We start from the raw sequence: 119,148 nt of genomic DNA on the forward strand, positions 1-119,148 counted from the left end.
TAATAATAATAATAATAATAATAATAATAATAATAATAATAATAATAATAATAATAATAATAATAATAATAATAATAATAATAATAATAATAGTAATAATAATAATAATAATAATAATAATGATGATGCTGATGATGATGATAATAACGTTTATTTCACATCGAAGAAGACGGATAAGACATGCTAGAGATGGAAAAGATATGATACAAACATTTGAGAAAGAATCATTGGGCAACAAGAATTTGAGATAAAGATACAGGATACTACCGCAATTATTGTATCCGATGCGATACCTTCCAGTTGTATCTTAAGTTACTTCTATACATTAGCAAATTTCTTATTAGAGATGTTTATAATGTAGCAGAAAACGCGTATGGACAAAAAATGTTTGCTCGGATATTGCTTAGCTCCTACCAACCTAGTTTCATTGAACGAAATATCTGTTAGTATTTAAAAAATTTTGTCTTTCTCGATCAAAGTATATTTTCATTCCGAAACAATTTATCGGGGTTGCTTTAGCTCCTTAATATGACAACTCCTTATAGGCTGCGCTGTAAGCGATTTCCCCCTGGCAGATTTGTAGCTGCTCTGCTTGACGGTCAGCTAGCAGGTCGCCATCTAATTATATGAACGTAAACAAGAAACCTCTGTACGATGGCGCAAATACCACTGTAGAGTTTACCGTGTCCGCAAGCATATTACCGTTTACGGAATACCGGAGCATCGGACAAGCGTACAGCAGCAACAATGATTGTAGCGACTGCTTTTGCGACGCGTCGTGTATACAGAGGGCACATAAAGCTGCAATGAGCTTTCATATAATACTCATCTGCCGGCGTAAAGCGTTGGTTAGCGACACATTCATTAACAGGCCATAATTTTACGATTTTTCTTCTACGAGAAAGCTGGTGCAGCCCAAAAGCCTTTCATCCGCATTGTAGTGGCCCGAATCCTTACAGGATACCGCTGCTATTCACACTACTGCCACGCATAACTCCTATTACCTGGTGATTTGTAAGAGCAAGAAATTAAAGAGTGAGCTAGAAAAAACAAAATATCTACGCAAGTAACATAAAAAAGCGGTCCCGTATCAAACAGTCACATTCAATACGTATAAAAATGATACAGCTGGCACCACTAAAAGCTAACACTTCAGCATGAAGTATTATCAACTTACATGTTAAGGTCAGACAATAGAAAACTCGGTGCCTCTGTAAAATAGCTTAAAACAACTCGTGTGGATGCTCATGAGAGAAACTGAGTATTCGGTGTGATAATGTTTCTCGAATCTCCTTCCTAGCATCTAGCATTCTTCAGACTTCGTAACAAAGCACCACGCAAGAGAAACTTCGATAACGACACTATAGAGGAATCCAAATGTGCGTGAAAGACGCAGCACGCATTGGCGTAAGCAGCACAGCACGGTGGCTACGAGATACCGAGCAATATGCGTATGGTTCTTAGTGAACCAAGCGTCTCCCGTTTTCTTCGATATCCCTTCTGTAGCCACCGTAGGTGCCCAAAGCAGGCATTCGATTGTGGCCAGCCTGCCTTCCTTAGCGTTCTTTTTTTCACTTTCGATGCCCCCGCCCAATGCACGAAAGAAAAAAAGGACATTGTTGCGTCGTAGCGAATTGTCGCATGGTAAAAGTTAGAGTTTGTTACTCCTTTGCGGAAAGTAATGGGCCACGGGACGCTTCAGTTGCTGGATGTTCTTATTAAATTAGATTGTTTTAGAATACGGGCCCCAATAGTTTGGGGCCCCAAAGAGCTTTGCGGGTGTTAGTGTTGGAGCACGCAGGAGTGAAGAGCTTTAGAATAGGGCTTTGCGTTTGCGGATAGCGTCTTGCGCTGACAGCGCCACTACGGCGTCAATGAAAAGCTATTAGAAATAATTCAGTAAAATAAACTATTTTATGATGGGAATAATAGTTTTGACCTTCGTTTGTTTTCGCGTTTAATTACAATTTAGAGGTTATTCTGTAAGTATCAAAGCATTAGTTGCGCTTAGTTCTGAGCAAACCACCTTTACGTACCTTCACCAGCCAAGCTTAGCCGTGTTAGGCCTACGTGCCACAAAATTCACCATCGAATTCGGAATCAGCGTCGTCTAATGAATCAATCTTCATAACGCACGTTAGTTGAGAGAAAGCAATAACCGCAGTCACTTCTCCAAGCTTCCGAACTTCATGTGTTATCTCGAATCGAACCCAGTTTGGTGCTAGGTTAGAGCCGTTGCTTCGATGGGTGCCGCCATGTTTGCTGATGCAAAGCTTTGGGGGCCGCTATTTGCGCTCTCGCTAAATTGGTGAAATAACGTTCCCAACGCAAAACCCAAACGCAGTTTGCGTCTCGCGCATGCGTAGTGGTTTCGACGCTATTTCTTTGGGGCCTCAAAATGTTTGGGGCCCCTATTCTGAAACTCTATTCTTGCGATAGCGATTACATAGACACCCCAGGCGCATTCCTGCCCGCGCCGTCACCCTCATGTTCATTATAAAGTCCAATTAAGGGCGATAACATCGGGACCGCGCACCGCATGCTGTATGTGCGAGTGAAAGGATGTGGAGGGGGTTGCAAGGGTGAGCCGGCGATGGTGGCTCAGTCTTGTGTGCGCAAGGGAGAATAGTGGGGAGGAAGCGCACCGCCTTCCGTCGCACACGATCGCACGCGATACATAGGGGGCAGTGGAGGGAGGAGGCGCAGGCATTAGGATTTTTATCTGTGAATCTGTGATTGCGCAACACGTTTGTTTGCTTTGCTTGTCGCATTATATACCGTGAGTTTTTCTTAGATACGTAAATTTATAAGAGATTTATACGTATATTTAAATATCTTATTGCGAGTTGTCCACGCAAGGTGCCCCCGCAAGGTGTCATGTTACTGCTAAATAGACAGATCTTCGAAGTTAAAACAAGAGACGTTCGAGGCATCCTCGCTCTCGATCTCACGAAAGCATTCGACGCCGTCTTACACCGTTTCTTATTGGAGTCGGTGGCAGGCCTCGGCCTCGGCCAGAGATTTCAGGAGTACGTACGCTCCTTCTTAAAAGACAGAGAAGCCCGACTGCGTGTCTCACAACTTAAGTCGGGCCCCTACACGCTGGGCTCCGTCGGAACACCGCAAGGCTCAGTAACCTCTCCATTACTATTTAACATAGTGATGAAGGGACTCGCAGACAAACTACGAGACATCCCGAACGTAAACTGCGCTCTATAGGCAGATGACATCACCATCTGGAGCCCGGGAAGCTCCAGATGGTGATTGGAGATGGCCATTGGAATATGAACCTGGCAACGTTTAACGCTAGAACGTTATCTAGTGAGGCGAGTCTAGCAGTGCTAATGGAGGAATTAGAAGGCAGTAAATGGGATATAATAGGGCTTAGTGAAGTTAGGAGGCCAAAAGAAGCACATACAGTGCTACAAAGCAGGCACGTCCTGTGCTACCGGGGTTTAGCGGAGAGAAGAGAACTAGGAGTCGAATTCCTGATTAATAAGAAAAATAGCTGGTAACATACAGGAATTCTATAGCATTAACGAGAGTGTGGCAGGTCTTGTTGTGAAACTTAATAAGAGTTACAAAATGAAGATTGTACAGGTCTACGCCCCTACATCCAGTCATGATGACCAGGAAGTCGAAAGCTTCTATGAAGACGTGGAATCGGCGATGGGTAGAGTGAAAACTAAATGCACTATACTAATGGGTGACTTTAATGCCAAGGTAGGCAAGAAGCAGGCTGGAGACAAGTCAGTGGGGGAATATGGCATAGGCACTAGGAATAGCAGGGGAGAGTTATTAATAGAGTTTGCGGAACAGAATAATATGAGGATAATGAATACCTTCTTCCGCAAGCGGGAGAGCCGAAAGTGGACGTGGAGGAGCCCGAACGGCGAGACTAGAAATGAAATAGACTTCATACTCGGCGTTAACCCTGGCATCATACAAGATGTGGACGTGCTCGGCAAGCTGCGCTGCAGTGACCACACGATGGTAAGAACTCGAATTAGCCTGGACCTGAGGAGGGAACGGACGAAACTGGTACATAAGAAGCCGATTAATGAGTTAGCGGTATGAGGGAAAATAGAGGAATTCCAGATCAAGCTACAGAACAGGTATTCGGCTTTACCTCAGGAAGAGGACCTTAGTGTTGAAGCAATGAAGGACACTCTTGTGGGCATCATCAAGGAGTGTGCAGTGGAAGTCGGTGGTACCTCCGTTAGGCAGCATACCAGCAAACTGTCGCAGGAGACGAAAGACCTGATCAAGAAACGCCAATGTATGAAAGCTTCTAACCCTACAGCTAGAATAGAACTGGCAGAACTTTCGAAGTTAATCAACAAGCGTAAGACAGCTGACATAAGGAAGTATAATATGGATAGAATTGAACATGCTCTTAGGAACGGAGGAAGCCTAAAAACAGTAAAGAAGAAAACAGGAATTGGCAAGAATCAGATGTATGCGTTAAGAGACAAAGCCGGCAATATCATTACTAATATGGATAAGATAGTTCAAGTGGCTGAGGAGTTCTATAGAGATTTATACAGTACCAGTGGCACCCACGACGATAATGGAAGAGAAAATAGTCTAGAGAAATTCCAAATCCCACAGGTAACGCCATAAGAAGTAAAGAAAGCCTTAGGAGCTATGCAAAGGGGGCAGGCAGCTGGGGAGGATCAGGTAACAGCAGATTTGTTGAAGGATGGTGGTCAGATTGTTCTAGAGAAACTGGCCACCCTGTATACGCAATGCCTCATGACCACGAGCGTACCGGAATCTTGGAAGAACGCTAACATAATCCTAATCCAAAAGAAAGGGGACGCCAAAGCCTTGAAAAATTATAGACCGATCAGCTTACTGTCCATTGCCTACAAACTATTTACTAAGATAATCGCAAATAGAATCAGGAACACCTTAGACTTCTGTCAAGCAAAGGACCAGGCAGGATTCCGTAAAGGCTACTCAACAATAGATCATATTCACACTACCAATCAGGTGATAGAGAAGTGTGCGGAATATAACCAACCCTTATATATAGCTTTCATTGATTACGAGAAAGCGTTTGATTCTGTCGAAACCTCAGCAGTCATGGAGGCATTACTGAATCAGGGTGTAGACGAGCCGTGTGTAAAAATACTGAAAGATATCTATAGCGCCTCCACAGCCACCGTAGTCCTCCATAAAGCAAGCAACAAAATCCCAATAAAGAAAGGCGTCAGGCAGGGAGATACGATCTCTCCAGTGCTATTCACAGCGTGTTTACAGGAGGTATTCAGAGACCAGGATTGGGAAGAATTGGGGATAAAATTTAATGGAGAATACCTTAGTAACTTGCGATTCCCTGATGATATCGCCTTCCTTAGTAACTCAGGGGACCAATTGCAATGCATGCTCACTCACCTGGAGAGGCAAAGCAGAAGAGTGTGTCTAAAAATTAATCTGCAGAAAACTAAAGTAATGTTTAACAGTCTCGGAAAAGAGCAGCAATTTACAATAGGCAGCGAGGCACTGGAAGTCGTAAGGGAATACATCTACTTAGGGCAGGTAGTGACGGCGGATCCGGATCATGAGACAAAAATTATCAGAAGAATAAGAATGGGCTGGGGTGCGTTTGGCAGGCATTCTCATATCATGAACAGCAGGTTGCCATTATCCCTCAAGAGAAGAGTATATAATAGCTGTGTCTTACGAGTACTCACCTACGGGGCAGAAACCTGGAGGCTTACGAAAAAGGTTCTACTCAAATTGAGGACGACGCAACGAGCTATGGAAAGAAGAATGATAGGTGTAACGTTAATGGATAAGAAAAGAGCAGATTGGGTGAGGGAACAAACGCGAGGTAATGACATCTTAGTTGAAATCAAGAAAAAGAAATGGGAATGGGCAGGACATGTAATGAGGAGGGAAGATAACCGATGGTCATTAAGGGTTACGGAGTGGATCCCAAGGGAAGGGAAGCGTAGCAGGGGGCAGCAGAAAGTTAGGTGGGCGGATGAGATTAAGAAGTTAGCAGGGACGGCATGGCCACAATTAGTACATGACCGGAGTTGTTGGAGAAGTATGGGAGAGGCCTTTGCCCTGCAGTGGGCGTAACCAGGCTGATTATGATGATGATGATGAATCGAAGCCACTGGATGCCACGGACACACGCTTAAGCATTTAACCACCAAAACCAAAAACATGATCAGACTCGCACACAGAATCTCAGGGCGCAGGAAGGGTCTGTGGGAAGATAACCTTCTGCGCGTATACCAGGCGTTCCTTATGAGCAACATGAATTACGTCGCCTCTGATCACGACTGGATGAAAATAGAAAAGAAGAAACTAAAGACACTCATGCGCCAGCACATCAAACAGGTCTTGGGCATTCCACAAAGAGCAAGTACAGCAAAGGTTGATCAGCTAGACATGCACAACAACATCAAGGAAGTGATCGAGGCTCAGATTATTTTTTTTTCGGCAAGTATTCTTTCTTTATTTATTGTTTGTTTCACGGATTCTCTCCGTGTAGGGGGCAGAGGTAAAGGCAATATGCCTGACAGAGCCTCTGCGCCCCTACAGTTCAAGGCAGCATGACATATCATTCACATACATATTTGTCGAACATATGTTTAACACACAGCACACAGCAACGAAAAATTCAATTATTCAGAACACATGTCTCCAAAGCATTACTTTTGCTTCAACGGGATGGATTTCGAAAAAGCAGAAGATACATATGCAATAAGTATTATATAACAATAAAATTGGCTTACACCAGAAGTCAACAAAGAAAAAAAAAACCATAGAATCACTTTCTCGAAAATAAATAGCACATACAGTAAGTAGATCAGTACATTAAACATTTCAGAAAAAAAAAACGAAGGTTTAGACTGATACACAATGTATATGCCGAAACAATGGCAAATATGATTTACAAGCGCTGAGAAAAATCTAACATAACTGAGGTAACATTTGTTATCAGGGATGAGCACAATTTACTCAAAATGAAAATGCAATGTCACTGCCCACTAATAGGTTTTTACAGTCATTTTTGAAGCCGTGGGAGGATTGTGTGTATTGTACGTTAAAGTGATCACTGTTTAATATATTAATCGTTTGATAATTCAATTTTTGCTTTCCAGCATTAGTTCTTGTAGCGGGCTTTACATAGTGTGGTTTACGTATTGCGTATGAGGTGCAACTGTCTACAGGTATTGTGTGGAGCCTATATTTATATATCCACTGGAGTACCTTGAAATAATAAACTTGATCTGCTTTAAGCATGCTATATTTAATGAAGAGCGGTTTTGTTCGGAGTCCTCGTTTATCACCCACATAGTTTTCACACATTCTCAATATTTTCTTTTGTACAATGATTAGTTTGTTGTAGTTTGAAACTGTCGTAGTTCCCTCCCCAGACTTAAATGCCATAACTGAGTTTTGAAAAGAAAAGTGAGTAATATAATGTTTGTTTCAACCAGGTGAATAGTATATTTTGTATTTTATACATGCAGCCAGTAACTCGAGATAGCTCACTTTTTAATTTGTCAACATCAGTATTCCAAGTAAGGTCCTCTGTAAACCATACGCCCAAGAACTTTTGCTCTGTAACTTGTTCCAGTAACGTGTCCTCAAAGTGCAGATGAACACAATAGGGGTCTTTTTTATTTGCTGGCTTAAAAATTATATATTTGGATTTGCTTGTGTTTAAACTTAGCCGGTTGCTTTTAAGCCACCTGGAGAGGTGTAAGAGGTAACTCTTAGCTGATGATTCTATGACCTCTTTTGTAGTGCCAGTAAAGAAGATATTAGTGTCGTCAGCATACATTATTATTTCAGGGGAGTTCGGTATGGACATTATATCATTTATGTACACAAGAAATAAGAGGGGTCCTAAGATTGATCCTTGAGGAACGCCAGATTCGACTTTCAATTTTTGTGATACCAGATTGTCGACGCATACATACTGATACCGATTTGAGAGATATGATGTAATTAAATTCTGTGCTACTCCTCGAACACCATACGCAGCAAGATTCTTTAGAAGGATATCGTGCTGCACAGTGTCAAATGCTTTTTTTTAAATCCAAGAAAATCCCCAGAGTGAGCCGTTTGTTCTCAATATTTTCAAATATTTTGTCCTTTATGTTTGTTAAAGCTAGTTCTGCAGACTTATCCTTTTGAAAGCCATACTGCGACTTCGTAATTTTTTTGTGTTTATGAAAAAAAGACGTAAGCCTATCATTAATAAGACGCTCAAATATCTTGGAAAACACCGGCAAAACAGATATCGGCCTGTAGTTGGTAAGCTTTTTCTCATCGCCACCCTTGTAGACAGGGGTGATCTTAGCTATTTTTAATTCATCTGGGAACTCGCCGCGTGGAAGCATCTCATTTATTATATGGGTTAATACAGGACTCATAAGATGAGCGACATAATTGAATGGTAAGGCCTTTATTTCGTCTTCTCCGCCTGCAGCTTTGTTTCCTAGGGTCATGATAATTGCTTCAATTTCAGTAGGAGTCGCTAGTGTAAGCATAATGGAATCAACCAGCCCTGTAGTCATGAAAATATCCGCTTCCAAGTCTTGTGCACTATATACCCCTGGGCTTACAAAGTGTCGATTCATTTCATCAACAAGCTGTTGCCCAACTACACTGGCATTATCGATTACAATTTCATTCACGATATGCGTTTTTCGCCCTCGTCCAGTTAAATCGTTCACTGTCCTCCAGTCTACGTTGATCGTTTTGAATTTTGTAAAATTTTCTTTCGTAATAATCATCCCTTGCCTTTTTCAAATCGAAGTTTAATTTATTTCAGAATTTTTTAAACTCAGTCAATATGTCACAATTACGAGAGCTAACGAAACAGTGGTACAAATTATTTTTTTACGTATTCGTTTGTATAAGTCCACAGTTATCCATGGTTTTCTAACTTTTTTATTTCTTTTTTTCTGCTTTCGCAGAGGGAAGGCTGTATTGTACCACTTCTTGAATTTATCCAAGAAGATCTTGTACGCAGTTCTGGGGTTATACTGATCGTAAACAGCCTGCCAGCTTTCTTGGTTGATAAGGCAGCTGAACATGTTTAGCGTAGTTTCGTTTACCATGCGGAGCAAGAGGTTTCCTTCATCATTATGTTGTTTCTTGTAGGATGCATTTGTTAGGCAAAACACGGGCAGGTGATCGCTGATGTCATTCAAGATTACACCAGCGGAAAGACCATCGCTATCTATATTTGTGACGCAGATGTCAAGGGATGTGGCCGTGTCAACGGTCACCCTAGTGGGCAGTGTTATCACATTGTTGCACGCGTACTGGTGAACAGCATCTCGAAATGTGTTAGCATGTAAGTTACCGGATATTGTGTCAATATTTATATCTCCAAGCATCATAAACGGCGCATTCGCCGAGCTAAAAGAGCTAAGTGAATTTTCGAAAAATGACATGAATTCAGATACGCAGCCAGAAGGTGGCCTGTACACGGCGCAGACAATGGTGTTAAGCACTTTCACCGATAAGCTCTCGACATTTTCATCCATTCGGCACATGCTGTCTAATACCTTATGCGGTAAATTATCTTTTAAGTAAATGGCTATCCCACCACCTCTTTTGTTTTTCTACTTATGCTTCCCCATTTGTAACCTTGAAGGTAAGGGGGTTCCATTTCATCTGACAGCCAAGTTTCCGTGAGTATTATAACGGTAAATTTTAAGCTAAATGACTGCAGAAACATTTCAAGATCTTGAACCTTATTTTTAAGGCTTCTGATATTAAGATGAATGGCTGAAAACTTTCTTTCGCCTTTTTTTGTATTTTTCATTGAAATGATCACATTCATAATAGTGGCATTCCTGTGGTATGTCTTCCATTTGAGCTGTTGTGGACTGTACAGCTTATACAGTTTTTTTATACAATTATCTGCTCTATGTCAGCAACGCTGCTAATTCTGTGACTTGTGGTTTGCTCGTCCTTACGGGCAAAAATTTTCCCGCCAGTCACCCACACAAACTTCCATCCTACTACTTTTTTCTGAGCGATCGCAGCACCCAGAATTATCTTGTTTGAGCGGGTCAGGTGCTGGTTCACATAGATGGGTGTGCCGTCTCCACCATATTCAAGATCTTTTGTAGTCATCCTCTGCTTTCTTGCTTTTTGCAGAATCTTGTCCCATTTTGTGCGTTGTACAAAACGGACAACAATGTTTTTTTTTTTCGGAGGAGTTTGATGTGGGCACACGATGGCAGATGTCAATGTCCGAATCAGCAATCGGTTCATTCAGAGTACTCCCGATCCTCCTCACAACATCGACAACGTCACCTTCCTCAGGCACTCCTTTTATTTCTAAGTTGTTCATCCTTTGATACTGTTCTAATTGATCTATCCTTTATTCAATCTACAGTTTTCAGCTTCCAGTTCTTTGTTTTTCTTTGAAAGACTTTGGACTTCCTTTCTAAGTTCTTTCGTTTCACTTATGATTTCATTACACCATCACAGGTATCGTTGCAGTTTTTCACACTTTCTTTCAATGATCTGAGATCTGTCCTTAGTTCTCGCCTCAGGTGCTCAAGCGCCGTGGCAATATCTTTCACGTCCTTACACATTTACGTTTAAGTATAGAAAGTGCCTTACAGAAGTACCCAACAAAAGCAATGGCTGTGTCAAATACAATGTTTGCTGTATTCGGCAGGAGTGCACAGTCAAGATTTCGGGCTTTATACAATAGAAAATTATATTGCTCACCTGCAGAAGATACAGAAATTAGCCGTTGCTCTGTGGTGCACCGCTGCCGAACTGAAGATTCAGCTGAGGCGCTTCTGCTAATATAGGCAGAATCGTCCACCAGGGGAGTCCTTGTGCATGCGCTGTTCCGCCACTCGAAGCTTGTAATGCTTGCAATTATCCGCTGACGGCCGCTGATAGCACCGGACCAGCGACGAAGCAATGCCTTGCTCGGTAGATGGGCACGTGCCGAAAGCTGCAGAAGATACAGAAATTAGTCGTTGCGCTGTGGTGCACCGCTGCCGAACTCAAATACTTTTTTTACTTTCGAAAATACTTTCGCAAATACTTCACCTATCCTCGCCCAAAGCCGGTAGACTAATCCTAAGCGATTAGTCCTTGAATGTGAATGTCTCCCCATCTCCCTATCTCGAGCATGCGGTTACCCTACCGACCAAAATTAGAGACAACTACAGAGTCTCACCGTTTCTCAGAAACGTGCACCCATTACACAACATGGGTAGGCACCGGGCCCGCGCCTGCGCCATTCTCGTCCGCACCGACGCGGATCGTGAAGCCACTGCTCTTATAGGCGCGGCCCAGTTCGGCAACACATCAACTGTCGCGATAGCAGTCGTGGATGGCAACGGAACGTTACGATCATCCGCATTGGTTGAATTGGCCACCAGCGCTAAAACAAAACATATAGCCGTAGCCACCGCTATGGCATACCCCACATTTACCCATATCCTCACGGATTCGCGTGCTGCAATTCGGGCTTGCGAAAGCGGCAACGTATCTAAAGAGGTAGCGCATATACTACTAGCAAGCTCAAAAGAGAGCAAACGATGCCTCTCCTGGTTCCCCGCTCACATGGGGAAAGACATTCACCCGAAAAAACACAACCTCAATGAAACGGCCCAAGACCGTGCGTGAGAACTTGCCCGCCGTGACGGACCCACGGCCTCCGAGGGGATGGACATTGAGTTTCATGAGCCGCTACTAACTGACCAAGAAATCACCTCACACTATCGAAAAGGCAGAATTAAATACCCCCTCCCACACGCCAAACTCGAACGCGCGTAGGCGGCCGCGTTTCGAATGCTACAAACGAACTCGTATCCGTCACGAGGCCTACTAAGCCACTACAACTCAGAAATCCCGGCAAATTGCCCAGACTGCCCAGAACTCTACTACTCACTCTCGCACAGGCTATGGCAATGGACCGCGTTACCAAAGGTACCAAAGGGCCCTCTCTCCAGTGAGCCCGAATGCGAAGGAAAGAAAAAGTGGAGAAGGAAATGCAGGGAGGATTACCAGTTTAGCATAACCGGTTTGCTACCCTACACATGGAAGCGGGATGGGAGGATGAAAGATGTGGAAAGGAGAGAGAGAGAGAGAGCACATAGCACAGTACACACATCGTCAGTTAGAGTCCATCACTTTTCCGTGGTACGTGATATCACTGCCACAGCCGCTTGTCCAATGTCGTCTCTTTCAAAAACCGAAGTAGTCCCATCGTCGCCTTCAGCCGCGATGTCTTTTGTCGGCGGCATGTGAAAATCGTTTCGAGGGATAGTGGTCTAGTGTCAACGTGCGCTAGAACGGATGCGAGGGACTGTCGCTGAACTTTATATGCAGGACAGTCGCACAGAATGTGTTCAAGCGTCTCCTCGCAAAGACAGGCATTGCAGAGAGCGTTGTCGGCCATTCCAATGCGAAATGAGTAAGATTTCGTGAAAGCCACCCCTAGCCATAAGCGATAAAGCGGAGCGGCCTCTCTTCGGCGGAGTCCAGTTGGCATACAGAGATGCATCAAAAAGGGCAGGGGGTATTGACGGTTGCTCCGGTTGCTTTGGCTGCTTGGTGTGCACCTTAGAGAGAGCGAGATAACCTGTGCAAGCACCCAAAGTCTGCTAGCTGCGTCGGACCGTGAAAGTGGTATGGCCTTTTCTTGTGCGTCTTCAAGGGCTGCCCGAGCGGCATTATCGGCATCTTCGTTTCCTATGACACCGATAATGAATGGGAAGAAGCCCTCAAATGCCGGGACCTCAAACTCCAACTCAAGGCCGTCCAGAGGGCCGAAGAACTGGCGGAGCGTCACAACGTTCCCGTCCTGACTTGAGCGTCGCCTACGGTTACGGCCCAAGGGGCTCCCCGCGTGCCATCTCCCAACGGCTTAAACCTCCTCAGGACCTCAATAAAGTTCTTGACTGACTGATTGCGAGGTTTTGTCTATGTGTGCGGTGACCTTTGTTTCCTGTGAGACTTTTTTGCCCTTTATCAAGCTGTATCTTCGCATTTGTAATGTACGAGGGCGAGTCAAATGGAAGTGAGCCAACCAAGCCCGCGCAATGATGGTTGTGTTCATTAGCTGCGAAGCATGCGTGTAGCACACAGGCATCTCCCATTTACAAAAGTGACACGCAAGTGTGAGAATAAAGATTTTTAATGCTCTCACACAATGTGTTGAACATGGTTGAGTGACATAATGGACACTCCAAAGTGGAATAGCGTGGTGTCGTGAGGTTTTTACAGCTGAAGGTGTACGTTGAACATTGCATTTCGTTGGCGACTTGGTGGTGAAGCGTTAGAGCAAATGGTTCAAAAACGGACGTGAAAAATGCAAAGATGATCCAAGACCATGCCAAAGCCACCGTGCAATCACCCGCAACACAATTGCAAAGGTTGATGAGATGATTAGGCAATAACGGAGGATAAAAAAATTAATAATAACGGAGGATAAAAAATTAATAATAACGGAGGATAAGCGTCGATGAACTGGCAAAGCGTGTAAACATCAGTCACGGTTTGGCTCAAACCATAATTCAGTAACATTTCGGTTACCGGCTCTTGTGTGCACAGTGGATGCCCTAGATTTCGACTCACAGCCAGCAGACGAAGTTCGGCGCTGCCTTGACTCGATCATCTAATCCGGTATCACAATGAGGGTGACGACTTCTTGTCTGCATTTGCGACCGGGAACGAATTATGGTGCCACTACTACAGCTTGAAACACGAAGCCAAAGCTTACAGTGCAAACATTTAAATTCACCATCCTCAAGGAAAGAAAATCAAGTTGCCATTTCCGTCGGAAAGGTGTTGACTTTTTTTTCGATCGTCAGAGGTCATTACTGATTGTGAAACGTTATTTATTATTGTTATTGTGAAACGCCGGATCGGCTGCGTGTCGCAGTCAAGAACAAACGGCGTGGAAAAATGACGAATGGTGTCATCTTGACCCTACGACAATGCCAGTGCCCACGTCGCTTATGATGTTAATACAAAACTGGCAAAGTGTAAGTAGGAAGCGCTGCAACATCCGTCATACAGTGCAGATCTGTCGCCTTGCGACTTCCTCATTTTGGTGCAATTCAAGAAACAGCTCAAGGGAACCAGATTCGTGTCGGACGATAACGTGAATATACAGATCTTTTGAAGCAGCAAAGCAAGGAGTTTTATGCGACAGGAATCACGCGACTCATTAGCCGGTGGCGCATATGTCTAAATGCTCATGGAGACTACTTTTAAATAAATACCCCGTTTGCCATATATTGCAATCGGCTCACTTTCATTTGAATCGCCCTCGTATATTTTGCAGAATTCCTGCTTTTTATACGTGGAGGGCTCTTTGTTGCGACTATAATTTCGGTCCATTTGCTAACAGTACACGACCGATGATAGCTGCTCATGAGCAATACATCGGAACAAATGACCGAGTCATTGAAATTTTTGTGTGGTTGTGGTATATGTACAAAAATGTAAACAAGGTTCTTCGCTGACAGAGTTTCATTAAACTATTTGTCCTCAAATTGTTAATTTCATGGCCTTTACATTTTTCATAACAGCGGCATTAACTGCTTTGCTGGTTTCGAGCTGATGTAGTTCTAAAGTTCATGTGATATTTTCTTTACCTATTCATCATCATCATCAGCAGCAGCAGCAGCAGCAGCAGCAATCTGGTTACGCCCACTGCAGGGCAAAGGCCTCTCCCATATTTCTTCAACTACCCCGGTCATGTACTAATTGTGGCCATGCCGTCCCTGCAAAATTCTTAATCTCATCCGCCCACCTAACTTTCTGCCGCCCCCTGCTACGCTTCCCTTCCCTTGGAATCCAGTCCGTAACCCTTAATGACCATCGGTTATCTCCCCTCCTCATTACATGTCCTGCCCATGCCCATTTCTTTTTTTGATTTCAACTAAGATGTCATTAACTCGCGTTTGTTCCCTCACCCAATCTACTCTTTTCTTATCCCTTAACGTTACACCTATCATTCTTCTTTCCATAGCTCGTTGCGTTGTCCTCAATTTGAGTAAGCCTCCAGGTTTCTGCCCCGTACGTGAGTACTGGTAAGACACAGCTATTATACAGTTTTCTCTTGAGGGATAATGGCAAACTGCTGTTCATGATCTGAGAATGCCTGCCAAACGCACCCCAGCCCATTCTTATTCTTCTGATTATTTCCGTCTCGTGATCCGGTTCCGCAGTCACTACCTGCCCTAAGTAGATGTATTGCCTTACGACTTCCAGTGCCTCTTTGCCTATTGTAAATTGTTGTTCTCTTCCGAGACTGTTAAACATTAAGTTTTCTCCAGATTAATTTTTAGACCCACTGTTTTGCTTTGTCTCTCCAGGTCAGTGAGCATGCATTGCAGTTGGTCCCCTGAGATACTAAGCAAGGCAATATCATCAGCGAATCGCAAGTTACTGAGGTATTCTCCATTAACTTTTATCCCCATTTCTTCCCAATCCAGGTCTCTGAATACCTCCTGTAAACACGCTGTGAATAGCATTGGAGAGATTGTATCTCCCTGCCTGACGCCTTTCTTTATTGGGATTTTGTTGCTTTCATTATGGAGGACTACGGTGGCTGTGGAGCTGCTATAGGTATCTTTCAGTATTTTTACATACAGCTCGTCTACACCCTCATTCCGTAATGCCTCCATGACTGCTGAGGTTTCGACAGAATCAAATGCTTTCTCGTAATCAATGAAAGCTATATATAAGGGTTGGTTATATTGCGCACATTTCTCTATCACCTGATTGATAGTGTGAATATGATGTATTGTTGAGTAGCCTTTACGGCTACTCAATCTATTAAATAGACAGAAACATGGAAGAACTGATATCAGTTTTTTCGGACAGAACTTTTGGGACATACGAGTGTATTCTTTTATGAAAAAATACGTATTTTACTTGTCTTGACAGTGCGTAGCGTTCAAGAATTCGTTTGCGGCGTCTTCGGCAATAGCAATGCGGTCATTATTCACGTATTTGATCCCTCGACAAATTTCATAATGAGGAGGCCGAGCTGCAACGTGAGCCCCCCCCCCCTCCCCCGAAACGAAATTTCTGGCTACGCCACTGCCCACCTCGACTTTATATGAAACATCATGGCGACGGCGGAAATTCGTTTTGAGTGTCCATATAATTGCTATCGCAATAAAATTATCGCTCTTTCTCTCTCTCCAGTACGCGTAACAATATTGGTAAAGTATCGAATGCTCACTTAACAGAGTCTTTGTCAGTATGTAAGATGGAAAAAAATTATTTTCCTTTACCAGGCTGTGTCACTTTATTAGCAAGTGCGCTCTTGCGTGCCATCTTCCTGCTCCGGTTAGTCAGCAGTGAGAAAAATCAGTCACGAACGCCTTCGACATGTTGCGCATTTTTAAAAGAAACTGACGCGCCGTGCGAAGCCGCACTGCTGCTCTCTGCGAGTGACTCTCGTTTTACTGCTTCTACCGTGCAGCCGCCGAGTGGTCAGCACCCGATGCCCACCATGGCGGGGCACCCGAACGCTCCGGCGAACGCGGGCAGCGTCATGGTGGCCACGCGACACGCCGTCGCTGCCGCCTCCCAGTGGCCGCGCTGGGGCACTGCGCAGAAGGTGTGGCCAAAGCGGAGGAAGAAGAGCTGCCTGAGCGACCTCTCCTGCGCGATGTTGGCGTCTCGGAAAGCGGACGCCCTGAACGAGACCTCGGCGGCCCAGCGGACCTGGACCGCGTCCCGCCACCACGGCTCGTCGCCGGACATTTCGATGCCGGAGGTCTGCTTCGCGTAGGACGCCAGGCAGTGCGTGTGCTCAGTCAGGTCCCACGCCGCGGAGGAGTTGGCGTGGCTGCGTCGAGAGGAGGTTCATACGTTAGCGAAAGACTGGCTGCATGATGCCTCATGCAATGCGGTTGCGGGTTCCCGAATTGACAAACGCTAATTGTCCGAAAATTTCACATGGGGCACCGTGTTCGAACGCTCCATGCACTTCTTGTGCACTGCGCCGTACCATTCGCCTTTGAAGTACATTCTAAGGGAAAAATTTGGCACCTTTGGGGCTATCTTCTCCCCCGGAAACTTTATTTATATCATCATCATCATCAGCCTAGTTACGCCCGCTGCCGGGCAAAGGCCTCTCCCATACTTCTCCAACTACCGGTCATGTACTAATTGTGGCCATGTTGCCCCTGCAGACGTCTTAATGTCATCCGCCCACCTAACTTACTGCCGCCCCCTGCTACGCTTTCCTTCTCTTGGAATCCAGTCCGTAACCCTTAATGACCATCGGTTATCTTCCCTCCTCATTACATGTCCGGCCCATGCCCATTTCTTTTTCTTGATTTCAACTAAGATGTCATTTACCCGCGTTGGTTGCCTCACCCAATCTGCTCTTTTCTTATCCCTTAACGTTACACCCATCATTCTTCTTTCAATAGCTCGTTGCGTCGTCCTCAATTTCAGCAGAACCCCTTTCGTAAGCCTCCAGGTTTCTGCCCCATATGTAAGTACTGGTAACACACAGTTGTTATACACTTTCCTTTTGAGGGATAGTGGCAACCTGCTGTTCATGATTTCAGAATGCCTGCCAAACGCACCCCAGCCCATTCTTATTCTTCTGGTTATTTCAGTCTCATGATCCGGATCCGTGGTCACTACCTGCCCTAAGTAGATGCATTCCCTTACCACTTCCAGTGCCTCGCTACCTATCGTAAACTACTGTTCTCTTCCGAGACTGTTAAACATTACTTTAGTTTTCTGCAGATTACTTTTCAGACCCACCCTTCTGCTTTGCCTCTCCAGGTCAGTGAGCATGCATTGCAATTGGTCTCCTGAGTTACTAAGCAAGGCAATATCATCAGCGAATCGCAAGTTTCTAAGGTATTCTCCATTAACTTTTATCCCCAATTCTTCCCACTCCAGGCTTCTGAATACCTCCTGTAAACATGCTGTGAATAGCATTGGAGATATCGTATCTCTCTGTCTGACGCCTTTCTTTATAGGGATTTTGTTGCTTTCTTTGTGGAGGACTACGGTGGATGTGGAGCCGCTATAGATATCTTCTAGTATATTTTTACATATGGCTCATCTACACCCTGATTCCGTAATGCCTCCATGACTGCTGAGGTTTCGACTGAATCAAACGCTTTTTCGTAATCAATGAAAGCTATATATAATAGTTGGTTATATTCTGCACATTTCTCTATCACTTGATTGATAGTGTGAATATGGTCTATTGTTGAGTAGCCTTTACGGAATCCTGCCTGGTCCTTTGGTTGACAGAGGTCTAAGGTGTTCCTGATTCTATTTGCGATTACCTTAGTAAATACTTTGTAGGCAACGGACAGTAAGCTGATCGGTCTATAATTTTTCAAGTGTTTGGCGTCCCCTTTCTTATGGATTAGGATTATGTTAGCGTTCTTCCAAGATTCCGGTATGCTCTAGGTTATGAGGCATTGCGTATACAGGGTGGCCAGTTTCTCTAGAACAATCTGACCACCATCCTTCAACAAATCTGCTGTTACCCGATCCTCCCCAGCTGCCTTCCCCCTTTGCATAGCTCCTAAGGCTTTCTTTACTTCTTCTGGCGTTACCTGTGGGATTTCGAATTCCTCTAGGCTATTCTCTCTTCCACTATCGTCGTGGGTGCCACTGGTGCTGTATAAATCTCTATAGAACTCCTCAGCCACTTGAACTATCTCATCCATATTAGTAACGATATTGCCGGCTTTGTCTCTTAACGCACACATCTGATTCTTGCCTATTCCTAGTTTCTTCTTCACTGTTTTTAGGCTTCCTCCGTTCCTGAGAGCCTGTTCAATTCTATCCATATTATAGTCCCTGATGTCCGCTGTCTTACGCTTGTTGATTAAGTTAGAAAGTTCTGGTAGTTCTATTCTAGCTGTAGGGTTAGAGGCTTTCATACATTGGCGTTTCTTGATCAGACCTTTCGTCTCCTGCGATAGCTTACTGGTTTCCTGTCTAACGGCGTTACCACCGACTTCTATTGCGCACGCTTTAATGATGCCCATGAGATTGTCGTTCATTGCTTCAACATTAAGCTCCTCTTCCTGAGGTAAAGCCGAATACCTGTTCTGTAGCTTGATCCGGAATTCCTCTAGTTTCCCTCTTACCGCTAACTCATTGATTGGCTTCTTGTGTACCAGTTTCTTCAGTTCCCTCCTCAAGTCTAGGCTAATTCGAGTTCTTACCATCCTATGGTCAATGCAGCGTACCTTGCCGAGCACGTCTACATCTTGCATGATGCCAGGGTTTGCGCAGAGTATGAAGTCGATTTCATTTCCAGTCTCACCATTCGGGCTCCTCCACGTCCATTTTCGACTAACCCGCTTGCGGAAAAAGGTATTCATTATCCGCATATTATTCTGTTCTGCAAACTCTACTAATAATTCTCCTCTGCTATTCCTAGAACCTATGCCATATTCCCCCACTGACTTGTCTCCAGCCTGCTTCTTGCCTACCCTGGCATTGAAGTCGTCCATCAGTATAGTGTATTTTGTTTTGAGTTTACCCATCGCCGATTCCACGTCTTCATAAAAGCTTTCGACTTTCTGGTCATCATGACTGCATGTAGGGGCATAGACTTGTACCGCCTTCACTTTGTACTTCTTAAGTTTCACTACAAGACCTGCCACCCTCTCGTTAATGCTATAGCGTTCCTGTATGTTACCAGCTAATTCCTTATTAATCAGGAATCCGACTCCTAGTTCTCGTCTCTCCGCTAAGCCCCGGTAACACAGTACATGCCCGCTTTTTAGCACTGTATATGCTTGTTTTGTCCTCCTAACCTCACTGAGCCCTATTATATCCCATTTACTACCCTCTAATTCCTCCAATAACACTGCTAGGCTCGCCTGACTAGATAGCGTTCTAACGTTAAACGTTGCCAGGTTCAGATTCCAATGGCGGCCTGTAAAAATGAAAGTTACACCTTGGTGCACCACGGCATTTGCATATTGCACATTATCGGTTGTGCCACACAAGCTACAACCTTTTTCTGGAGCTCTGGTTTGCCCGGTGGACGAAGGAGTGAGCACGTCGGCAGCCGTCTCACTTTTCCACTCCCCCTCAATGTGATGCACCAGCGTCTACATGCACCGTGCGAGGCGACTCACCTGTGTCCACCCGAGCCCTAACCGCGCCTGGCGCAACAATTCAGAATTGCCTCGCTGGGGGCTTACTGCGGTTTTCATGGATGCGATGTGCTAGAAATGCAATGCGATGTAACGCTATCGCAAACCTATACAAACGCAGCTATAGCTTACCGATAAGATAGTCGTTATATTTCGCTATGTGGCACTTCCTATACGCGAACAGTGTACAAGATACAATGCTGCGAGATTGGTTGCGCAAAGGAAAGGAAAAAATGCAATGAAGTGAACGTTACCTTTCGTGCAATACTGTAAATTTGTGCAGATAAATATTTAATGACTTCGATAAATCAGAATAGTTAGAATTACTAGCTCGACTGCATATCTCACCACATCTTTTCAAAGCGAATGCTCATACCTTCGTCGCCGTCATCCTGTAACGTAAATAGTACCAATGTTTCGTTTTATGCGGAATGCTTTCTATAACTGTCATATCTAGGCTGCTGCCGTTTTTCCTGATATGCTACGTGTCTAGGCGTACATTAGCAGCAAGATAGTTTTCAACGATAGTTCTGCCAATTACGTAAAATTTGATAATTTACTTTTTATTTAATAACCCAATGTGTATGTATATATATATATATATATATATATATATATATATATATATATATATATATATATATATATATATATATATATATATATATATATGACGTTTTAGGAGTTCTGTATTGCTACAGTTGTACAAAAATCCTAAAATCTTAAAAGTGGCGTTACTTTAGATATGTACGACCTTAAGATGTGTTACGAAAAAATTGGGCGTGCCACTTAGCACCATTCTAAAAGTGTGCCTCTAGCAGTTCAGCACAACCTTAGCTGAAATACCGAGGTATTCTTTAGCATATTTTGGGGACTGCAGGGTATCTAGAAGGTGGTGCTCGTTCTATAATTTCTATTAATCAGACGTGAATTCATTATTTGTCAGCGTCAGTTTCGCAATTGCAACATTTACGTAAAGTTTGTAATGACACAAATAATTTGCATATTTATATGATTTTGACCGCCTGGGGTTCTTGAACGTGCATCCAATGCACGGTACACGGGCGTTTTTGCAGTTCGCCCCCACCGAAATCCAGCTGCCGCTGGTAGCACAATTTTGGAACGCGCCGATTTAATGAATACATACGATGATAGGAGAGACGCTGATTGGCTCGCACATGTATACTACACAAATACCTGGAGAGCGCCTTTTGTTAAATGCCAACTGGCTATATGTAGTCGTAACGAACTAAGCCTAAAAGCGGCAGCCCTTTCTTGTGCAGGACGGAAGTTGTTTTTTTTTCTTTTGTTTTACTTCCCTTACCAATAACACCTCTGCTGGCGCCACGATACGCAGCCCTTGCCTACTGAAGTATGTCAGCCAGGCAAGCGCTATTTCTTTAACAATATCACCCGAGGCTCGCGCGCTATGCCGACGCAAACACTGCGAGCGAAGCACTTGCACATGGCAATGTATAGTCAACGTCTATCGAAAAAAAATGACAAAGAAAAAGATCAGCCATGACGCCAGAACCTGATGTAGTCTGACGCATTTCCCAAGGCTTGTTTGGGCTGGGCACCGTGAATGGCATAAGGCATGATATGAGGGTGGTGGTTCCTTCGACGGCACCGTAGAGTCGACAGTGAACAATTGTTGACTTAGCGATGGTTTAAGGCCCTAAATATTATAATATATTAATGAACTATACCTGCCGACAAAATCTGCGAATGGTAAAGTGGCTTGGTTCTGTACCTAGAATTTAGAGTTTCTGTTTTAAAGCAAAATAAAAATAAAAAGGGGAAGGAAAGGGACTGGACAACAGTTTACACCGAAGACAAGGTCTTCTGGGGTGCATTAGCCTACCATGTGACTTGTTTAGGTTGCATGACTTTCGTGATCGGCCCACATTAGAGACTGCACATCATCCAGGATCGGCCTATCTGGACCATCTGGGTTTAATTTCGGCCTGTTTACGCTAATTACGCATCATTACTACACCGTACATAGCGTTACGCTAATGTATGGTCCGTATTTTTCGTTGCAAGCTTCATTTTGACGTTTAGGTCCATTCGCTTGCTTTCAGTATTATATCAAATATTCACCAAGATAAGTTCCAATAGAATAAGAGCAACACTTCACTTCAGTGAACCAAAGAAACAAGCTGGCTTCAAGAAGAGATATTCTACAATGGATCACATCCAGGTCATCAATCGGGTAAACGAGAAATCTGCAGAGTACGATCAGCCACTCTCTATGGCTTTCATAAATTATGAAAATGCATTTGACTCACAGAGATACCACAAGTCGTACAGCCATTACATAATCAAGAGGTACAGGAGGAATACGTCAATGTCGCCGTAAATATCTACAAATAACCCACAGCTACCTTGGTACTCTTAAAGAAAAGTAGACAGTTACTTATCAAGAAAGGGGTCACACAAGGAGACAAAATATATCCGGTGCTATTCACTGCATGCTTGGAAGTAGTGTTCGAAAGCTTATGAGTGAGGATCAATGGTGAATATCTCAGCAACCTTTGGTTTACAGATGACATTGTCCTGTTCAGGAACACTGGGGATGAATTACGACAAATGACTTGGGGCCTTAACAGAGAAAGTGTAAGAGTGGAGTTGAAGATTCGTATGAAAAGACAAAAATAAGGTTCAATAGCCCGGAAAGGAAACATGAGTTCAGGATCGCCAGTCAGCCTGCAGAGTCTGTGAAGGAATACCTTAATCTAGGTCACTTACTCACAGGGGACCCTTATCATGAGAAGGAATTTTAGAGAATAATAAAAAATGTGTTGGATTGCATACGGTAGGCATTGTCAGATCCTGACTAGGAGCTTGCCACTATCATTGAAAAGAAAGGTGTAAAATCAGTGCATTCTACCAGGCTAACATATGGGGCAGAAGGTTGGAGGCTGACAAAGAAGCTCGAGCACAAGGTAAGTACCGCGCAAAAAGCAATGGAACGAAAAATGTGAGGCGTAACGTTAAGAGACAGGAAGAGAGCGGTGGGGATCAGAGAGCAAACAGGGATAGCCGATATTCTCATTGACAATGAGAAAGAAATGGAGCAGGGAAGGCCATGTAATATGCCTAGGATGGATGACCGGTTGACCATTAGAGTTACAGAATGGGTGCTAAGAGAAGGGAAGCGCAGTCGATGGCGGCATAATACTAGGTGGTGTGATGAAATTAGGAAATTTGCAGGCTCAAGGTGGAATCAGTGTGTGCAGGACAGGGGTAATTGAATATCGCAGGGAGAGGCCTTCGTACTGCATGGGACATGAACATAGACTGGTGATGATGATGAAACTAAATTTACCACACAGGCAAAATGGCGATTGGCGCGAATATGCGAGCCTACATGCGTTTTGTTGACAGGGCACTCGCAAGCTCAGCGTCAGATGCCAGTATGATACCCAAGGTATCTTTTTTTTCTCATTTGCAACCGATTTCCTAGCCGCTGTGAGAAAGACTAAAAGCTGAGAAAAAGGCTTGAGGGGGGGGGGGGGGCGGAGCGTGGTTGTAAGAGGAGGGTTCTAGGAGGGCCTGGCCAGGGCTCTTCTAGTCCCTGTAGCGGCCACTGTGTTCGACGAACTAATTCACTGTTGTAACGCAGGACTGTGTCTACCTAGTCCTTTTTTTTATAATTTGAACATACGTACTCGCATAATGTTAGAAATCAAGTTTCATTATATTTAATGCGAATATTAAGTACTCTCTTATTTCTGAATAGTCACACCGTCGTATGGCGCTGTGTACTTGCTAGACTGCTGTCGAAAACATTGTCATCCAATGCATTGACTAGGACTACGGCGCTGACGAGTTGAAACTACTGTCTTGTAGCACTTTCAGAGTCTACGAAACAAGTGAGCCAGAGATTCACTGAAAAAAAAGCACGGTAAGCTGGATGCGAACAAAGGTTCCTATAACGTAAAGCTGGGCGCTATAGCGTAAAGCTATTCCAATTTTGCAATCAGCCTTCCGCGATTGGTCAAAAACTTTTTGGACCACCGCCCTTTCACCTGTCTGTCACGCGATGTCACGAAAACCGCAATAGCTCCCCATCTGATATAACGTGTACACACGGATTATGCATGGTTTGATCGAACAAAAGAAAAATAGTTATTACTGATTTGACGCCTATTCGCCATTAGCCCTCGGCCATCGGTCAAAAGTTTTCGGGCTGCGCCCACTTCACCTGCCTCTCACGCGAAGTCGCAAAACCGCAAAAACCCACCGCGTCAAAGTGTCGTGTACGCGATAAAGATGCAATAATGTGCGGAACAAAACTGAATTTTCTTCTGAATAGCCGCAGGCTGCCCCGTTCCGAAAGGAATAGAAGATGGCTGCCGCCGATCGCTCAGGCACTGGCTTCTCGCCCCTGTCGAATAGCAAGGGCTTATTTGCGCGTAATAAAACTTTCTACGTGACCGTGTAACATTTTCGAGCACTTTCGGCCCGTTCACGACGTCGTTCTGCCAACTCTCCTTTGCTGAGGATCCGTTTTAGCGTCATCATTAATTCCGTTGCATGCCGCCGCGATTTTCGATCAGCCACCGCAAGGTGTGTAAGAGAAATCGGACAAATCACAGACGCCGGCACCACCCTCTCCATCCGGTTATCGATTTTGCGTGCAGTGCCTCGGCCCCATTGAATCCCTCTCCGCATGAGCGTGCTTCTTGCCTCTTGTCAGCTAATTAGATCAGATATCATCATCATCATCATCATCATCATCAGCCTGGTTACGCCCACTGCAGGGCAAAGGCCTCTCCCATACTTCTCCAACAACCCCGGTCATGTACTAATTGTGGCCATGCCGTCCCTGCAAACTTCTTAATCTCCTCCGCCCACCTAACTTTCTGCCGCACCCTGCTACGCTTCCCTTCCCTTGGGATCCAGTCCGTAACCCTTAATGACCACTCATTAAAGCCACTCATTAAAGGCAATGTCTATCGTTTTTAAAGCAAATTGACCTTCCATAAACGAGGAGAGCGTCTGATTGGTCTGTTCAGACAACACTGCGGGTGACCACCCGATGCTTGCGTCGGTCGTTACGCGAACTTCGCGCAGGAGATTGGAATAAAAGCATTGGAATAGTTTTACGTTATATGGCCCAAGTATCCAACGAAAAGAAAGCAGTTCGAATGGGAAAACATAATCGCCGAAGAAGGACAAATTTTCGAGCAGGAGTTAAGAGCGGCAAAAGTATGCCGAATCTCGGAAAAGAAAAAACCGAAAACACTGAAGCCTACTTATGACTTACACTTTATCAATAACCTTCAGCCTGATGCTTTCCATGTTCGGAGTTACCTGTCGTTCCCAGCGCCGTGCCACGGCCATCCTGCCCAAAAGGCTTGCCTGGCCAAGTAGTACCCGACAGTGGCGTAGTTGAGCACGACCTGCGCCGTATGCGCGTAGTAGAAGTCGGGTATCAGGAGGCGTTGAGCCACTTCTCGGTCACTCCACTCCGCCGACAGCGCGTCAAAGTCCAGCAAAGGCCTCGCGGGACTGCCCCCGCCGGCCGTAAAGAAGACAGCGTTGACCACGAAGTCCGACCCGTAGTTGGCCTCCACCGTTGTTATTGTGTCGTTGTTGAGAGGATAAAATGTAAGGAGAAAAATGAGAGAGGTCTGTCCTTTCTGTAACCCAGGGGCATTTTAAACGTTCAACTTATTCTGGGCCTCATCAAGTTTTTCTTTAGCGTGTGGATTTAAGCAAATGACGGACGTTCGGGATGTTAAAGGTTGGACGTGCCGCAGCAGATTGATGCAAAGACTCTAAATTGCTAAGTATGTCGTTAAATTAAATTGTGGAGGTTTACATGCCAAAACAATAATTTGATTTGAGGAATTCGGTAGTGAGAGGCCTTCAAATTCATTCCGACCACCTGCGGTTCTTTAAAGTGCAACTAATTCACGGTACAAGGGCGTTCTTGCATTTCACCCCCATCGAAATGTGGCCGCCGTGGCCGGGAGTCGATCCCGCACCCTCGGATTAATAGCACAGTGCCATTGCATTGCATTGCCGCTACACCACCACGGAGTGTGGAACATGTCTTCCCACCTTGTACTTCATTGATGAGGCTTTGTAACTGACATATTGTGTCCTTTCCATAGTATTGCACCAGTGCGTGTGTGTGTGTGTGGGGGGGGGGGGGGGGGGTGTTGTTTATCGTTTGTCAGAACAACGGTGTACACGGCGCCACGAGAAGCGAAGACACCTGTTGTAGAAAAGAGTAATAAAAAACTAGTACAATAGAAATACTGTCTGCAAAAACACAGCATATTTAAACACGGTGATAAAGAACCACAATATCACAGCACTAAAAAACAGAATTTCATTACAGTTACGTTCTTACATATGAGATTCCTTTGTAAAACACTGAGATTCAGTATTCACAACCTCTTCAGAAAATAAGTTCCACTGAGATGACGAGTGGGAAAAAGACTATTTTAGTAAATTGGTTCTAGATTTTATTTCCCATAGTTTCAATTCGTGGTCTCGTCGTTGAGAGACGTAGTGTGGTGTTAACGAGGTCGGCTCCCGTCCGACGACGGCAAAAATGCATGCTGCTGGCCGAGCCCTGCCGAGGACATAAAAGAACGCCATGCTGCTTCCTCGTCGCCAGTCACGACGCAGCCGACCTTGTTCACCGAACGCACGCTTGAGGGCAGCGCAATAGCACTGCGCAAACACTGCGTCACGTGGCTTTTTTTTTTTTACATTTCGCGGGCTTTCTTTTCAAGCCGGAACAGAGGACTACGTGAGACGTATCGTAAAGGAAACAACTAGATCGGTACTTTCTGAAGGCGCTCTACACATCTGCGTATCACACTTGGGGTCCTCAAGCAGTAATTAGAAAGTTGGGTAGTTAAACTTAAGTAGTGAGTTCTGGGGAGAACAAAAAACATTGCCTAAGTTACTATGCACTATTGCGAATAGTATGCGTTCGGTTCAATGCACTTCCGATGGGCCTTTCATTTTGAAATTCTTGGCTCAAGTTATGTGGGACACCCTGTATATCTTGCTATGTTGATGCCATTGCGCTCGTAGATATTGCTAAAAAATTTCAGACAAAGGCAGCGCCTTCGGTGGCTCAGCAAAGGCTGATACAAATTTGTGTTCATTACTGTGACGCTGCTAAAGCAACGATAATTAGTGATGCTTAATCTTGCAGCACGATTTTGTGTGCTTTGCACGGATCGTTTATGTTCTGCTTATCAGAGTAGCAAAGCACGCAGGCGTAACGAAAGAAAGAAAGAAAGAAAGAAAGAAAGAAAGAAAGAAAGAAAGAAAGAAAGAAAGAAAGAAAGAAAGAAAGAAAGGAAGTAGGTCGTAGTCAACAAAAGCATTTCTACTTGTAATGCGTGACATTCCAGTCGCGTACAACCTTCCACTATTCCTACCCACATTGCTACATTATATTTTCGTCTACGCATTTTTCGGTGCAATAGCGTCAAGCAATGTCTTAGTGACAATGTTCGCAAAGAGTTAAAGTACTCACTTCGCGCTGGGTAAGTGGCCGCGACCATCTTTCCGTAGTCTAGGGCGCCACCTCGGGTTATTTCTAGCACCTTGTCGGCCGCCTTCAGCACGTCAGAGAGCATGCGCCTCAAGTCGGCACCAGTGTCCGAGCCTACCAACTCGGCCGTCATCCAGCGCTGATAGACATCTCCGAACATCGTTTCCACCGCCGTCACGCAGAGCTCGTTTCTGATGTCGTCCTTGGGTATACGACGGTGGACTCTGGCCCGCTCTTCCAGTCCGAAGAACTTGGCGAGCGGCACCAGCATCAGGTAGATCTTGGTCGCCATCATGTCCTCTTGACTGGACAGTGAGTCCAAGATGGCTCGCACACCGGCGATGTTTGTGACGCGCGCCTTAATGGGCAAAGCCATGTGTTCTACGGAAGAGTAGGCAGTGAACACTTCGGTCCAATTCCACTTGGACGAGTCCAACTCACTCAGCCCGATTTCCACTGGAGGCGAAGTATCCGTCTGATTAAACACAACATCGTCCAGTTTCACTATAGCGTCAACCATCTGGTCGTCGCCCGTGGCGCCGTCAACCAGATTGGAGCGTTGACGGAAGCCATAGTTTGGGAGCAATGCCTTGACGGCGTGAACCACGATGGCGCGACGAAACCCTGCTTTGACGTGATGCAGTATGGCTGTGCCCGGCGAGATGTGCACAACCTGCGCCTTGTAGGCGGCATAGAGGACTGAGTCTAGCCGGAAATTTAGTAGGTGGGTCACGGCCAAGAAGAAGGACTCCTGGAACGTCTTGGCCTCAAGCCAGAGGTTTGTGTAGATGTTAGCAGCTTGCCATGCTGTCATTAAATTCAGTGGCTGCGATTGAAATAAAAGGTCACATTTGATAAGCGATAACATACCTTAAATTTTATAACAGCAGATGGTGCCGCGATAATCGTTCACATTGCGTTGTTGCTACAATTGTCGTGTAAATGGCACCACTTTCGTGCGATGAACCACACTCTGCCAATACAGTTGGCTCGCGGTAGGTGAGGAATACGAGAGTTCTGCGCTTGCAGCGTGGCATTTGCAAGAGGTGGTTGCTTTGCAGGGAACCGTCAATGCCTTATTAATTAGCAATGATCACGCTACTACGGGCTCGTCCCTGACTCAGCAACCGTAAACGGATATTTGATGTGACTCGTTCCAGATCTCCGCATGGCGTGTTGTAGGAACCAGGCACGTACCCAGGATTTTTTTTCGGGGGGGGGGGGGGGAGGCCCACCACCTCCATCATGATCATGATCATCATCATCATCATCATCATCAGCCTGTTTTATGTCCACTGCAGGACGAAAGCCTCTCCCTGCAATGCGATCTCCAATTACCCCTGTCCTGCGCCAACCGATTCCAACTAGCGCCCGCGATTTTCCTAATTTCATCGCTCCGTCTAGTCTTTTGTCGTCCTCGATTGCCTTTTCCTTCTCTTGGTAACCATTCTAATGGTCCAACGGTTATCTAACCGGCGCATTACATGACCTGCCAAGCTACATTTTTTCCTCTTGATGTCAATTAGAATATCGTCTATACCTGTTCGCTCTCTGATCCAAACTGCTCTTTCTCTCTCTTAACGTTATGCCTATAGCAATCTTCCTTCGATCGCTCTTTGCGTGGTCCTTAACTTGCTCTCAAGTCTCTGCCCCATATGTCAGCACTGGCAAAATGCACTGATTGCACACCTTACTTTTCAATAATAATGGTAAGCTTCCAGTCAGGAGCTGACAATGTCTGCTGTATGCGATCCAACCTATTTTTATTCTTCTGTGAATTTCCTTCTCATGATCAGGGTTGCCTGTGATTAATTGACCTAGGTAAACGTGCTCCTTCGCAGTCTCTATTGGCCGACTGGCGATCCTGATCTCTTGTTCCTTTGTTGTTGTTGTTGTTGTTGTTGTTGTTGTTGTTGTTGTTGTAGCCTGTGGCACGTGTGCCTCCTACCCACGATGGGGGATTGGCCAAGAAATGGGTGGATTATTCCAAAATAATATAGAGCATAAATTTCCTAATATCTATTCGAATAGCATTGAATAGAGTTGAATTACCGGCTAAAATAAAATGAGGAAGGTGCTGTTGAATGAGGAATAATTAATTTAAAAGTAATAAAAAAATAGAATTTAGCAGGGCATTCGTTTAGATTGTGTAAGGAATGTTTGGACAGCGAAGCATGCATCCCTGTGGCTGAATTCCAAAGTGGACGCCCCGAACGAAAGAATTGCAGGTTCTGTCCAGTCCAGGCCAATTCTTCGAAAAGGTATATCCAACAATGTTTTTCTTAACGCAGCAAAGCGGCGGCAAGATAGAAGAAAGTGCTGTATCGTCCCCTCCTCCTCACAAAAAGAACAAAGGGGAGAGGGAACCAAACCCGACTTGTATAAATACAAATTTTGGGAGGGAATGCGGCAGCGTAATTTGGTGAGGCAGACCTCAAGCATCTTTGTGTAACAAGATTCGCTATGCCAGGGACATGCCAGGTGTTTATACACTGGAGAAGCTGTCAAATGTGGGTTTCTGGGTTTCTGTGGATTTCAAATGTGGTTTCTGTCAAATAGGAGTTTCTGTATCCTGTTGATTACTGTTTCTAAGTGAGGTATCGTGACTCCTCTTGGTACTGTATACAGGTCAGCTTAGAATTTTTCCGCTGCTTTTACTATATCTTCGAGATTGCTGATGATATTCCCCTTTTTATCTTTTAGTGCATACATCATGGTTTGTCCTATGCCAGGTTTCTTTTTTACTGATTTCAGGCTGCATTCATTTTTTACGGCTTCTTCAGTGTTTCTCATGTTATAGTTTCGAATAGCAGTTATTTTCGCCTTGTTGATCAGTTTTGACAGTTCCGCGAATTGCGTAACGCTGTGCGGCTGCCAGTCCCATACAACCGCGTAGAGCGCAGGACTCTGCGATTCTAGACGTACTGCGCTCACCGCGAAAGGTTAGAAAAACACCCACATAAGCACAGCAGAGAAGTGGCTACGTGAGGCGGTTCGACCGATAACTGTAGAAGCGTCATTCAAAACAAGTAATTGTTCTCCACTTCCGGCGGCATTTTCTCTACTTCCTTTTTCAATAAAAAGATGTTGATCCATAAATAGTGTCATAAACAACGCTTAACTTTTTTTATTCGTTTTTCTTGCAGTTTGGTTGTTCGCTTGGTTCTCTCTCTTAGTAAATCACTTAATTTCTCAACTCCTTGCGATTTTTGTTTCCAGTTGCCAATTTTGCACGAAAAGTGCTATACAGTCAGGGAAAAACAGACCAGGTGACGGGCGACAGTCATCTTGCTGATGGATTTAAGGGTTATTGCAGGGTTTCATGATGGACGCTCTTTCACATTATTTTATTTCCCACCTTATCTAACCCATATCACGTGTATATGGTTCCGGGCATCTGCCAGCGTCGCGGCGAGCCGTAACTCAAGAAAATAATGAAGCAAAGGGAAAAGGTTAACGCAATTGGCGTTTTCTCCAGCCGCAACTCGTTCCATGAGAGTACAGACCAGCTGAGTAACAGCCGCATCCCTCTCCTGGTCCCAGGATCAGCCTAAACAAAGAAAGATGAACTAACAAAAGCAACAGCTATGCGCGTGACGGTTGAATAGATGGTGACAACTGAAGGCATCTCGAGGTAATCGCGCGGGTGCGGAATCTATGAGAAACCTGTCCTTCACATTACAAGAGGTGCCGATAACTACCGCCGTCTAAAAGGAGTGAAAAAGGCAGCCTAATGCTGACCGATGAACAGCTGTCAAGTCTCAACATTGATCTGGTGGCGTTTTAGGAATGTGTGAGGAGCGGTGGCGTGGTTGGGGAGGGGGGGGGTTATGCCACTTGATTTCGGGGGGGGGGGGGGGCGGGCCCCCCCGGGCCCCCCCCTGGGTACGTGCCTGGTAGGAACTAAGTAGACCTTCACTGTATGCTGCCGAAAGGTATGCACTTGAACAGGACCGCGACGAAACGTAAATAAAATGAAATTCCTTCTGCAGCATGCGGCTTAAAATGATAATTTATTGCTCTACATACCTGCACAATTTCTCAAACGAATCACCCACCGTAGCGGCTAAGCAGCTATGGCGTGGCGCAACTTAGCACAAAGTCGAAGGGTTATAATACGGGCTGCGACGGCCGCATTTCCATGCAGGCAAAATGCAAAAACACCCGTGTGCTGTGCATTGGGGGCACGCTAAAGATCCATGGCCAAGTGGTCAAGAATTTCCGGAGTCCCCCCGTACAGCGAGTTTCATAATGCTTCGCCGAGCGTGAGCTTTGGCAAGGAGAGCGTTCTTTCGTTCTCTCGGTTCTCTCTTTTTTTCTTCCTTTCCTTCTTTCCTTCTTTCTTTCTTTCTTTCTTTCTTTCGTTCGTTCGCTCGCTCGCTCGCTCGTTCGCTCGCTCGTTCGTTCGTTCGTTCGTTCGTTCGCTCGCTCGCTCGCTCGTTCGTTCGTTCGTTCGTTCGTTCGTTCGTTCGTTCGCTCGCTCGTTCGTTCGTTCGTTCGTTCGTTCGCTCGCTGGCTCGCTCGCTCGCTCGCTCGTTCGTTCGTTCGTTCGTTCGCTCGCTCGCTCGCTCGCTCGCTCGTTCGTTCGTTCGTTCGTTCGTTCGTTCGCTCGTTCGTTCGTTCGTTCGTTCGCTCGCTCGCTCGTTCGTTCGTTCGTTCGTTCGTTCGTTCGTTCGCTCGTTCGTTCGTTCGTTCGTTCGTTCGCTCGCTCGTTCGTTCGTTCGTTCGTTCGCTCGCTCGTTCGTTCGTTCGTTCGTTCGTTCGTTCGTTCGCTCGCTCGTTCGTTCGTTCGTTCGCTCGCTCGCTCGTTCGTTCGTTCGTTCGTTCGTTCGTTCGCTCGCTCGCTCGCTCGTTCGTTCGTTCGTTCGTTCGTTCGCTCGCTTGTTCGTTCGTTCGCTCGTTCGTTCGTTCGTTCGCTTGTTCGTTCGTTCGTTCGTTCGCTCTCTCGCTCGCTCGCTCGCTCGTTCGTTCTTTCGTTCGTTCGCTCGTTCGTTCGTTCGTTCGTTCGTTCGTTCGTTCGTTCGTTCGCTCGTTCGTTCGTTCCTTCGTTCGCTCGCTCGCTCGTTCGTTCGTTCGCTCGCTCGTTCGTTCGTTCGTTCGTTCGTTCGTTCGTTCGTTCGCTCGCTCGCTCGCTCGCTCGCTCGCTCGCTCGTTCGTTCGTTCGTTCGTTCGTTCGTTCGCTCGCTCGCTCGTTCGTTCGTTCGTTCGCTCGTTCGTTCGTTCGTTCGTTCGTTCGTTCGTTCGTTCGTTCGCTCGCTCGCTCGCTCGCTCGCTCGCTCGTTCGTTCGTTCGTTCGCTCGTTCGTTCGTTCGTTCGTTCGTTCGTTCGTTCGTTCGTTCGTTCGTTCGCTCGTTCGCTCGTTCGCTCGCTCGCTCACTCGTTCGTTCGTTCATTCGTTCGTTCGTTCGTTCGTTCTATTCGCTTACACTGACAATCATTGTCGATGGTTTCTTCACAATTTGTTTTTTGCTCCAGACAGATCATTCAAATTTTCTCAGTACACGAAATTATGAGGACAACGGTAAAATAAAGCTAGCGACAGCCAGACACTGGGGCAGCCATAACTTTGTTGGTGACTCTTCCCGGGAGCGTGAGGTTGTCATTCACGGTACTTTCACGTAATCTTCATGCCTCTTTCGCCTCCCTCTATGCAGGGTAGCCGACCTGACACGACCTTGGTGAACAAACCTTCTAACCTCTTTCCGCCGCTAAACTGGATACCACCGCTCATTAACAAGCTGATTAAGGAAAGCAAATCATCCTTTGGTACTCGCCTACATATCCATGAACCAGCGGGTAAATAAACAGCCCGCCAATTGATCAGTTAATTCCACTTCGATAGCTGGGATTATCTCATTGCCAAAGCCTTCCCGTCCGCGCCATTACACTAGCACACTACTACAGGGCACGTCAAAAAGAATCCTGCTGACATTTTTTATTACAAGGGGGCTCGCAGCATTTCACAACAACACACTTACCGCTGCTCGTATTTGGTGCCCTCACCATGGGCCAAATAAGCACCTACCGTCTCAGACCTCCCGTCTTCCGAACACTTTACTGGAACAAGCGTAGCTGCGTATAGTGTTGCGACTCGGATGAACTAACTTGCACCATGCTTGTACTCACCTTGTCAACGAAGAATGCCAGGCACGATGCGTAGACTTTGCCCATGTCACTGACCTGCTCGTCAGAGGTCGCCGATCCCTGCGCCACGCGCAACAGGATCTCGTTGGAGGCGGCCACGTAGTCGCTCCTCAGTGACGCCATGTACGATACGTTGCGATCGGCGGGCGACGTCCAGTCTGACTCATTCGTCGTGGCCGGCGGAAACGATCGCCAGTGGCCACACGCAAACACGTAGAAGTTGGTGCAAGGGTTGGCCGAAACGTTCATGGCGGCGGCGATGAACTTGATGGCAATAAGGCAGTCGGGAGAGTTACAATGCTCGTCCATTTCCTGAACAGGGGGCGAAGAAGAAGTCGCTTTTCTAATTGGGTCCTCAAAGATTCGAATCAAAGTAAGCAAATCCCATATCACCGCCACTGCGCAGCGACCGATAGGTACAGTCTCCGAAAAATTGGTGATGTTTAACACCTCAAAGCAGCACAGAAGCCATGAGAGACGTCGTAGTGAAGGGATCCCCGGATGCAGTTTCACTAAGGACCTTTTTTCTTGAGTGCACCGCAAGTTTTGTGAACGAATATTCGCATATCACTCGCGCGTGATTCCGGTCCCCGTGGTACCCGGCAATGGAACCAGAGCTCTCGTGCTCCGAGGCAGAGCTTCGTAGCCCCTACTGAGCCACTGCGGCGGGCCACCGCCCAGTGGCTCAGTAGGGGCCATCGGGTACGGGCCCAGAGCCATCGCGCATTCGCGGAGTCGCCCTAGGCGGCCATTACAGGGAAGCCTGTGAACTCGTTATGCACGAAGCCTGAACCGTGTAAAACGAATGGTGACGTGCAGATTCTGCCAAATTGCATTGATGAATTAAATACCGACATGCACATCCCGGACAAGTTCAGGGAGTGTAGACGAATTCAATCGACATATCCTAGGTCAATCTGACCCATTTTGGAAGGGAAACGTTGTAGCGCGTCTATGTGCCGAAGAAAATCTTCCTTCAAGTCCTATACCAATGTACAAAGTAGGTATGCAGTTGTGTAATGCATAGTACGAAGTTCAATACTATAGCAATGGGCAAAACAAGCAGGGATATTAGCCTGGAAATCTCGCGATATAGTCTTGGCACTTCGTTCCCTTTACTTGGCGCTGCAGCTGAATCATCGTGGAATTCACTGTATACATGTCGCCTCGCACCTTTAGCCAGGTAGAAGCCGTGAAAGCGGCGCCATCCAACTTGTGCGCCGCGATGAGCCGCGCAAGGAGCGCCATGACGGCAACGAACGCAGCGCACAGGATAGTCACGAGGATGGCGCGGCTCATGTCCGTGCGGTTAAGGCCCGTGGTCTCCGTCGATTGGCCGCTCTTGCGAGCTCCACCAGCGGAGATGCTGGAGCCGCCTTCTTCCGACAGCACCTCAGTCGCACTCCGAGGAGTCTTAGTAACGGCTGGACTCTCCACCTCCATGGCAGCCTTCTGCGGCATGACCTGAATTTGCCAATTCCGCTACGCTGTACTTGAAAATGGGAAAAGCCGAGGGCATTTCAGAAAAATTGGGCGTTTGGTGAGTCGGCCCATGACCACTTAAAAAACAAAGCCGCACGAAAATCCGAATGTGTATATATATATATATATATATATATATATATATATATATATATATATATATATATATACATATATATATATATATATATATATATAGCTAATTAGTGAGATTAGCCACTTACGCTTTCATTATTCACTTTAGGGCGTGATTTGCAATTGCGAAGCTTAACCCGAGAAGCGGTGAGGTCATGTTGGCTTAGGAAAAATCATGTGACTTATATATATATATGTAGCTAATTAATGAGATTAGCCAATTACGCTTTCATTATTCACTTTCGGGCATGATTTGCAATTGCGAAGCTTAACCCGAGAAGTGGTGAGGTCATGTTGGCTTAGGAAAAATCATGCGACTACCACCACTTCGAAGTTAGCCACCCCACGATGTGCGTAAGAACGCAGTTGGCATTCCAGTTGCTACGAGGTTTGCTACGAGGTGACTATTAGCGGGAATCGCAGTCACATTGGGTCCAGCGCAGAAAGCAGCCAAGCAATTCCAGCCAAGCGCCAGCGCGAGCGAGAACAGCGACACCGACCCTTGAGTACCGTGAAAAGACCACCGTGAGTAGCCTTCCTGGTGACTCACGGTGACGATACGATAAGGGGATCATAATAAGGTTTAAGCCGGTTGACGTGCACTGACTCACGACCGCGATGGCGCAAGTCGTCAGATGGAGTAAAGAGGTTCGACCACATAGTTGATAGCAGGTGTACAGGCGACGATCTGATAGGGTCCGTGGTATTGTGCCAGCAGCTTAGACAAAAGACCGGGAACATGAGGCGGAGTCCATAACCAAATGCGGGAGCCAACACAGAGTGGTAGCGCTCAGGTCGTTGTCATGAAGATTCCGCTAGTGAGCTTGACCCTCCGTCGTGAATCTACGGGCAAGTTGGCAGCATTCTTCAGCGCAATTGGCTACTTCTGATATGGGCCTAAAATCGGAGGCGTCGGGTTGGTACGGCAATGCTGTATCGAGCGTGCACAAGCGTTCTCGTCCGTACAACTAGAAGAACGGCGAAAAACCTGTGGTCGCTTGAGTCGCGGTATTGTAAGCATAGGTAACAAAGGGGAGAGCCATGTCCCAGTTGGAGTGATCCGACGCGACGTATGTAGTGAGCATGTGGCCGAGAGTGCGATTGAAGCGCTCACTTAATCCATTGGTCTGAGGATGGTACGCGGTAGACGTGCGGTGGATGACGTGGCATTCGGCAAGCAGATCTTCAACCACTTGGGAAAGAAAGACACGCCCTCTGTCGCTGAGGAGTTCTTCAGGAGTGCCATGTCGAAGCACGAAATTGTGCAGAATGAAGAAAGGTACCTCGCGTGCTGTAGCGGCAGGAAGGGCGGCTGTCCCAGCATACCGGGTGAGATGGTCAACACCAACGATTATCTATTGGTTTCCAAACGTAGTGCACGGGAGTGGGCGGGAAAGGTAGATGCCGACGCGATCGATAGGCCGCGCAGGGCAAGGTAAGGGCTGAAGAGCGCCGGTCGAGCGTTCCGGAGGAACCTTGCGTTATTGGCACGCTTCGCAAGCAACGATATACTTGAGGACAACGCTGTACATACCGTGCCAGTAGAAGCGCTGGCGCAACCTTGCGTGAATTTTCACCACGCCTGCGTGAGCACTCTGTGGGTTGGCATCAAAAGCAGCGCAGATGTCGGAGCGCATGTGACGTGTTATGACGAGAAGTTACTTGCGACCATCCGGTATATAGTTGCGGCAGTAGTGAAGGTTGTCTCGCAAGGTAAAATGAGAGGCTTCATGGCGCAGCGCGCGGGAGGGCGTGATGGTGGTAGAATCGGACAAAAGGTCGAGCAGAGCAACAATCCCCGGATCCTTCCGTTGCTCCTAATGCATGGACTCGACGTTGAGCGCAGAGATAACGGTGTACTGTGCCGAGAGAGATGCTGTATCATGGAGTAGTGGAGAACGAGAAAGGGCGTCCGCGTCGGAGTGCTTGCGGCCAGACCTGTACACTACGTGGATATCATACTCCTGCAGCCGCAGTGCCCAGCGACCAAGGCAGCCCGAGGGGTCTTTCGAAGTTGGCAACCAGCAAAGAGCGTGATGGTCCGTGACGACGTAAAAGGGTCATCCGTAAAGTAGGGTCGGAACTTCCCAATCGTCCAGAATATGGCCAGGCACTCTTTCTCAGAGGTTGAATAGTTAGTCGCGGCCTTTATGAGGGTTCGGCTCGCATAGCTGACAACGTACTAGTTATAGTATACTCTTTATAGCCCATCTGCCAATGCATTGATTGACAGTATTGAGAATATAAAATTCGAGTGGAGAAATTCCCCGTATTCCATATGCAGCTTCTGTAGATGCATTCTTATGGTAAACGCTGTTTCTCCTGCTTCCCGAACCGCTCATTTAAACAGAGTGTATATATTGATTGAGTAGGTTCATTTTTGTGTGTGCTTATGCTCTTTGTTTTGGATACTGTAGTTTCATCTTCTTCATTTTTTTTGTACTGTATTCCATGTTGTAACCACTCCTGCATGGGCCCGACAAGGGCCTGCAGTATTGTAAAATATTAAACTGAATAAATACTCAGGCTTGCGTTCCGCGAGCACCGCACTAAGGCCCCCGCCACTTGCATCTGTGTGTGCATCTCTGTAGGCGCCCGGATATCGCAGTGCCGCAGTATCGGAGGAGATGTGAGCAGTCGGCGTAGTGTCTGGAATGCATCATCACATTCGGGAGACCAGAGGCCATATAACTTAAAACTATTCCAATATGTTTTTATTCCAATCTCCTGACGTCCAATTTGCGTAACTGGCGACGCAAGCATCGGGAACTCATCCGCAGGGTTGTATGAACAAACCAATCAAACGCTCTCTTCGATCATAGGAGGTCACTTTTGTTTGCTTGAAAAACGAATACCATTGCCTACACTCAGCCGCTTGTCTTATCTGATTGGCTCCCAAGAGACGAGGAGCACGCTCAAATGGAGAGAGATTCGATGGGGCCGAGCAAGTGCACTGAAGAAAGATAACCGGATGAAAAGGGTGGTGCAGCCGTCTAAGATTGGTCCGCTTTCTCTTACTTAGCTTGCGGTAACTCGTCGACAATCACGGCGGCATGCAACGGAAGCTTAAGAATGTGGCTAAAACTGATCCTCAGAAAAGAAAAGTTGGCAGAATGAGGTCGTAAACGTGCCGAAAGAGCTCGAAAACGTTACAAGGCCACGCAAAGAACGTTTTATTATACGCAAATAAACCCATGCTGTCTGGCAGGTGCGAGTAGCCAGTGCCTAAGCGATCGGCGGTGGCCATCTTTTATTCCGTTCGGAACGGGGCAGCATGCGCCTATTCAGAACAAAATGCAGTTTCGTTCGGGATATTAATGCATCTTTAACGCGTACACGTCACTTTGACGCCGTGAGTATTTGTGGTTTTGTGACGTCGCGTGACAGGCAAGTGAAGTGGGCGCAGCCCGAAACTTTTGACCAATAGCCGAGGGCTAACGGCGAGAAGGCGTCGATTGAGAAATAACTGTTTTTCTTTTGTTCGGTCAAATTATGCATAATCACTGTGTACACGTCATATCAGATGGGCAGCTATTGCGGTTTTCGTGACGTCGCGTGAGACAGGTGAAGTTGGGTTGGTCCAAAAAAGTGTTTGACCAATCTCGGAGGGCTGATTGCAGAATTGGAATAGAAAAGTTTGGAACAGTTTTACGTTATAGCGCCCCAGTTAGACATGTCGGTGCCAACAGTGAGAGGGCTCGTCAAAGGGGCGATAACGGTCGCGAAATCGTACGCAAAGCGACAAAAATAACAACAAAGGCCGAAGAAGCTCCGGAGGTTCTTCAGTGACGTCGGTTTAGGGAATTCGGCGACACCTCCAAGTTTCGCAGGATCATGGAGGACGCCATCTTTGGATACAACATGGCCCAAGATTGTCAAGATGCGAGCTGCAAAGCGACGCTTTTTGATATCCGACTGAGTACCAGGGTTTCTAAGGCATGTCAAAACTTTGTGGAGACGAGAGAGGTGCGTCGAAAAATCTGAAGAAAAAACGACGATGTCATCGAAGTAGCACAAACATACGCTCCATTTTAGACCGCGAAGTATGGTATTCATCATGCGCTCAAAAGTTGTAGGTGCATTGCAGAGTCCTAATGGCATGACGTTAAATTCATACAGCCCATCAGGGGTGACAAACGCTATCTTAGGACGATCACACGCGGACATGGGACCTTGCCAGTAACCAGATCTCAGGTCCAATGACGAGTAGTACTGGGTGCCTTGTAAACAATCAAGTGCATCGTCAATTAGGGGTAAGGGGCAGACATCCTTCCGTGTTACTTTCCTGAGGCGGCGGTAATCGACACATCATCGAATAGAACCGTCCTTTTTACGCACTATCAATACTGGAGGAGAACATAGACTTTGGCATGGTTGAATGATGTCACGCTCGAGCACGTCATTCACTTGATCGTTGATTACACAACGCTCCGCCGCTGAGACAGGATAAGGGCGTTGTCTGAGATGAGGCTGGGACCCGGTGTCGATGTGGTGGGAAACACTGTCCGTACGACCCAACTCGCCTTCCGTACAGTCGAAGGAATAGAGGAAACTATCTAGGTGGGACAGAAGTTCGTCGCAGTGTTCAAGGGAAAGGTTGTCGTCAGCACCCTAATCAACATCTCGGTAGGTAAGCCGGAGCTCTTCGTAAGTGGTGTCATGGCGTCCAGCGAAAGTCCAGAATGGGAGACCAGCACGTCCAAACAATGCGATATGTCAATGGGTTCGACACATCCTCGGCATGTAAGTTTTAACGGGTTAACCCGTTAAAACTAACATGCCGAGGATGACGAGGCCACCTTCGACGAAGATAGATCCTCCTATCGAAACGTTGGCAAGCATTTTTGAGGCACCTTATCCCGATTTGCAACCTTTATACCACAGGGTGCTATTCCATCTGTCAGCCCCATTCTTGATCAACTGTATCGAAGTATTTTGAACGTTGTCGCCGATTCGATACCGTAATAGTTTAGTCTCATAATATATGCGCACGCGACATGAATATTGTGTAACATTCTCGAATCCACACTGGTGCGAGCGATTAATATGGAATGCATACTGTGATTCACATGTATAAATACTGGACGTACTTGAACAGTCATTCAGATTTTTTGACCGACTGACGACTGTGAATGCCGCTATCGTTGTGATACCAATGCTGTCTTTCTAAGCACAAGTACGCCCAATAGAAAACTCATTCTTAACTCATATGCCTATTAGTAAAGCGTGAAAATATCAGTATATCAGTATGTATAGATCGATGCTCTAATGAAGTGTGCCGTTCAATAGACTTAAACTTTTACTTTTATGGTCAGCCGCAGTGCTATTCGGAATGCGTACCTGCTCAGAATATTTGTCTTTCTCAGTCGCTGAGCTGAGCAACTCCGTTTCGGTAGTTTGTCTCTCCTGATCCTGCAGCTGAGGAGCGAGCAGTCGCTTGTGCATCAGTGGCGTTGCGACTGCTTCGGGCTCCTCGAGGACAGCCTCTCTGTAAGAAGGGCGCCAGCCGGGCATGGCTCGCTTACCAGGGGATTCGCTTCTAGGGGACTTCTCGCGGTGGCGCCGGCCTCTGTCTTCAGACCGCCGCTCGTCGTTATCCAATGTTTGTTTCTGCCGCGCGAGTAAATCGGGTTGCTCCGCGGGATGCTTGATTGCAGACCCGTGTTGCACATCGTCCATTGAAGCTGCCTTGCCACCAGTAGTGAGGCGAGCGTAGCGGGCACGTCTGTTGACTCGCCCGCGGGGCGCGGCCATTGTCTTCCTACCTGGTTCCTCGTCTGCATCTGGCTGGTGTCCAACAGCATTTCTCTTGCTTTTATCGCGTGGGCCGTTGTGGACGTATATTTCACCGCTATCATTGGACACATTCGGTGTCTCCGCAGGCACGGCAGTTTGCTTTCGGGCCCGCATCGTTCACTTCGTTTCTGTCTTCGTCCGCAGTCTCTTCACCGGGTGCTGGTGTTAGAACGAACGCGTGCGGCAAACCCAGCGTTCTCCGCAGGGCCCGAATTCTTGAATAATCGTGATGATTATGATTATTACGAGACCAGATGTGGCCTGTACCCGTAGTGTGTAAAGTGCCAAGATTGGGGGAGTTTAAGAAAACGCAATAAAATAATAATAATAGCAGTGTTAATAATAATAATAATAATAATAATGATAATAATATACATGAAACGAAGAAGAAGGTAACGTAAATGTTGTAGCTAGAGTACACCAAGTAATTGATTAATCAGTCCAGATAAATGGAAATTAGATTTAAAAGGAAGAAAATTGAGAAAGGTTCATTCTATGATTCAGCGAGAATTCGGAAGAACGATAAAAAGGCGTGGTTTCATGCGGAAGACAAAGCATTGATTGCGACAGCAAATTAGCAGACAGCCATACGAAGTAAGTAAGACAGCCATATCAACTTGTAAATATTCCCTTCATATCTAAATTATTAAGCATGGTGTCAGCGCGCACAGCAAACATGAACACATCACACGCAATGACTACGGACACTCGCTGTCAAAACGCTGGCATGAGATAACGCGGAGGCAACAGCGAGCGAAGTGACGTCACGGCCAGGACGGCGCTCGCTCCCGCTTGCTCGGCTGTCGTGCGCGCTCGTTCCCTTCGTATGGTATGGTAGAGAACTTTATTGGGTCCTGAAGGTCAACCCTACGTTGACGCGGGCCGCTCCCACGTTGGGACTGTCAGGCCGAGCCCTTCAGCCACATCGCGGGCCTTCTGGATTGCCCGTAATTGGTCAGAGAGTGATTCGCTGTGTAGCATTTGCCGCCACCATTCTTGTTCCTTGTCACAGTCTGTGAAGACCGCGGGGCACTGCCAAAGCATGTGGTCAAGAGTAATGATGCCATTGCACTTATTACAGTTGCTTTGAGTTTCCCTCTCCGGATAGATCCTGTTATTAAAATCTGGACTCGGGTATGTTCTTGTCTGTAGCAAACGTAATGTGACCGCTTGGGCTCTGCAAAGCTTACCGTGTGGCAATGGGTACTCCCTTCTGCTTAAATAATAATGCTTCGTGATTTTGTTATATGTTAATAATTGATCCCTATGTTCCCCGGGTGAATTGTAAGTTGCTCGGTCTTGAAGAGCACGGCTAGAAAGTCCTCATGCTGCTTCATTTGCCACCTCATTGAGGTTTCTCCGAGCTCCGTCCACCACCCCCAGATGTGCAGGAAACCAGCGGATTTCAATCCTCACACTGTTGACCTTCTCTAGTAATTTTGTTGCTATCCGTGTCACATTTCCGTTGGTAAAGTTGCGTATGGCTGTTCTAGAGTCACTGTAAATATGTGTCCACTGATTAGCCCGGATGGCTAAGGCGATTGCTACTTGTTCTGCTACTGTTGGGCCCTTGGTATAGACGGTGGTGGTATGCCGTATGTTACCTTGAGTGTCTACAACAACGGAGGTATACGCATCCTTATTTTTAACTGAGGCAGCGTCAACGAACACCGCCTGCTGCTTATGTTGATCTATGTCTTGAAGGAGTGCCTTCGCCCTTGCCTTCCATCTCTCGAGGTTATGTGTCGGGTGCATGTTCCTAGGGAACGGGGTCGTCTTTAATGTTTCTCGTAGTCCCGCTTGCAATTGTGTTAATAATTCTCCTTCGTTGGTGTGGTTGTTAATTTCTACGCCAATTTCTTCAAGTAGCGCCCTCCCAGGTCGTGTCCCCATTAGTCTCTCCTGGTGGGCCACCTGTTGAGCCTCAGCTATCTCCTCTAGTGTGTTATGAAGTGCTAGGCGCAATAAGCTATCATTGGCCGTGCTGGTGGGAAGTCCTAGTGCAATCTTTATAAGTCGTCTGATTAAAGCGTTTAGCTTGTTCGTATCAGCCTGTGTCCATAGTAGCATGCAAGCCACGTACGAGAAGTGGCAAAAGGCGAATGCATGTACCCATCTTATGGCACTGTCTTCTCCTAGCCCCTTATGCCTGTTGGTAATTCTACGCAGAAGCCTAATGACTTCTTCCGACTTGTTAGAGATGTGTTCTATCGTCCTGCAATTAGATCCATTTGCTTACAGGAGAAGTCCTAGCACTCTAATAGTCTCCACCTGCCTGATCAGTTCTCCATTCTTGGCGTATATGTCAATGAGGGGTTCTTCCTCTGGGATATATCCATTCGGCTTGCGCCCACGCTTACTGCTCCGTAATACCAATAGTTCTGATTTTATAGCAGAGCAGTTCAGTCCCATACCCTCAATTGTTGTTTCCACCACATAAATGCTTTCCTGTAGTTTGGTCTCTGTCCAATATTACCTTCGGCACTCCAGATTTTTACATCAACTGCATATATAGCAAAGTGGATACCCTCACTCTGCGCGAGACCTCGAGCCACTTTTGACATTGCCAAATAAATAACATGGGAGATAGGACAGACCCTTGTGGTGTCCCACGATTCCCAAGTTCCAGAGTTGTCGATCGGAGTTCGCTTAACCTGAGACAAGCAGAACGGCCACCGAGAAAGGCTTTGACTATATTGTGCAATCGCTTACCCAATCCCATTTCCGAGAGGATATCCAATATGGCCCTGTGCTTGATGCGATCAAAGGGCTTTTCTACATCTAGGCCTAGAAGAGCTCTCGTATGTAGCGAGCTAGCCAGAATAAGGTGATGTTTGAATAAAAGCATTGCATCTTGAGTCGAATGTCCAGGACGGAAACCGATCAGGTTATCCCTTCGTGCATGCTTGGGGTATTGGCAGCTCGAGTCGTACTTGCTGAGGAATATTTCGGATTCTTTCTGCTGCCATGCCTGAACCGCAGTTTCTTCTTCAAAACCGCGCGAATCGAGAAAATTTGCGATTTGTATATCGCAAGCTAGTAGCGCTGAAGGAGTCTACTGTTCTGTCCATAAATGTTGCTTAAAAAGAATGTCTGCAAGCTCAACACGCGAACCTATGTATGATGCTTGTCTAAACATTTAACATTCTCTTAGTACTTAGCTGTGAGCGACATCGCATTTTACATGGAAGGAAACCTTAATGTCATGGCGTCAACATTATAAAATCATGTTAGAAGGAAGCTTTCATTACGATTCTTATTACTCTGGCGACTTTTAGTCAAACGTGGCAACTGTATTAAGGCCTAAGAGGAAGAGTTAGGGGCGCATTTTTTGTGAAAAGGTTTGGTACTACTTTCACCGTTCTCTGAAACAGGCACCCAGAAACGCATTGGCTCGTAACACAATGGCGCATCACATATTGTATATGTACACTTAACGAATACCATAACATCAATCACATGAAAGAAAATTTTGTGGTTAAGATCGAGAACCAATAAACGGCCAACGATGAATAGTGTCATAGTGGCTCTCGCTAACTTTCATCGACGACATGGCACACCTCCCCCAACGGAAGCAACCGACTGTCTTTATGGCGAGGCACGGATTGTTCGCGAAACCGAGCCGCTCAGTGCAACTTCCAATTGAAACTATGAAGTAGCTCTTTACAGCGCGAATTACAATGCCTGCAGCATACTCCAGGCACTACAGCGCAGCTTAGGCTCCCTTGAAATGGAAAATTCAAGCACATTCTGCCTCACCATGTCTCGATCCTACGTTGTTTAATTATACAAACAGAAAACTATTCGCTTCTTCAGTGCGCACAAGAAAACCTCGCATACCCGCCTCATAAAAAGACACCGCTAGCCTCAAACAAATTCACTTGACTTTTGACCTCCACTGAGGAACAATGATATCTTCAATATGTGCCACACTACTAATGAATGAGGCTTCGGCTTCTTGGTGGCTGCAACGGCACAAAAGGCATATTTCACACAAATATTTGGCCCGATCAACCTGTGTCAGTTCTCAAAAAAAGTTCATCACGTCTGTTTCTCAAGCAAGTAGCACCAGTAAATTGCTCAAGTTAGCTGAGCGTGTAGCATGGAAAGGGAATAAATATTCGTACATATTCCTTTCCGTATGCTGCAAAGAGCTGTAAGCCTCAATCATCTTTGCTTCAAATTACGCCCACTTAAGTTTAACCGGCGCAGAACGGCCTTTTGAGAAGCAGTTAAAAATGCAAGTGGTGCTGGCAGAGTCTTAACTGCAATGTTGGTTGTGTCCTCGTGTTACTGCCGAGCGTTTCTGTGATGAAATAGAACAATTCAATGTTCTACCATGAACTACTCGTCGTCAGCAAACGTGTTTAGTTGGTTAAAATCAAAATAAATGTTGTACAAGTCATATATAGGCAGCGTCTGATTGCGACAAGCATTTTGCACCGTGGTGGGCACGGGATCCTAACTGAATTCTTATGTGCTGTGCTTTTGCGTCTTTGCTTTCATTATTCATGTGAGCTACCGCTGCAAAATGTAGATCCGTGCATGAAAAACCCGTAATAGGCTGGTCTGAGCTCCCTCGAGTGGCACTAGAAAAAATTATGAGCTTTTATGTGCCAAAACCACTTTCTTAATGTGTGGCGCGCCGTAGTGGAGGACTCCAGAAATTTTGACCACCTGGGGTTATTTAGCGTTCACCTAAATCTAAGTAGACGGGTGTTTTCGCATTTCGCCAGCATCAAAATGCGGCCGCCGTGGCCGGGATCCGATCCCGCGATCTGGTGCTCAGCAGCCCAGCACCATAGCCACTGAGCAACCACGCGGGTGAGTGACACTATAGCGTTGCCTTTGAGAAATATATTGTCATTTAGGAAATACGCTCCTTGATTACATTTTCGCGAACGAAGACTTCTAAAAGATATATTTGAGAGGCCTATCATAAGTATACAAGCATAGACAACGAGAGCGAACAAACGGAAACACTGCAGAAGGCGGCCGGGGACAGCCCGAACTGCAGCAGACGACAGGCGCGAGTCCGCGCCCTGACGTCACGCGAGCGCCGCTCGCAGCGCCCCTCTAGGTCGTTCTCGGGCATCCATGTTCTCGGGGCTAATAGACAAGAACGGTACCGAGAGCGGCGCTGCTGCGCCGGCGCTGAGAGCGCTGCATTCGGGGCAAAATTCAACTAGCGGGTGGTACGCCTCTCCTATCTCTCGTTCGCACCGCCTTAATTGCCTCTTGCACAGCGCGTGTTTGGGTACGTTTCGTACCGCGCGCGGTGTGTGCCTACATGTGTGTGCGTGGACGTTTTATTCGCTGGACGATGTACAGTCTGTTTCACACTTAGGGGAATACTCGGAGCGCATCGCATCGCGATGCGGCGAGCGCTTAAGCCAGGCGGCGGCAGCAGCTCGCGCAGGCGCAGGTGCTCAAGGGGCGGGGTCGTGAACGGCGTCGTCTGCTACGGCGGCGCGCGCTGGCCGCATTGTCGGGAAGCCTTCTGCTGCCAGTTGCAGTGCGCCGATCTCATTGTTACTGCGTGAAATGAGCCGGTATTCTTTACTAAGCGTTGTGCGACGCCCACTGATACGCCTAGAAGGTAAGTTCATCGCTAAAAGGTGCAGAGCAGTCACAGACGACGTACTGATTCCATACATTCTTGACGGCCGGTTTCTGGAAGGCGACTATATATTCTAACACGATAGACTGCCGATCCACACTGCTCATGTTGTGCAAGAACTGCTGGAAGAGCGCGCCGTCACTCTCTTGGAGTGGCCGCCTCAATCCTCGGGCGCCAACATTATTTAAAATGTCTGGGGCTCATTGAAAGTATCACTGGCGCACGATTCCCTCTATGAGTCGCCCGAGGATAGGCTTCGGTCCCCCATCGTCAGCGACTGAGACGTGCTGCAAATGAACACATCCCTGATGAAGTCACTCTACGTTTCACTGCCTTCCATGATGAGCGCTGTCATCACTGCCGCTGGGGACAAGACGAGATACTAACTGAAGTTCGGAGCGTGACGTGTCCAATTCCTCGCCGTTGGGCAGGGTCTGTCTGGTGTAGTAATTGATGGTTGAGAAAAATCACTTCCAGCTCATTGTCTTAACCTAAAACATTCCTTTAATCGTATGCGTTTGTTTCATCGTGTTCGACCCACATATTTATAACTGTTGAGTGCTTTTTTTTCGTTTCGAGAAAAATAAAGACTGAGCACGTTGCGCGCACATCCTGGTGCGTCTTGTCGCTGCTTATTACGGTAGCACACACAGTGAAGAAATATGCGTGCCCGCGCTCAGTACCCCGGCCTTTCGTAAGAACAAACGAAGCATGCTGTCAAAAGAAGTTTGTGGAACTCCATTATCGCCACTGAAGGCTCAGAGTTTGGCGTCGCACAACATTTAGTAAAGAATATCAGCTCAGTTTACGCAGTACCGATGAAATCAATGCAGTGCCCCTGACAGTAGCACGCTTCCCGACAATGCGGCCAAGGCGCGCCGCCGTAGCAGACGACGCAGATCACGACTCCGCCCCTCGAGCGTCTGCGTCTGCTCGTGCTGCCACCGCCGCACGACTCCATTGCTTGCAGCATCGCGATGCAATACGTTCCGAGTTTTCCCCTAAGTGTCAAAGAGAGAGAAAAACATTTATTGAATCATAAAATGGAATTCTCGCGGATCGAGGTCTTCTCTTCTTCACGCTGTCTTCTCGTCGAAGGGAAGCCTCTTCAGCACGGGTGGTCCCTCAGTCCAGGGCTCCGCTGAGTTTGGCCGCGTCCCTAGCGTGCTCCACCATCCTTCTTTGGACGGCGAGCTCGCAGCTGACGAGCCGGCTCTCCCAATGCTCCACACTCGGGGGTTTATGATCGCGGAATACGTCGTTTCGTTCACACTCCCAAGTTATGTGATAGAGTGTGGGTGTAGCCCCGCACCAGGGGCAGGTGTCCCTATACTGCGTTGGGAACATCTTGTTGAATATGAATAGGTTGGGGAAGGTGTTTGTCTAGAGCCTACGCCAGCCCGTTGCTTCCTCCTTCGTCAGCGCTTCATGGGGCGGTGGGTACTTGAGTCTAGTCCCCCTGTAGTGTTGCAGTAATTCCGAATAACTGTCACTGAGGATCCCGGCGTAACTAGCGCGGTACTCCTGCTGCTGCCCAGCTCGGAATCTATTAGCTCGAGCTAGACCGTCCGCTGCCTCGTTACCCCTTATGCCCTCGTGTCCAGGTATCCAGATCAGATTGTGTTTGATTTCCGCCTCCTCCGAGGGGTTACTCCCTCTGAGAATCCTAAGGGCAGTTTTGCATATTCTGCCCCTCATGTAGTTGCGACAGGTCTCTTTCGAATCTGTGAGAATATTTAGCGATTTATTCCCCCTATATCCTTGCATCGCCGCCAGCGCCACGGCGATTTCCTCGGCTTCAGCTACGCTCCATATCTCGGCCGAGACGCACGAGACAAGCTTTTCCTACTTATTCATTACTACCGCGATGGCCTTCGCCTCGCTTCCTATTACACTTATGCTCGCGTCCGTGAAGTGAGTGTTCTCTTCTCTAGCCACTGTCTTTTCTATGTATTCGGCCCTAGCTTTCCTTCTGCCTTCGTGGAGCCTGGGATCCATGTTTTTCGGTATAGGCTTTACGTTAAAAGTTTTCCTAATTCCCGCCGGTACGTCCTCGTACCGGTCGACGTCTCCTATTTCGAAGCCCAGCCTACCGATCAGGTTTCGCCCCGTGTAGCTCCCCGTTAGTCTTTTCATTTGCGCCTTCCGCTGTGCTTCCGCCATTTCGACGAAGGTGTTGTTCACCCCTAGTTGCATCAGCTTTTCGTTGGAGTCGTCCTAAGTGTCAAACATACTGTACACGCTTCTATTTGCCTTTAAGAAGATCGCTACGCTTGACGATTATTTTTATGGCTACAATGCGGTGAAAGGGCATCGTCTGCTTCGCCATGTAAGTGACGCTGAGCACGTAATTGGAAACGGCGTGGTATGTGCCGCCGGAAAAATCGTCGGCACATACGATGCGGCATATAAATACGGCACATACGGGCTAAAGTCATTTTTGCAGTTTCTCAAGAAATGTTTGCTACAAATCCGTGTTGTCTCTGATGGCGAAAACGGACTTCCATCGACACTGTGCGGAAATAAATAAAATATATCGCTGCATAGCACAAGTACGACATGCGCACACAACTTTAACTAGTACGTCCCCTACAATACAGAAGAGGCAGCAATGTAAATAGCTTGGCCATTTTTTAACAGTGCTCAAGCGACGGAAGTTGAAAGTATTAGTAATCATTTCTGCTTCAAAAATGCCGGTGCGACCAAGACGCGTGCGTGTATCGTCCAGTAACTCGATCGACCAGTGCGGTGGTGATGCGGGAATGAACTCCGGTCATGGTCAATGTACCGTACATATATTCAATTTCGTGGCACGCGTGAACTTCGGCCACTGTTGCGCATAAAACAGAAGTGGTTTCCACGCTTGGGCAGCGCACACACAAACGAAACACGAGAAAGAAGACAGGGCAAGCGCTGGTCGAACAACTGAAAGTTTTTTATATGAATAAAAGGATTATATACCGAGTAATTAGTAAATTCATGTGGGTTACGTATAAAAATCATCATACACTCAGGAGTGATCAATGAACGAGCTCGCTTCGATTGCCAGTTCTTTACTTCGCTCGGCGCACCGCAGTAATCCATGTCTGTCGTCTGCTTTTTTCGTACCATTTTCTTGTGAATCGGCAGAATTTCACTGGTGGCATCAATAATTTCGTGTTTACATTGCTGTCGTGACAGTTAACAACACAATCATAATTTCCGCTCATTCGAACAGGCGCCGCGGCAAACAAGAGACGTTTCACGCGCAGCGCGAACTGAACGCGGGCGCGACCTTGAAGGGAAGCGGCGGCGGAAACCTACGCCCGTTGGAGATGAAATCGTGCCGCCCTGGGAGAAACGGGCGCTGACATCTGGGATGAAACTTGGCTTGCGGACGTCCATAGCTTCAACGCAAAGTGAGCGCCGAGCCACACAGCCCGCACCAAGCTACGAGCCGCCGACGTACCCTGCCCCCAACGCAGAGCGCTCTCAAGATACGGCAGAGCGACCACGCACAACCGCCACATTCCAGCCGGAGTTGCAGCCGGAGAGAGCGTCCCCCACCCCCTCCCCCAAGGCCTCTCAACATTGTATGCCTCGCGCGCGACGGAAGACTGCGCGCTTCCTCTTCGCATTCTTTCCTTTCGCGCGGGCGACGGTGTTATCGCCGTTGGGCTTTGTAGGGAACGTCACGGCGACGGCGACGGCAGAAATGGGTTTGCAGTGTCCACATAATTGCTATCTCAATGAAAGGAAGAGCAATGAAAGGAGAAAGTAACATAGTAAACAAGAAAGATAGCAAATATAGAGCGGAAAGCATTTTTTTTTGGAAATAGACGCACAGCCACGTCACGGCTGTCTAGAGGGCGGGAGAGGTGCTAATATAGGAACCGTAACACAATAGCAAGCCTAGTTCCGGCTGCCTGGAAGCTGGAACGCGCGTATTAGTTTCTGAGCCTGCGCTCAGAAATGGGAGTTGCGAATGCGCAGCCCCCCTTTTCTGGTGATTTCTAGCGGACAGGGAGTCGCCACACGCGGGTCTGTGGGTTGAGCCAGAAGAACGTTAGGAGGAAAGGGAAGCGGAATGCAGCAATAAGAAAACACGGAACACTTTGGGGCTACAGACACATTATCGGGTTCGGAAGTTAACCAAAGGTATGCGGGCCAATCGGAATTGGGGGCCCAAGAAAAAGCTTCAAATGAAGCAGTGCTGAGTAACATATGGTTGGCTAATTTTTGAGAGGAAAGAAGAAAAATAATGGGTGGGTAAAGTCTGTACAGTAAAAATGGGGTACAGTAAAATCTGTATCTTGTGATAATGTAGACAAGGAATGGACCAAGAGCTCAAGAAAATTGGCAACCAAGTACAGTGTAAGTTTCATGCTTTAAAATTAAGTACAGGATGAAAGAGAACATAGATAGCCAGAAGTCATCAGAAATAAAGTGAGGAGAACACAGTCGGTAAAGTGCATGCAAAGAGTGGAAACAATAAAAAAACGTCCACTAATATTTACAAATACGGCAAGAAATAAGTTTGCAAAGATAATATGTACAAAAGGGCTGTGCCCGCCTGCCTGAGGCCGGAGGTTGCTTGCTGCCTGAGGGCAAAAATATACTGGAGCAAATATTCGCAACAAGATGAGGCACGCGTCTGCCCCGGCAAAAGTCCGAACACGACTCAGTGCATTGTAATGGAATGCCAGAATATTCTCCCAGCAGGACCCGTAGGAAACGTGCACCTCTTAGAAGCGCTGGGATTCAAAACGGATAAAAGCATTAACTGGCCAGCAGTGGCAGTATGCAACGGACACTTAGAGCATTGGTGAAAAAGAAAGAAACAGGAGGGATTGATAGGGCTGGGGCAGTTGCATGCATGGGTACACTATAGAGATGGCGGACTTAATGAAGAAAGGAAAAATCAAAGAAATGTAGAGGCAAAATGCAAGACTGCAACATTGATGTAGTAAAATGCTATTAGCTCAAGCTGGCGAGATGACTGTCGCCGCCCCGATTCGAAAGGAGTGCCAATACAATGGGCCATTATCACCATCATCATTATTGTTGTCATGATCATCATCAGCAGTAGCAGCGTACACGCGCGCCCCCGCTTCGGAAGTGCACCACTCCCGCGCTCTATTGACAGCTGCTATGTGGTCAGTATTAAGTATAACATATTATATGGTGTGGTTTCCAGGCGAAGCTGTGCCTGACAAACGGTACAAGCGCTACGTGCCTCGAATCTTCTGAGATATCACGTAACGAAGTTGCGAAGAAATTTTCCCGGAGCGTTGTTGTCGACGCAAAATGGTCCAAGCCCAGTACGGGAGTATAGTGAAAAGAAATTGCAAACAGGACGTTGTAGGAAAGAGAAAAGATAACAGCAAATACAGGTCAAACAGATGATCAGTGAGGCAGAACATGACCATGGATTGAAGAACCACCCCCTCTACCCCGTGATATCCAATTTCCAAAGAAACCGTTTTTCTTTTCTCTGTATTTCACATTTCAAATCTGTACTAACCCTGGCCAACATATGTTTAAAGGCGCCTTCCTGCACTTGAAAGGCTGGCTGTCCACTTAAGCGTTCACTGCCTGCGTTTTCTTTTTTTTTTCTTTTTTTTCTTGCTACTTCATGTCACCGACTTGTCGATCTATCGCCCTTGGTGGGTCCGGGCCATTCTCTCGCAACAGCCATAACGACTTCGGCACACGTCGCCCACCGTCTTCTTTTGCGTCTTTCCGCGGTCGCCACAGGTAAGACCACATAAGCGTACTAGGTCGAGAATATCGAGGATGTGTTGAGCCTGTCGTCCGTTATTGTATTGCGCCTCTTTTCAGACAGGCGGCGGTGTTACAACGCCTTTCTCCCCGTGCCGTCGCGTTTCAATATTTGGCCAAAATTAGGTTTTCCAGTTCAGGTAATTGATGGGGTTTTATGGCGCAAGAGCTGCCAGCCCCCAGAGCACCCAAGCAGTTGTAACCTGGTCACCACAGTTCGAGGGACATGAGCACGATGATTTGGCTGTAAAGGGGCATAAGATACCGTACATAAGGGTTATGCTGTTTTTATGAGAAGGACTGTGCATCACAAAGCAGAAGGTTAAAGCAGACAGTAAAATTGTGCGCGCTGGTGTATTGCAGCACACTGGTGTGCTGTTTCATTGTCATTAGGTTAATGAGATGTCAGTTTAACTACGTCGTATCTCATTCCGGCAGTCGAAACAAAGAGGCGGGTATGGGATTACAGGTGTATACAATCTGCTGTAACAATCCAACTTCTGACTTGTACGCGAAAACTAATCGATCAGGGTACAATGCCTTTGTGGATTTTCTTCTAATTGGGCACAGGGCGTGTTGTAATTCGTCAGTGACTTCTCTAACAGGTGCGTAATTCTCTCGGCCATAGTCGGCAATAGGGGGGGGGGGGGGGGGGTATGTCTTGCACTGCAATCGGATGCGGCGCTCATGGAGGTTCATGACTGATAATGCAACCGGTCACGATATCGCAGCGGCTATATGGCGTTCTGCTTCTGAGCACGAGGCCGCGAGTTTGATTACCGGCCGCGGTGGCCGCATCCCAACGGAGGCCGAAATGCAATAAAACGCTCCTGCACTTAGCGTTACCTGCGCGTAAGAGCACGCCAGGTAGGTCAGATTAATCCGAAGACCTCATAGCCTCGCTTCAAGACGCCAAGCCCCGCTATTAATTTAAATTATTGTTTTTAAATGTGGCAACTGAAGACGTCTAGTTAGCAATTTCTGCGTGTCAATATACGCGATATTTTTATACTATAAGGCTGATTATTATCAGTGGTTCTAACACTAGCTAGCAGCGATCCATTATGTTAGCAGCACAGAAGCATGCAACTGGCCAGCACTGAGACGTGGTTGGATTTCCGTTCCGCGCAATACGTTTCTCAGCTGAGCTATAGTTGGCTCATACTTTTCAGAAAATCAGCTGACAGACGTTTTGAAAAGACGTAAAGTAGACGGCACGTAGAAGAACTAACAAGTGAATCTTCATTGACGTTGAAAGGGTATATATACCAGATGCTTTTGCGCAGACATTAAGTAATATTTAAAAATTGCCTTCGGCATATGGCACATTTCTACTCATTGAGGTGGTCTACTCGAAGAGACTGGCATGACGGGAGTGAGAAATCAAAATAGAGAATCAACGAATCAAAATCACGAATTAAGTTTTCAGCAAAAAACTTCTGTTGCAATCGCAATTGCGATTTACAAATTGCAGCCTGTGATTGCAGGAACATCCCGCAAGGAATATCCAGTTGAAAATAATTCTTTGAGTGCCATCATTTTCAAGATACGCGACAACAAACTTGCAGTAAAAAATGCACAGTCGTTCAACTTTTCGAGAGAAAAAAACCGTGTTATGCATTGAAGCACGAAAATACCTGGACTGCCAATGTATTTTTCGCAAAGTTCTGGAAAAAAATCGAAATTAATATCATCCTGAGACTTGGTTCAACTTGAAGCGCCGTTGCGTTGTCCCTGGCTACAATTTGTAAATTGCTTTATGTGCCGTAAGGTTGCTCGTTAAAAAGTTAACCTGTGAATTTTGCTAATTCTTGGATTATACATGTGTATCGATTTCTCGTGAAATTAATGCCCGCTTGTTTGAGCAATACAGCTGAAGGATTAAAATTCTGGTATCTGCCACACGTGGCTTTCTTAATATTTCTTAGGGTCTGTGCCCACATGAGGACACAGCAGGAGATACATGTATCTGTACTCCATCTCACAAGTCGTTTGAACCACTGCGGCAAAAATGACATATCTAGCCTTAACGCCGACCCAGTGACCCATGTTTTCTGCTTATAGCTTCGGCTACTGAGCACTGGTGGTCGTGATGCCGTCGTCGTAATTTCATCGTAGTCATTCCAGTTTTGTCGTCCGACTCTCGTCATGCCGTCGTCATACAGTCGATGCCATCCCTTTGTCGTCATAACTTCGTCGCCCGGTCGTTATCGTACGATCGTCGTCACTTCAGTAGCGTCATCCCATTGTCGTCATGCCGTGCTCCTCTAACCGCCTATGTCATTCCATCGGCCTAATTTCATCGTGATATTGCATTCGTCATTCTGTCGTCATCTTCCCGTCGTTGTCATGTCATCGGCGTCATACAGTCGTCGTGACGCGGTCGTGGTCGTTCCATCATCATCATCATTCCAGATATTCGTTATCCGGTTCTCGTCACACTGCCGTCGTTACGCCATCGACGCCGTGCACTCGCCGTCATCCCATTGTCATCACGCTGTCGTCGTCACGCTGCCGTAGTAATGCTATCGTCGTCATTTGGGAATCGCCATCCCGTTGGCGTCGTGCCGTCGTCGTCATACCACATTCGTCGTTCCTATGACGTGATTGCGTGGTCGTCATACAGCCGTCGTACCGTCTCGGCCATGGCCAACCCTGGCAAGCGAGAGTCACAACAATGTGGGCCGATCCCGGAGACACTGTAGGTCGCTATAGGCGAAGCAGTGGATATTTCTGAATAACCACTGCATATTCTAAATTAATTAAGGTATCGTCAGCAATACAGTGTGTGTCGCTACATTGCTTAAATACAAATCTCAATAACGTCGACAGTAATGGAGAGATGGGCTACGCCGGATTATTTTTTAATTGTGATATTCGCAAAACACTGAATACAAGAAAATATACAAATAACTCTTGTTGCATTTCATACATCATTCGGAGCCCGTATATTCCTTCAGAACAATTAGACAGCATTTCGTATGTTAAGATTGCCAGCTAACAAGAGCCGAAGACATAGCCAGCATGCTGCAGTAGCCATAAATCAACCACTGAACTGTATTATACCACTGAGCGAGCAGTTGCGTGCTCTCTATCTCAGATCAGTGCTCCTTTGCATGGCGATACTTTAAATTCCTGTTAATTTGAGTGGCGTTCTTGCCATGTCACACCAGTTTCTTTTCCGGCCCTGTAGGTAAACAATAATGTGGACCTATCCCGAACATAGTGCAGCAAAGGAAATGCGGGCCGATCCCTAACGCGTGCACTCTAAACATACGAGCCTAACCTCGTTCATGGCAGTCTTGAACAACAAAATATGCTCTTTAAAGCGTCTTACGTGCTGAGCAGAATCGAACCAGCCACGCACGGCTTCCTCAAGCACAGACCCGTCACTTCTACACGCTGTGCGACGGATGCCCACGGGGAGGGAGGCGGTTAAGGGGCCCCTCACCAGGTAACATAGAAAATTTGGTTATACGCCATCTATGCGGCCTCTAGGGCGCACTCTAGCGCAAGAATTTTTCAATTTTGCTTATGAATAGCCGAGATATAAATATTTCAGTGCCGCGAACGCATGATTTCAGGAGGGGACCGTCATCACCAATATTACACCCTCTCCATCTGTCCCCGTCAGCCTCCGCAAGTAAAATTCCTTCCCTGCGTTCCCACATGGCGCAGCCGGAGGATGGCGTGACGTACACGTCACGGGCCACGACTTTTTTTTTTCCTTCGTTTTTTTCTTCTCGCCTTTTTGCTGCGCGGTCCACTTCCGCTACACGAACACTGAGGCAGACGCAAGCGCATCACAGAACATGATCACGTGCTGGAACACGGTAGATAATCACATAGTTTCGCTCTGTACGCGCGCGACTACACGTCATTGGAACGAGAAGACGAAGCGGAAGTACACCTCCCTTGCTAAGGTACGAAGCAAAACAAAGACGCGCAGACATTCGGTTTGTAGGTTTTATTATTTCTCTAAACTTTGATTGGTCTATAGAAGCAACAGAGCAAACAAATAACTGCTGTTCCCTCGAATAATTCTCAAAGTTACGGAACACTATGAGCGTCGTCACAGCACTGCCATGTGCGTAGCCGCACTTGTGCGATATTGGCGGCGAGGAGTTACGGAGTCGCCATCTATCGGAAGCGCCTCGCTGGCGTAGTATGAAGGATCACGCGGCGCGCTCCTCATAGGTTTTGCTGTCAGCGCTCACTGAAAACACCACGCGCGAGCTCTCCCGGACATTTCTGTAAGTACTTTCGAAACGAGAGAAGTTTCTTACTGTCTAAATAATAATCTTGGGCAAACTGAAAGCACACAATCGTTTACAGACGCTATCTCTTTACCGAATACGTACACTGAACGCCACTGCGCACGGTCGCCGCGATGGAGTCTCCCGAACCAGCTTCTTGAGTGAAAGGTAGGTAAACGCTGAGAGCAAAGTATGTGAAATATGTTCTTATAGTGTTGTATAACTAAATGGAGCGTAATAGAACGAAGCTTCAATGCAGCGATCGCGCAGATTCGCAGCAACCGACTGCGCGTCCGCATGCTTGTCCGCGCACTGTTTCGCGTTCTCCGCGCGCGCGCTTTCGCACCGTGCCATGAGCTTTAGGCCGCACAATATGAGCATTTGACAGTGTACAAGCAACCATTGTTGCGTGGGCGCTATCAGAGCTGTTCAAAAATAATTTCATTGTAGAGACTTCCACGCCTGTGATGTGCCGTCGCGATGATTCAATCTTTTTTTTTTCTTCTAAATTCTTTGACCTTTCAACATTATTTCTCGAGTTGCGTCGCACTGTATGTTTATCGGTGTTCTCAGCGTGCAATTTCCCGCTGCTCCTTTTTTGTAATCCAGTGCATTATTTCATAACACAAACATGACCATATGCCATGCTTTTTTTTAAATCTGCTGCTTACCGCTGCCTTTCCACTCCACTGAACTTGCCAGCATCTATAGCATCGACAAGTTCATAGGCCAAACCGCCATGACATTAGTCGGGCAGCGCTCTCGGGCGAGCGTCTCAGTGCGCGTTTTCAGAACATCGCAGACCGGGTGCCGTAGCAGAAATCTTCCTCGCGTCTGTGCTTGCTGCATACCCGAGTTGTAGCTGATGACTGTTTGCCGGTTTCATGTTTCGCGAGCCAAGCTTCACGCAGCTTCTTGTCCTGCGGCTACGTGTGAGTAAGGCTGACACCGGCCTCCGTTACGTGCGTCCGGCCCTGCGGCACCGAGCAGTGGCCTACCATGCTGCGCGCCTTCAAAGGCAGCCACTACCTATTGTAGTGCTTTCAAGCGTTGTAAAAGAGACACTCGAAGCGGGAAAATTTCGCCACTAAATGAGGACCACAGCGTACGAGGGAATTGAACTCGTTTTCAGCTCGCGTCGGCGCGCCCGAAGCAGCCGACGCGGCCGCTATGTCCACGTGATCCCTCCTAGCACGTCACGCCGACGGTGGCGCCAGCTTTTCCAGTGGTGGAGCTCCAGGCCGGCGCCCGCGAGGGGTAGGGCAAACGGCGTTTTGTTTGAAATTCGAGCTTCTTCCGCGGCGCGCGGCGATGTAATGCCCAGCAGACGCGATGGCTAGCACGCATTGTATGCACTGCGCTTGTCAGCTCGAAATGGCCAGACCAGGTGAGGAGCCCATTATGTGTCGGTGTTCGCATGCACCGGCGCGCACCACGCCTCTCTGAGGCCATGCGCGGACTTCTCGGGTGCGCCGCTAGTTGCCGCAGCGTGGACGCAGGGGATAAACTCACTGGAACTTAAAGTCACTGGAGGTTCCAGTGACATTCATGTGAGAAGTGCGAAGAGAGGAGAAGCGCGCGAGAGAGGAGCCTGCTGCAATGCACGGTGCAGTAAGCGTCACCGGTGCAGCCTCGGATGCCACGCCATCTGAGACTGCAGGCAAAGGACTTCGCGCGTACTTCGCAGTGGCAACGCTAGTTGTCGCAAGGTGTTCGAAGTAAATACAATTACCGTATTTTGCTGCCATTAGGGAGGGAGTCATATACAACATCTGCAAGAGAGAAGCGCGAGAGAGCAGCTCGGGTGCATTGCACGTCTCAAACGTGACGCGTTTCGCACATTCGCGTAGGATAGTCATTGTAGATTAGTTTTTCCCCAATAATTTACCCTTCCTCACGCAATTAAAACACACATAATCTCCGCCAATAGAAAAACATTATCCGAGCCATTAGCGTGTCAAAAGGGCTTGTTGATGCTCACTAAAATAAATTTTTAATGCAGCAGCGGCGTACCTACTGAAGGAATAGAAATGGTGCACTAAAGCCTCCACGAATAAAACTCAAGCTTCAAACCATCAACGTGTCATCTCACCTCGATATAATCTCCGTATTTGGTCACATTTGGTTCTCCGTAGTGGCCTGCAACTTTTGCTTCGCAGTTGCAAAGCTTCGCTGTTGCAATTGCTTCGCAATTGTTTCTCACGCATGCTTTCCTCGCAGCACGAAAATGGTGAGTAAATGAGGCCTACCACAGTTCTGATTTAAGAGGAAGCTTTAGCTCGGGCCCAACACCAACGCGGCCCATTCAAATACATGTAAAACGCAAAAACGTTTTTATGAGATAACTCCTGGACCGATTTTGATGAAATTTGTTGCATTTGAGAGAGTAAGATAAATTCTAGTGAGTGTTTGAAGCGGAATTTCGGTTTAGGGCTTGAATTTTCTTAAAACGATTTTCAAATATTTGACCGTTTGAAAAAAATAAAAGCACGAAGTTTACAACTTCATAGCTCTGCGTCAAGAACTGATATTCCTGTTCTGTAAACGGCATCCATTAGATCATTCAAAGCGGACAAATTCAATATGTCATTTTACATCTTACGTAAATTTGTTACGTTGGTTAGAACGGTTTTGCAAAAGTTGTATTTCCCTATGATTAAACTTTTTTTATATTCATGTGTAACATATCAATTTTGTCCGCTTTACATGTACTATTAGATGCAATTCACAGAATTGTATTACCATATTTAGTGGTTGATTTACGAAGTTGTAAACTTGATAGTTTCGGTTTTTGGAAATCTTTGATATTTGCCAATTTTTAATAAAGAATTGACGACCTAACTCAAAAATTTGAAACCAACAGTCACTAGATTTTAAATTTGTCTTTTAAATGCAACAAACCTCATCAAAGTTGGTGCAGTGGTTGCCGAGAAAAACGAATTCTCCTTTTACATGTATTTAGATAGGAGCACTCGAGCTAAAGCTCGGGCCCAACTCCGACGCGGCCTATTCAAATACATGTAAAAACGTAAAAACGTTTTTCTGAGATAACCCTTGGAACAATTTTGATGAAATTTGTTGCATTTCAGAGAGTAAGATAAATTCTAGTGACTGTTGGAAGCAGAATTTTGATTTAGGGCTTGAATTTTGTTAGAAAATTTTCAAAAATTCAGAAATTTGAAAAAAATAGAAGCATGAAGTTTACAAACTAATAGCTCTGCATCAAGAACAGATATCGCGATTCTGTAAACGGCATCCATTAGACCATTCAAAGCGGACAAATTTAATGTCATTTTACATCTTACGTGAATTTGTTACATTGTTTACAAGGGTTCTGCAAAAGTTGTAATTACATATTATTATATTTTTTCAGGTTCATGTGTAACATATCAATTTTTTCCGCTTTAGATGTGCTATCAGGTACAATTCACAGGATTGCGATATCATTTTTTCTTGCTGAGTTACGGAGTTGTACACTTGATAGTTTCGTTTTCTGAAAATTTGCGATTTTCGCCAAATTTTTGTCAAAAATTGACGACCTAAATCGAAAATTAGAAACCAACAGTCGCTAGATTTAAGTTTTTCTTTTAAATGCAGCAAACCCCGTCAAATTGGGTGCAGTGGTTGCCTAGAAAAACGAATTCTCCTTTTACATGTATTTAGATAGGAGCACCCGAGCTAAAGCTTCCTATTAAACGACGACGAAGAAAGGGAGGCCTAAAGCTGCGCGTGGCGAAAGCAGAGCCAAAACCACACAAATGAGGACTCGGCTTGGTTCTGCTTGCGACCGTCTCTTTATAAGGCTCCGTATTAGTAACATTACGAAGCGCTCCTTGTCGGTTGTTTTTTTTTAATGTTGGATGATAGTTTATTGAACTAAAATGATGAACCTGGACGTAGGCATTATTATCTTCCTCTTTTTTTTATTTTTCAACGAAATTGCCGCCCGTGTCGGTAAATGCGCAGCACAATTTGCTACTGCAGCGCCATTGCTGGCGTGGACGCTGTTCCCAGAACGTGCAACGTGCCGCAGCGGCTTAGCACTGCCTTCTGCACGCGGGGACGCAACTGGACCCAGCCACCGGCTCCTGACGTCGCTTAACGTAAGTGCTGTCACCTGCTACGACTTCTCCTGCCTTTGAGCTGGTTCTCTGGAGCCAGTTATACAGCTCCGCTACCCGAAGCTCTTTGTATCCAGCTAAATAAATCGAATCTTGGCCATTGGGACCCCGACGACCGCCATATCTGAGAAATAACCTCGAAATCGACAGCGACCTGTCTGCTGAGAGATAAGCTTCGGTTCTCGGGCAAATAAGGAGCTTGGTAGCCATTATGCGTGCCGCTCCTACGTGTAATACGCTGAGTACCTGCGAGGGCAGATGAAACGCCAACACACCCGCTGTGGTGGCGCAGTGGCTTTGCCGTTGCGCTGCTAAGCCTGAGAGCGCGCGAGAACAAATCCCAAGCATGGCTGCCGCATTCCGATGGGGTGCGAAATGCAAGAACGCCCGTTCACCGTACATTGGGCGAAAGTTCAAGAACTCCAGGTGGTCGCAATTAAACCGGATACACCCGCTACGGCGTGCCTCCTAATTGTATCGTGGTTTTGGCACGCAAACCCCGAGAGCTTCCTTTTGTTTTAACGCCAGCAGTGGAAAGTGTGTACGGAGAATACCAAGCGACACAGCGCGGGCCGACTCGCCACGCAAGCCCAGTGGCTGTGGCGTTGCGCTACTAAGCTCAATGTCGCCTTGGTTTCCGCTCGGTCGTCCTTTTCTGGTGTTGCATATCGTGGTTGCTAGTTGCATTCAGCGCACAACTTGATGAAGGAACAGCAAATAGCCCACTTTTACGCGATGCTCAATGTGCCCTTTCAGCAAGTAACTTTAGAAAGTAATCCGCGGTGTTGTAATACGACGTTAGCAATTCGATTACTGACCGCGCCTTAGAACTTAAATAACGCCGGAACGCATAAAAGCCTTCACACCGAGATTTCACGCTGAAGAACCCTAGGTGGCCGATAATAATCCGTATCCAGGCATTACGACGTCACCAGCGCAAGCAGTAGCTTTCGGGTGCTGAAGTCAATCGTTAAGATAGTTTTGCGTTTTGCTACCCGAAAGCTGCTCTAGGAAATCTACCGTGTTATACTTGTCTTAACACGATCAGCTTTCAACTCATTTTTCGTGAAGGACTGAATAGCGTTTGCCTCTTTACTATGGCCGAAACGCTAATAGATTTCCGTCTACAGGGAGAATAAAAACTGATTTTTTATCCGGATGCAAAGTGCGCTAACCCGTTAGCGTACTTTTTGCGCGTATGCATCTGTGCGTTGAATGTTTGAACATATGCATGTGCACTCTGTTTTACGCTGTGACGACGACCTCTGCTTGTAGCCACCCAGCCATAACACTAGCAGTCCTTGAAGCGACAAGGTTGGCGTGGTCGTTCTGGTACACGTTAGACTTAATCTCTCCTGCATTTTCAGCCTCAAATTTTCCTAAATGTAAGGCTTTCGCTTCATCTTCAACGCTGGGTAAAACTGTCGGGACATTTTTTATCAAATATCGAATTTTCTTGAGGTGCAACGTTTATACTCCGTCAAGCAAAATGCTTCCTTAAATATGGACTGCAACAAGCCATTTCTGTGCAGAAGCTTTCCATTAAATAGGCACTGATGTTGATTTTCACCTGAACAGCTGCTTTAAAAATTGACGGGCGCATTCCTGTCACTGATAGGAAAGAGGTACCGTTAAGCATATACGGTTTACACGCAGTTTGTTTGTTTCGCAAACATTCCTTCGTATATCTCACTTGCGTTCCCCTCCCTACCACTTTGTTAATTTTTTTAGGCAAAGTACGCGTAGAAAGCAAGCTTCATTGATAAATTGTACCCCAGTCAGCCTCTCATTGACACTATCCTTTTCGAAAGCGTGCTGATTCATTCCCCTCGCAGCAAACTTAAACTGCGATGATACGTAGAAGCTTCAATACAGGTCACAAGGCTAAATGGCCAACTGAAACGCTAATAGCAGGAAGCTCCAAAGCACTCATGCAACATGGTAGCGTCGTTGTGCGTCAACCATTTTCTCGTTGCTATAAAAGCTGAAGCACGTGCGCACCTCATAAGTTATAAACTGATGTGAGCGTCCGTGTAGATTCCTGCATTAGGCGCCGAAACACCAATGTAAAAAGTTGAAGTTTCTCACGGAAGGCGAAGCTTAGCTTGCCACAGCAAAGTAATAGACAGCTGTACAAAGTAGGATAGTAGTTTTAGTAGCCGTATGTAGTTGCAAACATTCGCTTAGTAAATAAATTGAGAACCATGGTGTCAGGGTGATACATGAACACATCACACTCGATGAGCACAGACACTCACTGTAAAAACGCTGGCATGAGGAAGCGTGTCAGCAGCAGCGCGCAAAGTGACCTATCGCTTCAACGCAAAATGACCGTTGAGAATGCAGCACGCGCAAAGGTACGAGTCGTCGGTGCACCTATACTCCGCCGCGGAGTAGCGAGCGAAGTGACCTTCGTGCTGTGTATCGCTCCAACGCAAACACAGCGGCGAGAACGCAGAATGCACGAAGGTATAAGCCGTAGAAGCACCTAGACTCTGCCCGCAACGCAGATCGGTTTCAAGATGTCGTCTGCGCGGCCGCGGAATACGCAGTACAACGCCGCCCCCCCCCCCCCTCCCTTCCCTGCCCCGGAACGTAGCGCGCGACGGAAGACGGCGTGCTTCTTTCCAGCTTTCCCCCCTTGTGCGTGCGAGATTGAGTCGTGATCGTCAGCTTCCTTGCACGCTTTCACTCGCACATACAGTATTAGGCGCACGGCGACGGTGTTATCCCCCTTGGACTTCATACGGAACATCACTTCCACAGCGACGCCGACGGCAAAAATGTGCCTATTGAGTGTCCATATAATTGCTATCGCAATAAAACGTCGTACGCAAACGCGGCGCGGTTGCGTGCGTTCACGTGAATACCCGGGCCACTTTATGCGTGTGCTTGAAAAGGTGATGTATCCTATCATAATTATTAGCAACCGTCTCGACGTATTATTTCGTCAGGATAGTTAGTTCGAGATTTTCAATTTATGTACATCTTTACAAAACATTACAGTGATGGAAGTGCTGCGCCAATTCCGCCAAACTGTGCCGTAAAGGAAGTCCTGCTACAGCATGTGCAAAATTGCCGTCTATGGCAGGTATTGCGCCAGGCCTGCGCCGACCCGCACCTCCTTCGAATTGGAAATACATAATCTGCGCGCGAGAGAAGGCGCCGCCATTCAAGGCTCCCTTCTTGGCGACTCACCCTCACGCGCTTTCCATCACAGCTACATCATATAGACCTAACGGTGTTTGCAAACGGAAGTGATCGTCGATATATTGTATAGTACTCTAGGGGGGCGGTGACGGGGGGGGGGGAGCGCATCGAGGCCACCCTAGTATTCTTGGACCCGTAGTGCCGCGTAGGTTCAGCCCCCATTCACCGCCCCGGCTTGCCGAGGCGGTGAATGGGGGTGGAAGGGGGGGAGTGCCGAAGCCACGATTTGAATATGAGGCGTGCGGTAATGTGGAGCTCCAGCATAATTTTGACTACCTGGCCTTCTTTGACGTGCAGCCAATGCAGGTTCTTGCATTTCACTCCCATCGAAATACGGCCGAACGAGACTGTCGGCCTGTCTCGCTGACCGCCGCAATAATTACTATCGACGGTGCCTGCGATCTGGCCGCAGCTCGTCAAAGTGCGCTTACTTTTGACAACATGATTACCATGGACTTAAATGAACTGTTTTTCTCTCTTGGCGGTGTGAATAGCAAACGAAACGTAGTGCAGGCAAGCCACCCGAGCGGATTCACTGATAGGCGTTTGCTTTCCGTTTGTGAGACGAAACGCCATCGGGTCATTGTGGCGATCATGCCAGTGGTTTAGCTCTAGGTGCTGCATTACGAAACACTCACATAGTTCATCAACTGCTCTTTTATTAAGTATTGCTTCATGTGAAAAACAAATTGTATCGCATTTCTGTGTCGCCATGAGTGCCAATAGAAGCGATCGCCTGGGCTGGGTGATATAGGACCGGCGAGGTACTGGCCCTACAGCGATGCAATCTTAGCTGTTGACCTCGGCCATCCAATCACTCCAACTCTGTACCAACTGTACATTTTATTTCGCGCACGGAAATTCATTAACACGTATAGGGGCTTTGATGACATACACGCTGTAATTTATGTAGCTGTGACCGTGCTGCCTGCGTACGTACGTGAACATGTATATTACACTGCAGGTGGCTCAATACTTTGAAATGAAAATAAATTATTTATTGTAGTGAAGAAGAGGAGCACTATAGTGGGACATCCTCTCCAGCGCTTTCTGGTGAGTCAAGCTCTCCAGCGCTGTTCTCGGGGAACGCTTCTCGTGCTCACAGTCCGTGCCCTGCGCAGACAGTGGGTCCAACCGCTGGTGTCTAATAAACACCTTTACAAGGGGTGTAGGTTGCTTCGGCCTACAACGTCAACCCTGGAACTAGGATCCCGTACCGAACGCTCAATTATGTCTGAAGATGCATCCCAGCAAACGCCACCTACTCCATCCCAGCAAGCGCCTCCTCATTCGGTCCCGTGCTCTGGTGTGCCACGCATCCGGGTGCATAATTTACCAGCTACATTGAACATATACTCAACTTGTGCAAAAGAAAGTCAATGCGGCGATATCGGAGATCTACAAAATCATAGGTGTCTTCAAAGGGATAGAAGACGATGCTTTCAACATGGTACTTGCCAAGAATCCTCAGTCCATGACAGACATCACCACTCTATGCCAAAGCTACGTGCCCATGTCCTGCAGCGCAATCTCAGATGCTGTTGCACTACTGTCTCCATGTGACCACTTTCTCACTCAGAAACGTCTGCTGCTGCCTTTTGAGACAGTGGACATCACACAGTGCTACATCACCATTTTCGTTTGCAATCCGTTCCCATACCCCGTGTTGCTGCTTCGAGGGGAACGTCTTGGCAATATAGAAGTGACAGAAGACGTGCAAGTTATGTGCGTGCCCAGTAACATTTACTGTGCTAATTCCAGTGCGCTCAGTGCTGTTTCTACGTCTTACCTATCGCCCAGTGATGTGTTCGGTTCTTCTATTGCCGATGCCCTTACACTGGTCCAGCAATCTTAACTTTTGTGCCTTCTAGAAGAATTTCGTTCTTCTTTCGACGTAAGGCAATATTCCCTGGGCCGGACGCCAACTGTTACACATCGCATCGATAATGACCCGCAGCCACCATTGAGCCAACGTAGGTAAAGTTTCTCTCCTGCAGAACGCCATGTAATCAGCGAACAAGTCGACGACATGCTTCGCCGCGAGGTGATACGACCTTCCATCAGTCCATGGGCATCCCCTGTCGTCCTAGTTACGAAGAGAAATGGTTCTGTGCGGTTTTTTGTCGCTGCCGCGGCCTCAACAACCTCACTTACAAGGGCGTCTACCCTCTCCCGCGCATAGCGCACGCTATTGACAGTCTACAAGGCGCAGAATTCTTTTCATCTATATATTTGCGCTCAGAGTATTGGCAAGTACCCATGGCAGACGCAGATCGGCTGAAGACAGCTTCTGTCACACCCGTCGGCTTATACTAATTTTACGTAATGCCTTTTGACATTGTATTGCGCCCGCAACGTTTGAGCACATGATGGGCAAAGTTCTGCTGGGCTTGAAGTGGCACACGGGCTTGTGCGGTCTTGACGACATTGTTATTGCTCCTGACGTCACCGCGCGCCTTCGACAGCTCCCGTCTGTTTTCGTGTTTAACAAACGTGGGGCTACAACTAAACCTCAAGAAATGCCGATTTGCTGCTCGGCAGTTGACAATTTTAGGTTGCGTCCTATTCAAGGATGGAATTCTCTCCGATCCAGCCAAACTTCGGTCCGTTGCCGAATTGCCTAAGCCAACGTCATTGAAAGAATTGCGCAGTTTCATCGGTCTGGGTTCCTACTTCAGACGCTTCATTCGCAGTTTCGCCGAATTATATAGCCCCTGACGAAGCTACATAGAAGCAACGGGCCCCTCACTTTGTAGTGTGAGTGCGACGAGGCCTTCACAAGGTTCCGTCATTTGCTAACGTCTCCGCCAATTTTGCGCCATTATGACCGGACAGCCCCTTCCAAGGTGCACAAAGGTACCAGCGATGTTGGCTTCGGCGCTGTTCTTACCCAGCGCAAACAGGGGTTTCTTGTATTTGTCGCGGGTTATGCAAGCCGTACGCTTACGAAAGCTGAGTCCCATTACGCTGTGACAGAAACAGAATGCGTAGCCATCAACTGGGCTCTCACCAAGTTCTGGCCTAATTTGTAAGGCCGTCCATTTCATGTAGTCACGGACCACCATGCACTGTTTGCTGTCATCCTTGAAATATTCCTCAGGCCATCTTGCCCTATGGGTACTTCGGCGGCAGGACTACGATATCCGCGTGCTGTACCGCAGCGGACGCCAGCATTTTGACGTCGACGCCCATTTGCGCTTTCCCTTCTCTGATGACAATGCCTGCAGCTCGCTATCCAACTTTGCAGTTTCTTCGCTCGACTTCGCCACCATTGCCTCTGAGCAGCGCAAGGACAATTGGATTACCTTTCTTATAGACATGCTTTCTGCTTCATCAGCACCACTATCCACTCGCATGTTGCGTCGTCAAGCCCACCATTTCGCCATTCGCAACAACCTGCTTCAACGACGCAATTATAATCCCGACGGGCACCAGTGGCTACTAGTAGTACCTCGCAGTCTCCGTTCCAACATATGCGCAACTTTCTACGCCGGTCCGCTGTGTGCACACTCGGGCATATTTAAAACTGATCACAGCTTTCGAAAGCGGTACTTCTTGCGTGGCATGTATACAGCTACGTTCAGAAGTTCGTTCACTCTTCCCCCAATTGTCAGCGCCGAAAATCCCCACTCCTCCTCTCGCCAGCCTCTCTGCAACATTTAACTTGTCCTACCTGGCCATTTTGACGCGTCAGCGTCAATTTGTATGGGCCCCTTCCCCTGACATAGACTGGAAGCCGCTGGGCCATATTGTGGCGGTTGACAACCTCATGCGATACGCCGAAACTGCCGCCCTCCCAGAAGCTACAGCGCGCGTTGTTGCCTCCTTCTTGTTTCATCGATTCATCCTGCGTCATGAACCACCTGAGGAACTGCTCAGCGATCGCGGACGTGTCATCCTATTCAAAGTAGATGAAGCCATTCTTAAATAGGTCCACGTTGTTCATCGCACAACTACAGCGTGCCGTCCTCAAACCATTGATCTCACAGAACGCCTGAACCGTACGCTCGGCAACATGCTTGCAATATACGTCGCCTCCGACCACACAAATTGCGACGTCATTCTGCCATTCGTTACCTATGCGTAGAACACCGCTACTCGGAGCACCACCCGGATTTTCACCCCTTTTCTTACTGTACGGTAGGCACCTGTCGCACACCATCGACCCAATCCTACCATGCCGGCTGGTGCATTTGAATGTGCACCCATTTCTGCCACGGCAAGACATGCTAACGAGTGCCACGCTCTCATACGGGCCTTTACCTCCAATGACCACGAGCGCCAGAAGAGCACTCGCGGTGACACCACCTCTGAACCGACCTTCCATCTCGGAGCGCATGTCTGGCTTTCCATTCCCTCCGCTGCACCTGGGCTCTCTTCAAATCTGACCAAGTATGAAGGCCCATACTCTATCATTGAGCGCGCATCCCCCCTTAACTACGTGATCGAACCCATTGAACTGCGTTCGGACATGCGCCGTCGTGGACGAGACATTGTCAACGTCAAACGCCTGAAGCCGTACTATCATCCACTCGTAGTCAGCAGGTGTCAGCTTGCCGGACGGCTCCCTTTTCGTACCCGAGGGTAATTGTAGCGAAGAAGAGGAACACTATAGTGGGCCATTCACTCCAGCGCTTTCTAGTGGGTCAATCTCTTTAGCACTGTTCTCGAAGAACGCCGCTCGTGCTGAGAGACCGTGCCCGGCGCTGACGGTTGGCTGAACCGCTGGTGGCTATTACGCACTTTTAAATGGTTAAAGTCTTTATTGGAATGCTGAATTAGCTGTATTTTAGGAATAAGTAGGCGCTTATCCTCATCTTCTTATGCAATAAGAATAAAATGGAACAGGAGTTCCAGTTCATTCTTATTGCATGCAATGCAATAAGTGTAAGATGCAGGTATGTATAATACTTGCATCTTAGTATAAGAAATAATGCATGCAATGTTTCAGAAAGTACTAACCTATACAGAGCTTCTCTTTGCTCCAGAATAGTAAATTAGCGCTCGAAAGCATTCTTTTCTTGCTCCAAACAGTAAATATTTCTGCTCCGGAAGCATAAATTTATGCTCCAAACTGCGATTTTCCTGCCCTGAAAGCTGCTTCAAAAGACCAAGTGCCGCTTCCATCACTGAAAATACAACATGCTTGCATTATTTGTATTTCATGTTCTTGCCGAGACAAGCTTTTACGCCTGTGGGTGATTGGAAGAGCGTGGATTCAAGTTAAATGTCTCCTACTGTTACTCTCGCTTAAGTTGAATGAAACACGCCCTCCTTTATTCAAAGGCGCTCCATGCTTTTTCTAATTCAATAGAATCTTCACGGTCCCTGCCACTCCACAGCAGTGGTTCAGTGACTAGATATGGTGTTCTGCACGAGGTAGCGAGTTCGATACCCCCGCCTCGACGGCAGCGTTTCGATGGGGGTGGAATGCAAAAACACTCTCGCAGTTACAATTAGGGGCACGTTAAAAAATCAGGGTTGAGCAGTGAGCACATGACTCAAGGGTTGTTCCTTCGCGACGTCTAACTCATTCGACTAATCGATTCCAACTGACAAAAGCCCTGCGTGTGGTACTATATCCATACCACATGTAGATCTGTGTTTGGGGACCAAACTCGTGGGTTTTATGTAAATGGGAATAGCATTCGTGGCATTGTCAGAGCAGTTGTCTTTCCGGCTGCGCAGCTACGCCACCAAATACATGATGCCGAAGGTTGTGCAGTCTAAGATCTATTCCGTTCGCATGGGTATGTGTCCCCCTTGAATGAACCTCTTTGACGGCAACTTGGCTCAATGTCCATGTGCCACAGGGTATGCGCGTGCATAACACCGGCGCCTCCAGATGGCGGAGTGTGTCGAGAGGGAAGTGCGAGAGAAGAGCGCTGCCGCAGCACACGCCTAATACATGAGGCGTATCAGCTATTCGCATACTTGGGCAGTCATCTTTGACAATTTGTGCCCACATTTTCTTCTCTGTGTGACGCTGGGAATCACTGAGACAGAGATAAGAACGCATCACATACCTGGATAATCTCACGGGAAACTTCGACCGACTAATAATTTCGTGCTGGATAATTCTGCTCTTGGATTAGGCTCTAAACGTTGCTGGTGTTTTAGGCTCTAGCCACCATGTTGCTCCAATATCTCTGACACTTTCCAGGTCATGGACGTGCAGGTAGTCAGGTTCTGGAAGTTTGCCGAAGATCAGTTCGAGGACGACCTCGAGTTGCTCGAGAGGGCCGCCTTTGTCGCCCGAGATGTACTGAAAGTGCCTTTTCTGCTTGACCCATGTACGCAGCGAAACCAAGGAGGTGCCCGCTGCTGGATGTTGACTCATGCGGTAACTCATTCCGTCACTTCAACCACGTCCACGCAGAAAAGTGAAGCGTGCGCATCACACACAGCTCACACTGGCTACAACCCCAGGGGTTTAGTGTTTGCAATTTACGTTAAGGTAACCACACAGACGCTTTTCTCAGTGCCTTCTGCCCCTAAGACAGCAGATGACGTTCTTCTGCTCGTTGTCTGTGCAGGCCAGTGAGTAAAGGAATATTACACACGTATCAAGAATATAAATATTATAAATTTTAAATTATATATATATATATATATATATATATATATATATATATATGCGAAGGAAATGCGAAGGCTGTGGGTTCGGTTCCCACCGCAGCAAGTTGTTTATTTTCATCCACTTTAATTTCCATTAATTCTTAATTTCTTTATTTTCATTTATCAAGCACAAGTAATTTCCCCTATGTTGTCCTTGGTGTCAATGTTTGTTGGCTTCGTATGATATGACTAATAAAACCGGGACCCTCGGTTAACCCCCTTTCTTCTCGTTTATATATATATATATATATATATATATATATATATATATATATATATATATATATATAACATAAAAACACACACACATATAAATAGGACACAAGGCTACTGCATAGAACAGCTCCCAGAGTAGCTAAGGGACAAGGCAGGTAAGACAACGAGGACTGTGCATATACGACACTTTACATATGCCGACACACCTTGTTCGAGTTCAAGCCGTGAAGCGAGCCAGTTCATTTCGTTTCAGGAAGCAGCTCTTACGAACTTTATTGCCGTTGCGCGCGATGCAGGAAGAGTTGAACGAGCTCCTGAACCCCTTCGGCATTGACTTTGACGAACTGCGCGAAGGCAGCCTAGACTTCAACATGATCCATGACGATCCCATGGCTCCGTACGACCCAAGAGCTGCGGTGCTCTTCCTGGCTACATTGTGGTTTCTGCGCGAGCATCGCTGTTTCTCGGGCGTCCGCCTGAACGTGTCAGTGCTGGCACGATTTCGCCCGGTGCAGTTCATGAAACTGATCACGTTCTCCAAGCGGATCGTCACGGCCTGCCTGACCGGCGTCGAGGGAGTCGAGATTCCGTTCAAGGTGTGCCCTCTGGTTCGGTTGCTCGACCAAACGGAGCTGCTTACGCACGTCAGCCTCGACAGGGTGAGTTTTATAAAGGCATGCTTTGTCCGGGCATCATGAGGAACGTACCGATAGTTTAGTCACCATTACACGTGGCACAATGGTGTCACAGCGCTGATAAGGCCGCCGCCGTGGTGGGTCGTGGCTATGGCGGACTGGTTCTCAGCAAGAGGTCGCTGCATCGTTTCATTCCCAGCACTCCTCAGGATTCTATGCTCACTTCTGCTTATTATTCTAGTTTTTGTTTCCAGACTATTCATTCTTGGCCAACTGTGAGGACGTTCTTGCGAGACGATCATGCAAGGAAGCCTCTCGGCCGCGTGTACTACGGTCAGACCAGAGTCCTAAATGTGCTGATCATTCAGGTGCCTTATGGCTCGCTTGCTTGGCTGGCTAGGCCATGGGCCACGGGCGTCTCAAGGGCCAATTTTACCAAACTGCTCGTGCCACACGTATCGAATGAACCCCCGCTGTAGCTAAGTGGCGTTGGCGTCGCGCTGCTGATCGCGGGTTATATTCCCGACCGTAGAGGCCGCATTCCGATCGGGGTTGAACGCAAACACGTTCGTGTACCATGCATCGGGCGCACGTTGAATACACTCAGGCTGTCAAAATTAATTCGATGATACCCCTCATTATTGCGTCCCTGATAAATAGTGCACGGTGGTTTCGTGATTCGTTTTTCTTCGAATTCGGGGATAATTAATCAGTGTTTATTTCTGTCGCCTTTGAACCGGTGTTTTACAATGTCTAATTTCAATGGCGGAGATAAATCGGTATTTGTCGGCGCGTGTGTTTTAACTGGATGGTCTAATTACTGGAGAAAATATAACGCTCCTGAAATGACACAACCTTATTGAGCAGATTCCAAGCACACTACACCCAATTCCTTATAGAACCAACTAGTGAAAATAACAGCTGAGACACGACGCTTTCAGGCGCACGAAAGTACTACTTAAGGATGTTGTAAAAAATGGGCATGTACTATCGGCCAAAAAGTAAACGGACCACGACTCAAGTGGCCGGAGCGGCTACGGGCCCACACCGGTGCGCTGCTATCGCGCTCCGCGCGCTGACGACGAGAGTGACCCGAGTGACGCCAGCCTCCGCACTCACTCTCACGCGGGGCCTCGTCATGCTTGATAAATTTCTAGTGCACCGTGCGGTTGCTCTGCTGCTGACGGCCGCGATGAAGGGGACCGTGCGTCGCCGCTAGTCCAGCACATGGCGCTGTCGTGCAGTGGCGGGCGGCCGCAGCGCATCAAAGCGCGGCACTGAGAAGGAACGAAGACCCGTTGTGATTGTTGTTTTTCTTATATTCACCTTGTGTTGCATATTAGTATATGTCGCTGGCCTCCACCGCTGCTCGATTTTAAGCAGCATAAAGCAAGTAGCCGCAACGGCGGCTACGGTGACGCGCGCTCTTTCACGTCCGCGCAATAAGTTAGATAGCAGGAAGCGCTGCGCGGACGTCCGAAGCTATAGCGGCGGCGCTCTACGACTCGCTGCCAAGGCGAGTAAGCCAAGTCATCGCGGTCGACGGCAACTTTTCATCGCACTGAGGACCCCTTCAAGCCATGGAATGTTTCCGTGAATAAACTTTCAAGAATAACTAGTTCCTCCGATTCGTCTTCCCAATTATTCCTTCCTGGGCGTACTTTTGTAAAGTTTCATAACGGCCCACGCATTGTAGTACCTATCCAAAGCAGTTTTCAGAGGCGTCACTCATGTAAATAGTAAACCCACTGCTGGAGACACTGCCGGAAAAGTAATCTTGACAGAAAAGCCGAGTCCTCAGCAAAGCTTTGCGCCTGTAACTTATCAGCTTGGCATGAAAAAGCGCGCATCGCTATCAACGCCGTTGCAGCTACTTCTGCTATGCAGCCTAAACTGGAGCAGCGGTGGACGCCGGCGACATGCACTAATATGAAACACAAGGTGAACGTAAGCAAAACAACAATCAGAACGGGTCTTCGTTCCTTCTGAGTCCCGCGCTTTGATGCGCTGCGGCCGCCCTCTACTGCGCGACAGCGCCATGTGCTGGACTACCGGCGACGCACGGTCCCCTTCGTCGCGGGCGTCAGCAGCAGAGCAACCAAACTGTGCACTAGAAATTTATCAAGCGTGACGATACCCCGCCTGAGAGTGAGGGCGAAGACTGGCGTCACTCGGGGCACTCTCGGTGTCAGCGCGCGGAACGCGATAGCAGCGCCCTGGTGTGGCCCCGAAGCCACTCCGGCCACTTGAGCTGTGGTCCGTTTGCTTTGATTGCGAAAGCAATACTGTGCTCGCACTTTCGGCCCATCCGTGGTCGTGGCGCCAGTGGCGCCTCTTACACAGCTGCGTGTCACGTGAATGTGTGACGTCACGCCAGACCGAGAGACGGGGCCCCATGGCTCGCGGCATCGATGGTGGAAGCGAAGCCTTGCGCGCCGCTGCTGCGGCGCTACCGACAGAGGGCGCTCGTTGGTGTTACGTCACGCTAGGAGGATAAATGGGGCTACAGCTCGGCTCCTCGCAGTGGTCGGCGCGCTGCCTTGCGCTATGTCGGATGATGTGTACAAGGCGAGGCTGGAACGATCTGCTGCGGCCAAGCCAGGAGCGGGAGGGACACTCCGTATGGCTCCCATTGGCCGTTTTCGAGCAGACGCTCTTTCGACGCTAGCGCCAAGGTCCCCTTCAGTTACGGCCCTAACCAATGGGCGACGCAGAAGCAAAATGGCGGCGCACACGATTGTTTACGTTGTCATGGCAACAGCAGCTGCGCGGCATCTCCTCTCCCAAACGTTTTTCTTTCCTTTTTGTTTTTATTATGCTGACCCACTCCACTCCCTTTCCCCCATGCCGCGCGCACCACTCACTTTTTTTTGTTTTTACCCGCAAGCGGCGCGTTTGTTTTTTATAGCGCGCTTGTTACGGCGCGCCAGTCGCAAACAATGCGCGTGGTAGGCCGCGCATTGGCATTGCTTGCGAGCTGGCGCGTGGTGCGCCGTGGGCTATGCGTTGGCACGCACGCAGTCTTGCCCATACATATACCAGCATGCGCCGGGACATAGACAAAAATTCCACTTCCAACACAATAGATGCTTAGTCTCGCTTTAATGACTTCATTTCCGAAAACAGAGTTTTCTTACAACATGGTGTGATACACGCTCAAAAAATGAGCAAAAGTTAAAGGTGCATGGCGTATACAAGAGTACTAAAGACAAAAGTTCACAGATGGTGAAATAATAAAAGAAAGCGCTAGAAAACGCGAAGGCCGTTTCATGTACACACATAAAAAAACAAGATTTTTATATAACGTCCTCAAGACCTAAATGTAGACGAGCTCCTGATATGTGCACTAAGATATTGCACAAAATTGGACGACGCGTATGACATATTCATGACAACTATAAAAAGGAAAAACTCACTGGTTATGGCAAAAACAATGACACGCAAAATACCTGAAAGATAGAATAAAATGCTAACATTGTTTGATTGAGAGTCATACCTAAAGAAAGCTTACTTATAAATCTGCACGAAAGTATATGAAATGCGTGGCATGTTCATTACTGCTGAACAAATTGAAAAAAAAACATGGCAGAAAAAAATAACATTGTACTAAAAACTGAAACACACATTATCACATTATTTTGCACTTGGCCACAACTTCAGTAACCGTTGCAAGGGGAACATAAGGTAGTCGGCTTTTGCAGCAGCACATAGAAAACATTCGCAGAAAGGCTTATTCCTCAATCAAAGACCAGGTGAAACAAGCCAACACTACTTTTCCTTCTACCCGAATGCAATGCTTAGCAATAAAATTACGTCACTTAAGGCACTAAGTCGTACCTATTGGGCTCTCCTTTGTATAATAAACACGAACTGCAAAAATATGCATGTAGGACACATGAAATGCTCATGCTTTCCAGAAGAAAAAAAAAGCGTATCATGCCTACACATGAAGGTTGTTCGCGCGGTTTTCCCATCGGGGGTTACTGAGATAGTACACAAACACTAACAGTAATTTTTCAGCTGTTAGTAGGTTTGTAGAACGTGATACAAAGAAAAAGCACTGAGGGCGGTATGGAAAGGTGGGTAAGTTATTGAAGTTGCAGAATGAGACCTGGCACAGATAAACGCAAGTCACATACCAGGTGACAATGAGGAGGAGCACCTATTTGTCAGCTTTCTCTACCGGGAAGAGGCAAGTGTAGCACAATCAAGGCGCAACGACGTCCGGAGCCTCATGGAGCACACAAATGGACAGGGCTGTGTTCGTGCACATGCGCCTTCTGATGTCCTTGGGTCTGAGCGCTCACCTGTTGCTTTTAGGCACCCGGAACAACCTTGCAGGACTTGTTTATGAGGCATTCGTGCACCACTGCACGATGCACAAGCGGTACGAGTCGTGAAACGGGTGAAACGTCGCGGTGCACAAGCACACAGCTACCGAGGACCACATAACTGACGAAACAAGCCACGTCGATCAACGCACAGCAGCGCACGCATCTCGATGACAGTAGATAACAAAAATAAAGCGTTACGTAGCGGACTAAGCAGCCGCCGGGCCGGCTGGGACGGCACGGCGGCGCGGGCGCGTGGATAGTCGAAGGTGAGGGAGTTGCGAGGGTTTTACGAGAGAGGGCATGGGGAGAGGAGGGCGCAGTTAAGCGGGGGGAAGGGCTTGGCCACCGGGATCGGCGAGCGTGGGCGCGACGATCTAGGAGGCCATGCAAGGGAAACGGATTTTTGCGTTAGCCCATTACAGAGATGGCACCAATTTCCTGTGCCACCGTAAACGGGGAGTGTAACCCCCCCCCCCCCCCCCCGTGGCCAAGTGACGGCGCTGGACTTTCGCAATCTTCCAGGCTTAACCAAGCTAAGCCTTCAGCCATCTTTTTTTTTTTTTTTGGCCGACAGTACATTTTGAGAGAATTGTAAACCATCGGAGCCTGCTCCTTACGGCTCGGCAAACGCAGTCCAGAAAACGCACGTTTACGTTTTCGCTCGACACTTGGATGGCACGAAAATTAAGGGAAGTTTTTGACGAGACCGGCCATTCTTTGTTGAGCAAACACCAGATACTTCCAAGGCCAACTTACCAGAATGAATTTTGTAGAAAAGATATCGACACGTGTACTTATCTTTATCGAGTGACCACGTTTGGCCGCCTAAAAATGTTATCGCACAGCGCTGGACGCGCCTGCATACATCCGAAGTTTCTGGAAATTTATCGATGCTTCTATCCGCTGTCTGTTGTCGCCGAACCTTGTGTTATCTGACTTCATCGCCTGACGCGTATGGCGTAGAACTTTGTGAAAGGCACGCAGGTTCCAACGATTAGTCTGAAACATTCGACGACTGCTATATAAAAGCCGACGCGTTTGACCCGCTGGTTAGATTTTTGACGATCGCCGACCACGTTCGCCACTATCGGTGTGCTATAAGTGTAGCCTGTTTTGTGGGCACAGGTTCGCCCAATAAAACGCTAGTCTCGTATTTCTGAGTTTGGCTGCTTTCTTCACAGTCACTACCACGTGACCTCTGGTGGAGGTGCCAGTGCGTTCTTGTACCAAACGCCCCCGGAAAGCCACGATCGATGCCCGAAGCCCGAGGAGTAAACCAATATAGCCCAAGACCAGCGTGCTAGCCGCAGACTGCAAGCACTGCCCCCAGAGCACGGACTTCTACCTGACTCGATAAAGGAGATCGTGGTCCAAACTACCCCAATGGCTGCCCCAGCGTCCCCCGTTATCCTACAACAACCTCGGGACCCACCGACCTTCCATGGAGCAGCGACTGAAGACCCAGAATCCTGGCTGGAGACCTACGAATGAATCGCGACTTTTAACAACGGGGACTCCGACGATAAGCTGCGGCATGTATACTTTGCCTTAGAAGATGCCGCCAGAACGTGGTTTGAGAACCGGGAGTCGACCTTGACAACATGGGACCTCTTCCGTAGCGGCTTCCTGCGCACCTTTACGAGCGTCGTGCTCAAGGAAAGGGCCGAAGCCATGCTGGACGCCCGAGTGCAGCAACCTAACGAGAACGTTGCCATCTTCACGGAAGATATGAAGCGACTGCTCCGACCCACCGACCCATATATGCCCGAGGAGAAGAAAGTCCGCCTTCTCATGCGTGGTGTGAAGGAAGAACTTTTCGGCGCAACGATGCGAAGCCCACCGACGACCGTAGAAGAGTTCCTTCACGAGGCCACCAGCATCGAGAAGACACTCGAAATGCGGAACCGGCAATTCAACCACCGTACAAGCTCTACTCACTACGCAGGAATTCAGTCACTGGCCACGGACGATCTGCGCGAGACCATCGGGGCCATTGTGCGAGAAGAACTGCGCAAGGTCTTGCCTTCGTCGCAGCCTCAAGTGGCCTCGATCGCCGACATCGTGAAAAAGTTGCACCGATCGCTTGGAGTTCCTGACGTGCAATCAGAATCGCCGCAGGCCCAGCCGGAAGCGATGACCTACGCCGCCGTCGCACGCCGTCAAGGCACCCCTCTGCAACCGCGCCAGGGGTAAGCCCGCAACGCCGCCGTCCGCCGCCGCCGCCAACAGCACGCCCACCCGTCGCCCAGCCCACCTACGTGAAGAAGACGGACATTTGGCGAGACCCCGACCACATCCCGCTCTGCTATCACTGCGGAGAAGCCGGCTATGTGTACCGCCGATGCCCATACCGCGACTAGGGACTGAGAGGCTTCGCCGTCAACGCGCCGCGTCCACAGCTTGGGGAGCGCCCACGTGACATCGCCGATTACCTAGCCGCCACTCAGTGGAACTCAAGACGACCGCCCCGTTTGCCGTCACCAGGCCGCTACCTGTCGCCGCAGCGCCATCCGTACACTGGCCCAGCCCGGGGCCGGTCTGCGAGCCCCTATCCGGAAAATTAAATGCAGCAACCTATGGAGGTGCGGTTGCTGTTCGTCGAACTGACGAAGATCCTCCGCCGCCGACTAAGACGCCGAAGAAACTACCTCGACGACATAACGACACGCCGGCGTCCCGGCGAAGTGTGGAAGCAAAGAATACGACGATGAAAGACGACCTGATGATTTTCCATACCAGCCACACGTCAACGCGACACAGCCGTGAACCGACGCCAAGACCTAACTGTAACGCAAGGCAAAGAACCACCGATCTCGACGTGCTTCTCGACGGCCACGCAGTCACCGCCTTAGTCGACACAGGGGCCGATTACTCGGTCATGAGTGGACCCATCGCAGCCCAGTTGAAGAAAGTTAAGACTGCATGGGAAGGCCCGTTAATTAGGACCGCTGGAGGACACCTCATCACGCCGAGTGGAATCTGCACGGCAAGAATTGCCATTCATGACCGGACTTACCCTGCCCTCTTCGTTATCCTGCAACAGTGTTGACGAGACGTCATTCTCGGCATGGACTTGCTCAACCAACACGGCGCAATCATTGACCTGAATTCGAAGTCAATAACGCTGTCGGAAGATCACGCGATACCGCCGGAGAGCCCTTGTAGTCACCACGCCTTGAGTGTGCTCGAAGATCAAGTGAGCATCCCACCTCGCTCCAGCATTGTTATTGCTGTCGGCACCGAAACGCCCACTGACGTAGAAGGCGTCACCGAAGGCGAACTACGTCTACTGCTCGACCGTAAAATTTGCGTCGCAAGAGGGATCGCTCGACTGCACGGAGGAAACACGAAAGTGTTGCTGACAAACGTCAGCCAAGATTCAAGCACATCAACAAGGGTACGACGATCGCATACATTGAAGAAATTCTGGAAACCAGCAATGCGTTCGTCCTCTCAGATTCTGTCGCATCTACTCCGACGACCGTAGTTCCCGAGCCAGACTTCGACATAAATGAAGCCTCCCCGTGATTAAGCAGCAACAGCTCAGAAGTCTGCTTCGACGATACAAAGACTGCTTTTCAATGTCATCGAGGATTCGAGAAACGCCAGTCGCAAAGCATCGCATAATAATCGAAGAGTGCGTTCGACCACTCGGCCACAGCCCTTACCGAGTTTTGACGCGAGAACGTGACGGTAATTAGGCAACAAGTCGACGAAATTCTCCGCGACGACATCATACGGCCGTCGAAAAGCCCGTGGGCGTCTCTAGTTGTTTTAGTGAAGAAAAAGGACGGATTCCTACGTTTATGTTTATGTTTATCGCTTACTTATGTTTATCGCTTACTTACTTTATGCTTACTTATGTTTATCGGGTGACCACGTTTCGCCGCCTAAAAGTGTTATCGCACAGCGCTGGACGCGCCTGCATATGTCGGAAGTTTCTGGAAAGTTATCGATGCTTCTATCCGCTGTCTGTTGTCGCCGAACCTTGCGTTATCTGATTTCATCGCCTGACGCGTATGGTGTAGAACTTTGTGGAAGGCATGCGGGTCCCAACGATTAGTCTGGAACATTCGACGACTGCTGTATAAAAGCCGACGCGCTTGACCCGCTGATCAGATTTTCGATGATCGCCGAACGTGTTTGCCGCTATCGTTGTGCTGTAAGTGTAGCCTGTTTTGTGGGCACAGGTTCGCCCAATCAAACGCTAGTTTCGTCTTTCTCAGTTTGGCTGCTTTCTTCAGGCACTAGCACGTGACAATATGGAGTGCAGTGGAAAGGTATAGCAGTTGTGGGAGCACAAAGAGCCGTGAACGAATGCATCAGGGTTTGATTGCTGTGCCAGTTATCAGCATCAGCATCCCCAGCCTATTTTATGTCCACTGCGGGACGAAGACCTCTCCCTGTGATCTCTTATTACCCCTGTCCTGCGCCAACCGATTCCAACTTGCGTCTGCGTATTTCCTACCTTCATTAGCCCACCTATACTTATGCCGACCTCGACTGCGCATCTCTTATCTTGGCAACCATACTATAATATTAATGGTCCACCGGTTAGCAAACCTACGCATTACATGGCCTGCCGAGCTCCATTCTTTTCTCTTAATGCCAATAAGAATATCGGTTATCCCCGTTAGCTCTCTCATCCACACCGCTCTCTTCCCGTCTCTTAATGTTACGCTTAACATTCTTCGTTGCATCGTTCTTTGCGTGGTCCTTAACTTGTTCTCGAGCTTCTTTGTCAATATCCAAGTTTCTGCTCCATATGTTAGCACCGCTAGAATGCATTATATGTACAGCTTTCTTTTCAATGATAGTGGTAAGCTCCCAGTCAGGATCTGACAATGTCTGCCATGGGCACTCCAACTACAGAAAAACAGAAATATTCTTCTGTAAATTTCCGTCGTCTTACCAGAGTTCCCTGTTAGTAATTGACCTAGTTAAACGTACTCCTTCACATACTCTAAAGGCTTACCGGCGATACTGAACTCTTGTTTCCTTGCCCGGCTATTAATCATTACCTTGGTCTTCTGCATATTAATCTTCAACCCTAGTCTCATATTCTCTCTGTTAAGGTCCTCAATCATCTGTTGCAACTCATGCCCAGTGTTGCTGAACAGGATTATGTCATCTGCAAATCGAAGGTTGCTGAGATATTCACCGTTGATCCTTACTCCTGAGCCTTCCGATTTAACAGCGTGAATACTTCTTCCAAGCATGTAGTGAATAGCACTGGAGAGAATGTGTATCCTTGTCTGACTCCTTTATTTATAGGTATCTTTTTACTTTTCTCGTGGAGAATCAAGGTAGCTGTGGAATCTTCATACATATTTTCCAAAGTATTTACGTAAGCTTCCTGAACTCCTAGATTACATAATGCCTCTATGACTGTTGCTACCACTCCTTAATGCAAACCCGTATCCTTATCTCTGAAAGCTCTGCGGATTTATCGATTACCTGATTGATGACGGGAATGTGATCCGTTGTTGAGTATCCCTTCCTGAAGGAAACCTGTTCTCTTGGTTGACTAAAGTCCAGTGTTTCCCTTAATCTATTGGAGAATATTTTGGTAAAAATTTTATGTAATACTGGGAGTAAGCTAATGGGCCAATAATTTTTCAATTCTTTAACGTTTCCCTTGTTGTGGGTTACAATAATGTTCCTATTCTTCCAGTTCTCTGGGACACTTGAAGTCGATGGACCGTTCGTATAAAGGGCCGCTAGTTTTTCAAGCATTATGTATACTCCACCTCTGATTAAATCGACTGGTAGTCCATCTTGTCCCGCAGCTTTTCCCCGTTTCATGTCTTGCAAGGCCCTTCTAACTTCATCGATAGTTGTAGAAAGAGCCTCTGTAACCTCTTCTTTACTACTTCGAATGGTGATATCGCGGCTGCTCTGGGTACTGTTCAGGTCAGTGTAGAATTCTTCTGCTGCCTTTACTATATCTTCGAAACTGCTGATGGTATGACCCTGTTTTATCTTTCAAACCATACATCTTGGTTTGCCCGATGCCAAGCTTCCTTCTCACTGATTTGAGGCTGCGTCCATTTTTTGCTACTTCCTCAGTCTTTCTCACATTATAGTATCGAATATTCCTTATTTTGTTCTTGTTGGTTAGTTTTGAGAGTTGCGAGAATTTTATTTGATTTCTTGAGTTGGACAGTTTCATTCTTTGTCGTTCCATTATGAGGTCTTTCGTTACTTGCGAGAGCTTACCTCCTGGCTACCTTGGTGCCTTAACTCCTACTTCCACTGCTGCTTCTGAAGGCAGTCTAGTTACGGTTTCGTTCATTACCTCTGTCATTTTCATCCCTCAGTTCTAAGGCTGAATATTTGTTTGTAAGCACCAGCCTAAATTCCTGTGCTTTTACCCTTTGCCTCCAGCTTGGCCTGTTTCTTCTTGACCAATTTAATCGCTCCATTCATATTGAGTGGAACCCTAGACCTCACTAACCTATGATCTCTGCACTTTACCCCACCTAACACTTCTACATCCTGCCCTATGCTGGGATCGGCAGAAAGTATGAAATCTATTTAATTTATTATTTCACCATTAGTGATTTTCCAGTTCCACATTCTGTTGCTACGCTTCCTAAACTAGGTGTTCATTATTCGGTGTTGATTCATTTCCGCGAATTCTGCCAACATTTCTTCTTTAGTGTTCCCATATCAATGCCGTAGTTGCCAATTGCTTGTTCACGAGCGTGCTTTTTCGCCACTCTTGCATTGAAATTGCCCATGACTACGGTGTATTCAGTTTGCACTATTCTCATCGCTAATTCAACACCCTCATAAAACTGTTCCATTTCATCAGCATGGTGACTAGAGGTTGGAACCTGGGCTTGTACTACCTTTATTCTATACCTCCTATTTAGTTTTGTTACAACTACTGGTACCGCCTCATTAAAGCTGTAAACTTCGTCAGGGTTGCCCGCTATGCCATTATAGATTAGGAATACTACTCCGTATTGATTCTTATTTGTGAGTCCGCCATACTAGAGGACGTGGCCATAAGCAACCACTTTATAAGCCTCACTAGTTCTTCTAACCTCACTAAAGTCAATGATATCCCACACAATGCCTGATAGTTCTTCAAATAGTCGTTCTAATTAGCTTCACTCGAGAGAGTTCATGTGTGTAACGTTGCCAGGTTCAGTTCCGAGTGGCGGCATGTCCGGGTCTTAGCACCCTCTGCTGCCCTTACATGTTTGATCGCCGCCTTGTTCAGTTGCTCTGCAACTGCTGGAGACTGAGGGCCATTGGATGATTATGCTCTTTCGTATGAGGCCGCGGCTTCGATTTCTGCCCACGGTGGCCGTTTTCTTATAATCCATGCACGAAAAAAAGGCCAGATTTGCAGCTGCTGCCAATCTGAGCAACCGAATAAATCAAAAATAGAGAAGCTGTATACGTGGCTTCTCACAGCCTTCAGAAGTACTAAGTGGGTCTGCTTGCTAGCTCACTGCCTTTGTTCAAACTGAGCAGTCCGTTCGATAACGGTGGTGGCTGGCCAGAAAAAAAAAATGTAAGAGTTGTGAGCATTATATTACCCCTTCATCTTCTTCATCTGTATATGTTCATCATCATGGGCAGCATCATCGTCTGCAGCGCGCGACCTGCGAAATAAACCGTTGAGGCTTGCCAGCTGTCTCGCTAGTGGTGGAGGCTGCTCTCTATCGCTTGGTCCTCTACGCCTTCGAGTTTCCCTGGAGCTTTGTTCAGGTCGCCGCTTGCTCCGCCTTTCCGCCAGGATGCTCCAAGAAGATCCTCCAGGAGCCTCCGCCGTCACCGTCTCTGCCCCACCGGCCGTTCTGTAATGGACCGTGAGCACGCGGCAGTGCAATTCCACCATGTTCGCTGGCCTACGTAGTGACGACGTTGACGACTGGCTGGGCAATTATGACCACGTGAGTGAGTCTAACTGGTGGCATCATATGCGCAAGCTTCGCAACGTCGCATTCCACCTCACTGTTGCCAGGACTTGGTTTCTCAACCACGAGATCACCTTGCCTGACTGGGCGGCATTCAAACAACAGCTTCGGCAGATTTTTGGGCGCTCCCAAAGTCCGCTCTGAGGTCACCAAGAACAAGCTTGATAGACGCACGCAACTTCCCAGCGAAACATTCACATCTTATATCGAGGACGTCCTCGCCCTTTGTCGCCGTGTTGACGCCACCATTTCGGAATCTAATCTTGTTCGTCATATCCTAAAGGGCACTGCCCACGTCACGTTCCACGCACTGGCGATCGAGAACCCAAATACCCTTAACGATGTGATCCTTACTTGCCAACACCTGGACGCACTGCAGGCCATCCGTTTACAACCTCTCGCCGGTGACGCGCCTCCTTCCTTGGATACGGACCTGCGTATGCTGATTCGTGAAGCATACGCATACGTATGCATACGTGAAGAGCTCCAAGCGTGTCGCCTGCTCAGTGCTCCCGACGCCACCATTTCGGAATCTAATCTTGTTCGTCATATCCTAAAGGGCACTGCCCACGTCACGTTCCACGCACTGGCGATCGAGAACCCAAATACCCTTAACGATGTGATCCTTACTTGCCAACACCTGGACGCACTGCAGGCCATCCGTTTACAACCTCTCGCCGGTGACGCGCCTCCTTCCTTGGATACGGACCTGCGTATGCTGATTCGTGAAGCATACGCATACGTATGCATACGTGAAGAGCTCCAAGCGTGTCGCCTGCTCAGTGCTCCCGTTCTCCAGCCTCAACCTTCGGTTCCTGGCCTGCGCGACATCATCAAAGAGGAGCTGTCCTCCATGACCTGTGCTGCGAGCTGTGCCCCTCCTTCGCCATCCACCTCGTATGCTCAGGTTGCGGCTGCGCAACCAGCGTTCGTTCGGACAGCTCCTTCTGCTCCTGCTGCTGCCCCTAACCATCTGGCGACTCGTACCCCGCCCGCCTGCCACAGCATTTTGCACTACTCGGCCTACGCCCCGCTCCATTTGTTGTTATTGCCGTATTCGCGGGCACATATCGCGTTTTTGAGAAAGACGACAACAGGACGAACAATATTACGATATTTATGAGAGAGACCCGTTGCTTTCTCCGAGTCCTTACCAGCGCCGGCTCTCCCCACGCTCACTTTCTCCACCTACCGAAGTGCTTCGCAACTACCGTCCAGGGCGTCGCCGCTCGCCCTCCTCTCTCCGATGCCTGACATCACCCCTGAAACCGGCCACACGGACTCCGGACTACCGATCGGAAAACTAGATGGTGCAGTTTCTGGAGGGAAAGCTGGATGGCTCGCACAGACTACAATTCCTCCAGCGTGCCCGGCCAATACTTTATTCGCGTGTGTAGGAGGTGTACCAGTTATAGCATTGATTGATACGGGAGCAGCTATTTCTATTATTCACGCTGGCTTGTGCTCTCGTCTGCGCAAAGTTACACCTTACAGCGAAGCTCTTCTTCTTGATGCAAATAATGTCGTGATTCGGCTATCGGCGCAATGCACCGGTAAGAGTTTCGATCGACGGGATACGCCAACATATCTAGTTCGCAGTGTTGACTTCCTGTGCTCACATGCTTATACTAGGGTGGGACTTTCTCTCTTCGGCGTCTGCTTTCATCTCGTGCCGTCAACGTCTCGTTAATTTGACAGAGACCGACAATTCCGACGACCTGCACGAACCGCGCCTTCGCTTACGAACTGCCGATGATTGTATGGTGCCCCTGGCCACGAACAACTCCTTGTAGTTAACTCTGACATCACCGATGGTGACGTTTTAGTGGTACCGTCAGCCCGTTGCTAATCCAAAGGGATTGCTCTGGCACCCAGCCTTGTTCGCTTCACCAACTGCACGGCCACTTTGGCTGTACTCAACACAACCACTGAGCCAGTCATGCTTTCAAAGGCGCTGTTCTCATGTGCGTCTTGGACGCTCAGCCTGTCTCTGTGCTATCCTCGACTACTGCTGTTTGGCAACGATTCACAGCCGCAGATCCGGTCCCTGCTTCTGTTCTCGCTAGTACCATCAGCTCCGATCTAACGCCACAGCAGACGGGGGAGTTACTGGCGTTGTTATCTAAGCATAAAGACTCCTTCGATGACCACTCTCCTCTTCTGGGATCGACTTCTGCGACGGCTCATCGCATACACACAGATGGAACTTCCATAATGCGCCGGCGGCCATATCGCGTTTCCTCCGCTGAATGCCAGATGATCGACACCCATGTTGCCGACATGCTGAAACGTAGCATATTCCACCCATCCTCAAACGCTTGGTCGTCACCTGTCGTTTTCGTGCGTAAGAGAAACGCTCAGTGCGATTTTGCGTAGACTACCGTGCCTTGAACAAAATAATCCGCAAAGATGTATATCCACTGCCCCGAATCGATGATGCGTTAGATTCATTATAAGACGCGGAGTATTTCTCCAGCCTTGATCTACGCTCCGGATACAGGCAGATCCTCATGCACGAAGCAGACAAACCGCCTTTGCCACATCCGATGGACTTACGTAATGCCTTTCGGCAAGTGTAATACTCCCGCGACATTTGAGCGGATGATTGACAGCGTATTACGAGGTGAAAATGGAAGACTTGCATATGCTACCTTGACGACATCATAATATTTTCGTCGACCTTCCATCTGCACTCGCGGCGCCTCGACGAAATCCTGACATGCCTCTCAGCTGCTGGCCTTCAGCTGAATACAAAAAAGTACCACTTCGCCAGCAAAAGCATTAAAGTACTCGGACACCTTGTCAGCAAGGAGGGCCTTCGACCCGCCCTTGATAAAATTACCGCTGTCCTCCACTTCCCTAGGCCTCAACGCGACAAACAGTTGCGTAGCTTCCATGGCCTAGTTTCGCATTTCCGGCGCTTCACACGTAACTTTGCCAATATCGCGGCGCCGCTTCACCAACTCCTTCCTTCTGGAGCTCCTTACGTATGGTCGGACGAATGCCAAACCGGTTTTGACGCCCTCAAGCATGTACTCAAGTCCAAAGCTGTGCTTTGTCATTTCGACAACACCGCACCCACTGTCCTAAATAATGACCCCAGCGGCCACGGTATCAGCGCTATTCTTCTGCAACGTCAGAAAAATTCTGAAGAACGCGTGGTTGCATACGCAAGTCGCACGCTAACAGCTGCAGAGAAAAATTATACGATTACCGAGCAAGAGTGTCTCACCGTTGTTTGGTCCGTCCAAAAATTTCGGCCTTATCTGCACGGCTGCCACTTTACGGTCGTTACTGATCACCACGCCTTGTGCTGGTTGGCGACGCTAAAGAATTAAACGGGACGTCTTGGCCATTGGATACTTCCTTTACAAGAATACGACTTCGACATCACCTACAAGTCTGGAAAGAAGCACCAGGATGCCGATGCTCTCTCTCGTTGCCCCCTACCACCATCTTCAAACGCTTGTTACTTACCCCCTTCCGTGAGGAAACCGCAGAGCGCGTCACCTGCGTTCACTTCGCTCGCGGCTCTCGACGTGCTCCCATCCAGCCATTCTCATACGTTTGCCTCTAGCCAACGCTATGACTCCATTTTCCTTCGTCTGCACCCATCGTTGATGCACACCCCTATCGTGCTGACATTGCTGAGACAATGCAGAAGACTAAGAGAGGACAGGATAGGATAGGATAGGAATAAACTTGATTCGTCCAACGGTTGTTGATGTTGGTGCCCGGGGCTAGGCTGCCAGAGGTTCATCGCCCGAGGAAAATCTTTCGAGATCCTCGGCAACGGCCCTGGCCCACTAGACGGCCCACTCCTGGTCAGCGGGTGCCTCGCTCAGGAGGGCGGCGTGCCATCTCTCACTGAGGCGCCCCACATCAGAGGATCCTGCTGTTGTCTTCCCCCTTCCTCCTTGTCCTTCTTCCTCATGGCGTTGGAATTCTCAAAGCAAATGGGTCATATCGGCCCATTCGTGCTCGGACCACGGGCAGCCGGTGAAATCATTTGTGCCGTATTATCGACGGCCTCATATGGCTATATGTTTGGAAGAAAGCAAACTCGCATTTTCTTTTTGACAAACTGAACAAGTAACAGTGCCCGGCGTTATAAAGAACGGTCAAGTCCAGAAATGCGATCTTGCTACGAAACTTCTGCAGAAGCAAAGCAGCGGCAAGCGCAAACTGATTTTTTTAAGCTTTAAATTAAATTGTGAAGTTTTGACAAAACCACGATCTGAGTATGAGACACGCTGTAGGGGGGGGGGGGGCTCCGGAATAATTTGAACCACCTTGGGTTCTTAACGTGCACCTAAATCTATCTACACGGGTGTTTTCGACCCGATTGAAATGCGGCCGCCGTGACAGGGATTTGATCCCGCGACCACGTGCTCAGCAACCCAACACCATACACTAAGCAACCATGGCGGGTGTTTCTCTTTTGAAGCTTTCTTTGGGAACAAAGCCGCTGGTTACTGTATACGCAAAGCATAAAACAGCAAGGAATGATGTGTAAGAAAGCACATACAAATTAGCTGCTTTTTTATCGCTCTAGAACGCCGACACTCGTCTAGAAACAACCTCAGCATTCGTGTAAACACGGTCGCGTCGGAGCGAGAAATTAAGTATATTCTGGGATTATTGTGGGCATTCATTTCTTTCTCCTATGCTTGACTTGCAACGTGTACTGGGCGGAGAGGTGTGGCTTCCGCAAATCGAGCTCATGCTCTCGCAGGCCACCATTGCAGTAGCTTTCTTATCAGAGACACACAGACGTGCCACCATTCCTAGCGACTCACTGCGATATATACGTGCAAGCTGGTTTACACATTGGCCGACGCGACAGGTGGCTTCCATGTAGCCCTGCCGCAACCACGTAAAAATTGGCGAGAATGGTACAAAAAAAATTCCAGCAACTTCTTACAATAAATTAAACAGCCTATGTGTAATTATCGAACAACGCGGCGGCGCTGGCCACACTTAGACGAAGGCCAATTGCAATATCCTCCTTGCACTTAGATTTAGGCGCACGTCAAATGAATCCTATTTGTAGTCAAAAATAATACGTAGCCCTCCACGACGGATTGCGTCATAATCAAACCGTGCTTTTGGCAAGTGCAAGGCTTTTATTAGTCACCGGCGTTTAGGACCGACCTTTAGCGCAGAGCACGGACCCTCAGCACGAACAGCATTCACGAGCAAAAGCGCTGAAGCGGACGACGCACTATGTCGTTGCAGTGTTTCTCTACACAAGCAATATTTCAGAGTTAAGTTTTATCTGTAATGAGGCTGAGACCCAATAGAACAAAGAGCGATGGACTACTGTTAAATATAACGCTAAAGTTCACGCTTTCAGTTATCGAAACGTAATGAATCATAGCGAAACCTGAATATTTCTCTGCATTGTAATAATCCTGACATTATTTGCCATGACTAATAATCGTTTATCGTCTAGGCGGTCTGAGAGGTTAAAAGAACGTGCTGCTGGGTTTGTTCGTTCGTACTCCCAAATATTAACAAGCGCACACTTCAAGGCAAAATGTATAAGCGTAGCGCAGGTCTCGAAATGTAGAGGTGATACCAGAGTAAGCTGCATGCTGGTTGGTTGCTCATTCGTAAGCTGCATCAGCTTCATACCGCATTTTCCTAAGCGCTAGAGAAACGTCGTGCAAGCGGTTTATCGTTTGCCGGGAAAGCCCATTCCTCGGGAAAACATGACCGTGCATGCATCTAACGTTGGCGTGGAGCCAAAGGAAGGGAAACTATTTTTTGTGCAATTTTAGTTAAAGATAAATAAATATCAATGCGGTAGGATCGCAAAAGCCCGACTTTCGTCACGTATGACACCTCATAACATTTTTTGTTCCTTCGCAACTTCGATTGCCTTTGAACTGCAGGTAACACTGATGGAAGCTGAGGGGACCTGTCTGTCTTCGCTGGTGGCTACCAATCCCGGACTCGACTGCTTCGCCCTTCGGAACGTAATCATGAAAGACTCCGTTCTGGCTAGACTCGCGCAGGAGTTCAAAGAGCACCGCCGACCGCGAGAGTTTGAACTGCAAGGGAGGATCCGCTACAGTGCGACGCGCACTGAACTGGTCTCGAGGCTGCTGGACAGCTCCTTGCAAACTCTAAGCCTCGACCTCACGTGCGACATGACCCAGCTGTTCGAGAAGCTGAAGGACAACACGCAACTGACGGAGCTAGAGCTCGGACGCAGTTGCCCAGCCGGCGTCTGTCTAGACACACTAGCATCTACTCTGGCTCAAAACGTGACCCTGCGACTCCTCACTCTGAGCCTCGACATGGCGTGGATGTCGGCCAAGAGTTGCTGCTGGAAGCACTTGGGGGACCTGGTTGAGAACAGACGCGGGCTAGAAACATTGTGTCTCCGCGATTCGTGCCTGGGAATGCACGCTGTGCGCCCTATAAGCGAGGCCATGAAATCCAACGAGAAACTACAGACGCTGAACCTAATGGGCTGCGGATTCTCCTGCGCCGATGCCCTGTTGTTCGTGCGGGCCCTTTCCCAAAACCCTTCACCTAGCATGAAAGTGAAACTCGGCGTATTAACGGGAAAAAACTGCGAATATAGGCAGCTTTTCCAAGAGATCGTGGCTGGTGGATTGCTCAAACACGTTGAGTGGATTTTCAGCTACAACTCGTAGACAGGTTCTTCAGGCCTGCGCATCATGTGAGAAGATGTAGGCTGCGTCACTAGCCACCGGCAAGTTTCCACTCGGCTGGCTCGGTGCCATTCGCCGACACTCGGCCAAATACATCCATGCCAGTTTGCGTGAGGGCAAAAATAAAGTCGGCAATGTTGCTTCAGATGGGTTTCTCTCCCTTCATTGTAAACAGCATCAGTGGTCCCCTGCCATTCGATCAACCACCGTTACTGTGAACGTAAATGCGAACTCACGAAACTTAGAAGCTGAGCAGAATGCTGCCCTCGGGGAATCTCCTATCATTAGGCCATCTTTGGCTCTGTCTGATAAATATAAATTTTTGCGCATGCCTTGAGATATTACTATAAAATTTTCATCTTGATGATGTGTGGTGTTTTATGGCACAAGGGCGAGGTTTGGCCAAAGAGCGCCATGACAGGTGTCAAATTTTCATCTTGATTGTTTACCATGTCCTCGTGGCTCGGACTCCTGATGGCTGAGTGTACGAGTACAGCCTGCTTTTCGGTAGTAAAACACTGTTGGAAGTTAGCGCCGTGTGCGTCCGTGTGAGGCTTCTTTTGTCCTGTCGTTTATTCACACTACAGTGATACATCAAGCTAGCCCAATGGCTGTGGCATTGTGCTGCTGAACTGAAGGTCGCTGGTTTAATCCCGTCCGCGGTGGCCGCATATTGATGGGGCCGAAATGGAAAACAACGAAGAAGAAAAAACGCTGGTAAGTAACTAGAATCCTTCTGAGGCGTCCCTAACATACCTGTCATTGTTAAGGCAACACTGGAATTAAAGGGTGAGACTCAGCGTCCGTTCATTTACGTACGTACAGGGCGCGCAGCCAAAATGAATAAATTTGTAGCGTTCGTATACGTGCGACACATGAAGTTTGTCCGTACGTGCGAATTTAGATCACGCGATATGTGTGCGTATTCAGAGCTTCTACGCACGTGAAAATAGATAGTTTGTACTGTGTACAAATTCTGGACTAGACCTTCACAAATAACGCTGCGCGCTATAAGATATGGTGTAACTCGCTACTTCTTCGTTTCATTTCCTCATTCTTTCTTCAAGCGATTTGTATAAGATGGCACAGTTACTCGCATAGTTAGTTCAACGCAACTGTATTCAGACTTCATGTGGCGGGTAATTAGCGCTGGTAATTAGCGTGAATGAGATAAGACTTGACTTGATTACGAAACAAACAAAAAGCTGTGTTGTCTACGTTGCACAAGTTATGTACTTAAACCCCTGCATATTAAACCAAGAATCGACAAAGCCGAAATTCATTCGTACTACGATGCACGGATACTTGAATTGTCGATTAAAAAGAAGGACTTTAAAATAAAGCCGAATATAGCACTAAATATTTCTTACATCATGTGATAAGAAGGTGGCACATGAGGATTACTCTTACATGCGCCTGTTTACATGTAACAGAGGTAGAATAGTCCTAGCGGGAGTGTATAATGCAATTCTGGAAGCTAATGGTCCACCATCCTAAATTTACATTCCCGGCAATATTATTCGCTCGAATTCGATAGCAATGTACGTCTTAGTGGCTCTTCGAGATTCAAGAGTGCGATGGAAGGGCTAGCGGTGCGTACAAGAATACCCACCTGTGCGACCAATTTAAATATATTGCCGTACAAGTATTTAAAAAGTGTAGAGCAAGCGCTTATATCAGACAATAACGCACGAGCATAACATACAGAAGGCCTCATTTTTCTTTCTCTTTTGCTTCTTCATTTGTCAGAAGCAAACGCAATGGCATACCATAGCTTTTCTATCCGTTTCGAGCGAATCTGATTCAGGTGATACACTCCTCTTGTTCTAGCGGCCGTGTTATCTGGCTTTGGTTGGTAACATCGGGTGATGTTCAATTGAATCCTGGTATAGGCGATGGGTAATTCTCCAGTGATCCTGGAATGTTCTGGCCCACCTTGTACAACCTCGTTCGTTGCTACTGGCGGAAACACGCTTGATACGTGCATTTTAGTCCAATATTGACAGTCTGATCAACCGCCTTCTTATTTGTGCAGAAACGTTGGAAACAACAGTTGGATGTTATCAATCAGCAGGCTCCAACACGGATGGCAGCACGAGCAGCGCCATCGCTGTGCTCTCGTCTCACGTCAAAAGTTTTAGGGGCTAAGTGCGATGACGATGAGAACCGCCTCCGCAGATCAATCCTAATTTTTCTGGTATTCCAGAAACGAACGGGTTGACAAGTGGACAATACGAGTCAAATGATTTTACCTTTTAGGCAGAAAAGCTTGCTGTTAGAACTAATGACATTATTATTGCAATGGCTGATCAACTGTGTCGCTTCAAGCGGCAATAATTGTACTAGTATCATTAAATTCACGCGCTTGAAAGATAAGGGGAGTATCTTGAGGCATGCGTCTAAATTGCGAGGACCGTCTTTCGCTATTAGCTTGGCTTTTTCGTTGCGTGTGATACTAGCCCAAATACAAACGTATGTCTATGCTCAAGAAACAAATAGTTCGTTTAAACTAAGGCTCGACAGGCTTCTGACTGACAAGCAACAGCTTATGTGAACGCCAACCTGGACTGTGCCGTTGAAACTATGGACCTATTCTTCTCTCTTTCCCCTATGTGTCCAATCAGTCCTTGAGAACTGTTCGTTCTTATCATTATTTGAAGATTTTGATGGCCAAGCTGCGAAGTTATCTTCCTAAAGAAAGGCAAATAAAAAGCCATTGACGTTGAGCAAAAACAATCTCGTTGGGCGCATTAGTGTACCATGCATGTGGTTCCTTCTTTTAACTCCACTACCTGCGGCACCGGCCCAAATTTTTAGACTCAAAAATCTCCCAGGTCGGCGCATATGTTTTATTGAGTCAAGTCCTACTTCCGTATCTGGTTTTAGGGGCGCGCGGTTCGAACGAGCACATCGAGTTTTATTTCGGCCTTATTGCGATAATTGCGCTTGAATAATACTTCGTTCATACCTCTACGCTTACTCGGTGCGTCCTTTTCTCCCAGCTTCATTTTTATGCATTTTTCATTGTCCTACGTGCACCACAAGGTCTGAAAAACGTCTAAATTCACAAGACTAAAGTTGCCAGATTCTGAGATCTCACGAACCTACTTTCGACCTGAAGTCACCGAAGAAGACCTTGTCTTCAAAAGGATACTGCGCAAACCACTTTGGATGACAACGACTCTGACATGGCCATTTTCATGGAATCCTTGCCTACTTTTGACGTGGCAGATAATTAGCTACTAAACAATAACGTTTGTTATTCAATTCATCGACTTGAAGGGTTAAGCGTCGCGGAGCCGGGCTGGGCAAAGATACATTGGTATTGCGTCGTAATATAATAATAATAATAATAATAATAATAATAATAATAATAATAATAATAATAATAATAATAATAATAATAATAATAATAATAATGATGATGATGCTGATGATGATGATAATAACGTTTATTTCACATCGAAGAAGACGGATAAGACATGCTAGAGATGGAAAAGATATGATACAAACATTTGAGAAAGAATCATTGGGCAACAAGAATTTGAGATAAAGATACAGGATACTACCGCAATTATTGTATCCGATGCGATACCTTCCAGTTGTATCTTAAGTTACTTCTATACATTAGCAAATTTCTTATTAGAGATGTTTATAATGTAGCAGAAAACGCGTATGGACAAAAAATGTTTGCTCGGATATTGCTTAGCTCCTACCAACCTAGTTTCATTGAACGAAATATCTGTTAGTATTTAAAAACTTTTGTCTTTCTCGATCAAAGTATATTTTCATTCCGAAACAATTTATCGGGGTTGCTTTAGCTCCTTAATATGACAACTCCTTATAGGCTGCGCTGTAAGCGATTTCCCCCTGGCAGATTTGTAGCTGCTCTGCTTGACGGTCAGCTAGCAGGTCGCCATCTAATTATATGAACGTAAACAAGAAACCTCTGTACGATGGCGCAAATACCACTGTAGAGTTTACCGTGTCCGCAAGCATATTACCGTTTACGGAATACCGGAGCATCGGACAAGCGTACAGCTGCAACAATGATTGTAGCGACTGCTTTTGCGACGCGTCGTGTATACAGAGGGCACATAAAGCTGCAATGAGCTTTCATATAATACTCATCTGCCGGCGTAAAGCGTTGGTTAGCGACACATTCATTAACAGGCCATAATTTTACGATTTTTCTTCTACGAGAAAGCTGGTGCAGCCCAAAAGCCTTTCATCCGCATTGTAGTGGTCCGAATCCTTACAGGATACCGCTGCTATTCACACTACTGCCACGCATAACTCCTATTACCTGGTGATTTGTAAGAGCAAGAAATTAAAGAGTGAGCTAGAAAAAACAAAATATCTACGCAAGTAACATAAAAAAGCGGTCCCGTATCAAACAGTCACATTCAATACGTATAAAAATGATACAGCTGGCACCACTAAAAGCTAACACTTCAGCATGAAGTATTGTCAACTTACATGTTAAGGTCAGACAATAGAAAACTCGGTGCCTCTGTAAAATAGCTTAAAACAACTCGTGTGGATGCTCATGAGAGAAACTGAGTATTCGGTGTGATAATGTTTCTCGAATCTCCTTCCTAGCATCTAGCATTCTTCAGACTTCGTAACAAAGCACCACGCAAGAGAAACTTCGATAACGACACTATAGAGGAATGCAAATGTGCGTGAAAGACGCAGCACGTATTGGCGTAAGCAGCACAGCACGGTGGCTACGAGATACCGAGCAATATGCGTATGGTTCTTAGTGAACCAAGCGTCTCCCGTTTTCTTCGATATCCCTTCTGTAGCCACCGTAGGTGCCCAAAGCAGGCATTCGATTGTGGCCAGCCTGCCTTCCTTAGCGTTCTTTTTTTCACTTTCGATGCCCCCGCCCAATGCACGAAAGAAAAAAAGGACATTGTTGCGTCGTAGCGAATTGTCGCATGGTAAAAGTTAGAGTTTGTTACTCCTTTGCGGAAAGTAATGGGCCACGGGACGCTTCAGTTGCTGGATGTTCTTATTAAATTAGATTGTTTTAGAATACGGGCCCCAATAGTTTGGGGCCCCAAAGAGCTTTGCGGGTGTTAGTGTTGGAGCACGCAGGAGTGAAGAGCTTTAGAATAGGGCTTTGCGTTTGCGGATAGCGTCTTGCGCTGACAGCGCCACTACGGCGTCAATGAAAAGCTATTAGAAATAATTCAGTAAAATAAACTATTTTATGATGGGAATAATAGTTTTGACCTTCGTTTGTTCTCGCGTTTAATTACAATTTAGAGGTTATTCTGTAAGTATCAAAGCATTAGTTGCGCTTAGTTCTGAGCAAACCACCTTTACGTACCTTCACCGGCCAAGCTTAGCCGTGTTAGGCCTACGTGCCACAAAATTCACCATCGAATTCGGAATCAGCGTCGTCTAATGAATCAATCTTCATAACGCACGTTAGTTGAGAGAAAGCAATAACCGCAGTCACTTCTCCAAGCTTCCGAACTTCATGTGTTATCTCGAATCGAACCCAGTTTGGTGCTAGGTTAGAGCCGTTGCTTCGATAGGTGCCGCCATGTTTGCTGAAGCAAAGCTTTGGGGGCCGCTATTTGCGCTCTCGCTAAATTGGTGAAATAACGTTCCCAACGCAAAACCCAAACGCAGTTTGCGTCTCGCGCATGCGCAGTGGTTTCGACGCTATTTCTTTGGGGCCTCAAAATGTTTGGGGCCCCTATTCTGAAACTCTATTCTTGCGATAGCGATTACATAGACACCCCAGGCGCATTCCTGCCCGCGCCGTCACCCTCATGTTCAGTATAAAGTCCAATTAAGGGCGATAACATCGGGACCGCGCACCGCATGCTGTATGTGCGAGTGAAAGGATGTGGAGGGGGTTGCAAGGGTGAGCCGGCGATGGTGGCTCAGTCTTGTGTGCGCAAGGGAGAATAGTGGGGAGGAAGCGCACCGCCTTCCGTCGCACACGATCGCACGCGATACATAGGGGGCAGTGGAGGGAGGAGGCGCAGGCATTAGGATTTTTATCTGTGAATCTGTGATTGCGCAACACGTTTGTTTGCTTTGCTTGTCGCATTATATACCGTGAGTTTTTCTTAGATACGTAAATTTATAAGAGATTTATACGTATATTTAAATATCTTATTGCGAGTTGTCCACGCAAGGTGCCCCCGCAAGGTGTCATGTTACTGCTAAATAGACAGATCTTCGAAGTTAAAACAAGAGACGTTCGAGGCATCCTCGCTCTCGATCTCACGAAAGCATTCGACGCCGTCTTACACCGTTTCATATTGGAGTCGGTGGCAGGCCTCGGCCTCGGCCAGAGATTTCAGGAGTACGTATGCTCCTTCTTAAAAGACAGAGAAGCCCGACTGCGTGTCTCACAACTTAAGTCGGGCCCCTACACGCTGGGCTCCGTCGGAACACCGCAAGGCTCAGTAACCTCTCCATTACTATTTAACATAGTGATGAAGGGACTCGCAGACAAACTACGAGACATCCCGAACGTAAACTGCGCTCTATAGGCAGATGACATCACCATCTGGAGCCCGGGAAGCTCCAGATGGTGATTGGAGATGGCCATTGGAATATGAACCTGGCAACGTTTAACGCTAGAACGTTATCTAGTGAGGCGAGTCTAGCAGTGCTAATGGAGGAATTAGAAGGCAGTAAATGGGATATAATAGGGCTTAGTGAAGTTAGGAGGCCAAAAGAAGCACATACAGTGCTACAAAGCAGGCACGTCCTGTGCTACCGGGGTTTAGCGGAGAGAAGAGAACTAGGAGTCGAATTCCTGATTAATAAGAAAAATAGCTGGTAACATACAGGAATTCTATAGCATTAACGAGAGTGTGGCAGGTCTTGTTGTGAAACTTAATAAGAGTTACAAAATGAAGATTGTACAGGTCTACGCCCCTACATCCAGTCATGATGACCAGGAAGTCGAAAGCTTCTATGAAGACGTGGAATCGGCGATGGGTAGAGTGAAAACTAAATGCACTATACTAATGGGTGACTTTAATGCCAAGGTAGGCAAGAAGCAGGCTGGAGACAAGTCAGTGGGGGAATATGGCATAGGCACTAGGAATAGCAGGGGAGAGTTATTAATAGAGTTTGCGGAACAGAATAATATGAGGATAATGAATACCTTCTTCCGCAAGCGGGAGAGCCGAAAGTGGACGTGGAGGAGCCCGAACGGCGAGACTAGAAATGAAATAGACTTCATACTCGGCGTTAACCCTGGCATCATACAAGATGTGGACGTGCTCGGCAAGCTGCGCTGCAGTGACCACACGATGGTAAGAACTCGAATTAGCCTGGACCTGAGGAGGGAAGGGACGAAACTGGTACATAAGAAGCCGATTAATGAGTTAGCGGTATGAGGGAAAATAGAGGAATTCCAGATCAAGCTACAGAACAGGTATTCGGCTTTACCTCAGGAAGAGGAACTTAGTGTTGAAGCAATGAAGGACACTCTTGTGGGCATCATCAAGGAGTGTGCAGTGGAAGTCGGTGGTACCTCCGTTAGGCAGCATACCAGCAAACTGTCGCAGGAGACGAAAGACCTGATCAAGAAACGCCAATGTATGAAAGCTTCTAACCCTACAGCTAGAATAGAACTGGCAGAACTTTCGAAGTTAATCAACAAGCGTAAGACAGCTGACATAAGGAAGTATAATATGGATAGAATTGAACATGCTCTCAGGAACGGAGGAAGCCTAAAAACAGTAAAGAAGAAAACAGGAATTGGCAAGAATCAGATGTATGCGTTAAGAGACAAAGCCGGCAATATCATTACTAATATGGATAAGATAGTTCAAGTGGCTGAGGAGTTCTATAGAGATTTATACAGTACCAGTGGCACCCACGACGATAATGGAAGAGAAAATAGTCTAGAGAAATTCCAAATCCCACAGGTAACGCCATAAGAAGTAAAGAAAGCCTTAGGAGCTATGCAAAGGGGGCAGGCAGCTGGGGAGGATCAGGTAACAGCAGATTTGTTGAAGGATGGTGGTCAGATTGTTCTAGAGAAACTGGCCACCCTGTATACGCAATGCCTCATGACCACGAGCGTACCGGAATCTTGGAAGAACGCTAACATAATCCTAATCCAAAAGAAAGGGGACGCCAAAGCCTTGAAAAATTATAGACCGATCAGCTTACTGTCCATTGCCTACAAACTATTTACTAAGATAATCGCAAATAGAATCAGGAACACCTTAGACTTCTGTCAAGCAAAGGACCAGGCAGGATTCCGTAAAGGCTACTCAACAATAGATCATATTCACACTACCAATCAGGTGATAGAGAAGTGTGCGGAATATAACCAACCCTTATATATAGCTTTCATTGATTACGAGAAAGCGTTTGATTCTGTCGAAACCTCAGCAGTCATGGAGGTATTACTGAATCAGGGTGTAGACGAGCCGTGTGTAAAAATACTGAAAGATATCTATAGCGCCTCCACAGCCACCGTAGTCCTCCATAAAGCAAGCAACAAAATCCCAATAAAGAAAGGCGTCAGGCAGGGAGATACGATCTCTCCAGTGCTATTCACAGCGTGTTTACAGGAGGTATTCAGAGACCAGGATTGGGAAGAATTGGGGATAAAATTTAATGGAGAATACCTTAGTAACTTGCGATTCGCTGATGATATCGCCTTCCTTAGTAACTCAGGGGACCAATTGCAATGCATGCTCACTCACCTGGAGAGGCAAAGCAGAAGAGTGTGTCTAAAAATTAATCTGCAGAAAACTAAAGTAATGTTTAACAGTCTCGGAAAAGAGCAGCAATTTACAATAGGCAGCGAGGCACTGGAAGTCGTAAGGGAATACATCTACTTAGGGCAGGTAGTGACGGCGGATCCGGATCATGAGACAAAAATTATCAGAAGAATAAGAATGGGCTGGGGTGCGTTTGGCAGGCATTCTCATATCATGAACAGCAGGTTGCCATTATCCCTCAAGAGAAGAGTATATAATAGCTGTGTCTTACGAGTACTCACCTACGGGGCAGAAACCTGGAGGCTTACGAAAAAGGTTCTACTCAAATTGAGGACGACGCAACGAGCTATGGAAAGAAGAATGATAGGTGTAACGTTAATGGATAAGAAAAGAGCAGATTGGGTGAGGGAACAAACGCGAGGTAATGACATCTTAGTTGAAATCAAGAAAAAGAAATGGGAATGGGCAGGACATGTAATGAGGAGGGAAGATAACCGATGGTCATTAAGGGTTACGGAGTGGATCCCAAGGGAAGGGAAGCGTAGCAGGGGGCAGCAGAAAGTTAGGTGGGCGGATGAGATTAAGAAGTTAGCAGGGACGGCATGGCCACAATTAGTACATGACCGGAGTTGTTGGAGAAGTATGGGAGAGGCCTTTGCCCTGCAGTGGGCGTAACCAGGCTGATTATGATGATGATGATGAATCGAAGCCACTGGATGCCACGGACACACGCTTAAGCATTTAACCACCAAAACCAAAAACATGATCAGACTCGCACACAGAATCTCAGGGCGCAGGAAGGGTCTGTGGGAAGATAACCTTCTGCGCGTATACCAGGCGTTCCTTATGAGCCACATGAATTACGTCGCCTCTGATCACGACTGGGTGAAAATAGAAAAGAAGAAACTAAAGACACTCATGCGCCAGCGCATCAAACAGGTCTTGGGCATTCCACAAAGAGCAAGTACAGCAAAGGTTGATGAGCTAGACATGCACAACAACATCAAGGAAGTGATCGAGGCTCAGATTATTTTTTTTTCGGCAAGTATTCTTTCTTTATTTATTGTTTGTTTCACGGATTCTCTCCGTGTAGGGGGCAGAGGTAAAGGCAATATGCCTGACAGAGCCTCTGCGCCCCTACAGTTCAAGGCAGCATGACATATCATTCACATACATATTTGTCGAACATATGTTTAACACACAGCACACAGCAACGAAAAATTCAATTATTCAGAACACATGTCTCCAAAGCATTACTTTTGCTTCAACGGGATGGATTTCGAAAAAGCAGAAGATACATATGCAATAAGTATTATATAACAATAAAATTGGCTTACACCAGAAGTCAACAAAGAAAAAAAAACCATAGAATCACTTTCTCGAAAATAAATAGCACATACAGTAAGTAGATCAGTACATTAAACATTTCAGAAAAAAAAAAACGAAGGTTTAGACTGATACACAATGTATATGCCGAAACAATGGCAAATATGATTTACAAGCGCTGAGAAAAATCTAACATAACTGAGGTTACATTTGTTATCAGGGATGAGCACAATTTACTCAAAATGAAAATGCAATGTCACTGCCCACTAATAGGTTTTTACAGTCATTTTTGAAGCCGTGGGAGGATTGTGTGTATTGTACGTTAAAGTGATCACTGTTTATTATATTAATCGTTTGATAATTCAATTTTTGCTTTCCAGCATTAGTTCTTGTAGCGGGCTTTACATAGTGTGGTTTACGTATTGCGTATGAGGTGCAACTGTCTACAGGTATTGTGTGGAGCCTATATTTATATATCCACTGGAGTACCTTGAAATAATAAACTTGATCTGCTTTAAGCATGCTATATTTAATGAAGAGCGGTTTTGTTCGGAGTCCTCGTTTATCACCCACATAGTTTTCACACATTCTCAATATTTTCTTTTGTACAATGATTAGTTTGTTGTAGTTTGAAGCTGTCGTAGTTCCCTCCCCAGACTTAAATGCCATAACTGAGTTTTGAAAAGAAAAGTGAGTAATATAATGTTTGTTTCAACCAGGTGAATAGTATATTTTGTATTTTATACATGCAGCCAGTAACTCGAGATAGCTCACTTTTTAATTTGTCAACATCAGTATTCCAAGTAAGGTCCTCTGTAAACCATACGCCCAAGAACTTTTGCTCTGTAACTTGTTCCAGTAACGTGTCCTCAAAGTGCAGATGAACACAATAGGGGTCTTTTTTATTTGCTGGCTTAAAAATTATATATTTGGATTTGCTTGTGTTTAAACTTAGCCGGTTGCTTTTAAGCCACCTGGAGAGGTGTAAGAGGTAACTCTTAGCTGATGATTCTATGACCTCTTTTGTAGCGCCAGTGAAGAAGATATTAGTGTCGTCAGCATACATTATTATTTCAGGGGAGTTTGGTATGGACATTATATCATTTATGTACACAAGAAATAAGAGGGGTCCTAAGATTGATCCTTGAGGAACGCCAGATTCGACTTTCAATTTTTGTGATACCAGATTGTCGACGCATACATACTGATACCGATTTGAGAGATATGATGTAATTAAATTCTGTGCTACTCCTCGAACACCATACGCAGCAAGATTCTTTAGAAGGATATCGTGCTGCACAGTGTCAAATGCTTTTTTTTAAATCCAAGAAAATCCCCAGAGTGAGCCGTTTGTTCTCAATATTTTCAAATATTTTGTCCTTTATGTTTGTTAAAGCTAGTTCTGCAGACTTATCCTTTTGAAAGCCATACTGCGACTTCGTAATTTTTTTGTGTTTATGAAAAAAAGACGTAAGCCTATCATTAATAACACGCTCAAATATCTTGGAAAACACCGGCAAAACAGATATCGGCCTGTAGTTGGTAAGCTTTTTCTCATCGCCACCCTTGTAGACAGGGGTGATCTTAGCTATTTTTAATTCATCTGGGAACTCGCCGCGTGGAAGCATCTCATTTATTATATGGGTTAATACAGGACTCATAAGATGAGCGACATAATTGAAAGGTAAGGCCTTTATTTCGTCTTCTCCGCCTGCAGCTTTGTTTCCTAGGGTCATGATAATTGCTTCAATTTCAGTAGGAGTCGCTAGTGTAAGCATAATGGAATCAACCAGCCCTGTAGTCATGAAAATATCCGCTTCCAAGTCTTGTGCACTATATACCCCTGGGCTTACAAAGTGTCGATTCATTTCATCAACAAGCTGTTGCCCAACTACACTGGCATTATCGATTACAATTTCATTCACGATATGCGTTTTTCGCCCTCGTCCAGTTAAATCGTTCACTGTCCTCCAGTCTACGTTGATCGTTTTGAATTTTGTAAAATTTTCTTTCGTAATAATCATCCCTTGCCTTTTTCAAATCGAAGTTTAATTTATTTCAGAATTTTTTAAACTCAGTCAATATGTCACAATTACGAGAGCTAACGAAACAGTGGTACAAATTATTTTTTTACGTATTCGTTTGTATAAGTCCACAGTTATCCATGGTTTGCTAACTTTTTTATTTCTTTTTTTCTGCTTTCGCAGAGGGAAGGCTGTATTGTACCACTTCTTGAATTTATCCAAGAAGATCTTGTACGCAGTTCTGGGGTTATACTGATCGTAAACAGCCTGCCAGCTTTCTTGGTTGATAAGGCAGCTGAACATGTTTAGCGTAGTTTCGTTTTCCATGCGGAGCAAGAGGTTTCCTTCATCATTATGTTGTTTCTTGTAGGATGCATTTGTTAGGCAAAACACGGGCAGGTGATCGCTGATGTCATTCAAGATTACACCAGCGGAAAGACCATCGCTATCTATATTTGTGACGCAGATGTCAAGGGATGTGGCCGTGTCAACGGTCACCCTAGTGGGCAGTGTTATCACATTGTTGCACGCGTACCGGTGAACAGCATCTCGAAATGTGTTAGCATGTAAGTTACCGGATATTGTGTCAATATTTATATCTCCAAGGATCATAAACGGCGCATTCGCCGAGCTAAAAGAGCTAAGTGAATTTTCGAAAAATGACATGAATTCAGATACGCAGCCAGAAGGTGGCCTGTACACGGCGCAGACAATGGTGTTAAGCACTTTCACCGATAAGCTCTCGACATTTTCATCCATTCGGCACATGCTGTCTAATACCTTATGCGGTAAATTATCTTTTAAGTAAATGGCTATCCCACCACCTCTTTTGTTTTTCTACTTATGCTTCCCCATTTGTAACCTTGAAGGTAAGGGGGTTCCATTTCATCTGACAGCCAAGTTTCCGTGAGTATTATAACGGTAAATTTTAAGCTAAATGACTGCAGAAACATTTCAAGATCTTGAACCTTATTTTTAAGGCTTCTGATATTTAGATGAATGGCTGAAAACTTTCTTTCGCCTTTTTTTGTATTTTTCATTGAAATGATCACATTCATAATAGTGGCATTCCTGTGGTATGTCTTCCATTTGAGCTGTTGTGGACTGTACAGCTTATACAGTTTTTTTATACAATTATCTGCTCTATGTCAGCAACGCTGCTAATTCTGTGACTTGTGGTTTGCTCGTCCTTACGGGCAAAAATTTTCCCGCCAGTCACCCACACAAACTTCCATCCTACTACTTTTTTCTGAGCGATCGCAGCACCCAGAATTATCTTGTTTGAGCGGGTCAGGTGCTGGTTCACATAGATGGGTGTGCCGTCTCCACCATATTCAAGATCTTTTGTAGTCATCCTCTGCTTTCTTGCTTTTTGCAGAATCTTGTCCCATTTTGTGCGTTGTACAAAACGGACAACAATGTTTTTTTTTTCGGAGGAGTTTGATGTGGGCACACGATGGCAGATGTCAATGTCCGAATCAGCAATCGGTTCATTCAGAGTACTCCCGATCCTCCTCACAACATCGACAACGTCACCTTCCTCAGGCACTCCTTTTATTTCTAAGTTGTTCAACCTTTGATACTGTTCTAATTGATCTATCCTTTATTCAATCTACAGTTTTCAGCTTCCAGTTCTTTGTTTTTCTTTGAAAGACTTTGGACTTCCTTTCTAAGTTCTTTCGTTTCACTTATGATTTCATTACACCATCACAGGTATCGTTGCAGTTTTTCACACTTTCTTTCAATGATCTGAGATCTGTCCTTAGTTCTCGCCTCAGGTGCTCAAGCGCCGTGGCAATATCTTTCACGTCCTTACACATTTACGTTTAAGTATAGAAAGTGCCTTACAGAAGTACCCAACAAAAGCAATGGCTGTGTCAAATACAATGTTTGCTGTATTCGGCAGGAGTGCACAGTCAAGATTTCGGGCTTTATACAATAGAAAATTATATTGCTCACCTGCAGAAGATACAGAAATTAGCCGTTGCTCTGTGGTGCACCGCTGCCGAACTGAAGATTCAGCTGAGGCGCTTCTGCTAATATAGGCAGAATCGTCCACCAGGGGAGTCCTTGTGCATGCGCTGTTCCGCCACTCGAAGCTTGTAATGCTTGCAATTATCCGCTGACGGCCGCTGATAGCACCGGACCAGCGACGAAGCAATGCCTTGCTCGGTAGATGGGCACGTGCCGAAAGCTGCAGAAGATACAGAAATTAGTCGTTGCGCTGTGGTGCACCACTGCCGAACTCAAATACTTTTTTTTACTTTCGAAAATACTTTCGCAAATACTTCACCTATCCTCGCCCAAAGCCGGTAGACTAATCCTAAGCGATTAGTCCTTGAATGTGAATGTCTCCCCATCTCCCTATCTCGAGCATGCGGTTACCCTGTTAGTGCTTTGCGGCCAGACCTGTACACTACGTGGATATCATACTCCTGCAGCCGCAGTGCCCAGCGACCAAGGCAGCCCGAGGGGTCTTTCGAAGTTGGCAACCAGCAAAGAGCGTGATGGTCCGTGACGACGTAAAAGGGTCATCCGTAAAGTAGGGTCGGAACTTCCCAATCGTCCAGAATATGGCCAGGCACTCTTTCTCAGAGGTTGAATAGTTAGTCGCGGCCTTTATGAGGGTTCGGCTCGCATAGGTGACAACGTACTAGTTATAGTATACTCTTTATAGCCCATCTGCCAATGCATTGATTGACAGTATTGAGAATATAAAATTCGAGTGGAGAAATTCCCCGTATTCCATATGCAGCTTCTGTAGATGCATTCTTATGGTAAACGCTGTTTCTCCTGCTTCCCGAACCGCTCATTTAAACAGAGTGTATATATTGATTGAGTAGGTTCATTTTTGTGTGTGCTTATGCTCTTTGTTTTGGATACTGTAGTTTCATCTTCTTCATTTTTTTTGTACTGTATTCCATGTTGTAACCACTCCTGCATGGGCCCGACAAGGGCCTGCAGTATTGTAAAATATTAAACTGAATAAATACTCAGGCTTGCGTTCCGCGAGCACCGCACTAAGGCCCCCGCCACTTGCATCTGTGTGTGCATCTCTGTAGGCGCCCGGATATCGCAGTGCCGCAGTATCGGAGGAGATGTGAGCAGTCGGCGTAGTGTCTGGAATGCATCATCACATTCGGGAGACCAGAGGCCATATAACTTAAAACTATTCCAATATGTTTTTATTCCAATCTCCTGACGTCCAATTTACGTAACTGGCGACGCAAGCATCGGGAACTCATCCGCAGGGTTGTATGAACAAACCAATCAAACGCTCTCTTCGATCATAGGAGGTCACTTTTGTTTGCTTGAAAAACGAATACCATTGCCTACACTCAGCAGCTTGTCTTATCTGATTGGCTCCCAAGAGACGAGGAGCACGCTCAAATGGAGAGAGATTCGATGGGGCCGAGCAAGCGCACTGAAGAAAGATAACCGGATGAAAAGGGTGGTGCAGCCGTCTAAGGTTGGTCCGCTTTCTCTTACTTAGCTTGCGGTAACTCGTCGACAATCACGGCGGCATGCAACGGAAGCTTAAGAATGTGGCTAAAACTGATCCTCAGAAAAGAAAAGTTGGCAGAATGAGGTCGTAAACGTGCCGAAAGAGCTCGAAAACGTTACAAGGCCACGCAAAGAACGTTTTATTATACGCAAATAAACCCATGCTGTCTGGCAGGTGCGAGTAGCCAGTGCCTAAGCGATCGGCGGTGGCCATCTTTTATTCCGTTCGGAACGGGGCAGCATGCGGCTATTCAGAACAAAATGCAGTTTCGTTCGGGATATTAATGCATCTTTAACGCGTACACGTCACTTTGACGCCGTGAGTATTTGTGGTTTTGTGACGTCGCGTGACAGGCAAGTGAAGTGGGCGCAGCCCGAAACTTTTGACCAATAGCCGAGGGCTAACGGCGAGAAGGCGTCGATTGAGAAATAACTGTTTTTCTTTTGTTCGGTCAAATTATGCATAATCACTGTGTACACGTCATATCAGATGGGCAGCTATTGCGGTTTTCGTGACGTCGCGTGAGACAGGTGAAGTTGGGTTGGTCCAAAAAAGTGTTTGACCAATCGCGGAAGGCTGATTGCAGAATTGGAATAGAAAAGTTTGGAATAGTTTTACGTTATAGCGCCCCAGTTAGACATGTCGGTGCCAACAGTGAGAGGGCTCGTCAAAGGGGCGATAACGGTCGCGAAATCGTACGCAAAGCGACAAAAATAACAACAAAGGCCGAAGAAGCTCCGGAGGTTCTTCAGTGACGTCGGTTTAGGGAATTCGGCGACACCTCCAAGTTTCGCAGGATCATGGAGGACGCCATCTTTGGATACAACATGGCCCAAGATTGTCAAGATGCGAGCTGCAAAGCGACGCTTTTTGATATCCGACTGAGTACCAGGGTTTCTAAGGCATGTCAAAACTTTGTGGAGACGAGAGAGGTGCGTCGAAAAATCTGAAGAAAAAACGACGATGTCATCGAAGTAGCACAAACATACGCTCCATTTTAGACCGCGAAGTATGGTATTCATCATGCGCTCAAAAGTTGTAGGTGCATTGCAGAGTCCTAATGGCATGACGTTAAATTCATACAGCCCATCAGGGGTGACAAACGCTATCTTAGGACGATCACACGCGGACATGGGACCTTGCCAGTAACCAGATCTCAGGTCCAATGACGAGTAGTACTGGGTGCCTTGTAAACAATCAAGTGCATCGTCAATTAGGGGTAAGGGGCAGACATCCTTCCGTGTTACTTTCCTGAGGCGGCGGTAATCGACACATCATCGAATAGAACCGTCCTTTTTACGCACTATCAATACTGGAGGAGAACATAGACTTTGGCATGGTTGAATGATGTCACGCTCGAGCACGTCATTCACTTGATCGTTGATTACACAACGCTCCGCCGCTGAGACAGGATAAGGGCGTTGTCTGAGATGAGGCTGGGACCCGGTGTCGATGTGGTGGGAAACACTGTCCGTACGACCCAACTCGCCTTCCGTACAGTCGAAGGAATAGAGGAAACTATCTAGGTGGGACAGAAGTTCGTCGCAGTGTTCAAGGGAAAGGTTGTCGTCAGCACCCTAATCAACATCTCGGTAGGTAAGCCGGAGCTCTTCGTAAGTGGTGTCATGGCGTCCAGCGAAAGTCCAGAATGGGAGACCAGCACGTCCAAACAATGCGATATGTCAATGGGTTCGACACATCCTCGGCATGTAAGTTTTAACGGGTTAACCCGTTAAAACTAACATGCCGAGGATGACGAGGCCACCTTCGACGAAGATAGGTCCTCCTATCGAAACGTTGGCAAGCATTTTTGAGGCACCTTATCCCGATTTGGAACCTTTATACCACAAGGTGCTATTCCATCTGTCAGCCCCATTCTTGATCAACTGTATCGAAGTATTTTGAACGTTGTCGCCGATTCGATACCGTAATAGTTTAGTCTCATAATATATGCGCACGCGACATGAATATTGTGTAACATTCTCGAATCCACACTGGTGCGAGCGATTAATATGGAATGCATACTGTGATTCACATGTATAAATACTGGACGTACTTGAACAGTCATTCAGATTTTTTGACCGACTGACGACTGCGAATGCCGCTATCGTTGTGATACCAATGCTGTCTTTCTAAGCACAAGTACGCCCAATAGAAAATTCATTCTTAACTCATATGCCTATTAGTAAAGCGTGAAAATATCAGTATATCAGTATGTATAGATCGATGCTCTAATGAAGTGTGCCGTTCAATAGACTTAAACTTTTACTTTTATGGTCAGCCGCAGTGCTATTCGGAATGCGTACCTGCTCAGAATATTTGTCTTTCTCAGTCGCTGAGCTGAGCAACTCCGTTTCGGTAGTTTGTCTCTCCTGATCCTGCAGCTGAGGAGCGAGCAGTCGCTTGTGCGTCAGTGGCGTTGCGACTGCTTCGGGCTCCTCGAGGACAGCCTCTCTGTAAGAAGGGCGCCAGCCGGGCATGGCTCGCTTACCAGGGGATTCGCTTCTAGGGGACTTCTCGCGGTGGCGCCGGCCTCTGTCTTCAGACCGCCGCTCGTCGTTATCCAATGTTTGTTTCTGCCGCGCGAGTAAATCGGGTTGCTCCGCGGGATGCTTGATTGCAGACCCGTGTTGCACATCGTCCATTGAAGCTGCCTTGCCACCAGTAGTGAGGCGAGCGTAGCGGGCACGTCTGTTGACTCGCCCGCGGGGCGCGGCCATTGTCTTCCTACCTGGTTCCTCGTCTGCATCTGGCTGGTGTCCAACAGCATTTCTCTTGCTTTTATCGCGTGGGCCGTTGTGGACGTATATTTCACCGCTATCATTGGACACATTCGGTGTCTCCGCAGGCACGGCAGTTTGCTTTCGGGCCCGCATCGTTCACTTCGTTTCTGTCTTCGTCCGCAGTCTCTTCACCGGGTGCTGGTGTTAGAACGAACGCGTGCGGCAAACCCAGCGTTCTCCGCAGGGCCCGAATTCTTGAATAATCGTGATGATTATGATTATTACGAGACCAGATGTGGCCTGTACCCGTAGTGTGTAAAGTGCCAAGATTGGGGGAGTTTAAGAAAACGCAATAAAATAATAATAATAGCAGTGTTAATAATAATAATAATAATAATAATGATAATAATATACATGAAACGAAGAAGAAGGTAACGTAAATGTTGTAGCTAGAGTACACCAAGTAATTGATTAATCAGTCCAGATAAATGGAAATTAGATTTAAAAGGAAGAAAATTGAGAAAGGTTCATTCTATGATTCAGCGAGAATTCGGAACAACGATAAAAAGGCGTGGTTTCATGCGGAAGACAAAGCATTGATTGCGACAGCAAATTAGCAGACAGCCATACGAAGTAAGTAAGACAGCCATATCAACTTGTAAATATTCCCTTCATATCTAAATTATTAAGCATGGTGTCAGCGCGCACAGCAAACATGAACACATCACACGCAATGACTACGGACACTCGCTGTCAAAACGCTGGCATGAGATAACGCGGAGGCAACAGCGAGCGAAGTGACGTCACGGCCAGGACGGCGCTCGCTCCCGCTTGCTCGGCTGTCGTGCGCGCTCGTTCCCTTCGTATGGTATGGTAGAGAACTTTATTGGGTCCTGAAGGTCAACCCTACGTTGACGCGGGCCGCTCCCACGTTGGGACTGTCAGGCCGAGCCCTTCAGCCACATCGCGGGCCTTCTGGATTGCCCGTAATTGGTCAGAGAGTGATTCGCTGTGTAGCATTTGCCGCCACCATTCTTGTTCCTTGTCACAGTCTGTGAAGACCGCGGGGCACTGCCAAAGCATGTGGTCAAGAGTAATGATGCCATTGCACTTATTACAGTTGCTTTGAGTTTCCCTCTCCGGATAGATCCTGTTATTAAAATCTGGACTCGGGTATGTTCTTGTCTGTAGCAAACGTAATGTGACCGCTTGGGCTCTGCAAAGCTTACCGTGTGGCAATGGGTACTCCCTTCTGCTTAAATAATAATGCTTCGTGATTTTGTTATATGTTAATAATTGATCCCTATGTTCCCCGGGTGAATTGTAAGTTGCTCGGTCTTGAAGAGCACGGCTAGAAAGTCCTCATGCTGCTTCATTTGCCACCTCATTGAGGTTTCTCCGAGCTCCGTCCACCACCCCCAGATGTGCAGGAAACCAGCGGATTTCAATCCTCACACTGTTGACCTTCTCTAGTAATTTTGTTGCTATCCGTGTCACATTTCCGTTGGTAAAGTTGCGTATGGCTGTTCTAGAGTCACTGTAAATATGTGTCCACTGATTAGCCCGGATGGCTAAGGCGATTGCTACTTGTTCTGCTACTGTTGGGCCCTTGGTATAGACGGTGGTGGTATGCCGTATGTTACCTTGAGTGTCTACAACAACGGAGGTATACGCATCCTTATTTTTAACTGAGGCAGCGTCAACGAACACCGCCTGCTGCTTATGTTGATCTATGTCTTGAAGGAGTGCCTTCGCCCTTGCCTTCCATCTCTCGAGGTTATGTGTCGGGTGCATGTTCCTAGGGAACGGGGTCGTCTTTAATGTTTCTCGTAGTCCCGCTTGCAATTGTGTTAATAATTCTCCTTCGTTGGTGTGGTTGTTAATTTCTACGCCAATTTCTTCAAGTAGCGCCCTCCCAGGTCGTGTCCCCATTAGTCTCTCCTGGTGGGCCACCTGTTGAGCCTCAGCTATCTCCTCTAGTGTGTTATGAAGTGCTAGGCGCAATAAGCTATCATTGGCCGTGCTGGTGGGAAGTCCTAGTGCAATCTTTATAAGTCGTCTGATTAAAGCGTTTAGCTTGTTCGTATCAGCCTGTGTCCATAGTAGCATGCAAGCCACGTACGAGAAGTGGCAAAAGGCGAATGCATGTACCCATCTTATGGCACTGTCTTCTCCTAGCCCCTTATGCCTGTTGGTAATTCTACGCAGAAGCCTAATGACTTCTTCCGACTTGTTAGAGATGTGTTCTATCGTCCTGCAATTAGATCCATTTGCTTACAGGAGAAGTCCTAGCACTCTAATAGTCTCCACCTGCCTGATCAGTTCTCCATTCTTGGCGTATATGTCAATGAGGGGTTCTTCCTCTGGGATATATCCATTCGGCTTGCGCCCACGCTTACTGCTCCGTAATACCAATAGTTCTGATTTTATAGCAGAGCAGTTCAGTCCCATACCCTCAATTGTTGTTTCCACCACATAAATGCTTTCCTGTAGTTTGGTCTCTGTCCAATATTACCTTCGGCACTCCAGATTTTTACATCAACTGCATATATAGCAAAGTGGATATCCTCACTCTGCGCGAGACCTCGAGCCACTTTTCACATTGCCAAATAAATAACATGGGAGATAGGACAGACCCTTGTGGTGTCCCACGATTCCCAAGTTCCAGAGTTGTCGATCGGAGTTCGCTTAACCTGAGACAAGCAGAACGGCCACCGAGAAAGGCTTTGACTATATTGTGCAATCGCTTACCCAATCCCATTTCCGAGAGGATATCCAATATGGCCCTGTGCTTGATGCGATCAAAGGGCTTTTCTACATCTAGGCCTAGAAGAGCTCTCGTATGTAGCGAGCTAGCCAGAATAAGGTGATGTTTGAATAAAAGCATTGCATCTTGAGTCGAATGTCCAGGACGGAAACCGATCAGGTTATCCCTTCGTGCATGCTTGGGGTATTGGCAGCTCGAGTCGTACTTGCTGAGGAATATTTCGGATTCTTTCTGCTGCCATGCCTGAACCGCAGTTTCTTCTTCAAAACCGCGCGAATCGAGAAAATTTGCGATTTGTATATCGCAAGCTAGTAGCGCTGAAGGAGTCTACTGTTCTGTCCATAAATGTTGCTTAAAAAGAATGTCTGCAAGCTCAACACGCGAACTTATGTATGATGCTTGTCTAAACATTTAACATTCTCTTAGTACTTAGCTGTGAGCGACATCGCATTTTACATGGAAGGAAACCTTAATGTCATGGCGTCAACATTATAAAATCATGTTAGAAGGAAGCTTTCATTACGATTCTTATTACTCTGGTGACTTTTAGTCAAACGTGGCAACTGTATTAAGGCCTAAGAGGAAGAGTTAGGGGCGCATTTTTTGTGAAAAGGTTTGGTACTACTTTCACCGTTCTCTGAAACAGGCACCCAGAAACGCATTGGCTCGTAACACAATGGCGCATTACATATTGTATATGTATACTTAACGAATACCATAACATCAATCACATGAAAGAAAATTTTGTGGTTAAGATCGAGAACCAATAAACGGCCAACGATGAATAGTGTCATAGTGGCTCTCGCTAACTTTCATCGACGACATGGCACACCTCCCCCAACGGAAGCAACCGACTGTCTTTATGGCGAGGCACGGATTGTTCGCGAAACCGAGCCGCTCAGTGCAACTTCCAATTGAAACTATGAAGTAGCTCTTTACAGCGCGAATTACAATGCCTGCAGCATACTCCAGGCACTACAGCGCAGCTTAGGCTCCCTTGAAATGGAAAATTCAAGCACATTCTGCCTCACCATGTCTCGATCCTACGTTGTTTAATTATACAAACAGAAAACTATTCGCTTCTTCAGTGCGCACAAGAAAACCTCGCATACCCGCCTCATAAAAAGACACCACTAGCCTCAAACAAATTCACTTGACTTTTGACCTCCACTGAGGAACAATGATATCTTCAATATGTGCCACACTACTAATGAATGAGGCTTCGGCTTCTTGGTGGCTGCAACGGCACAAAAGGCATATTTCACACAAATATTTGGCCCGATCAACCTGTGTCAGTTCTCAAAAAAAGTTCATCACGTCTGTTTCTCAAGCATGTAGCACCAGTAAATTGCTCAAGTTAGCTGAGCGTGTAGCATGGAAAGGGAATAAATATTCGTACATATTCCTTTCCGTATGCTGCAAAGAGCTGTAAGCCTCAATCATCTTTGCTTCAAATTACGCCCACTTAAGTTTAACCGGCGCAGAACGGCCTTTTGAGAAGCAGTTAAAAATGCAAGTGGTGCTGGCAGAGTCTTAACTGCAATGTTGGTTGTGTCCTCGTGTTACTGCCGAGCGTTTCTGTGATGAAATAGAACAATTCAATGTTCTACCATGAACTACTCGTCGTCAGCAAACGTGTTTAGTTGGTTAAAATCAAAATAAATGTTGTACAAGTCATATATAGGCAGCGTCTGATTGCGACAAGCATTTTGCACCGTGGTGGGCACGGGATCCTAACTGAATTCTTATGTGCTGTGCTTTTGCGTCTTTGCTTTCATTATTCATGTGAGCTACCGCTGCAAAATGTAGATCCGTGCATGAAAAACCCGTAATAGGCTGGTCTGAGCTCCCTCGAGTGGCACTAGAAAAAATTATGAGCTTTTATGTGCCAAAACCACTTTCTTAATGTGTGGCGCGCCGTAGTGGAGGACTCCAGAAATTTTGACCACCTGGGGTTATTTAGCGTTCACCTAAATCTAAGTAGACGGGTGTTTTCGCATTTCGCCAGCATCAAAATGCGGCCGCCGTGGCCGGGATCCGATCCCGCGATCTGGTGCTCAGCAGCCCAGCACCATAGCCACTGAGCAACCACGCGGGTGAGTGACACTATAGCGTTGCCTTTGAGAAATATATTGTCATCTAGGAAATACGCTCCTTGATTACATTTTCGCGAACGAAGACTTCTAAAAGATATATTTGAGAGGCCTATCATAAGTATACAAGCATAGACAACGAGAGCGAACAAACGGAAACACTGCAGAAGGCGGCCGGGGACAGCCCGAACTGCAGCAGACGACAGGCGCGAGTCCGCGCCCTGACGTCACGCGAGCGCCGCTCGCAGCGCCCCTCTAGGTCGTTCTCGGGCATCCATGTTCTCGGGGCTAATAGACAAGAACGGTACCGAGAGCGGCGCTGCATTCGGGGCAAAATTCAACTAGCGGGTGGTACGCCTCTCCTATCTCTCGTTCGCACCGCCTTAATTGCCTCTTGCACAGCGCGTGTTTGGGTACGTTTCGTACCGCGCGCGGTGTGTGCCTACATGTGTGTGCGTGGACGTTTTATTCGCTGGACGATGTACAGTCTGTTTCACACTTAGGGGAATACTCGGAGCGCATCGCATCGCGATGCGGCGAGCGCTTAAGCCAGGCGGCGGCAGCAGCTCGCGCAGGCGCAGGTGCTCAAGGGGCGGGGTCGTGAACGGCGTCGTCTGCTACGGCGGCGCGCGCTGGCCGCATTGTCGGGAAGCCTTCTGCTGCCAGTTGCAGTGCGCCGATCTCATTGTTACTGCGTGAAATGAGCCGGTATTCTTTACTAAGCGTTGTGCGACGCCCACTGATACGCCTAGAAGGTAAGTTCATCGCTAAAAGGTGCAGAGCAGTCACAGACGACGTACTGATTCCATACATTCTTGACGGCCGGTTTCTGGAAGGCGACTATATATTCTAACACGATAGACTGCCGATCCACACTGCTCATGTTGTGCAAGAACTGCTGGAAGAGCGCGCCGTCACTCTCTTGGAGTGGCCGCCTCAATCCTCGGGCGCCAACATTATTTAAAATGTCTGGGGCTCATTGAAAGTATCACTGGCGCACGATTCCCTCTATGAGTCGCCCGAGGATAGGCTTCGGTCCCCCATCGTCAGCGACTGAGACGTGCTGCAAATGAACACATCCCTGATGAAGTCACTCTACGTTTCACTGCCTTCCATGATGAGCGCTGTCATCACTGCCGCTGGGGACAAGACGAGATACTAACTGAAGTTCGGAGCGTGACGTGTCCAATTCCTCGCCGTTGGGCAGGGTCTGTCTGGTGTAGTAATTGATGGTCGAGAAAAATCACTTCCAGCTCATTGTCTTAACCTAAAACATTCCTTTAATCGTATGCGTTTGTTTCATCGTGTTCGACCCACATATTTATAACTGTTGAGTGCTTTTTTTTCGTTTCGAGAAAAATAAAGACTGAGCACGTTGCGCGCACATCCTGGTGCGTCTTGTCGCTGCTTATTACGGTAGCACACACAGTGAAGAAATATGCGTGCCCGCGCTCAGTACCCCGGCCTTTCGTAAGAACAAACGAAGCATGCTGTCAAAAGAAGTTTGTGGAACTCCATTATCGCCACTGAAGGCACAGAGTTTGGCGTCGCACAACATTTAGTAAAGAATATCAGCTCAGTTTACGCAGTACCGATGAAATCAATGCAGTGCCCCTGACAGTAGCACGCTTCCCGACAATGCGGCCAAGGCGCGCCGCCGTAGCAGACGACGCAGATCACGACTCCGCCCCACGAGCGTCTGCGTCTGCTCGTGCTGCCACCGCCGCACGACTCCATTGCTTGCAGCATCGCGATGCAATACGTTCCGAGTTTTCCCCTAAGTGTCAAAGAGAGAGAAAAACATTTATTGAATCATAAAATGGAATTCTCGCGGATCGAGGTCTTCTCTTCTTCACGCTGTCTTCTCGTCGAAGGGAAGCCTCTTCAGCACGGGTGGTCCCTCAGTCCAGGGCTCCGCTGAGTTTGGCCGCGTCCCTAGCGTGCTCCACCATCCTTCTTTGGACGGCGAGCTCGCAGCTGACGAGCCGGCTCTCCCAATGCTCCACACTCGGGGGTTTATGATCGCGGAATACGTCGTTTCGTTCACACTCCCAAGTTATGTGATAGAGTGTGGGTGTAGCCCCGCACCAGGGGCAGGTGTCCCTATACTGCGTTGGGAACATCTTGTTGAATATGAATAGGTTGGGGAAGGTGTTTGTCTAGAGCCTACGCCAGCCCGTTGCTTCCTCCTTCGTCAGCGCTTCATGGGGCGGTGGGTACTTGAGTCTAGTCCCCCTGTAGTGTTGCAGTAATTCCGAATAACTGTCACTGAGGATCCCGGCGTAACTAGCGCGGTACTCCTGCTGCTGCCCAGCTCGGAATCTATTAGTTCGAGCTAGACCGTCCGCTGCCTCGTTACCCCTTATGCCCTCGTGTCCAGGTATCCAGATCAGATTGTGTTTGATTTCCGCCTCCTCCGAGGGGTTACTCCCTCTGAGAATCCTAAGGGCAGTTTTGCGTATTCTGCCCCTCATGTAGTTGCGACAGGTCTCTTTCGAATCTGTGAGAATATTTAGCGATTTATTCCCCCTATATCCTTGCATCGCCGCCAGCGCCACGGCGATTTCCTCGGCTTCAGCTACGCTCCATATCTCGGCCGAGACGCACGAGACAAGCTTTTCCTACTTATTCATTACTACCGCGATGGCCTTTGCCTCGCTTCCTATTACACTTATGCTCGCGTCCGTGAAGTGAGTGTTCTCTTCTCTAGCCACTGTCTTTTCTATGTATTCGGCCCTAGCTTTCCTTCTGCCTTCGTGGAGCCTGGGATCCATGTTTTTCGGTATAGGCTTTACGTTAAAAGTTTTCCTAATTCCCGCCGGTACGTCCTCGTACCGGTCGACGTCTCCTATTTCGAAGCCCAGCCTACCGATCAGGTTTCGCCCCGTGTAGCTCCCCGTTAGTCTTTTCATTTGCGCCTTCCGCTGTGCTTCCGCCATTTCGACGAAGGTGTTGTTCACCCCTAGTTGCATCAGCTTTTCGTTGGAGTCGTCCTAAGTGTCAAACATACTGTACACGCTTCTATTTGCCTTTAAGAAGATCGCTACGCTTGACGATTATTTTTATGGCTACAATGCGGTGAAAGGGCATCGTCTGCTTCGCCATGTAAGTGACGCTGAGCACGTAATTGGAAACGGCGTGGTATGTGCCGCCGGAAAAATCGTCGGCACATACGATGCGGCATATAAATACGGCACATACGGGCTAAAGTCATTTTTGCAGTTTCTCAAGAAATGTTTGCTACAAATCCGTGTTGTCTCTGATGGCGAAAACGGACTTCCATCGACACTGTGCGGAAATAAATAAAATATATCGCTGCATAGCACAAGTACGACATGCGCACACAACTTTAACTAGTACGTCCCCTACAATACAGAAGAGGCAGCAATGTAAATAGCTTGGCCATTTTTTAACAGTGCTCAAGCGACGGAAGTTGAAAGTATTAGTAATCATTTCTGCTTCAAAAATGCCGGTGCGACCAAGACGCGTGCGTGTATCGTCCAGTAACTCGATCGACCAGTGCGGTGGTGATGCGGGAATGAACTCCGGTCATGGTCAATGTACCGTACATATATTCAATTTCGTGGCACGCGTGAACTTCGGCCACTGTTGCGCATAAAACAGAAGTGGTTTCCACGCTTGGGCAGCGCACACACAAACGAAACACGAGAAAGAAGACAGGGCAAGCGCTGGTCGAACAACTGAAAGTTTTTTATATGAATAAAAGGATTATATACCGAGTAATTAGTAAATTCATGTGGGTTACGTATAAAAATCATCATACACTCAGGAGTGATCAATGAACGAGCTCGCTTCGATTGCCAGTTCTTTACTTCGCTCGGCGCACCGCAGTAATCCATGTCTGTCGTCTGCTTTTTTCGTACCATTTTCTTGTGAATCGGCAGAATTTCACTGGTGGCATCAATAATTTCGTGTTTACATTGCTGTCGTGACAGTTAACAACACAATCATAATTTCCGCTCATTCGAACAGGCGCCGCGGCAAACAAGAGACGTTTCACGCGCAGCGCGAACTGAACGCGGGCGCGACCTTGAAGGGAAGCGGCGGCGGAAACCTACGCCCGTTGGAGATGAAATCGTGCCGCCCTGGGAGAAACGGGCGCTGACATCTGGGATGAAACTTGGCTTGCGGACGTCCATAGCTTCAACGCAAAGTGAGCGCCGAGCCACACAGCCCGCACCAAGCTACGAGCCGCCGACGTACCCTGCCCCCAACGCAGAGCGCTCTCAAGATACGGCAGAGCGACCACGCACAACCGCCACATTCCAGCCGGAGTTGCAGCCGGAGAGAGCGTCCCCCACCCCCTCCCCCAAGGCCTCTCAACATTGTATGCCTCGCGCGCGACGGAAGACTGCGCGCTTCCTCTTCGCATTCTTTCCTTTCGCGCGGGCGACGGTGTTATCGCCGTTGGGCTTTGTAGGGAACGTCACGGCGACCGCAATGGCAGAAATGGGTTTGCAGTGTCCACATAATTGCTATCTCAATGAAAGGAAGAGCAATGAAAGGAGAAAGTAACATAGTAAACAAGAAAGATAGCAAATATAGAGCGGAAAGCATTTTTTTTTGGAAATAGACGCACAGCCACGTCACGGCTGTCTAGAGGGCGGGAGAGGTGCTAATATAGGAACCGTAACACAATAGCAAGCCTAGTTCCGGCTGCCTGGAAGCTGGAACGCGCGTATTAGTTTCTGAGCCTGCGCTCAGAAATGGGAGTTGCGAATGCGCAGCCCCCCTTTTCTGGTGATTTCTAGCGGACAGGGAGTCGCCACACGCGGGTCTGTGGGTTGAGCCAGAAGAACGTTAGGAGGAAAGGGAAGCGGAATGCAGCAATAAGAAAACACGGAACACTTTGGGGCTACAGACACATTATCGGGTTCGGAAGTTAACCAAAGGTATGCGGGCCAATCGGAATTGGGGGCCCAAGAAAAAGCTTCAAATGAAGCAGTGCTGAGTAACATATGGTTGGCTAATTTTTGAGAGGAAAGAAGAAAAATAATGGGTGGGTAAAGTCTGTACAGTAAAAATGGGGTACAGTAAAATCTGTATCTTGTGATAATGTAGACAAGGAATGGACCAAGAGCTCAAGAAAATTGGCAACCAAGTACAGTGTAAGTTTCATGCTTTAAAATTAAGTACAGGATGAAAGAGAACATAGATAGCCAGAAGTCATCAGAAATAAAGTGAGGAGAACACAGTCGGTAAAGTGCATGCAAAGAGTGGAAACAATAAAAAAACGTCCACTAATATTTACAAATACGGCAAGAAATAAGTTTGCAAAGATAATATGTACAAAAGGGCTGTGCCCGCCTGCCTGAGGCCGGAGGTTGCTTGCTGCCTGAGGGCAAAAATATAC

General features: G+C 47.1%; 2 protein-coding genes across 7 annotated transcripts; one reads left to right on the forward strand and one right to left on the reverse strand.

Annotated features, from left to right (window-relative positions):
- Positions 1-16,248: 16,248 nt before the first annotated feature.
- Positions 16,249-41,399, reverse strand: LOC139051972 (uncharacterized). Of its 6 annotated transcripts, XM_070529027.1 has the most exons (7): positions 40,956-41,399; positions 40,771-40,848; positions 34,987-35,277; positions 33,796-34,125; positions 27,652-28,495; positions 25,411-25,546; positions 16,249-16,831 (listed from the first exon to the last, which is right to left on the reverse strand). In XM_070529027.1, exons 1-7 carry the CDS (start codon positions 41,295-41,297, stop codon positions 16,474-16,476), a joined length of 2,379 nt encoding a protein of 792 aa, XP_070385128.1. In that variant the 5' UTR covers positions 41,298-41,399; the 3' UTR covers positions 16,249-16,473. The 6 variants fall into 6 exon arrangements, 5 of the variants coding, with proteins under 5 accessions (XP_070385128.1, XP_070385129.1, XP_070385127.1 ...); XM_070529028.1 differs by lacking the exon at positions 40,771-40,848; XM_070529026.1 differs by having other exon boundaries at positions 34,987-35,265; positions 40,771-41,399.
- Positions 41,400-52,534: 11,135 nt separating this feature from the next.
- On the forward strand, positions 52,535-90,761 carry LOC139051979 (uncharacterized). Its single transcript, XM_070529043.1, has 5 exons — positions 52,535-52,582; positions 60,847-60,965; positions 70,357-70,536; positions 71,324-71,686; positions 89,828-90,761. The coding sequence occupies exons 3-5, from the start codon at positions 70,360-70,362 to the stop codon at positions 90,596-90,598; spliced, it is 1,311 nt and encodes a 436-aa protein (XP_070385144.1). The 5' UTR covers positions 52,535-52,582; positions 60,847-60,965; positions 70,357-70,359; the 3' UTR covers positions 90,599-90,761.
- The last annotated feature ends 28,387 nt before the right edge of the window (positions 90,762-119,148 follow it).

This window comes from Dermacentor albipictus, unplaced genomic scaffold, assembly GCF_038994185.2.
Source record: "Dermacentor albipictus isolate Rhodes 1998 colony unplaced genomic scaffold, USDA_Dalb.pri_finalv2 scaffold_17, whole genome shotgun sequence".
In the NCBI taxonomy this organism is placed as follows: domain Eukaryota; kingdom Metazoa; phylum Arthropoda; class Arachnida; order Ixodida; family Ixodidae; genus Dermacentor; species Dermacentor albipictus.

What these genes read in the sequence shown, in the direction of transcription:
- LOC139051972 (XM_070529025.1), bottom strand. Translation starts at nt 41,340, where the DNA reads ATGCGGGCCCGAAAGCAAACTGCCGTGCCTGCGGAGACACCGAATGTG. An exon ending in TGGCATTCTTCGTTGACAAG is followed by an intron (nt 28,496 to 33,795) that starts GTGAGTACAAGC and finishes TTTCAATCGCAG; the next exon opens with CCACTGAATTTAATGACAGC. An exon ending in CTGAAGGTTATTGATAAAGT is followed by an intron (nt 16,832 to 25,410) that starts GTAAGTCATAAG and finishes CTCTCGACGCAG; the next exon opens with CCACGCCAACTCCTCCGCGG.
- LOC139051979 (XM_070529043.1), top strand. Translation starts at nt 70,360, where the DNA reads ATGGACGTGCAGGTAGTCAGGTTCTGGAAGTTTGCCGAAGATCAGTTC. An exon ending in GCTGGATGTTGACTCATGCG is followed by an intron (nt 70,537 to 71,323) that starts GTAACTCATTCC and finishes CGCGCGATGCAG; the next exon opens with GAAGAGTTGAACGAGCTCCT. An exon ending in CGCACGTCAGCCTCGACAGG is followed by an intron (nt 71,687 to 89,827) that starts GTGAGTTTTATA and finishes TTTGAACTGCAG; the next exon opens with GTAACACTGATGGAAGCTGA.